Source organism: Petromyzon marinus, chromosome 46 (genome assembly GCF_048934315.1).
Source record: "Petromyzon marinus isolate PM22_M1 ecotype Great Lakes invasive population chromosome 46, UKy_Petmar_22M1.pri1.0, whole genome shotgun sequence".
Classification (NCBI taxonomy): Eukaryota; Metazoa; Chordata; class Hyperoartia; order Petromyzontiformes; family Petromyzontidae; genus Petromyzon; species Petromyzon marinus.
Window position 1 is genome coordinate 6,393,176 of NC_133712.1, and position 144,179 is coordinate 6,537,354.

The 144,179-nt window shown below is 46.5% G+C and overlaps 1 long non-coding RNA gene across 1 annotated transcript; it reads right to left on the reverse strand.

Annotated features, from left to right (window-relative positions):
• Positions 1-23,390: 23,390 nt before the first annotated feature.
• Positions 23,391-25,502, reverse strand: LOC142930965 (uncharacterized). Its single transcript, XR_012946962.1, has 3 exons — positions 25,307-25,502; positions 24,869-24,950; positions 23,391-23,835 (listed from the first exon to the last, which is right to left on the reverse strand). It is a non-coding gene; the product is annotated as an uncharacterized LOC142930965 (long non-coding RNA).
• Between the last annotated feature and the right edge of the window lie 118,677 nt (positions 25,503-144,179).

Genomic DNA, 144,179 nt, shown 5'->3' on the forward strand with positions numbered 1-144,179 from the left:
TTTTGTACGTGTGTACAAGTTAGCCCGTGCATGCGCGCGCGTATGCAGAGGTTCGAGCAAGTGTGGCGTGCGTACCGGATGCGCCAGTCAGCCAGCTGGTACTGCTTGTCGGTAGACAGGCTGCAGTAGTGCATGAGGAGGTGGGCGAGCGAGTTTCTGGCGAGGCCGAGGGAGCGCGCCGCTGGGTGCGTGTCGAACAGGCCCACCACGTACAGGCCCAGGTCACGTTGCAGCCACTCAATGTCCGAGTCCGCTCCGTGGAAAACCTGCGCCCCCGCCACACCGCAGCGTCAATCACCACGTCACCGTGGCAATCACTGCGCCACTGCGTCGCCGCGTCAAGCACCACGCCTCTCACGTGGCCGGTGCTCAAGATTTGGTTACAACGTCCCTAGTAACCATCGTCGCCGCCGCTGTCAACAAGGCATGGCTGCAGCCAGCCCCCCTTAATTGCTTCCTTTCTCTATTTCCCTTGCTCGCTCCGACCTGCTCCCTCCTATTCTTTGGTCCTTTCGGTAAAGTCACCACCACGTAGAAGGGAAGCAATAAAATAATAAAAATATAAAACAATTAAATTATCACGACGTTTCGACTGCAACACAAGCAATCATCATCAGGTGTGAAAACCACAGCAAGAAATTTATTGTTTTATATTTTTATTATTTTATTGTTGCCCTTCTACGTGACTTTACCGAAAGAACCAAGAATATCAATCCCTGCAGTCACGAAAGCTTTAAATAAAAATAAAAATTCTGCTCCCTCCTGTTCTCCCCGTGTAATTCTGCGCCCCGAGATGTTTGTTACGCTTTAGGTGCAATACAAGTGCAATTTTTTGTTGTAAACATTCACCCAATGGCATTCATATCGAGTGTGCAGGCAGTGCAATGATACATTGGCAGCAAGCTGGAGGGACCCAGGCGTCGGGCTACAAAGTCGGCGAGGGAGAGGGATGTCTCTCTCCTTGTTTTGCTGTCTCACTCGATTATTTTGTTTATGCATGTCTACGTGCACGCGTGCCTCTCACCTTGACAATTTTGTTGGGGTTGGTGAAGGCCTCGTTGAGGATGTGCAGGTCGTCGCGCAGCATCAGTGTGTCGATAATGAAGTCCTCTTTGCGCGTCGAGATTTGCATGAGGCAGGTGATGCCCAGGAAGGAACGGTATGAGTGATGCTACGGGGCCACGCACAGGAATAGCCGCTCAACGGTGGGCGGACAAACAAGAGTAGAAGAGGCAGATAGGCGGTCGAGCGGGACGAAAGCACACAGACGGCACAACCCAACAAACCAACCGCACATCACAACTCGATATTATACGACCACACACGCCACACACACATGCTGGCACGCACCCAGACAACAAACACAGATCCCCCGTAGAGCTTTAACAGACTGTTGGGGCAAGTGCTGTTAGAGAGCACCTATGAAGGCCGAAACGGCACACGAGGGGTTGGGTGGCCAGCACCACGCCCGACCGCCTTTGTCTCCCAAGCGGCAATGTTTTTAAACATCGCACCAGGTACTCAATTGAGGTCGAGTCAAACTAGGGGAGGCCCAGGACCGGTTCAGATAATTGTGCTCTCGCACAGTCGGCGTTTCGACTGCAACACAAGCAATCATCATCAGGTGTGAAAACCACAGCAAGAAATTTATTGTTTTATATTTTTATTATTTTATTGTTGCCCTTCTACGTGACTTTACCGAAAGAACCAAGAATATCAATCCCTGCAGTCACGAAAGCTTTAAATAAAAATAAAAATTCTGCTCCCTCCTGTTCTCCCCGTGTAATTCTGCGCCCCGAGATGTTTGTTACGCTTTAGGTGCAAAACAAGTGCAATTTATTGTTGTAAACATTCACCCAATGGCATTCATATCGAGTGTGCAGGCAGTGCAATGATACATTGGCAGCAAGCTGGAGGGACCCAGGCGTCGTGCTACAAAGTCGGCGAGGGAGAGGGATGTCTCTCTCCTTGTTTTGCTGTCTCACTCGATTATTTTGTTTATGCATGTCTACGTGCACGCGTGCCTCTCACCTTGACAATGTTGGGGTTGGTGAAGGCCTCGTTGAGGATGTGCAGGTCGTCGCGCAGCATCAGTGTGTCGATAATGAAGTCCTCTTTGCGCGTCGAGATTTGCATGAGGCAGGTGATGCCCAGGAAGGAACGGTATGAGTGATGCTACGGGGCCACGCACAGGAATAGCCGCTCAACGGTGGGCGGACAAACAAGAGTAGAAGAGGCAGATAGGCGGTCGAGCGGGACGAAAGCACACAGACGGCACAACCCAACAAACCAACCGCACATCACAACTCGATATTATACGACCACACACGTCACACACACATGCTGGCACGCACCCAGACAACAAACACAGATCCCCCGTAGAGCTTTAACAGACTGTTGGGACAAGTGCTGTTAGAGAGCACCTATGAAGGCCGAAACGGCACACGAGGGGTTGGGTGGCCAGCACCACGCCCGGCCGCCTTTGTCTCCCAAGCGGCAATGTTTTTAAACATCGCACCAGGTACTCAATTGAGGCCGAGTCAAACTAGGGGAGGCCCAGGACCGGTTCAGATAATCGTGCTCTCGCACAGTCGGTACGGCGACCGGCTCCTCTTGAGGGCGCTCCACCTTCATCTTCTTCTCCGCTGCAGACACGGGGATCCGTCACTCATGGCGCGTGCGTGCAGTAGTGTGCTGGTTAATGCACTGCAAACCCAGTCACCTGATTTCAATTCCCGCTTGCGATCAACAGCAATGGCAAATATTTGATCAAGTCCTGGGCCTCCCCGAGGTCGACGGAGCCTTAAATGAGAACCGGGCACGATGTGTAATCATCAGTGCTGGGGAAACAAAGGCAGCCGAGCCTGGTGTTGACTACCCACCCCTCGTGTAATCCTGGATCTTCAGAGACACTTGCTAACAGCACTTGCCCCAAGTCTGTTAAAGGTGATACGATTTTTGTTTTTGTCGTGTGTGTGTGAGCAACGCCTCGACTTCTGTACGTGTTTGCATGTGTGTGTGTGTGTGCACATGCACGTGCAAGTGTTTGCGACTGCTGGATTAGTGCATGTCTCTGTGTTCATGGTGTGTGTGTGCCTTCACCGTGTTTGGCTTTTGCAGGCTGTGCAGAGCTCTTCTTTGGTTTCTCTGGCGCTTTCATCAGTTTCCAGCGACTACAGATCTACAGAGACGGATGAGATAGCACTCAACGGGTTCTCATCACTCACTCAGTCAACTACTTAAACACTCATTCACTTACTCAGCCACTCAGGTACTCGTTCAACGATCCAACCACTCATGCGCTCAACTACACTCTCTCACCTACCCAAGCACTCACTCAACCATTCATTCACCCACTCATCTGCTCAAACATGCACTCAAATAACCACATTAATCACCAAACCACTAAAATTCCTCACTCAGCACCCATCCGCACAAGTGGTTTGTGAAATGGAATGATGGAGATAATGATGATGATGGAGATGTGAGCAAGATGTTAGCACACAACAATCACGTGTTACCTCAAACACTTTTGAGTTAGGATCCAATTTCTTTTCTTGAAATGGCAGAGATTTCCCGTCACTGGATGGTAGATACTGCAAGCACAAGCACAAGCGAACTTTTTATTTTCACAAGCGAACTTTTTATTTTCAACCACTTCAAGTCCCCACGTCTTCATGTTTCCAGGATTTGGTGTCAATGAAGACCGTTTTATCCAAATCCTAAGTGACCCCGTGTTACGTGTGACCCTGTGCTAATATTGTGTCTCTATGCCTCCTATCTGTCTCTCATTTACCATGCCTCCTGTGTGTTCCCCACGTCCCTAAGTCGCTTGTATCGCTGCATTGTCTTGGTGTCCTTGAAATTCCCGTGTCTCAAAGTCCATGTATCTCCTTGGCACTCAACTACCCCTGTGCCTCCACATGTCCCTGTCTCCCCATGTCTCACCATGCCAAAGGGGTTGACGAACGTCTGCAGGACACGCGCTGCCTTCATCTGGGACGTGGAGCTCTGAGCAGTGCGAGCCTCGTTCTGCTGCTCTTCGCTGTCCTGCACACCACAGCAGAGCGCAGAGCGCTACAGCACATCGCAGCGCACTACAGCAACATGACAGCAATTTCAGCACAGCTCAGAATGCGACAGCACACAAGAGAACACACAGAACGCTCCAGCACATGATGGCTAACACAACAAACACAGCACGGTACAGAAAGCTACAGCACACGAGATCACACACACAGTGCTTTCGCCAGCAGTGTGGGAGATGAGACATGGGTTGGTTGTGGTCGTGTGAGGATGTTGGGCTCACGTCAAACAGGGTGAGGACCGGGCGCGTGGCAGGCACCGCCCTCCGTGCTCCCTCCACTGCACCACACAAAGAAAAAAGTCAAAGATCCTCAATATAGCCTTGAAAAGACTTTTAGTGCAAGTGCTGTTAGCGAGCATCTACGAAGGTCAGCACGGAACACGAAGGGGATGGGAGGACCAACACTACACCCAGCCACCTTTGTCTCCCCAGTGCTGATGCTTTACACGCACTGAGTACTCATTTAAGGCTGAATTAATCTAAGGGAGCCCCAGGACCGGTTTAGATATTCGTCACCGGTGTTGGCCATAAGCAGCAATCGAACTTGGGTCGCCAGGTTAATAGTGCAGCACGCTAACCAGCTAAACTACTGCTGTTCGTCGTGACCGGGAATGGAACTTAGGCCGTCAGGATCGTGCCACTACACACTACCACTGCACAACCGCTCTCTAGTGACATACAGACATACGCTAGCACAGAAGATGCACAGAGATACAGACTGAAGAATACACACGTGAACACACACACCCACACACATGCAATAATATGCAGGGCCACACACCTGTTGCAACCGCTGACACACAAGACATACGCATGCAGACAGGCAAATAAAGACATGTTAACAGAGACACAGGAATGGATACACACACATGTGAATGAAAATGCACGCAATTGAACACAGACACAAAGATAGCGAAATAAATAATATGCACATACACGCAGCAGCCAAAGAAGGGTCATTGCTTAAAACATCACCTATTATGTAAGTTTTACTTTTAGGACAATGTTACTGAAAAGTATTTTGTTATTTTTGCTTGTGCCCCACTGTAAATGCAGTCAGGACATTATTTGTTATTTATTTCAATAAATTATGTTTAATTTGTACACAGAGAATGGCAATTATTTGTATGATTACTACTCAAATTATGAGTGTGATATTAAAAAACAGCACAGTATTTTTTCATGTCAATAAAATGAAATCTACTCGTGACAGGCTAGGTGTACTCATCAACTGTCACGAATAAAAAAATATAATCCATATCATGAGCATTGCCAATATAACCAGCACAACTAAGTGTGAGCTACCCTCAGTACCGTGCCTTGTGATTGGCTGCCTGTCGTCCAATGATAAGCCATCGTGAGGACAGAAGAGAGGGTTTTCCAATCGCTGTCAAACACAGAAGAAAATTGATTGAACAATCAGTGCCACACTAGGGTGGGCATACAAATGATACCATTAATGTCACCTTTGGGGGATTGAAACATCTAGATTGTACTGTCAGGGTCAGGCCATGAACCAACAAAATCACACAGGGGTGTCAACCTACACAACAATCGGAACATTATTCACACTCTAAGGACGGACATGAACTGAGCTACTCATTGTCACGACGGTTTGGGGACGTGGAATTAAAAAAAGACCCACAAATGAGAGTTCTGTGCCGGATGAGAAAATGAGATGTAGAGTTGATAATCGCAAGTAAAGAGGGCATTTGTGTGATGAGTTTTGGTCTCTGGTCACCTCTGTCCGGGTGATGAATGTTCTCGATGGAGCCTTGATGGGCGTTTCACTCTGCGGGAACAGCAGCAATGATTATTAAACAAACGCAACCTTTACTGCAACGAGTCATTACTTTTGCAGTCACTTGTGCCTGATTGTGACCATCAACTCGCTACATTTGTGAACGTCGTTTAACCACGGGTGGCTGAAACTCCCAAGATTCAAAACCTAGGATCTTAGCCGGGTGGTGTTGGTGGTGAAGTCCTGTAACCCAGCACTATGGAGGCAATAAGGGTGGGTGGATCACACAAATGTTGTTAAACTCCCTTCCCGTTGCTTTTCAGGTGTGATAGCATGGTCTGCCAGAAGGGGGTACAGCAAAGGTTGACTTCATCTGTTCGTTCTGTATGGGATCGACTGTTGCCTCCTCGCATGCGTGGGTTTTCTCCAGGAACCCCGGTTCCCTCCCATATGTAAACACTCATTCATTGGTTGATAACACCTTCATATATAGACGACCACAAAGCTTGGGGGGAAATTTGGCACAGGCTCACCAGGTGGTGAGCCTGTGCCAAATACTACTCACAGGCTCACCACCTGGTGAGCCTGTGAGTAGTTCTCTCGCTTCGAGTGAGCGAATAATGTCCAGTGTGTCACAAGTTAAAAAATTATTATTGAAGCAGTGCCGGATCATTGTGTTTGACCCAGTATTGGCCCCAGGAGCCACCCAGTCACCACCTTTATTAAATCCATACTCTTTGGTTCTTTCGGTAAAGTCAGGTAGGTAGGAAAACAATAGATTACGACGTTTCGATCGCAACACAAGCAATCGTCATCAGGTGGGACAACCACACCAACTGCTGTCTTCAGCAGTTGGTGTGGTTGTCCCACTGCTGTCTTCAGCAGTTGGTGTGGTTGTCCCACCTGATGACGATTGCTTGTGTTGGATCGAAACGTTGTGATCTATTATTTTTCTACCTACGTGACTTTACCGAAAGAACCAAAGAGTATGGATTCCTGCAGTCACGAAAGCTTCAAATCAAGATGATATTAAATGTTTTATTATATTAATTTATGCACATTCTGTCTCTGACCACTCGCTATCCCTCTCCCCCTATGACTTTCAGTCTCTGTCTCCCACTCTCTTTTGTCTCTGTTCTCGTTCTCCAACTCTCTTACCCTATCTATCCTTCATCCGTATCTCAACCCTGGCCGTCCATTATGAACCCCCCGCTGCTCCACCGAGCCGCCTCCGCTTCTGCGCTCACCTTGATGAGCGGGACGAGGCGTGCCTGCTTGACGAGCTGCCACAGCTCATTGGCGTTCTGCATCACGAGGGGCGGCACCGGATTGCAGCACGCGAGCACGCCCTGCAGCTCCCTGTGTCGGCAACGACGATGTCAACATGTTAGAGCAGCGACACACGTCACAACACAACGCCAGAGCAATGCAACATCACGGCAAAACCACGTCACAGCAACAACACAATCTCACCGAAACAGCACAACGTTACAACAAGCCAGCAGTCCCTCTGTCTTGCATCAAACAGCAATGGCGTGGACTAGGGTGCATATAACCGTTGATACTGGCAAAAGCATATCCGTTCAAGATGGCGTACATATATCCTATTCATGCTGGTGTACATACGTATATTGTTCATTCTGGCGTACGTGCGTATAGGCAGCTGAGGTTAGTCTATGTATGTATAGCCTATTCATCCTGGCGTACGTATGTATATTGTGTTCAGGCTGGCATACGTACGTAAAGCCTGTCTTGTCTGGCGTGTGTATATATAGCCTGGTCATTATCAGGATCATACTAACCAATGCTAGTACCACAATGCAAACTTCATCATCACCATCATACTATCACCATATCCATATCATCACCAGCATCCAGATCACCATCCACATCAAAACATTATGAGTGGCACCACCATCAACACTATCACTACCACTCTCACTACTACCAGCACAATCATCAGCCACCACCACTATTACCAACAACAAGAACAGGCGCCATATGCCACTAAGTGGCGGTGACATCACCACGGCGGTTGTCCCAGGCCAGGTGCACTCCGAAGCCACGTGCAGTGTTGAAGGCTCGCTAACAGGAGCTCACGGAACAGAGCCAGGTGCCATGGGTTGACTGACTGCAATGACTGGGGCAGATGCACCAGCTGTGCACGCGACTGTGCCAACTTGCTGCATTTTAGCCGCCCGGCACTCCGCTCTTTATTGTGAGCATCGCTCCTCTGCCCTTCGTTGTTGTTGTAGGGCGAATATTACCACCACTGTCAATACCATCATGGGTATCACTCGCACCACCATCCCAACTGTCCCTGCCACCACCGGCCCCACCACCACCGTGCGCGGCTTACCGAGGCATCTCCTCTGCGATCTTCATGAGCATGTGGTTTGGGAGGACGTATCTGTGACAGCAGGAGCACAACACACACCGGTCAGGCCAGGGCACTATGCACGTCACAGCAATAACAATAATCGCACAGGCCGAACAAGCCCAACAACGCAACAGCTACAGTAATCGTACTACGCAACCATTAACCTACGGCACTGGAATGTGCAGTTTCTACAACTGGTTCAGGATCGCGATCAGGTAAATTAAAAAGTGCTGCGTCGTACACCCCAGTGTTTTACTGTGCTATATTATAAAACACCCGTGTATCGATATTTCCATTTTAATGTGGAATTTTATTGAGGGACTGTGTTGTTTTGGTGCGGTCTTGGATCGTTTTTGTTGTTGTTTTGCTGCCTTGCCCTAGAGTGCATTGAGTGTTAAAAAATCTACAGTAATTCATGTAATTATGCAATTTGTACTTATATACTTTATATTCATACATTTTTCGCTACTCTGGACATCTGTGATAAAGAGTTCATAGCTCATCGGATTCCTCCAGTCTAAATAAATATTCTGATAAATCAAGATAAAGATTTTGAACGCTGTGGTGTTGTTCTGTTTGCTGTGTTATTATACGCTGTCGGAAAGTCCCGTGCTTTGCTGCACTATGCTATGCAGTGCAGTACACGGCTATTTCAGCGCCGCGTGCGCTCTCACCCCGTGCTCTCGTCCTCGGCGCGTGCCGTGCGGTCACGCCAGGCGTACAGGAGCCGGGCGGCGCTGCTCTGCTGCACATCCAGTGGCTGTTTGTGCTTGTGCAGCAGCTCCAGGTAGGAGTCCTCGGTGAACACCGGCTTGTGGTAGCGCTGAGACACACACACAGACGCACACAGGGAGAGAGAGGGAGATGGAACCACGCAAGTAGTGACAGCGGCAGCAATAATTACCAGGGTTGTTAAAACGATCATCGGTTAACTGGTAATTGTTTTCAGCATCAATTACCAGTTCTGAAAGTCGGTAACCAATGTTTCCAGTGGGAATTTTTATCGTGAATGCACTAATTAGGATGCATGAACATTAAAACGGTACGGCGGGCCCGTCACCACATTGAACATAAATCGGCATTTTGCGACCCCCTCCACTGCCACTGTGTAGCATATTATTACATTCCAAGGACTCTATGAGATGATAGGACAATAGTCTACACACATTACACCATGAACTATATCACTTCGTTGATCTAGTTAAAAAGATAAATATATTCTTTGTTTATTGCTCGAGGCCTTGTAACGGAATAAACAATATTTTTGGAGGGGTGGGAAAACTGTCCCGATCGAGAGTGAGAGTGGTGGATTTGCTTACAAAGATAGGCTTGTAACTTGCTCACTGGTGGAGCCAGTGGGGGGTGGGGTAGCACGTGCCCCCCCAATGATCCGATCGAAATCCCTAATTTAGATCGGATCATTGGGGTTTATTGGTAATAAATCGGCATTTTGCGACCCCCACTGCCACTGTGTAGCATATTACGTGTCAGGGACTCGATGAGATGATAGGACAATAGTCCGAGTACATAATTGCCAAGAAGTAACGGCAAAGCAGTTCTAAGTGACTCACAGAATTGTGCGCAGTTGCGTATACAGGACACGACTTCCCTGAAGGCAAACACCTTCAGCGAGCGCGATGCCGATCACACAACGCTGTTCGAATTCGATCCTCGATCGATGGCTGCGCCATCGCCACACACACGTCAAATAAAAACCAAGGGACAAGTCCTTACTTACTAACACTATCTTTTTTCATTGCTGGAGGGGTTGCCCCCCCTCCCAACCTGAAAATCCTGGCTCAGCCATTGCCCACGCGCCACTCACCTTGAGTGCCACAGTTCGGCTCTGGTCCCACACAAGCTGCAGGAGGTTGGGTCGGCCCAGCGCCTTGGTGAGCAGGTCGGCGCGGACGCGGTCGTACACGTACAGCAGGTAGTGCGTGTCGGCACGCGCACAGTGCAGCATGTCTGGCAGGAGAGGCCTGTGTGTGTGTGTGTGCGTGCATACGTGGATGTGTGCAAGTGTTGGTGTGCGTGTGTATGCAATTGTGAGTGTGTATGTGTTTGTGTGTGAGTGTGTGCATGCGAGTGTGTATGAGACGCAGATGTTAATGTACCGCAACATTTATCTGTTGACCCATGTTCCATTTCCGGTGAAGGCTAACATCATTTGGGAGTGATATAAAAAACAGTATTGGACCTCCCCCAAGACTGACTGGGCCTTAAATGAGTACCTAGTATAAGATATGAACATCAGCACTGGGGAAACAAAGGAGGTCAGGCATGATGCTAACCACATTACCCTCTCAAACATTGTGCCAGCCTTAATAGGGGCTCACTAAGATAACTTGAGTGGGGAGGGGGGGGGGGGTGAAAGTGCTTCATATGTACTGTTCTATGAACCCAGTGATGGGACTTCAATTCCTCACCCTGGCGAACTAGATTCAGCAGTCTATTCAGGCGACACGGGGGATCTTTGTCCTTGTGTGTGAATGTGTAAGCAGTAGAGTAGCGGCTAGCACCCTGTGCTATGAACCTGGTGAAACGAGTTCGATTTCTACTCACGGCCAACACCTGTGACAATTAACTGAACCGGCCCCGGGCCTCCACGAGCTCGACTCAGCCTCAAATGAGTACCTGGTGTAGCGGTGTGTAAACATCACCACTGGGGAGACAAAGGCGGCCGTGCATGGTACTGGCCACCCACCCCCTCCTTCACAGCACTTTCCCCAACAATTAGTTGAGGCTATACAGGGGATCTTTGCCTTTGTTTTTGTACGTGTGTACAAGTTAGCCCGTGCATGCGCGCGCGTACGCAGAGGTTCGAGCAAGTGCGGCGTGCGTACCGGATGCGCCAGTCAGCCAGCTGGTACTGCTTGTCGGTAGACAGGCTGCAGTAGTGCATGAGGAGGTGGGCGAGCGAGTTTCTGGCGAGGCCGAGGGAGCGCGCCGCTGGGTGCGTGTCGAACAGGCCCACCACGTACAGGCCCAGGTCACGTTGCAGCCACTCAATGTCCGAGTCCGCTCCGTGGAAAACCTGCGCCCCCGCCACACCGCAGCGTCAATCACCACGTCACCGTGGCAATCACTGCGCAACTGCGTCACCGCGTCAAGCACCACGCCTCTCACATGGCCGGTGCTCAAGATACGGTTACAACGTCCCTAGTAACCATCGTCGCCGCCGCTGTCAACAAGGCATGGCTGCAGCCAGCCCCCCTTAATTGCTTCCGTTCTCTATTTCCCTTGCTCGCTCCGACCTGCTCAATCCTATTCTTTGGTCCTTTCGGTAAAGTCACCACCACGTAGAAGGGAAGCAATAAAAAAATAAAAATATAAAACAATAAAATTCTCACGACGTTTCGACTGTAACACAAGCAATCATCATCAGGTGTGAAAACCACAGCAATAATTTTATTGTTTTATATTTGTATTATTTTATTGTTGCCCTTCTACTTGGTGACTTTACCGAAAGAACCAAGAATATGAATCCCCGCAGTCACGAAAGCTTTAAATAAAATAAAAAAAATTCTGCTCCCTCCTGTTCTCCCCGTGTAATTCTGCGCCCCGAGATGTTTGTTACGCTTTAGGTGCAATACAAGTGCAATGTATTGTTGTAAACATTCACCCAATGGCATTCATATCGAGTGTGCAGGCAGTGCAATGATACATTGGCAGCAAGCTGGAGGGACCCAGGCGTCGTGCTACAAAGTCGACGAGGGAGAGGGATGTCTCTCTCCTTGTTTTGCTGTCTCACTCGATTATTTTGTTTATGCATGTCTACGTGCACGCGTGCCTCTCACCTTGACAATTTTGGGGTTGGTGAAGGCCTCGTTGAGGATGTGCAGGTCGTCGCGCAGCATCAGTGTGTCGATAATGAAGTCCTCTTCGCGCGTCGAGATTTGCATGAGGCAGGTGATGCCCAGGAAGGAACGGTATGAGTGATGCTACGGGGCCACGCACAGGAATAGCCGCTCAACGGTGGGCGCACAAACAAGAGTAGAAGAGGCAGATAGGCGGTCGAGTGGGACGAAAGCACACAGACGGCACAACCCAACAAACCAACCGCACATCACAACTCGATATTATACGACCACACACGTCACACACACATGCTGGCACGCACCCAGACAACAAACACAGATCCCCCGTAGAGCTTTAACAGACTGTTGGGACAAGTGCTGTTAGAGAGCACCTATGAAGGCCGAAACGGCACACGAGGGGTTGGGTGGCCAGCACCACGCCCGGCCGCCTTTGTCTCCCAAGCGGCAATGTTTTTAAACATCGCACCAGGTACTCAATTGAGGCCGAGTCAAACTAGGGGAGGCCCAGGACCGGTTCAGATAATTGTGCTCTCGCACAGTCGGTACGGCGACCGGCTCCTCTTGAGGGAGCTCCACCTTCATCTTCTTCTTAGCTGCAGACACGGGGATCCGTCACTCATGGCGCGTGCGTGCAGTAGTGTGCTGGTTAATGCACTGCAAACCCAGTCACCTGATTTCAATTCCCGCTTGCGATCAACAGCAATGGCAAATATTTGATCAAGTCCTGGGCCTCCCCGAGGTCGACGGAGCCTTAAATGAGTACCGGGCACGATGTGTAATCATCAGTGATGGGGAAACAAAGGCAGCCGAGTCTGGTGTTGACTACCCACCCCTCGTGTAATCCTGGATCTTCAGAGACGCTTGCTAATAGCACTTGCCCCAAGTCTGTTAAAGGTGATACGATTTTTGTTTTTGTCGTGTGTGTGTGTGTGTGAGCCACGCCTCGACTTCTGTACTTGTCTGCATGTGTGTGTGTGTGCACATGCACGTGCAAGTGTTTGCGACTGCTGGATTAGTGCATGTCTCTGTGTTCATGGTGTGTGTGTGTGCCTTCACCGTGTTTGGCTTTTGCAGGCTGTGCAGAGCTTTTCTTTGGTTTCTCTGGCGCTTTCATCAGTTTCCAGCGACTACAGATCTACAGAGACGGATGAGATAGCACTCAACGGGTTCTCATCACTCACTCAGTCAACTACTTAAACACTCATTCACTTACTCAGCCACTCAGGTACTCGGTCAACGATCCAACCACTCATGCGCTCAACTACACTCTCTCACCTACCCAAGCACTCACTCAACCATTCATTCACCCACTCATCTGCTCAAACATGCACTCAAATAACCACATTAATCACCAAACCACTAAAATTCCTCACTCAGCACCCATCCGCACAAGTGGTTTGTGAAATGGAATAATGGAGATAATGATGATGGAGATGATGATGTGAGCAAGATGTTAGCACACAACAATCACGTATTACCTCAAACACTTTTGAGTTAGGATCCAATTTCTTTTCTTGAAATGGCAGAGATTTCCCGTCACTGGATGGTAGATACTGCAAGCACAAGCACATGAACAGATGCACAAGCGAACTAGGACACACGCGCAAGGAAACAAACACACGACCCTGTGCATGTCCTCTTTTTATTTTCAACCACTTCAAGTCCCCACGTCTTCATGTTTCCAGGATTTCTGCGTCAATGAAGACCGTTTTATCCAAATTCTAAGTGACCCCGTGTTACGTGTGACCCTGTGCTAATATTGTCTCTATGCCTCCTATCTGTCTCTCATTTACCATGCCTCCTGTGTGTTCCCCACGTCCCTAAGTCGCTTGTATCGCTGCATTGTCTTGGTGTCCTTGTAATTCCCGTGTCTCAAAGTCCATGTATCTCCTTGGCACTCAACTACCCCTGTGCCTCCACATGTCCCTGTCTCCCCATGTCTCACCATGCCAAAGGGGTTGACGAACGTCTGCAGGACACGCGCTGCCTTCATCTGGGACGTGGAGCTCTGAGCAGTGCGAGCCTCGTTCTGCTGCTCTTCGCTGTCATGCACACCACAGCAGAGCGCAGAGCCCTACAGCACATCAGAGCGCACTACAGCAACATGACAGCAATTTCAGCACAGCTCAGAATGCGACAGCACACAAGAGAACGCACAGAACGCCCCAGCACATGATGGCGAACACAGCAAACACAGCACGGTACAGAAAGCTACAGCACACGAGATCACACACACAGTGCTTTCGCCAGCGGTGTGGGAGATGAGACATGGGTTGGTTGTCGTCGTGTGAGGATGTTGGGCTCACGTCAAACAGGGTGAGGACCGGGCTCGTGGCAGGCACCGCCCTCCGTGCTCCCTCCACTGCACCACACAAAGACAAAAGTCAAAGATCCTCATTATAGCCTTGAAAAGACTTTTAGGGCAAGTGCTGTTAGCGAGCATCTACGAAGGTCAGCACAGAACACGAAGGGGATGGGAGAACCAACACTACACCCAGCCACCTTTGTCTCCCCAGTGCTGATGCTTTACACGCACTGAGTACTCATTTAAGGCTGAATGAATCTAAGGGAGCCCCAGGACCGGTTTAGATATTCGTCACCGGTGTTGGCCATAAGCAGCAATCGAACTTGGGTCGCCAGGTTAATAGTGCAGCACGCTAACCAGCTAAACTACTGCTGTTCGTCGTGACCGGGAATGGAACTTAGGCCATCAGGAACGTGCCACTACACACTACCACTGCACAACCGTTCTCTAGTGAAATACAGACATACACTAGCACAGAAGATGCACAGAGATACAGACTGAACAATACACACGTGAACACACACACCCACACACGCGCAATAATATACACGGCCACACACCTGTTGCAACCGCTGACACACAAGACATACGCATGCAGACAGGCAAATAAAGACACGTTAGCAGAGACACAGGAATGAATACACACACATATGAATGGAAATGCACGCAATTGAACACAGACATAGACACAAAGATAGTGAAATACATAATACGCACATATACGCAGCAGCCAAAGAAGGGTCATTGCTTAAAACATCACCTATTATGAAAAGTATTTTGTTATTTTTGCTTGTGCCCCACTGTAAATGCAGTCAGGGCATTATTTGTTATTTATTTCACTAAATTATGTTTAATTTGTACACAGAACATGGCAATTATTTGTATGATTACTACTCAAATTATGAGTGTGATATTAAAAAACAGCACAGTATTTTTTCATGTCAATATAATGAAATCTACTCGTGACAGGCTATGTGTACTCATCACTGTCACGAATAAAAAAATATAATCCATATCATGAGCTTTGCCGATATAACCAGCACAACTAAGTGTGAGCTACCTTCAGTACCGTGCCTTGTGATTGGCTGCCTGTCGTCCAATGATAAGCCATCGTGAGGACAGAAGAGAGGGTTTTCCAATCGCTGTCAAAATACAGAAGAAAATTGATTGAACAATCAGTGCCACACTAGGGTGGGCATACAAATGATACCATTAATGTCACCATTGGGGGATTGAAACATCCAGATTGTACTGTCAGGGTCAGGCCATGAACCAACAAAATCACACAGGGGTGTCAACCCACACAACAATCGGAACATTATTCACTCTAAGGACGGACATGAACTGAGCTCCTCATTGTCACGACGGTTTGGGGACGTGGAATTTAAAAAAAGAACCACAAATGAGAGTTCTGTGCCGGATGAGAAAAGGAGATGTAGAGTTTATAATCGCAAGTAAAGAGGGCATTTGTGTGATGAGTTTTGGTCTCTGGTCACCTCTGTCCGGGTGATGAATGTTCTCGATGGAGCCTTGATGGGCGTTTCGCTCTGCAGGAACAGCAGCAAAGATTATTAAACAAAGGCAACCTTTACTGCAACGAGTCATTATTTTTGCAGTCACTTGTGCCTGGTTGTGACCATCAACTCGCTACATTTGTGAACGTCGTTTAACCACGGGTGGCTGAAACTCCCAAGATCCAAAACCTAGGATCTTAGCCGGGTGGTGTTGGTGGCGAAGTCCTGTAACCCAGCACTATGGAGGCAACAAGGGTGGGTGGATCACACAAATGTTGTTAAACTCCCTTCCCGTTGCTTTTCAAGTGTCATAGCATGGCCTGCTAGAAGGGGGTACAGCAAAGGTTGACTTCATCTATTCGTTCTGTATGGGATCGACTGCTGCCTCCTCGCATGTGTGGGTTTTCTCCAGGAACTCCGGTTCCCTCCCATATGTAAACACTCATTAATTGGTTGATAACACCTTCATATAAAGACGACCACAAAGCTTGGGGGGAAATTTGGCACAGGCTCACCTCCTGGTAGCCTTTCCTGCTCGTCTGTGGTTCCTTCTCACGCCTCTGAGTCGTTCTCTCGCTTCGAGTGAGCGAATAATGTGGAGTGTGTCACAAGTTAAAACATATTATTGAAGCAGTGCCGGATCATTGTGTTTGACCCAGTATTGGCCCCAGGAGCCACCCAGTCACCACCTATATTAAATCCATACTCTTTGGTTCTTTCGGTAAAGTCAGATAGGTAGAAAAACAATAGATTACGACGTTTCGATGGCAACACAAGCAATCGTCATCAGGTGGGACAACCACACCAACTGCTGTCTTCAGCAGTTGGTGTGGTTGTCCCACTGCTGTCTTCAGCAGTTGGTGTGGTTGTACCACCTGATGACGATTGCTTGTGTTGCGATCGAAACGTCGTGATCTAATATTTTTCTACCTACGTGGCTTTACCGAAAGAACCAAAGAGTATGGATTCCCGCAGTCACGAAAGCTTCAAATCAAGATTATATGAAATGTTTGATTATATTTATTTATGAACATTCTGCCTCTGACCGCTCGCTATCCCTCTCCCCCTATGACTTTCAGTCTCTGTCTCCCACTCTTTTGTCTCTGTTCTCGTTCTCCGACTCTCTTGCCCTATCTATCCTTCATCCGTATCTCAACCGTGGCCGTCCATTATGAACCCCTCGCTGCTCCACCGAGCCGCCTCCGCTTCTGCGCTCACCTTGATGAGCGGGACGAGGCGTGCCTGCTTGACGAGCTGCCACAGCTCATTGGCGTTCTGCCTCACGAGGGGCGGCACCGGATTGCAGCACGCGAGCACGCCCTGCAGCTCCCTGCGTCTGCAACGACGATGTCAACATGTTAGAGCAGCGACACGCGTCACAACACAACGCCAGAGCAATGCAACATCACGGCAAAACCACGTCACAGCAACAACACAATCTCACAGAAACAGCACAACGTTACAACAAGCCAGCACTCCCTCTCTGTCTTGCATCAAACAGCAATGGCGTGGACTAGGGTGCATATAGCCGTTGATACTGGCAAAAGCATATCCGTTCAAGATGGCGTACATATATCCTATTCATGCTGGTGTACATACGTATATTGTTCATTCTGGCGAACGTGCGTATAGGCAGCTCAGGAAAGTCTATGTATGTATAGCCTAATAAAGTATTAAAGCTTTCGTGACTGCATAAAATTACTCATTGGTTTTTTTCGGTAAAGTCACGTATGTAGAAATACAATAAAATTATATTATTTATTGTATTTCTACATACGTGACTTTACCGAAAAAAACAATGAGTATGTATAGCCTGTTCATCCTGGCGTACGTATGTATATTGTGTTCAGGCTGGCATACGTACGTAAAGCCTGTCTTGTCTGGCGTACGTATACATACCCTGGTCATTATCAGGATCATACTAACCAATGCTATTACCACAACTGGTTCAGGATCACGATCAGGTAAATAAAAAGTGCTGCGTTGTACACCCCAGTGTTTTACTGTGCTATATTATAAAACACCCGTGTATCGATATTACCATTTTAATGTGCAATTTTATTGAGGGACTGTGTGTTGTTTTGGTGCGGTCTTGGATCGTTTTTGTTGTTGTTTTGCTGCCTTGCCCTAGAGTGCATTGAGTGTAAAAAAATCTACAGTAATTAATGTAATTATGCAATTTGTACTTGTATACTTCATATTGATACATTTTTCGCTATTCTGGACATCTGTGATAAAGAGTTCATAGCTCATCGGATTCCTCCAGTCTAAATAAATATTCTGATAAATCAAGATAAATATTTTGAGCGCTGTGGTGTTGTTCTGTTTGCTGTGTTATTCTACGCTGTCGGAAAGTCCCGTGCTTTGCTGCACTATGCTATGCAGTGCAGTACACGGCTATTTCAGCGCCACGGGCGCTCTCACCCCGTGCTCTCGTCCTCGGCGCGTGCCGTGCGGTCGCGCCAGGCGTACAGGAGCCGGGCGGCGCTGCACTGCTGCACATCCAGTGGCTGCATGTGCCTGTGCAGCAGCTCCAGGTAGGAGTCCTCGGTGAACACCGGCTTGTGGTAGCGCTGAGACACACACACACGCACACAGGGAGAGAGGGGGAGATGGAACAACGCAAGTAGTGACAGCGGCAGCAATAATTACCAGGGTTTGGTATGCTTCTCTCTCTGTGTCGCCTGTTGTATCTGTGTTAGTTCCCCCCTACTTGGGTGTCTGTATATACATCTGGGGTTATGTGTTTCCTCTCTCTCGTAAATTTAGCTCTTCTGTACCTGATGATGGCTGCTTGTGTTGCAACCAAAACGTCGTACGCTATTATCTTATTTTATTATTTCTCATTTATACGTGACTTTACCGAAAAAACCAAAGAGTAATTACCTGGGATGTTAAAACGATCATCGGTTAACTGGTAATTTTTTTCAGCATCAATTACCAGTTCTGAAAGTCGGTAACCAATGTTTCCAGTGGGATTTTTTATCGTGAATGCACTAATTAGGATGCATGAACATTACAACGGTACGGCGGGCCCGAGTCACCACATTGAACATAAATCGGCATTTTGCGACCCCCTCCACTGCCACTGTGTAGCATATTATTACGTTCCAGGGACTCTATGAGATGATAGGACAATAATCTACACACATTACACCATGAACTATATCACTTCGTTGATCTAGTTAAAAAGATAAATATATTCTTTGTTTATTGCTCGAGGCCTTTTAACGGAATAAACAATATTTTCGGAGGGGTGGGAAAACTTTCGAGAGTGAGAGTGGTGGATTTGCTTACAAAGATAGGCTTGCAACTTGCTCATTGGTGGAGCCAGTGGGGGGTGGGGTGGCACGTGCCCCCCCAATGATCCGATCGAAATCCCTAATTGAGATCGGATCATTGGGGTTTATTGGTAATAAATCAGCATTTTGCGACCCTCACTGCCACCGTGTAGCATATTATTACGTGTCAGGGACTCCATGAGATGATAGGACAATAGTCCGAGTCCATAATTGGCAATAAGTAACGGCAAAGCAGTTATAAGTGACTCACAGAATTGTGCGCAGTCGCGTATACAGGACACGACTTCCCTGAAGGCATCAACACCTTCAGCGAGCGCGATGCCGATCACACAACGCGGTTCGAATTCGATCCTTGATCGATGGCTGCACCATCGCCGCACACGCGTCAAATAAAAACCAAGGGACAAGTCCTTACTTACTAACACTATCTTTTTTCATTTCTGGAGGGGTTGCCCCCCTCCACCTGAAAATCCTGGCTCAGCCATTGCCCACGCGCCACTCACCTTGAGTGCCACAGTTCGGCTCTGGTCCCACACAAGCTGCAGGAGGTTGGGTCGGCCCAGCACCTTGGTGAGCAGGTCGGCGCGGACGCGGTCGTACACGTACAGCAGGTAGTGCGTGTCGGCACGCGCATAGTGCAGCATGTCTGGCAGGAGAGGCCTGTGTGTGTGCGTGCATACGTGGATGTGTGCAAGTGTTGGTGTGCGTGTGTATGCAATTGTGAGTGTGTATGTGTTTGTGTGTGAGTGTGTGCATGCGAGTGTGTATGAGACGCAGATGTTAATGTACCGCAACATTTATCTGTTGACCCATGTTTCATTTCTGGTGAAGGCTAACATCATTTGGGAGTGATATAAAAACCAGTATTGGACCTCCCCCAAGACTGACTGGGCCTTAAATGAGTACCTAGTATAAGATATGAACATCAGCACTGGGGAAACAAAGGAGGTCAGGCATGATGCTAACCACATTACCCTCTCAAACATTGTGCCAGCCTTAATAAGGGCTCGCTAAAATAACTTGAGTGGGGAGGGAGGTGAAAGTGCTTCATATGTACTGTTCTATGAGCCCAGTGATGGGACTTCAATTCCTCACCCTGGCGAACTAGATTCAGCAGTCTATTCAGGCGACACGGGGGATCTTTGTCCTTGTGTGTGAATGTGTAAGCAGTAGAGTAGCGGCTAGCACCCTGTGCTATGAACCTGGTGAAACGAGTTCGATTTCTACTCACGGCAAACACCTGTGACAATTATCTGAACCGGCCCCGGGCCTCCACTAGCTCGACTCAGCCTTAGTTGAGGCTATACAGGGGATCTTTGCCTTTGTTTTTGTAAGTGTGTACAAGTTAGCCCGTGCATGCGCGCGCGTATGCAGAGGTTCGAGCAAGTGCGGCGTGCGTACCGGATGCGCCAGTCAGCCAGCTGGTACTGCTTGTCGGTAGACAGGCTGCAGTAGTGCATGAGGAGGTGGGCAAGCGAGTTTCTGGCGAGGCCGAGGGAGCGCGCCGCTGGGTGCGTGTCGAACAGGCCCACCACGTACAGGCCCAGGTCACGTTGCAGCCACTCAATGTCCGAGTCCGCTCCGTGGAAAACCTGCGCCCCCGCCACACCGCAGCGTCAATCACCACGTCACCGTGGCAATCACTGCGCCACTGCGTCGCCGCGTCAAGCACCACGCCTCTCACGTGGCCGGTGCTCAAGATATGGTTACAACGTCCCTAGTAACCATCGTCGCCGCCGCCGCCGCTGTCAACAAGGCATGGCTGCAGCCAGCCCCCCTTAATTGCTTCCTTTCTCTATTTCCCTTGCTCGCTCCGACCTGCTCCCTCCTATTCTTTGGTCCTTTCGGTAAAGTCACCACCACGTAGAAGGGAAGCAATAAAATAATACAAATATAAAACAATACAATTCTCACGACGTTTCGACTGCAACACAAGCAATCGTCATCAGGTGTGAAAACCACAGCAAGAATTTTATTGTTTTATATTTTTATCATTTTATTGTTTCCCTTCTACGTGGTGACTTTACCGAAAGAACCAAGAATATGAATCCCTGCAGTCACGAAAGCTTTAAATAAATAAAAAAATTCTGCTCCCTCCTGTTCTCCCCGTGTAATTCTGCGCCCCGAGATGTTTGTTACGCTTTAGGTGCAATACAAGTGCAATTTATTGTTGTAAACATTCACCCAATGGCATTCATATCGAGTGTGCAGGCAGTGCAATGATACATTGGCAGCAAGCTGGAGGGACCCAGGCGTCATGCTACAAAGTCGGCGAGGGAGAGGGATGTCTCTCTCCTTGTTTTGCTGTCTCACTCGATTATTTTGTTTATGCATGTCTACGTGCACGCGTGCCTCTCACCTTGACAATGTTGGGGTTGGTGAAGGCCTCGTTGAGGATGTGCAGGTCGTCGCGCAGCATCAGTGTGTCGATAATGAAGTCCTCTTCGCGCGTCGAGATTTGCATGAGGCAGGTGATGCCCAGGAAGGAACGGTATGAGTGATGCTACGGGGCCACGCACAGGAATAGCCGCTCAACGGTGGGCGGACAAACAAGAGTAGAAGAGGCAGATAGGCGGTCGAGCGGGACGAAAGCACACAGACGGCACAACCCAACAAACCAACCGCACATCACAACTCGATATTATACGACCATACATGTCACACTCACATGCTGGCACTCACCCAGACAACAAACACAGATCCCCCGTAGAGCTTTAACAGACTGTTGGGACAAGTGCTGTTAGAGAGCACCTATGAAAGCCGAAACGGCACACGAGGGGTTGGGTGGCCAGCACCACGCCCGGCCGCCTTTGTCTCCCAAGCGGCAATGTTTTTAAACATCGCACCAGGTACTCAATTGAGGCCGAGTCAAACTAGGGGAGGCCCAGGACCGGTTCAGATAATTGTGCTCTCGCACAGTCGGTACGGCGACCGGCTCCTCTTGAGGGCGCTCCACCTTCATCTTCTTCTCCGCTGCAGACACGGGGATCCGTCACTCATGGCGCGTGCGTGCAGTAGTGTGCTGGTTAATGCACTGCAAACCCAGTGACCTGATTTCAATTCCCGCTTCCGATCAACAGCAATGGCAAATATTTGATCAAGTCCTGCGCCTCCCCGAGGTCGACGGAGCCTTAAATGAGTACCGGGCACGATGTGTAATCATCAGTGCTGGGGAAACAAAGGCAGCCGAGCCTGGTGTTGACTACCCACCCCTCGTGTAATCCTGGATCTTCAGAGACGCTTGCTAACAGCACTTGCCCCAAGTCTGTTAAAGGTGAAACGATTTTTTGTCGTGTGTTTGTGAGCAACGCCTCGACTTCTGTACGTGTCTGCATGTGTGTGTGTGTGCACATGCACGTGCAAGTGTTTGCGACTGCTGGATTAGTGCATGTCTCTGTGTTCATGGTGTGTGTGTGTGCCTTCACCGTGTTTGGCTTTTGCAGGCTGTGCCGAGCTCTTCTTTGGTTTCTCTGGCACTTTCATCAGTTTCCAGCGACTACAGATCTACAGAGACGGATGAGATAGCACTCAACGGGTTCTCATCACTCACTCAGTCAACTACTTAAACACTCATTCACTTACTCAGCCACTCAGGTACTCGTTCAACGATCCAACCACTCATGCGCTCAACTACACTCTCTCACCTACCCAAGCACTCACTCAACCATTCATTCACCCACTCATCTGCTCAAACATGCACTCAAATAACCACATTAATCACCAAACCACTAAAATTGCTCACTCAGCACCCATCCGCACAAGTGGTTTGTGAAATGGAATGATGGAGATAATGATGATGATGGAGATGTGAGCAAGATGTTAGCACACAACAATCACGTGTTACCTCAAACACTTTTGAGTTAGGATCCAATTTCTTTTCTTGAAATGGCAGAGATTTCCCGTCACTGGATGGTAGATACTGCAAGCACAAGCACATGAACAGATGCACAAGCGAACTTTTTATTTTCAACCACTTCCTCGAGTCCCCACGTCTTCATGTTTCCAGGATTTGTGCGTCAATAAAGACCGTTTTATCCAAATCCTAAGTGACCCCGTGTCACGTGTGACCCTGTGCTAATATTGTGTCTCTATGCCTCCTATCTGTCTCTCATTTACCATGCCTCCTGTGTGTTCCCCACGTCCCTAAGTCGCTTGTATCGCTGCATTGTCTTGGTGTCCTTGTAATTCCCGTGTCTCAAAGTCCATGTATCTCAATGCCACTCAACTACCCCTGTGCCTCCACATGTCCCTGTCTCCCCATGTCTCACCATGCCAAAGGGGTTGACGAACGTCTGCAGGACACGCGCTGCCTTCATCTGGGACGTGGAGATCTGAGCAGTGCGAGCCTCGTTCTGCTGCTCTTCGCTGTTCTGCACACCACAGCAGAGCGCAGAGCGCTACAGCACATCGCAGCGCACTACAGCAACATGACAGCAATTTCAGCACAGCTCAGAATGCGACAGCACACAAGAGAACACACAGAACGCCCCAGCACATGATGGCTAACACAGCAAACACAGCACGGTACAGAAAGCTACAGCACACGAGATCACACACAAAGTGCTTTCGCCAGCGGTGTGGGAGATGAGACATGGGTTGGTTGTGGTCGTGTGAGGATGTTGGGCTCACGTCAAACAGGGTGAGGACCGGGCGCGTGGCAGGCACCGCCCTCCGTGCTCCCTCCACTGCACCACACAAAGACAAAAGTCAAAGATCCTCAATATAGCTTTGAAAAGACTTTTAGGGCAAGTGCTGTTAGCGAGCATCTACGAAGGTCAGCACAGAACACGAAGGGGATGGGAGGACCAACACTACACCCAGCCACCTTTGTCTCCCCAGTGCTGATGCTTTACACGCACTGAGTACTCATTTAAGGCTGAATTAATCTAAGGGAGCCCCAGGACCGGTTTAGATATTCGTCACCAGTGTTGGCCATAAGCAGCAATCGAACTTGGGTCGCCAGGTTAATAGTGCAGCACGCTAACCAGCTAAACTACTGCTGTTCGTCGTGACCGGGAATGGAACTTAGGCCATCAGGATCGTGCCACTACACACTACCACTGCACAGCCGCTCTCTAGTGACATACAGACATAAGCTAGCACAGAAGATGCACAGAGATACAGACTGAACAATACACACGTGAACACACACACCCACACACAAGCAATAATATACAGGGCCACACACCTGTTGCAACCGCTGACACACAAAACGTACGCATGCAGACAGGCAAATAAAGACACGTTAACAGAGATACAGGAATGAATACACACACATATGAATGGAAATGCACGCAATTGAACACAGACATAGACGCAAAGATAGTCACAGAAATAATACGCACATACACGCAGCAGCCAAAGAAGGGTCATTGCTTAAAACATCACCTATTATGTAAGTTTTACTTTTAGGACAATGTTACTGAAAAGTATTTTGTTATTTTGCTTGTGCCCCACTGTAAATGCAGTCAGGACATTACTTGTTATTTATTTCACTAAATTATGTTTAATTTGTACGCAGAACATGGCAATTATTTGTATGATTACTACTCAAATTATAAGTGTGATATTAAAAAACAGCACGGTATTTTTTCATGTCAATAAAATGAAATTTACTCGTGACAGGCTAGGTGTACACATCACTGGTCACGAATAAAAAATATATAATCCATATCATGAGCTTTGCCAATATAACCAGCACAACTAAGTGTGAGCTACCTTCAGTACCGTGCCTTGTGATTGGCTGCCTGTCGTCCAATGATAAGCCATCGTGAGGACACAAGAGAGGGTTTTCCAATCGCTGTCAAAACACAGAAGAAAATTGATTGAACAATCAGTGCCACACTAGGGTGGGCATACAAATGATACCATTAATGTCACCTTTGGGGGATTGAAACATCTAGATTGTACTGTCAGGGTCAGGCAATGAACCAACAAAATCACACAGGGGTGTCAACCTACACGACAATCGTAACTTTATTCACACTCTAAGGACGGACATGAACTGAGCTCCTCATTGTCACGACGGTTTTGGGACGTGGAATTAAAAAAAAGAACCACAAATGAGAGTTCTGTGCCGGATGAGAAAATGAGATGTAGAGTTTATAATCGCAAGTAAAGAGGGCATTTGTGTGATGAGTTTTGGTCTCTGGTCACCTCTGTCCAGGTGATGAATGTTCTCGATGGAGCCTTGATGGGCGTTTCGCTCTGCGGGAACAGCAGCAAAGATTATTAAACAAACGCAACCTTTACTGCAACGAGTCATTACTTTTGCAGTCACTTGTGCCTGGTTGTGACCATCAACTCGCTACATTTGTGAACGTCGTTTAACCACGGGTGGCTGAAACTCCCAAGATCCAAAACCTAGGATCTTAGCCGGGTGGTGTTGGTGGCGAAGTCCTGTAACCCAGCACTATGGAGGCAACAAGGGTGGGTGGATCACACAAATGTTGTTAAACTCCCTTCCCGTTGCTTTTCAGGTGTCATAGCATGGCCTGCTAGAAGGGGGTACAGCAAAGGTTGACTTCATCTATTCGTTCTGTATGGGATCGACTGTTGCCTCCTCGCATGTGTGGGTTTTCTCCAGGAACTCCGGTTCCCTCGCATATGTAAACACTCATTAATTGGTTGATAACACCTTCATATATAGACGACCACAAAGTTTGGGGGGAAATTTGGCACAGGCTCACCGCCTGGTAGCCTTTCCCGCTCGTCTGTGGTTCCTCCTCACGCCTCTGAGTTGTTCTCTCGCTTCGAGTGAGCGAATAATGTGCAGTGTGTCACAAGTAAAAAAATTATTATTGAAACAGTGCCGGATCATTGTGTTTGACCCAGTATTGGCCCCAGGAGCCACCCAGTCACCACCTATATTAAATCCATACTCTTTGGTTCTTTCGGTAAAGTCAGGTAGGTAGAAAAACAATAGATTACGACGTTTCGATCGCAACACAAGCAATCGTCATCAGGTGGGACAACCACACCAACTGCTGAAGACAGCAGTTGGTGTGGTTGTCCCACTGCTGTCTTCAGCAGTTGGTGTGGTTGTCCCACCTGATGACGATTGCTTGTGTTGCGATCGAAACGTCGTGATCTAATATTTTTCTACCTACGTGACTTTACCGAAAGAAGCAAAGAGTATGGATTCCCGCAGTCACGAAAGCTTCAAATCAAGATTATATGAAATGTTTGATTATATTTATTTATGAACATTCTGCCTCTGACCGCTCGCTATCCCTCTCCCCCTATGACTTTCAGTCTCTGTCTCCCACTCTTTTGTCTCTGTTCTCGTTCTCCGACTCTCTTGCCCTATCTATCCTTCATCCGTATCTCAACCGTGGCCGTCCATTATGAACCCCTCGCTGCTCCACCGAGCCGCCTCCGCTTCTGCGCTCACCTTGATGAGCGGGACGAGGCGTGCCTGCTTGACGAGCTGCCACAGCTCATTGGCGTTCTGCCTCACGAGGGGCGGCACCGGATTGCAGCACGCGAGCACGCCCTGCAGCTCCCTGCGTCGGCAACGACGATGTCAACATGTTAGAGCAGCGACACGCGTCACAACACAACGCCAGAGCAATGCAACATCACGGCAAAACCACGTCACAGCAACAACACAATCTCACAGAAACAGCACAACGTTACAACAAGCCAGCACTCCCTCTCTGTCTTGCATCAAACAGCAATGGCATGGACTAGGGTGCATATAGCCGTTGATACTGGCAAAAGCATATCCGTTCAAGATGGCGTACATATATCCTATTCATGCTGGTGTACATACGTATATTGTTCATTCTGGCGAACGTGCGTATAGGCAGCTCAGGAAAGTCTATGTATGTATAGCCTAATAAAGTATTAAAGCTTTCGTGACTGCATAAAATTACTCATTGGTTTTTTCGGTAAAGTCACGTATGTAGAAATACAATAAAATTATATTATTTATTGTATTTCTACATACGTGACTTTACCGAAAAAAACAATGAGTATGTATAGCCTGTTCATCCTGGCGTACGTATGTATATTGTGTTCAGGCTGGCATACGTACGTAAAGCCTGTCTTGTCTGGCGTACGTATACATACCCTGGTCATTATCAGGATCATACTAACCAATGCTATTACCACAATGCAACCTTCATCATCACCATCATACTATCACCATATCATCACCAGCATCCAGATCACCATCCACATCAAAACATAATGAGTGGCACCACCATCAACACTATCACTACCACTCTCACTACTATCAGCACAATCATCAGCCACCACCACTATTACCAACAACAAGAACAGGCGCCATATGCCAATAAGTGGCGGTGACATCACCACGGCAGTTGTCTCAGGCCAGGTGCACTCCGAAGCCACGTCCAGTGTCGAAGGCTCGCTAACAGGCGCTCACGGAACAGAGCCAGGTGCCATGGGTTGACTGACTGCAATGACTGGGGCAGATGCACCAGCTGTGCACGCGACTGTGCCAACTTGCTGCATTTTAGCCGCCCGGCACTCGCTCTTTATTGTGAGCATCGCTCCTCTGCCCTTCGTTGTTGTTGGAGGGCGAATATTACCACCACTGTCAATACCATCATGGGTATCACTCGCACCACCATCCCAACTGTCCCTGCCACCACCGGCCCCACCACCACCGTGCGCGGCTTACCGAGGCATCTCCTCTGCGATCTTCATGAGCATGTGGTTTGGGAGGACGTATCTGTGACAGTAGGAGCACAACACACACCGGTCAGGCCAGGGCACTATGCACGTCGCAGCAATAACAATAATCACACAGGCCGTACAAGCCCAACAACGCAACAGCTACAGTAATCGTACTACGCAACCATTGACCTACGGCACTGGAATGTGCAGTTTCTACAACTGGTTCAGGATCACGATCAGGTAAATAAAAAGTGCTGCGTTGTACACCCCAGTGTTTTACTGTGCTATATTATAAAACACCCGTGTATCGATATTACCATTTTAATGTGCAATTTTATTGAGGGACTGTGTGTTGTTTTGGTGCGGTCTTGGATCGTTTTTGTTGTTGTTTTGCTGCCTTGCCCTAGAGTGCATTGAGTGTAAAAAAATCTACAGTAATTAATGTAATTATGCAATTTGTACTTGTATACTTCATATTCATACATTTTTCGCTACTCTGGACATCTGTGATAAAGAGTTCATAGCTCATCGGATTCCTCCAGTCTAAATAAATATTCTGATAAATCAAGATAAATATTTTGAACGCTGTGGTGTTGTTCTGTTTGCTGTGTTATTCTACGCTGTCGGAAAGTCCCGTGCTTTGCTGCACTATGCTATGCAGTGCAGTACACGGCTATTTCAGCGCCACGGGCGCTCTCACCCCGTGCTCTCGTCCTCGGCGCGTGCCGTGCGGTCGCGCCAGGCGTACAGGAGCCGGGCGGCGCTGCACTGCTGCACATCCAGTGGCTGCTTGTGCTTGTGCAGCAGCTCCAGGTAGGAGTCCTCGGTGAACACCGGCTTGTGGTAGCGCTGAGACACACACACACACGCACACAGGGAGAGAGGGGGAGATGGAACCACGCAAGTAGTGACAGCGGCAGCAATAATTACCAGGGTTCAGACTTGTTTGGTATGCTTCTCTCTCTGTGTCGCCTGTTGTATCTGTGTTAGTTCCCCCCTACTTGGGTGTCTGTATATACATCTGGGGTTATGTGTTTCCTCTCTCTCGTAAATTTAGCTCTTCTGTACCTGATGATGGCTGCTTGTGTTGCAACCAAAACGTCGTACGCTATTATCTTATTTTATTATTTCTCATTTATACGTGACTTTACCGAAAAAAACCAAAGAGTAATTACCTGGGATGTTAAAACGATCATCGGTTAACTGGTAATTTTTTTCAGCATCAATTACCAGTTCTGAAAGTCGGTAACCAATGTTTCCAGTGGGATTTTTTATCGTGAATGCACTAATTAGGATGCATGAACATTAAAACGGTACGGCGGGCCCGAGTCACCACATTGAACATAAATCGGCATTTTGCGACCCCCTCCACTGCCACTGTGTAGCATATTATTACGTTCCAGGGACTCTATGAGATGATAGGACAATAATCTACACACATTACACCATGAACTATATCACTTCGTTGATCTAGTTAAAAAGATAAATATATTCTTTGATTATTGCTCGAGGCCTTTTAAGGGAATAAACAATATTTTTGGAGGGGTGGGAAAACTTTCCCGATCAAGAGTGAGAGTGGTGGATTTGCTTACAAAGATAGGCTTGTAACTTGCTCACTGGTGGAGCCAGTGGGGGGTGGGGTGTCACGTGCCCCCCCAATGATCCGATCGAAATCCCTAATTTAGATCGGATCATTGGGGTTTATTGGTAATAAATCGGCATTTTGCGACCCCCACTGCCACTGTGTAGCATATTATTACGTGCCAGGGACTCGATGAGATGATAGGACAATAGTCGGAGTCCATAATTGGCAATAAGTAACGGCAAAGCAGTTATAAGTGACTCACAGAATTGTGCACAGTCGCGTATACAGGACACGACTTCCCTGAAGGCATCAACACCTTCAGCGAGCGCAATGCCGATCACACAACGCGGTTCGAACTCGACCCTCGATCGATGGCTGCGCCATCGCCGCACTACGCGTCAAATAAAAACCAAGGAACAAGTCCTTACTTACTAACACTATCTTTTTCATTGCTGGAGGGGTTGCCCCCCTCCCACCTGAAAATCCTGGCTCAGCCATTGCCCACGCGCCACTCACCTTGAGTGCCACAGTTCGGCTCTGGTCCCACACAAGCTGCAGGAGGTTGGGTCGGCCCAGCGCCTTGGTGAGCAGGTCGGCGCGGACGCGGTCGTACACGTACAGCAGGTAGTGCGTGTCGGCACGCGCATAGTGCAGCATGTCTGGCAGGAGAGGCCTGTGTGTGTGCGTGCATACGTGGATGTGTGCAAGTGTTGGTGTGCGTGTGTATGCAATTGTGAGTGTGTATGTGTTTGTGTGTGAGTGTGTGCATGCGAGTGTGTATGAGACGCAGATGTTAATGTACCGCAACATTTATCTGTTGACCCATGTTTCATTTCCAGTGAAGGCAAACATCATTTGGGAGTGATATAAAAACCAGCATTGGACCTGAGCCTTAAATGAGCACCTAGTATAAGATATGAACATCAGCACTGGGGAAACAAAGGAGGTCAGGCATGATGCTTACCACATTACCCTCTCAAACATTGTGCCAGCCTTAATAGGGGCTCGCTAAGATAACTTGAGTTGGGAGGGGGGGGGGTGAAAGTGCTTCATATGTACTGTTCTATGAACCCAGTGATGGGACTTCAATTCCTCACCCTGGCCAACTAGATTCAGCAGTCTATTCAGGCGACACGGGGGATCTTTGTCCTTGTGTGTGAATGTGTAAGCAGTAGAGTATCGGCTAGCACCCTGTGCTATGAACCTGGTGAAACGAGTTCGATTTCTACTCACGGCCAACACCTGTGACAATTATCTGAACCGGTCCCGGCCCTCCACTAGCTCGACTCAGCCTCAAATGAGTACCTGGTGTAGCGGTGTGTAAACATCACCACTGGGGAGATAAAGGCAGCCGTGCATGGTACTGGCCACCCACCCCCTCCTTCACAGTACGTTGCCCAACAATTAGTTGAGGCTATACAGGGGATCTTTGCCTTTGATTTTGTACGTGTGTACAAGTTAGCCCGTGCATGCGCGCGCGTATGCAGAGGTTCGAGCAAGTGCGGCGTGCGTACTGGATGCGCCAGTCAGCCAGCTGGTACTGCTTGTCGGTAGACAGGCTGCAGTAGTGCATGAGGAGGTGGGCGAGCGAGTTTCTGGCGAGGCCGAGGGAGCGCGCCGCTGGGTGCGTGTCGAACAGGCCCACCACGTACAGGCCCAGGTCACGTTGCAGCCACTCAATGTCCGAGTCCGCTCCGTGGAAAACCTGCGCCCCCGCCACACCGCAGCGTCAATCACCACGTCACCGTGGCAATCACTGCGCCACTGCGTCGCCGCGTCAAGCACCACGCCTCTCACGTGGCCGGTGCTCAAGATATGGTTACAACGTCCCTAGTAACCATCGTCGCCGCCGCTGTCAACAAGGCATGGCTGCAGCCAGCCCCCCTTAATTGCTTCCTTTCTCTATTTCCCTTGCTCGGTCCGACCTGCTCCCTCCTATTCTTTGGTCCTTTCGGTAAAGTCACAACCACGTAGAAGGGAAGCAATAAATTAATACAAATATAAAACAATAAAATTCTCACGACGTTTCGACTGCAACACAAGCAATCGTCATCAGGTGTGAAAACCACAGCAAGAATTTTATTGTTTTATATTTGTATTATTTTATTGTTGCCCTTCTACGTGGTGACTTTACCGAAAGAACCAAGAATATGAATCCCTGCAGTCACGAAAGCATTAAATAAAAATAAAAATTCTGCTCCCTCCTGTTCTCCCCGTGTAATTCTGCGCCCCGAGATGTTTGTTACGCTTTAGCTGCAATACAAGTGCAATTTATTGTTGTAAACATTCACCCAATGGCATTCATATCGAGTGTGCAGGCAGTGCAATGATACATTGGCAGCAAGCTGGAGGGACCCAGGCGTCGTGCTACAAAGTCGGCGAGGGAGAGGGATGTCTCTCTCCTTCTTTTGCTGTCTCACTCGATTATTTTGTTTATGCATGTCTACGTGCACGTGTGCCTCTCACCTTGACAATGTTGGGGTTGGTGAAGGCCTCGTTGAGGATGTGCAGCTCGTCGCGCAGCATCAGTGTATCGATAATGAAGTCCTCTTCGCGCGTCGAGATTTGCATGAGGCAGGTGATGCCCAGAAAGGAACGGTATGAGTGATGCTACGGGGCCACGCACAGGAATAGCCGCTCAACGGTGGGCGGACAAACAAGAGTAGAAGAGGCAGATAGGCGGTCGAGCGGGACGAAAGCACACAGACGGCACAACCCAACAAACCAACCGCACATCACAACTCGATATTATACGACCACACACGTCACACATACATGCTGGCACGCACCCAGACAACAAACACAGATCCCCCGTAGAGCTTTAACAGACTGTTGGGACAAGTGCTGTTAGAGAGCACCTATGAAGGCCGAAACGGCACACGAGGGGTTGGGTGGCCAGCACCACGCCCGGCCGCCTTTGTCTCCCAAGCGGCAATGTTTTTAAACATCGCACCAGGTACTCAATTGAGGCCGAGTCAAACTAGGGGAGGCCCAGGACCGGTTCAGATAATTGTGCTCTCGCACAGTTGGTACGGCGACCGGCTCCTCTTGAGGGCGCTCCACCTTCATCTTCTTCTCCGCTGCAGACACGGGGATCCGTCACTCATGGCGCGTGCGTGCAGTAGTGTGCTGGTTAATGCACTGCAAACCCAGTCACCTGATTTCATCGCTTGCGATCAACAGCAATGGCAAATATTTGATCAAGTCCTGGGCCTCCCCGAGGTCGACGGAGCCTTGAATGAGTACCGGGCACGATGTGTAATCATCAGTGCTGGGGAAACAAAGGCAGCCGAGCCTGGTGTTGACTACCCACCCCTCGTGTAATCCTGGATCTTCAGAGACGCTTGCTAATAGCACTTGCCCCAAGTCTGTTAAAGGTGATACGGTTTTTGTTTTTGTCATGTGTGTGTGTGTGTGAGCCACGCCTCGACTTCTGTACTTGTCTGCATGTGTGTGTGTGTGCACATGCACGTGCAAGTGTTTGCGACTGCTGGATTAGTGCATGTCTCTGTGTTCATGGTGTGTGTGTGTGTGTTCCTTCACCGTGTTTGGCTTTTGCAGGCTGTGCAGAGCTTTTCTTTGGTTTCTCTGGCGCTTTCATCAGTTTCCAGCGACTACAGATCTACAGAGACGGATGAGATAGCACTCAACGGGTTCTCATCACTCACTCAGTCAACTACTTAAACACTCATTCACTTACTCAGCCACTCAGGTACTCGTTCAACGATCCAACCACTCATGCGCTCAACTACACTCTCTCACCTACCCAAGCACTCACTCAACCATTCATTCACCCACTCATCTGCTCAAACATGCACTCAAATAACCACATTAATCACCAAACCACTAAAATTCCTCACTCAGCACCCATCCGCACAAGTGGTTTGTGAAATGGAATAATGGAGATAATGATGATGGAGATGATGATGTGAGCAAGATGTTAGCACACAACAATCACGTATTACCTCAAACACTTTTGAGTTAGGATCCAATTTCTTTTCTTGAAATGGCAGAGATTTCCCGTCACTGGATGGTAGATACTGCAAGCACAAGCACATGAACAGATGCACAAGCGAACTTTTTATTTTCAACCACTTCAAGTCCCCACGTCTTCATGTTTCCAGGATTTGTGTGTCAATGAAGACCGTTTTATCCAAATCCTAAGTGACCCCGTGTTACGTGTGACCCTGTGCTAATATTGTGTCTCTATGCCTCCTATCTGTCTCTCATTTACCATGCCTCCTGTGTGTTCCCCACGTCCCTAAGTCGCTTGTATCGCTGCATTGTCTTGGTGTCCTTGTAATTCCCGTGTCTCAAAGTCCATGTATCTCCTTGGCACTCAACTACCCCTGTGCCTCCACATGTCCCTGTCTCCCCATGTCTCACCATGCCAAAGGGGTTGACGAACGTCTGCAGGACACGCGCTGCCTTCATCTGGGGACGTGGAGCTCTGAGCAGTGCGAGCCTCGTTCTGCTGCTCTTCGCTGTCCTGCACACCACAGCAGAGTGCAGAGCGCTACAGCAACATGACAGCAATTTCAGCACAGCTCAGAATGCGACAGCACACAAGAGAACGCACAGAACGCTCCAGCACATGATGGCTAACACAGCAAACACAGCACGGTACAGAAAGCTACAGCACACGAGATCACACACACAGTGCTTTCGCCAGCGGTGTGGGAGATGAGACATGGGTTGGTTGTGGTCGTGTGAGGATGTTGGGCTCACGTCAAACAGGGTGAGGACCGGGCGCGTGGCAGGCACCGCCCTCCGTGCTCCCTCCACTGCACCACACAAAGACAAAAGTCAAAGATCCTCAATATAGCCTTGAAAAGACTTTTAGGGCAAGTGCTGTTAGCGAGCATCTACGAAGGTCAGCACGGAACACGAAGGGGATGGGAGGACCAACACACACCCAGCCACCTTTGTCTCCCCAGTGCTGATGCTTTACACGCACTGAGTACTCATTTAAGGCTGAATTAATCTAAGGGAGTCCCAGGACCGTTTTAGATATTCGTCACCGGTGTTGGCCATAAGCAGCAATCGAACTTGGGTCGCCAGGTTAATAGTGCAGCACGCTAACCAGCTAAACTACTGCTGTTCGTCGTGACCGGGAATGGAACTTAGGCCGTCAGGAACGTGCCACTACACACTACCACTGCACAACCGCTCTCTAGCGACATACAGACATACGCTAGCACAGAAGATGCACAGAGATACAGACTGAAGAATACACACGTGAACACACACACTCACACACACGCAATAATATACATGGCCACACACCTGTTGCAACCGCTGACACACAAGACATACGCATGCAGACAGGCAAATAAAGACACGTTAACAGAGAAACAGGAATGAATACACACACATGTGAATGAAAATGCACGCAATTGAACACAGACACAAAGATAGCGAAATAAATAATATGCACATACACGCTGCAGCCAAAGAAGGGTCATTGCTTAAAACATCACCTATTATGTAAGTTTTACTTTTAGGACAATGTTACTGAAAAGCATTTTGTTATTTTTGCTTGCGCCCCACTGTAAATGCAGTCAGGACATTATTTGTTATTTATTTCAATACATTATGTTTAATTTGTACACAGAACATGGCAATTATTTGTATGATTACTACTCAAATTATGAGTGTGATATTAAAAAACAGCACAGTATTTTTTCATATCAATAAAATGAAATCTACTCGTGACAGGCTAGGTGTACTCATCAACTGTCACGAATAAAAAACATATAATCCATATCATGAGCTTTGCCGATATAACCAGCACAACTAAGTGTGAGCTACCTTCAGTACCGTGCCTTGTGATTGGCTGCCTGTCGTCCAATGATAAGCCATCGTGAGGACAGAAGAGAGGGTTTTCCAATCGCTGTCAAAATACAGAAGAAAATTGATTGAACAATCAGTGCCACACTAGGGTGGGCATACAAATGATACCATTAATGTCACCTTTGGGGGATTGAAACATCTAGATTGTACTGTCAGGGTCAGGCCATGAACCAACAAAATCACACAGGGGTGTCAACCTACACAACAATCGGAACATTATTCACACTCTAAGGATGGACATGAACTGAGCTCCTCATTGTCACGACGGTTTGGGGACGTGGAATTAAAAAAAAGAACCACAAATGAGAGTTCTGTGCCGGATGAGAAAATGAGATGTAGAGTTGATAATCGCAAGAAAAGAGGGCATTTGTGTGATGAGTTTTGGTCTCTGGTCACCTCTGTCTGGGTGATGAATGTTCTCGATGGAGCCTTGATGGGCGTTTCGCTCTGCAGGAACAGCAGCAAAGATTATTAAACAAAGGCAACCTTTACTGCAACGAGTCATTATTTTTGCAGTCACTTGTGCCTGGTTGTGACCATCAACTCGCTACATTTGTGAACGTCGTTTAACCACGGGTGGCTGAAACTCCCAAGATCCAAAACCTAGGATCTTAGCCGGGTGGTGTTTGTGGCGAAGTCCTGTAACCCAGCACTATGGAGGCAACAAGGGTGGGTGGATCACACAAATGTTGTTAAACTCCCTTCCCGTTGCTTTTCAAGTGTCATAGTATGGCCTGCCAGAAGGGGGTACAGCAAAGGTTGACTTCATCTGTTCGTTCTGTATGGGATCGACTGTTGCCTCCTCGCATGCGTGGGTTTTCTCCAGGAACCCCGGTTCCCTCCCATATGTAAACACTCATTAATTGGTTGATAACACCTTCATATATAGACGACCACAACGCTTGGGGGGAAATTTGGCACGGGCTCACCGCCTGGTAGCCTTTCCCGCTCGTCTGTGGTTCCTCCTCATGCCTCTGAGTCGTTCTCTCGCTTCGAGTGAGCGAATAATGTGCAGTGTGTCACAAGTTAAAAAATTATTATTGAAGCAGTGCCGGATCATTGTGTTTGATCCAGTATTGGCCCCAGGAGCCACCCAGACACCACCTATATTAAATCCATACTCTTTGGTTCTTTCGGTAAAGTCAGGTAGGTAGAAAAACAATAGATCACGACGTTTCGATCGCAACACAAGCAATCGTCATCAGGTGGGACAACCACACCAACTGCTGAAGACAGATGACGATTGCTTGTGTTGCGATCGAAACGTCGTGATCTATTATTTTTCTACCTACGTGACTTTACCGAAAGAACCAAAGAGTATGGATTCCTGCAGTCACGAAAGCTTCAAATCAAGATTATATTAAATGTTTGATTATATTTATTTATGAACATTCTGCCTCTGACCACTCGCTATCCCTCTCCCCCTATGACTTTCAGTCTCTGTCTCCCACTCTCTTTTGTCTCTGTTCTCGTTCTCCGACTCTCTTGCCCTATCTATCCTTCATCCGTATCTCAACCCTGGCCGTCCATTATGAACCCCTCGCTGCTCCACCGAGCCGCCTCCGCTTCTGCGCTCACCTTTATGAGCGGGACGAGGCGTGCCTGCTTGACGAGCTGCCACAGCTCATTGGCGTTCTGCCTCACGAGGGGCGGCACCGGATTGCAGCACGCGAGCACGCCCTGCAGCTCCCTGCGTCGGCAACGACGATGTCAACATGTTAGAGCAGCGACACGCGTCACAACACAACGCCAGAGCAATGCAACATCACGGCAAAAACCACGTCACAGCAACAACACAATCTCACAGAAACAGCACAACGTTACAACAAGGCAGCACTCCCTCTCTGTCTTGCATCAAACAGCAATGGCGTGGACTAGGGTGCATATAGCCGTTGATACTGGCAAAAGCATATCCGTTCAAGATGGCGTACATATATCCTATTCACGCTGGTGTACATACGTATATTGTTCATTCTGGTGAACGTGCGTATAGGCAGCTCAGGAAAGTCTACGTATGTATAGCCTAATAAAGTATTAAAGCTTTCGTGACTGCATAAAATTACTCATTGTTTTTTTCGGTAAAGTCACGTATGTAGAAATACAATAAAATTATATTATTTATTGTATTTCTACATACGTGACTTTACCGAAAAAACCAATGAGTATGTATAGCCTGTTCATCCTGGCGTACGTATGTATATTGTGTTCAGGCTGGCATACGTACGTAAAGCCTGTTTTGTCTGGCGTGCGTATATATAGCCTGGTCATTATCAGGATCATACTAACCAATGCTATTACCACAATGCAACCTTCATCATGACCATCATACTATCACCATATCATCACCAGCATCCAGATCACCATCCACATCAAAACATTATGAGTTGGACCACCATCAACACTATCACTACCACTCTCACTACTACCAGCACAATCATCAGCCACCACCACTATTACCAACAACAAGAACAGGCGCCATATGCCAATAAGTGGTGGTGACATCACCACGGCTGTTGTCCCAGGCCAGGTGCACTCCGAAGCCACGTGCAGTGTCGAAGGCTCGCTAACAGGGGCTCACGGAACAGAGCCAGGTGCCATGGGTTGACTGACTGCAATGACTGGGGCAGATGCACCAGCTGTGCACGCGACTGTGCCAACTTGCTGCATTTTAGCCGCCCGGCACTCCGCTCTTTATTGTGAGCATCGCTCCTCTGCCCTTCGTTGTTGTTGGAGGGCGAATATTACCACCACTGTCATTACCATCATGGGTATCACTCGCACCACCATCCCAACTGTCCCTGCCACCACCGGCCCCACCACCACCGTGCGCGGCTTACCGAGGCATCTCCTCTGCGATCTTCATGAGCATGTGGTTTGGGAGGACGTATCTGTGACAGCAGGAGCACAACACACACCGGTCAGGCCAGGGCACTATGCACGTCGCAGCAATAACAATAATCACACAGGCCGTACAAGCCCAACAACGCAACAGCGACAGTAATCGTACTACGCAACCATTGACCTACGGCACTGGAATGTGCAGTTTCTACAACTGGTTCAGGATCGCGATCAGGTAAATTAAAAAGTGCTGCGTCGTACACCCCAGTGTTTTACTGTGCTATATGATAAAACACCCGTGTATCGATCGATATTTCCATTTTAATGTGCAATTTTATTGGGGGACTGTGTGTTGTTTTGGTGCGGTCTTGGATCGTTTTTGTTGTTGTTTTGCTGCCTTGCCCTTGAGTGCATTGAGTGTAAAAAAATCTACAGTAATTAATGTAATTATACAATTTGTACTTATATACTTTATATTCATACATTTTTCGCTACTCTGGACATCTGTGATAAAGAGTTCATAGCTCATCGGATTCCTCCAGTCTAAATAAATATTCTGATAAATCAAGTTAAAAATTTTTAACACTGTGGTGTTGTTCTGTTTGCTGTGTTATTCTACGCCGTCGGAAAGTCTCGTGCTTTGCTGCACTATGCTATGCAGTGCAGTACACGGCTATTTCAGCGCCGCGTGTGCTCTCACCCCGTGCTCTCGTCCTCGGTGCGTGCCGTGCGGTGGCCCCAGGCGTACAGGAGCCGGGCGGCGCTGCTCTGCTGCACATCCAGTGGCTGCTTGTGCTTGTGCAGCAGCTCCAGGTAGGAGTCCTCGGTGAACACCGGCTTGTGGTAGCGCTGAGACACACACACACGCACACAGGGAGAGAGAGGTAGATGGAACAACGCAAGTAGTGACAGCAGCAATAATTACCAGGGTTCAGACTTGTTTGGTATGCTTCTCTCTCTGTGTCCCATGTTGTATCTGTGTTAGTTCCACCCTACTTGGGTGTCTGTATATACATCTGGGGTTATGTGTTTCCTCTATCTCGTAAATTTAGCTCCTCTGTACCTGATGATGGCTGCTTGTGTTGCAACCAAAACGTCGTACGCTATTATGTAATTTAATTATTTCTCATTTATACGTGACTTTACCGAAAAAACCAAAGAGTAATTACCAGGGTTGTTAAAACGATCATCGGTTAACTGGTAATTGTTTTCAGCATCAATTACCAGTTCTGAAAGTCGGTAACCAATGTTTCCAGTGGGAATTTTCATCGTGAATGCACTAATTAGGATGCATGAACATTAAAACGGTACGGCGGGCCCGAGTGACCACATTGAACATAAATCGGCATTTTGCGACCCCCTCCACTGCCACTGTGTAGCATATTATTACATTCCAGGGACTCTATGAGATGATAGGACAATAGTCTATACATTACACCATGAACTATATCACTTCGTTGATCTAGTTAAAAAGATAAATATATTCTTTGTTTATTTCTCGAGGCCTTTAAACAGAATAAACAATATTTTTGGAGGGGTGGGAAAATTTTCCCGATCGACAGTGAGAGTGGTGGATTTGCTTACAAAGATAGGCTTGCAACTTGCTCACTGGTGGAGCCAGTGGGGAGTGGGGTGGCACGTGCCCCCCCAATGATCCGATCGAAAACCCTAATTTAGATCAGATCATTGGGGTTTATTGGTAATAAATCAGCATTTTGCGACCCCCACTGCCACAGTGTAGCATATTATTACGTGTCAGGGACTCGATGAGATGATAGGACAATAGTCCGAGTCCATAATTGGCAATGAGTAACGGCAAAGCAGTTATAAGTGACTCACAGAATTGTGCGCAGTTGCGTATACAGGACACGACTTCCCTGAAGGCATCAACACCTTCAGCGAGCGCGACGCCGATCACACAATGCGGTTCGAATTCGATTCCAAGGGACAAGTCCTTACTTACTAACACTACCTTTTTTCATTGCTGGAGGGGTTGCCCCCCCCCCCCACCTGAAAATCCTGGCTCAGCCATTGTCCACGCGCCACTCACCTTGAGCGCCACAGTTCGGCTCTGGTCCCACACAAGCTGCAGGAGGTTGGGTCGGCCCAGCACCTTGGTGAGCAGGTTGGCGCGGACGCGGTCGTACACGTACAGCAGGTAGTGCGTGTCGGCACGCGCATAGTGCAGCATGTCTGGTAGGAGAGGCCTGTGTGTGTGCGTGCATACGTGGATGTGTGCAAGTGTTGGTGTGCGTGTGTATGCAATTGTGAGTGTGTATGTGTTTGTGTGTGAGTGTGTGCATGCGAGTGTGTATGAGACGCAGATGTTAATGTACCGCAACATTTATCTGTTGACCCATGTTTCGATGGTTACGTCCCTAGTAACCATCGTCGCCGCCGCTGTCAACAGGGCATGGCTGCAGCCAGCCCCCCTTAATTGCTTCCTTTCTCTATTTCCCTTGCTCGGTCCGACCTGCTCCCTCCTATTCTTTGGTCCTTTCGGTAAAGTCACCACCACGTAGAAGGGAAGCAATAAAATAATACAAATATAAAACAATAAAATTCTCACGACGTTTCGACTGCAACGCAAGCAATCATCATCAGGTCTGAAAATTACAGCAAGAATTTTATTGTTTTATATTTTTATTATTTTATTGTTGGCCTTCTACGTGACTTTACCGACAGAACCAAGAATATCAATCCCTGCAGTCACGAAAGCTTTAAATAAATAAAAATTCTGCCCTCTCCTGTTCTCCCCGTGTAATTTTGCGCACCGAGATGTTTGTTACGCTTTAGGTGCAATACAAGTGCAATGTATTGTTGCAAACATTCACCCAATGGCATTCATATCGAGTGTGCAGGCAGTGCAATGATACATTGGCAGCAAGCTGGAGGGACCCAGGCGTCGTGCTACAAATTCGGCGAGGGAGAGGGATGTCTCTCTCCTTGTTTTGCTGTCTCACTCGATTATTTTGTTTATGCATGTCTACGTGCACGCGTGCCTCTCACCTTGACAATGTTGGGGTTGGTGAAGGCCTCGTTGAGGATGTGCAGGTCGTCGCGCAGCATCAGTGTGTCGATAATGAAGTCCTCTTCGCGCGTCGAGATTTGCATGAGGCAGGTGATGCCCAGGAAGGAACGGTATGAGTGATGCTACGGGGCCACGCACAGGAATAGCCGCTCAACGGTCGGCGGACAAACAACAGTAGAAGAGGCAGATAGGCGGTCGAGCGGGACGAAAGCACACAGACGGCACAATCCAACAAACCAACCGCACATCACAACTCGATATTATACGACCACACACGTCACACACACATGCTGGCACTCACCCAGACAACAAACACAGATCCCCCGTAGAGCTTTAACAGACTGTTGGGACAAGTGCTGTTAGAGAGCACCTATGAAGGCCGAAACGGCACACGAGGGGTTGGGTGGCCAGCATCCATGCCCGGCCGCCTTTGTCTCCCAAGCGGCAATGTTTTTAAACATCGCACCAGGTACTCAATTGAGGCCGAGTCATACTAGGAGAGGCCCAGGACCGGTTCAGATAATTGTCACGGGTGTTGCCCATGAGTGGGAATCGAACTCGGGTGGCTGGGTTCATAGTGTAGAATGCTAACCACTACACTACAGCTTCCCACAAACTGACACTCACGCCGACACACACACACACACTCACACCGCCCTTACCTCAAGGTCCACAGTGAACTCCTTGCACTGGAGCAGCTTTTCGTTGACCTGCGCTAGTTCTTCCAAGGAGGTCACTAAGGTCAGTGGCGTCTCCTCCAGAGGCCGGAACTTCTGCTCAACGGCACCATCAAGACCATCAACATCACAAGCAGAACCAACAACATCAGCACCATCAACAATAACACCAACAACCACTACCAGCTCCATGTTCATCATCTCCATCAACACTGTTAAAAGTAACATCACCAGCAGTAGCACCAGCACTTTGTTGTGTGTATACGTGTATGTGAGGAGCGGTAGCGCACAACGCTATGAACCCAGCGTCCCAAGTTCGATTCCTGCTCAAAGCCAACACCAGTGACAATCACTTGAACCGGTTCTGGGCATCCCCTTGGTCGACTCAGCCTCAACTGAGTAAATGGTGCAGTGCGTAAACATTAGTACTGAAGAGATAAAGGTGGACGGGTGTGGTATCGACCACCCAGCCCCTCGTTTGCCATGCCGGCCTTCGGAGGTGCTCGCTAACAGCACTTGCCGCAAAAGTATGTTCAGGTTATATGGGGGATCTTTGTCTTTGTATGTATATATACATTCGTGTGTGTACTTGTGTGTACGTGTGTGTTCACCTGTGGTTCTGGCTCTTGAAGGAGCTCCTCACTGGGAGTGAAACTCTCCAGCTCAAACTGGTATGGTGGGCAAAGCTGCACGCACACATGGGCACACAACAGCAGCAACAATTCAGCACTGGCTGGTACCATCAGCACACCATCAGCACCAGGCAAGGTGCATTCCAAAGCCATGACGATCAGTGAATACTCACTGATGGGAAGTCACAGGACAGAAGCACACTTGTATGAAACACAAATACACACTGGTGTGTACCAATGTCTATTTGTGTATCTAATTTGCATTTGTGTGTCTGCATGTAACCGTACACATATTCTTTGGGTCTTTCGTTGAAGCCACATAGATAGATCAAATAATAAAAAATAATAAAGATAAAAAATAACAATATCACGACGTTTTGATCACAACACAAGCTATTGTCATCAGGTGAGAAATATCGCAGGAGAGCTGCTGAGAATATATGGTGGGAGCGCTGCTAAGGAGTTATAAAGGTTTGGGATGGGTGTAGCGGAAGGGTCAGTGGGCGGGCTAGAGATTAAATTTGTATGTAAATGTAAGATCGGGTAAATCTTGACAAACGAAGCTGTGGGGGTGGCCATTGTATTTTGAGAGATTAGCATGTCAATGTAAGAGATTAGCATGTCAATGTAAGAGATTTGCTTGTCAATGTAAGACATTTGCTTGTCATTGTAAGAGATTAGCATGTCAATGTAAGAAATTTGCTTGTCAATGTAAGCTCGGAGAGAGCTCGGCAAGAACATTGCCACATGGAGGTGGAAAAGGATGGCAAGCCGCCATTTACTAACACCTCTAAAAGTGGTTGTGTTAGTGAATGTAACGCAGAGAGTTGAAATGTAACTGCTCACATAGGTAAGTAGAGAGGGAACATCACAGCCAGTTATGACCTAAACTGGTTAATAACGTCCTTCCAATGATTGCTCGGTTTGTACCCATCTTCTCGGTTGAAATCGTGTCTGTGTAATAAGATCAGGTAAATCTTGACAAATGAAGCTGTGGGGGTGGCCATTACATTGTGAGAGATTAGCATGTCAATTTAAGGAATTTGCTTGTAAGCAATCGTCACCATATGACGATTGCTTGTGTTGCGATCGAAACGTCGTGATATTGTTATTATTTTTATTATTTCTATCTTTATTATTTTTTATTATTTGATCTATCTACGTGGCTTTACCAAAATACCCAAATAATATGAATTCCTGCAGTCACGAAAGCTTTAAGTCAAGATTTAAGTGTACACATCTTTGCGCAACTGTTTACATCAGTGTATGAGTCGATATATTTGCGCCTCATATTACAATTGGAGAATTTCTGAACTGGTCTTGAGCCTTTGCTAGGTGAACTCCGCCTTGAATGAGTACCTGGTGCAGTGTATATACTGTACATCCGTAATGGGGAGATAACCAGCACCTCGGCATGGTGTTTCCCACACTACCCCCTTGTGTGCTGTGCCAATCTTCATAAGTGCTCACAAACAGCACAACAATCTATATTATCTCCTGCCAGTGAGCCTTCAACACTTCACATGGCCTCAGAGTGTACCTAGCCTAGCACTAGTGGTAAATTGTGCTTGTTGTTGTTTTATGTGCCTGCATTAGTACGTATATACATTCATCTTATTGTGTTGATGCATGCATGAGTACATATCTTTGTGCCTCCGATGGTATTGGTGTGTGCATCTGTGCGTGTGTCTGTATGTTAGTGTGTGTGTGTGTACGTACACGTCTTCCTGTGTATGCGTACGCTGCTGGTGCAGGGGGTCAGCGAGGGCGGGAGGTACGTCCAGGTCATCCGGGCGCACGTCCCGGCGTAAACGCAGTGCTGCAATCACACAAACACACATTCACACCAACCTCATTAGCCGTCGTTTATCACTGCTGGGTAAAGGCCTCCCCATACTTCACTGTCGAGTGATTCAACAAATCATATCACGTCTGTGCATGAGCAAATCTCATCACCCATTCACCACAGTGGTCATATTAAAAGATTCACTCCTTTGGCTGTTATTTAATTACCATTCTTGTCCATCCCTTTGAGTAAAGCTACCTGCCAAAGGCAACTTGATTCCCCAAAACAATCAATATTTTATTTCCATTTGTTTTCCAGTTTGTATTCGTCTTCTTCTTGTCAGTAATTCCCAGCATGCACCTCGATGTAATTATTTGCATACTATACAGCTTTTATGCAATATTCTAGATTTGAAGTTTTCGTGACTGCAATGATCCATACTCTTTGGTTCTTTAGGTAAAGTGATCCATGTCACAGCATGAGAAGATTTGCGATGCATTAGTCATTTATTACATATTAACATATGTGCTTATTTGTACGAGTGTGATGAATATTCAGCGAGAGATGAATATTCTTTGAGTGCCATTTCAAAATGCTCGGCCTCATGTGGTTACGGGATATATAAAGTGCAGTCGCACCTCTGATTAGCACAGGTTGGCTACGTAAGACGGTGCGAAAACATTTCAACACACATCAAAGTCATGGGTTGTATGAAATGTGGTTGCATGCCATCTGGCCCGATGGGCCGTATGTACCCCTGATGTGTTTCCGTACCTGCTGGCAGCGGCTTGAGGGCATTGGGCTTCACACGCAGCTTGGGCAGGAAAGGCACGTTTGAGTTGTCCACTCTCTGCGTGAAGCTGAGCTGTGGCCGTGCGATGTTCTTGGCCTGCAGCGCGTGGAATGTGCGGCCTCGCGCCGAGGCAGACTCCTGGTTCTGCGTGAGAGCTGAGATGCTGACTCAGCAGAGTACTGAAACGTTGAGTCAGCGGATCACTGTCGATGACAACTAGGCATGCAACGATACAGATTCATTAAAATTGATTTGTACGATTAAGACACACGCTTTGAATTGAGCGTGTCACGTTTTATATTAATTATAGTCATACAGCAGTGAACTGACAGAAGGTTGAAACGTGTTTTCAATCTTCTGGTGACTAGATGGAGACCATCTCAATACACCTGAGATTTTGGTGGCTGAAACCCAGATTAAAACCCAGGATCACAGTGGTACCAGCTCAAGTATCTCTGATCCAGTATTAATCGTAAGCCACCCAACCACTTCATACATGTCTTGTGTATGTGGGGGTCCCAAATGCCTTTGTTGTGTGTATGTCAAAGTTGGTGCATCTGCCAATCATCTAAGACCGTCTCCTGTGATCTTCAGACAGCGAGGATCCAACACTTCACGTATAAGGCGTGTGAATTTAGTGCATACTCGTCGTGTGTTGCGTCGTGAATGTCGTGTATTTGTGTACCCGACGATTCCACGAGGACACGATGGTCTTGGGGGGCAGGGTTCCCTGGGGGAGCACGGGGGCCTTATTTTTGTTCACCCCTGATACCTCGTCCAACAACGTGCCCTGCACCACACAGGGAAATTATTACACAACCACATACAAAACAGACGACAATCACTACACGAAGCAAAACAATGACACAACCACATACACAACACAACTATGTAACTACACACAGCGACATAATTACACAATTGTATACACAAGGCATAAAAGCCACGTAAAAATTATACAATCACATACAACACTCAACAATCACATGACATCAAATGACACCTACTACTCATGTCGCAACAACCATACACCCTATTTACAACTCCATTTACAACTTACTCAATCAGCACTTCATCGATGAGGGCCTCCCCCATGCAATTTGGGTTGAGGGGGTTAATTGACCATACTTCACATTTGTTCAGTGTGGGTTAGTGTGTTGGTGGGGAGCATCAATGTGGGAACGTAGAGAATGAAATGAATTTTGTATGTTGAACTTATTTCACACCATATGTAGCCAACCATGCTAATCGGAGGTGCAGGGAACATATAATAACGATTAGGAATTGTGATCATTCATGCAAGCAATATCCATGCACAATCCTGCTAATCATTGGAGATCTAGGGTGGTTTGGTCAATACATGCATTTCCACACATCCGATGACTAATGCAACCATACATCCTACATATTACACATTAACACAACATGTAAACAAAACCAGTAACATAGAAATATACACCATCACATATTACCACACACATCGCCATACTCCCAACCAGACATGTACTTGAGCGTCAATACAAAGTGCAATAAGCAAGCACAGTCACACGTACAAACTACACACGTGTAAAATACACAACCACATCAGCATAAGTAGTCTTCAATCCAAACGCCTTGCATTTCAGACTTCAGTGTCTCTGCTTAGCAACAGTAAGACCATACGGGCAGACGAGGGTTGCTGGGAACCAAGAGCTGGTCAATAAGAGGGGAGCGTGGCAATCACGGTGGAAAAACACTACAGTTCATGGAAATACAGATCAGCCCAGCACTAGCCCAGCTGCACTCGTACTAAAGTAAGATTCACTCACCACACGCTCCAGGATGGTGTCGGTGGCATCCACCAGCCCTTCGAATCGCTCCTCGGGGTCCATCGAGTCCGTCACGTGACCACGGCAGCCATAATAACGCGACAGATTGGAGATGCTGCACGGTATTTTGGGTAATGCAGAATCGCATGCAATCAACTGTTAACAATGGCTATTGTATGGAGAGGCTGCAAGAGGGTTTTGGGGCTGCCCATTACTAATTTTAGCAGTGAAACACGGACTGAAAAGCCAATAGGCCAATGTGCTAAATAATACTTTTGTTTATACATAGAGACAGAGCAGAGTTCTGATATATTTCCTTTTGGCATAACATTTTAGGTTTTAGAATGGTGTGCTGTTCAGCGCAAAACGAGAGCAACATGACGTGCGGTGAAACATATTCCTGTAGATGATATCATCTCTCAGGTCGATGTGGCCCTTAAAGGCATAGGACACATCCAAGCAGACGTTGCGAGAGCTGAAATAGCCACTATTCTTAAGAATGCTAAGAAACCCATTAGCAACATCAGCAAAAATGAACGCTCTAAACTCGCGAATTTAAAAAAAACAGAAGTGATATAGTCATCCTCTCAGCCGACAAAGGAAACGCTACTGTAATTATGGATAAAGATTCGTACAACAACAAAATCCAGAACCTACTCTACGATGGAAGTTACTCAAAAAATAAAAATGACCCTACTAATAGCCTAACTATAAAAACCAACAAGATCATCACAAGTTCGACCTCCCTAATCGAACCAACTAAACGTCCCTCCTTAAAACCTTCTGCTGCAAGACCCCCTAGATTCTATGGTCTCCCCAAGATTCATAAAGGCAATCCACTACAGGTTCTCCGGTTTTTCCATACACATTAAAAAACACGCGTTTAGAGTATTTGGCTGCAATATATTTCGACATAAGACACTTCATTGACTCATTGTTTTTTTCGGTAAAGTCACGTATATATGATGAGTAATTTTATGCAGTCACGAAAGCTTTAATACACTTCATTGACATTTTATTTGCGACTGGGTCACTTAAAAAAAGTGCTAAATAGCTCAGTGAGCCTTAGCTGGTAAAAAACAAAATGCGCGTGATCGTGAGTGTCCGTGTGTAAACGCGCGTGGGTGTTTCTGCATGTGCATACGTGACCTCGTGTCTGTGTGTGGGGAACGCAAGCACAATGTTTAGCACGCAGCACTACCTACCCAGCGACCCGAGTTAGATTACAAAAATGTATATTGTGATATAATCAATGTTTTATGTCACGGCTCCTTGGAAACAAATATGGGTCCCCTGCATGCCGAAAGTCGGGAAAACCAGATGACGAAGACGAACCAGCACTAGAATGGGAAGCAGATGAACAGAATACAAGAGACATCAAGAGACATCGATCAGCATGATGAGAATAACTAGAGCCTCTTGGTGTCCGTCGCGCAGCTCGACGCACAATTACCCACGGCTGCGGCGAGAAGGGGACTTAGACGGGGTGGTTTCAAGCCGCCGATGTTCCCGCTGGGGAGACCACGCGGTCATCTGGCCACCAATTCGCCCACTGACGGCACAGCGCGTCCGACGGCCCCCCCAATTCGTGCAAAGCACGGGAAACGACGCAAGGCACGATCGCTCCGGCAGCACACGAGGGAGCGGCGGGCCGACCCAGACATTTACCTCCCGTCAGGGAATTCGTGGCAGAGGGAATGTGACCGGACCGCCTTTACCTGTCGGTTCGAAGCAGCATACGAATCTGTTGGATGAACGGAGGAGGAGGAGGCTCTACGGGCCTTGCCGACGGCCCTCGACGATAACGCTCTGGCAGCGTTCCGAGACATCCCCGAGAAAGGACGAGGCACCCTCCGAAATGGCAGCCGCCTTCGATCCACCATCCAATGTGCAGAGGAAATTCCTGCAGTGGAGGCGAGGGGAGGCCGAGACGCCCCTCGCTTTGAAAGTGGGGGGCCCTTGAAAGCGCGGGGCCCGTGGCATGTGTCGCTATACTCTTTGGTTCTTACGGTAAAGTCACGTAGGTAGAAATAAAATAAATGACGGCGTTTCGAACGCAACACAAGCGCCCGTCTTCAGGTGAACAATCGCGAGAGCCGCGATGTCTGCTCCCTTGTGTAGCTACTTGGCGGTGGCAGTGCGAGGCTGGGGTCGACGCAGGGAGGAGACATCACGACGACGGCCCCGAGATCGGAGGCAGAGAGAGAGAGGGCGACCCCCTCTACCGCAAGAACCCACGAATTGCTTCCGGTGTGAGCAACTGGGCCACATTGTGCCAGGGTGCCAGAGTGATGGCTTGTCAACGACAATGCCGCCGACATCCTCCGTCCCACCGACAACCACTTCCCAAGCCCGACAAGCAAGTCGCGACAAATCAGACACCTGCAGAGATGGCAACGTTTTTGGAACCCTGAGGTGTAACAATTTATTCTCGTGTACTACCCGCATCAACCGACCCCTGCAGGCTAGTGGGAACCACCATGCAGTGATGCTGCAGCCCCTCGTCCCACCTCATTAAAAGTCCTTCTGAGGGACTACCTGCGAAGTCCCCAATGAGCAGGGTCTTTGCGATTCAACTCAGCGCGGCGCCGCAAGCTCAACAATGTCACATCCTCTACCTGCAGCCGCCCCCACTCGGCCTGCGTGAGACCCAACGTGTTGTCCCCAGGTGTCACCACCCTGGCCGGTTCTGCGTCACTCAACGTCGCCCCGAGCTTTGGTGACACTGCCAAGGGTGGTCTACATTAATGCAAACCCACACACCTGATGACGACCGTTTGTGTTATGGTCGAAACGTCGTGAGAATTTTTATTGTTTTATATATGTTTTATTATTTTATTGTTTCCCTTCAACGTGACTTTACCGAAAGAGCTAAGAATATGAAATATAGCTATTAATATGTATATCACTGCTAACAGCGTCAGTTATATTCTTAGCTCTTTCGGTAAAGTCACGTTGAAGGGAAACAATAAAATAATAAAATATTTTTTATTTTTTATATATATATTTTATTATTTTATTGTTTCCCTTCAACGTCACTTTACAGAAAGAGCTAAGAATATGAATTACTGCAGTCACGAAAGTTTTGAATCAGCGTCAGTTATATTTTAAAAATATGTAATAATAATACAACTTTTTGCGATTTTTTTATTATTGTGTTAGAGTTATACCAGCAATAATTGATCTAAATTATATGCGATATGAAGAAGGGCCATTTCGCAGACTATCCGTTTTCCTTTTCAGCGGTGTTAATGGCGAGTGTGTTGAGTTTTGTTTCGTGTTCGTTTTTGTTTGGCTGTTTTTGCTATAATTTCTATTTTCTGCACCGTTGTACATGTACATGTTTTCACTCTATCGCTTTTGTCATGTTGGTGACCCAGGTCTTGCGCTCTTCTCACCTGGTGAACCTAAACGTCAAACCCAAACAACGATTCGTTCATTCTTTACACATCGATAGACACCCCTGTATCTTGTTCAACTTTTCCATACCTTAATTTTGTAACCTAATTACGATCCAACCTTGATTTGAAGCTTTCGTGACTGCAGGAATTACTCTTTGGTTCTTTCGGTAAAGTCACGTAGAAAGAAAATAAAATAAATAGAATGACATTTCGAGTCCTATTCGGCCGTCTGAAATGCTTTCTTTATGATATTAGGAAACCACTGGTGATATGCACTTTTAAATCTAGATTAAAAACTAACTTCTAAAAAAAATGTGTTTAGTTTATCCTTCCCCCGCATCTCCAATTAGCACGGTTGAATGCAGACGGTACGAAAGAAGTTCAACAACAACCTCCATTCGCCACTCCGTGGCGGTGACATCACCACGGTGATTATGCCAGGCGAAGTGCACTTTAAAGTGAGGCGACTGGCCGATGCACCACCTGTGCACCCAACTGTGCCCACCTACTATGTTTAGCCACCTGGCGCTTGCTCGGGTTTGTGAGCGTCGCTCCATAGCCCTCCGTTCATGCTGAAGGGCGACTGCCTCCAACTACCCAGTAGCGTCCTTCACAAGCCTCCTCCACAGAGGCCGATCTTGACACCGCTGGTACCAGTCATCGGAAAGCACACTTAGCTCTACATCCTCTTGTACCACATGATTACATCTCTTCTCGAGCCCCTGCCACGTCCATTTGGCCCCCTCTATCTGGCTGAACAAAAGCTATTTAGGCATGCGGTGGCTGTACATGCAGGCTCTATAACCCAGCCAACGCAGCCTTGCCTGCCGGAGCTCACCGATGAACTTTGTCGAGCTCTTTCAAGGATTTGTGAGGTCCTCACACATGGGGGGGGGGGGGGTCCGCTTTTCCGCAAGAATACAGGAGGGCATGACGGTGGCCGTGAATACCCGAGGCTTCATGTGGAGCAACAGACCAGGAAGCTTCCACACAGCTTTACCCAGCCTATGAACAGATGCCACTCGACTGATTCGGAGTGAGACTTCTGCTATCAAATCGGAGCTGGTCATAAGCACACTGCCCAGGTATGGAAAACTCTTCACTCTCTCGACAACTACCCCATCACCAATCGGGAGTTGAGGGGGTGGAGTGTTTGATGGCACAAAATACCCAGCCAGGTGCTTAGTTTTGGTGGGGCTGATGGTAAGTTTGTAGCATGCTCCAGGTCTAGCAGCAGCTATTCCAACTTCTTCTAAGTGAACAGCAATCACCAGATCATCAGCATATATAAATGGTTGACCAATAGGCAGCTATCCCTCGACCACATTGATCAGCCTCCCACTGTATCTGTACCAGATGGAGATTCTGCCAGTACAGCCAAGGAAGGCTTCTCGAACTACGTTGTAGAAAAAGATGTTAAATAATGTTGGAGCCACAGCACATCCCTGTCGCACCCAAAGGTGAACAGGGAATGGCTCTGACTCCCAGCCACGTAGCTTTACTCCGGCCTAACCACCATCATCAAGGTCCTTAATGATTGTGAGCAGTCAGGGACTCCAAAAGCATGAAAAAAAAGTTCAACATTCATTACCACTCCCCACCTTAAACACCTACACACACAGCGACAAAAGACACGTTTGACAAAGTCCCTCCTGCAGGAGAGAAGGCTTAAAAACGTGAAACCAAATTTATTTTTACATCATTTCTTTGCGGTCTCCTTGTCAGCACCACAACATCCATGTGGGAACAAGTCATTAAACTGGTAATGCAGGGGGTGCAGGGTTATCAAAAAAGCTTGCGCTTATGTGGGCACATGTGAGTGCTAACATCTATGTGCATGTGATTGTGTGAGAGTGCATGGGCATTGCACGTGTGAAAACTTATTATTTACACGCGCAGGACATGAGTTTCTCATTATTTGATGGAAAGTATTAAAGCTGGTTTATCACTCATTTTGCTGGTGATGCTCAATGTAGCTGGCTGTAGCTGGTATTATCAGCTGTTAATGATAATGTGAGATGATGTTGGTGACACTGGGTGTGTTTTGGGGTGTTGCCGTTGAGTCTGGGTGTTACTGGCCACACAGGGTACTTGTATCCGTGTGTTGTTAACGTCGCAGTTAACACACGGTCGGTACGGCGACCGGCTCCTCTTGAGGGCGCTCCACCTTCATCTTCTTCTCCGCTGCAGACACGGGGATCCGTCACTCATGGCGCGTGCGTGCAGTAGTGTGCTGGTTAATGCACTGCAAACCCAGTCACCTGATTTCAATTCCCGCTTGCGATCAACAGCAATGGCAAATATTTGATCAAGTCCTGGGTCTCCCCGAGGTCGACGGAGCCTTAAATGAGTACCGGGCACGATGTGTAACCATCAGTGCTGGGGAAACAAAGGCAGCCGAGCCTGGTGTTGACTACCCACCCCTCGTGTAATCCTGGATCTTCAGAGACGCTTGCTAACAGCACTTGCCCCAAGTCTGTTAAAGGTGATACGATTTTTGTTTTTGTCGTGTGTGTGTGTGAGCAACCCCTCGACTTCTGTACGTGTCTGCATGTGTGTGTGTGTGCACATGCACGTGCAAGTGTTTGCGACTGCTGGATTAGTGCATGTCTCTGTGTTCATGGTGTGTGTGTGTGCCTTCACCGTGTTTGGCTTTTGCAGGCTGTGGAGAGCTCTTCTTTGGTTTCTCTGGCGCTTTCATCAGTTTCCAGCGACTACAGATCTACAGAGACGGATGAGATAGCACTCAACGGGTTCTCATCACTCACTCAGTCAACTACTTAAACACTCATTCACTTATTCATAATAAAGGTTTTTGTGTTAGATCGCGTTTATTTATAAATGTGTCGTAACCCTCCACCACCCGACACGGCCAATCAGCAAAAAAAGTGTCACGTTGACAAAAAGACAAATAGTTCACTACTTTAGCCCACCGGTGTGTTGAAGAGTGAATCCACATTTACAAATAAACGCGATCTAACCCAAAAACCTTTATTATGAATGATATTGGTCGCGAAAGCCTACGTGTTAAACTGACTCATTCACTTACTCAGCCACTCAGGTACTCGTTCAACGATCCAACCACTCATGCGCTCAACTACACTCTCTCACCTACCCAAGCACTCACTCAACCATTCATTCACCCACTCATATGCTCAAACATGCACTCAAATAACCACATTAATCACCAAACCACTAAAATTCCTCACTCAGCACCCATCCGCACGTGTGCACAAGTGGTTTGTGAAATGGAATGATGGAGATAATGATGATGATGGAGATGATGATGTGAGCAAGATGTTAGCACACAACAATCACGTGTTACCTCAAACACTTTTGAGTTAGGATCCAATTTATTTTCTTGAAATGGCAGAGATTTCCCGTCACTGGATGGTAGATACTGCAAGCACAAGCACATGAACAGATGCACAAGCGAACTTTTTTTTATTTTCAATCACTTCCTCAAGTCCCCACGTCTTCATGTTTCCAGGATTTCTGCGTCAATAAAGACCGTTTTATCCAAATCCTAAGTGACCCCGTGTCACGTGTGACCCTGTGCTAATATTGTGTCTCTATGCCTCCTATCTGTCTCTCATTTACCATGCCTCCTGTGTGTTCCCCACGTCCCTAAGTCGCTTGTATCGCTGCATTGTCTTGGTGTCCTTGTAATTCCCGTGTCTAAAAGTCCATGTATCTCCTTGGCACTCAACTACCCCTGTGCCTCCACATGTCCCTGTCTCCCCATGTCTCACCATGCCAAAGGGGTTGACGAACGTCTGCAGGACACGCGCTGCCTTCATCTGGGACGTGGAGCTCTGAGCAGTGCGAGCCTCGTTCTGCTGCTCTTCGCTGTCCTGCACACCACAGCAGAGCGCAGAGCGCTACAGCACATCGCAGCGCACTACAGCAACATGACAGCAATTTCAGCACAGCTCAGAATGCGACAGCACACAAGAGAACGCACAGAACGCCCCAGCACATGATGGCTAACACAGCAAACACAGCACGGTACAGAAAGCTACAGCACACGAGATCACACACACAGTGCTTTCGCCAGCGGTGTGGGAGATGAGACATGGGTTGGTTGTGGTCGTGTGAGGATGTTGGGCTCACGTCAAACAGGGTGAGGACCGGGCGCGTGGCAGGCACCGCCCTCCGTGCTCCCTCCACTGCACCACACAAAGACAAAAGTCAAAGATCCTCAATATAGCCTTGAAAAGACTTTTAGGGCAAGTGCTGTTAGCGAGCATCTACGAAGGTCAGCACAGAACACGAAGGGGATGGGAGGACCAACACTACACCCAGCCACCTTTGTCTCCCCAGTGCTGATGCTTTACAACCACTGAGTACTCATTTAAGGCTGAATTAATCTAAGGGAGCCCAAGGACCGGTTTAGATATTCGTCACCGGTGTTGGCCATAAGCAGCAATCGAACTTGGGTCGCCAGGTTAATAGTGCAGCACGCTAACCAGCTAAACTACTGCTGTTCGTCGTGACCGGGAATGGAACTTAGGCCATCAGGAACGTGCCACTACACACTACCACTGCACAACCGCTCTCTAGTGACATACAGACATACGCTAGCACAGAAGATGCACAGAGATACAGACTGAACAATACACACGTGAACACACACACCCACACACGCGCAATAATATACAGGGCCACACACCTGTTGCAACCGCTGACACACAAGACATACGCATGCAGACAGGCAAATAAAGACACGTTAACACCTGTTTGACCACTAGTGGGCGGTATATACTCCGCGAAGGGACAGTCCTTTGGAACTACTGGTCGTAGGTTGGTTTCCTCAAGGTCCTTTCCCAGTCTGTTGGTCAGTAGTTGAGTGGTCCATATTTCTGCTGGACGCTTGGTTTCGTTCTTGATTGTCCGTGACAGGTCGTTGAGTTCTGTTATCATTTGAATTCCTGTAAAGTCCTCAACTTCTTCATCTTCTGGATCCCTATGCTGCTCCGGCATTGACTGTGCCCATATTTGTCGGGATTCAAGGTTCATGACGGGTTTAAGGCGATTCAGTAGTTCGATCCCAATGATCAGCTTTTTTCCTGGGTTCTGCACGACATATAGTGGATGGCTCATGTTGACTTTGTTGAACGTGAGCTTCATCATGACCTTGCCCAATGGCCGCATGTGGGTCCCTTCGCATCCTGAGTAGGTGAGCCTACTTGGCATCATCTGTAACGTTTCATTCTTCCTCTGGACGGCAGTCTGGAGTTCATCAAACATGTCTCTGGATATCATGGATATTTCTGCTCCCGTATCACAAAGGCCCTGGCTGGTCAGGGTGTCTTGCAGTATTACTTCCACGTGGACTCGTCCGACCGGTCCTACGGGAATTAATTCCCCCAGATGGTACCCTTTACCCTCTGGTACCACCTCGGTGACTGCTTTGGGGTTTCTTGAGTTTCTTATGTTCTCTTGGGCTATCTTTGCGTTGGGTGCGTCCTCTTCCTGTGTGTGTTCTGTTGGTATTCTTTTCTTGGCTGTTCGCATGGGAGTCTTCATACTCTCTTGATGTTCTCTTTCCATCCGAATATAGTGAGCGTATCGACTCCTGTTGGCTGCCTGTGGTCTATGCCCCATTGCTAGCGGAGGCGGCAGTGGGAGACGATATGGGGATTGGTTCGGTGGGCGTCGGCCTCCGCGGGGTAGGTATGATCCGTCATTCGCTCTCCATCCTCCATAGTTCCAAGATCCGCCCTCTTCTATATTCCATGGCTGTGGCGGCCGTGGGTGCCAGGTCCCCCATGACCCGTTGTCCGGCGTGTTGCTGCTGAGTTTTGATCCTCGTGGATTTGGCGCCCTCTCCTGGGGTGTTTCATGTTCGTTCCGGGTGGTACTGTTATTATTCCCTGGAGACTCGTTTCCCTCCAGATTGAGACGATCTTTGTCTTTGGTGATGATGTGTGTTTTAGCTGTGCTAGTGGTTCTCCGTCCGTTCACCCAGGCCGTGTGGGCCTTGCTTTCAATCTGGCGCAAGGAGGCAGTCTCGGGGTCTAGCATCGTTCCTACTATCTTCACTATTTCAGGTCTTAGTGATTGGAAGAACATAACTTTTAATATCTTCCCTTCTTCCTGGGCGTTGTCCACGTCACCTGCGGAATTTGCTCTCTTGAGGCGTAGGAGATAATCTCGTGGGTCTTCGTCCGCACGCTGAGTCATCAATTTTGCCGCGTTCAATCCTTCAGATAGTGTGGAGTATTCCCCAAATCTATTAACTACTGCTCGGCTTAATTGCTTAAAATCGCTCTTGACCCTATTTGGCAGGGATGTTACCCATGGTCTGGCGGTTTCATGTAAGCTCCTTGACAATAAACATGCTTTTTCTGCTGATTTACCCAGACCCCGGATCTTAGCCTCCTGTCCTACTGTAGCTATGTGGTTGTGTATATCCCTGGTTTTGTTGTGTGGATCGAAATAGGGAATTCTGACGAGCGCTTTGTCCATCAATTTCAGAGTCTTACTACTGAATGAGTATTCGGACAGTTGATCGTCGTCAGAGGCGTCAGATTCAGAGGATTTGTCACTCGAGCTGTCCCTACCTTCGCTATCACTACTGTCATGTTTCCCGTGTCTGTGTCGTGGTCTCCCTCTGTCCGAGGATTCGTATCTGTCCCGTGGCTTGTGTCCCTTATTTCTCTTATGTGGGTCTTGTGATCCATGCCTGTGGGTTGGTGTGCGTGATCTCCTTGAGCTGTGTCTATGTGGTGAGTGTTTTTGTCCTTGACCTTCACGCCGTCTACTACGTGTGTGGTGGCTGCTAGGTGATGTGCTGTGTTTATGTTTGTCTGGTGCTACATGGTTGTCGGGATTCCTGTGTTTGTCATCTGTGGTGCGGGTGGTTTTGCGTTGGTAATTTTAATGTGTCGTGCGTTTCTCTGGTGAGCTGTCCCTTGTACCCGTGTTATGTTGGTCATGTTTGCGTGAGGTGCGTTTCTCTGGTGAGCTGTCTGAGCTATCTGCATCTGATGGGTCATGTTGGCGTGATGTACGCCTTCCTGGAGAGTGATCCCTGCTGTAGGTTCCACGTCGGTCATGCTTACGTGAGGTGCGTTTTCCAAGTGAGCTGTCTCTGTCATCTGCACCATGTCGGTCGCACTTGCGTAGCGTGCGTCTTTCTGGTGAGCTGACTGAGCTATCTGGAACTGGTTGGTCATGTTTGCGCGAGGTGCGCTTCTCCGGAGAGTAGTCCCTGCCATAGATTCCACGTCGGTCGTGCCTGCGTGGAAGGAGTCTACCAAGTGAGCCGTCTCTGTCATCTGCATCATGTCGGTCGTACTTGGGTAGCGTGCGTCTTTCTGGTGAGTTGTCTATGTCATGTTGCTCGTTTCGCCCCAGCTCCGCCCTTTGTCGCTCTATCAGTACAGAATACCCTGGTGACTTAGGGTTAATATTTTGCCTCTCTCTAACCTCGGGGTGGTCGGCCTCCTGTTTTCCTGTTTGTGTCCGTATTTCCCCTTCCCTCTCCTCGATTTGCGAGGGGGTTTCTTTATCAAAATCGCTTTGCATTGTAGCCATACTTTGTGTGGGATCTGGCCCTGGGCTACGTCCGCATGGCTCGGAGTGTGGTAAACTGTTACTCCCGTATGTGTTCTGTGTACCGACGTCTGGGGGTCCCGCTGGTGCATTCAGCGCCGACTCTTTTTCTCTCACGAGGGCGTGCAGACGCACTACCTCTTCTATTAGGGACAGTTTTTCCTTCCTTTCCCTCTCAAATTTTTCCCCAGTCCATAATCTTTCTCTGTCTGTCTGTGTGAGGAGATACGAGTCTAACCTTGCTATTTCTGCAATTTTTATGTCACGTTTGGCTTTGCTACATTTCATCACATCCTTAAGTAGTTTCCTCCTATGTGCCTTAACATCTTCTCTATGTCTCCCCTCCCATATGTCTTTCTGCTCTGTCTGCTCTCTAGCAGTCCGTCCAGTACGTTTTAACACAAATTCACGATATTGTTTTTCCATAGATTCTATCTCCTCCTCGGAGGGCCACTCTGTATCAGTGTTATGCGTTGGGATGTCACCCTCAGAACGTTGCGGGTCATGTGCCATCTCTATTATGTAGTGTAGTTAATAGACTTAAGAGTGTATCTTAACTCTAGCCTCTCATGTGTGGCGTGAGTTACCCTGGAATTCCCCTCAGAGCGCACATAAAAACATTTGTATCACAGAATATGTTGGTTCAATTTGAGCAAATAATCTTACTCCCACTGTCTTTGTTATACACTGCTACTCTGGTATTTTCTTCAGAGTGCGTTTTTTGTTTGTTTTACACCGTTTACCGTCACAGCGCAATGTTAGTTCACAAAGCCTTGATTTGTACAACAGTGATTCGTTCCTTCATTTAAGCATAACCTGTCTGCGAGAGATCCCGGACGAGACCCCAATTTGTTCTGTATGTGGGTGTGTGAAAATTGATGAAAAATAATGAAAATTAAATGAAATTCGAAATTTGCATAATTAATCCAAAATTATGTTAATTCGTGTAATTATGCGTATAACTATGCTAATTAGAGAGGTAATCGTATTAATTATACGAGTGGGTGTGGTTGTGTTAATGATGAAAGCCTTTATGATAATCAGGTCCCGCCTCGTTGACGAGGTGGGGTTATCAATCAGGATAACGCAATCAATCGTGTGCAGTTACGCTAGTGTCAATTCGGCCTCGTTGTCTAACTTCGTATTATTGATCAGCATAATACAATGATTCTCGCTTTAACACTCCCCGAGTGTTCATATTTTAGGTCCCAAGTTCATATCATTCGCTTTAAAGTTTAATGAGTGTGGATTGGTGTGTTTATAGTTTAGGTTCCCGAGTTCATATCGCATCGCAGGAAACAGATCTTACGCAAAAATTTCAGGAAAGAATCACACGACCACTTCTGTATTAATCAATTTATTTTCTATTAAACCTTAACTATAACATGTATGTGAACTCTCAATCTCAGAACTTCAACACGGTATCCACACGGTATCAAGACAGTATCATCAACGACTGTACGATTTCACTTTGAAAACACATGGACCCCGCATTAAGCGATGGTTGTTAGTGAAAGAGAGTTATTAGAACATGCAAATGCTATACTAAACAAAAACCTTAACTTTATAATGAATGATTATATTGAATTGTCCCCGCAGTATCGTACTCATTGATCATAGATCATATGCAACCCTTATCACGTTGTTAGCACACTGGGTCACAGAACAGGTGATTATTCTGTAGAGTACGCGAATACGTGCGGCGATTTCGAACGAAAGGTACTTTAAAGATTATACGGCGGTAAGAAAAACAATAAAAACAGTTATTATTCTTAAAGGCACAAATCTCAACAGATACATCGGCAGATTATCTGACTACATAATGGCTTGGAGTAAGGGCATGCGATGGTGTGCTCCTTTCCCCTGAAGATCTTACCTGATACCAAGTTTTAATTGATTGTGGACCAGATCGCCTGATGAGGATCTGGTGGGACACACCCTTCCCCACAAGAGCGTGGCTCTACGGAAGAAGGTGTCAAAAATCAATTCGTATTGATGGATCTGTTGAATATTCATGCGATTAAGAGTACAGCCCACTAAATAGTAAAGAGGACAACTATGGATATACTTATAACGACGGGTGGTTGTCACTCGGTCTCGATGTGACGCCTTCACAGCCACTGATGGCCGATAGACTTGAGTGTTGGCTTCTGGTTAAAGACCCGTGTATGTTTGAGTGACATGAATTGTTTTGAATAGTCAGTGTTCGGAGTCGATCTTTGTGTAAAACAGACGCCTGCTTGTCGTGTGGTGAGGGGGCGGTGCGCGTCATACGTATAAGTCAATTCGGCGGTCACCGTGTTGAACGGATTCGGATGTCGTCGATACGCTGCTGCAGTTCAGAACGCGGTCGGTAGATGGCGGCCACAGCTCGCTCGCAGCGTGCACGGTGGTTGAGTGTTGACCCGGGTGCGCACTCGGCTGGCGATGCACGGTGTGCACGCAGCCTCGTCGCCAAACAGCGACCCTCACCACACCGGCGGCAGCAGAGACCTCCGCGTCGGCAGAGGCTGACCCACGCAGGGCGAGTTGAGCTGTCAAGCGGGTCTTGCCCGCCTGCAGATGAGATTGGGAGCCGCTCCGATGAGTCGAGCCCCCGATGGCCGGCTCCGGTGAGCCGATCGAACTCATCTGAGTTCCGATGAACTGCGGACGAGTCGAGCCGACCCGCTGGTCGCAGATCGCTCCTGAGTCGACCCCCTGGTCGAACTGAGGTTTCCATGCTCAGGATCCTCTTTTTATGCCCAAAAATCCCTTCACTCGGATCCTGCCCACAAGGCGGGGTTTCTTTCGATTTTTGCTGTGTCAGGATTTGTCCGTATGTATCTGCGTCCGTGTGTGTGTCCGTACGTGTGTCAGTGTGTGTCCTTGTGTGGATCACCCACGGTATATTCCGTTGTCATACTCCTACCATAAAACCCACAAGTAAAACAATCAAATGTTATAAATTGTCTCGAATGCGCCTCCCTGTCTGGGTGCACAACCTGGAGGGAGGGGCGATATTCCCTCCGACTTTCACCGACGCACAAAGAAACGGTTAAGGTTTGTAAAGTTAACATTTATGCCTCACAGTTTCACAGTTATGCTCTGTATGTAACCCAAGTTCTGGGTTACCTTCCAGAGTTGTTTCTCCTACCATGGAGAAACAACCCCCTGAGATTCCGATCAAAACCATCACGTTACCATACATAGCAGGCGTTACCAAAAATATTTCCAAAATTCTAAACAAACACAAGATCCAGGTCCGATTCAGTACAATACACAAAATACGTGATCTAATCCCATCCGTAAAGGATGTCATTTCTGACTTACAGTACCCTGGTGTCTACAAACTGAGTTGCATTTGTGGTGATTGCTATATTGGGGAAACGAAGCAACGTATCTGACCGCATTCACGAGCACAAGTCAGATTTGAAACACGATAGGACAAATTCTTCTGCTGTGGCTGATCATTGCTACCAAAGTACTCTGCAAGACATCTGGATACCACCAAAGATTTGTCCATGAATCCATCCAGATATACAAACATAGTCGTAACTTCAACCAAGAGGATGGTTTAAAATTGAGCATTCATTGCAAGGATGTTATTAATCAAGTAAAACTTTAGCTGCTTTAGAGTTTATATTCATATCCATATCTCCGGTCTTTTACTCCCAGCCTTACACACTACCATCACTAGGAAATTTGACGTGCAATGTTTCAATCGTGCAAATTTGTCCCCCATCCCACTCTCCCCCGCCCCCCGCCGCCCCCCCCCCCCCATCCGTTGTACATGAGTACCATGGCCAGGAGCTTCAATAATCTCTGTCCCCCAACACTCACCCCCCTCCCTACCCTGCATCCGTCCTCCCTGGCTCCTCCCCCCTTCTTACCATTTATAATCGCTTGTCACAAATAGCTCTCTCTACTCACCATAGTATTTTTTACTGTGGCTGTTCCACCTGATGACGGAAGCTTGTGTTGCCTCCGAAACGTCGTGATTTGATTTAGTTGTTTTCATTGTTTTTTTTACTTTTTACCAACGTGACTTTACCGAAGGAACCAGAGTATACTTAACAATATTAAAACATTTAATTCCCACTCACAACCAACATCAGTGATGATAATCTGAATGGGTCCTGGGCCTCTCCTAGGTCAACTCGGCCTCAAATGAGTACCTGGTGCGGTGTGTGTAAACATCGCTACTGTTGAGTCAAAGGCGACCTTCATAAACGCTGTGAAGGCAGGCCATACAGGGGATCGTTGTCGTGTATGTTTTTGTGTGAGTGCGCTTACATGCCCCCTTGTGTGTGAAATTGTTGGGATCCATTATGCGCCTTCTGACAAACAAGCCAGCATCATCGGGAATCAAGGCAAGTTAAGTTAAAACTGATTTTTCTTTCTATTTACCAACATTTATTTGGTATGTTATGTATAATATAGTATTTATTACAGTATAAAATGCAAATGTACAATATTTTTATGAGTTTAACAATGTTTCCCTTTTAAAAACGGTAAAACAATTTATAGCAATGAGTTATGTGCATTTAAATATAATACATTTTTGACGACCGTCTTATAAACCGTTCGACTTATGAACAGGTGATAAGTCGAGGGCTGCCCATATATTTGACAATATTAAAACATTTAATCCCCCTCAACACTTCCCCCACAACAACAGACGAACTTAATAAGAGCGCGTCCGAACCGATGCAATCTCTTGCGGATGGTTGGTGATTGGGATTTGGGGACCTCAATATTTTTTTCTGCACTGTCCATGTCACTCTGTACCATGGCTTTCATTTGTTCAGCATCGTGAGGCTTAGAGTCTGCCTTAACCGTGCTCTCGGACTCCAGGAGAGGGTTAACAGTGTCGTCTGCGTTTATAGGCAGAGGCAATATGGAGCCCATGCTCGTCTCGGCTCCATTTTGGGTCGCCTCATCGACTGCCTCAATTGAAATATGAAATTCCTCAATATCCAGAGGCTTGATGTCCGCATCAATTCTGGTCTCCGACTCTGGGAGGGGGTCAGCAATTGATGCTGTCGAAGACACAGCAGTGTTCACATCTTCCACCTGAATGCTGCATTTTGTGGTGGATGTTGAGCTAGTGGCTGTAGGCATCTCCACATCCAAAATGGTTCCGGCGCTTAATGCAACAGAAGCAGAAGCCAGGAAGGCGTCAGTCCTTGGCTCAATTAAGGGGACTGCAACGGCGGCTGGAGATGGAAGGAAAGTGGCAGTGGACACCTTAGTGGCCAAAATGGGAATTGCCACTCCGGAAGAGCTGCTGCAAAATGATTCGACTGGAATTTGGCCAGGAGAAGTAAGTTGTGGAATTGAGGGAAGGTGGCAAGGTGCTGGAGCCGGGATGAAGAAGTTGTTGGGGTCCGAATCCAGCCAGCATAATTTGTAGGGGTCCATTGTCTTGGAAGGGATGTTGTAGGGGTCCAGAATAGGGAAGGACTTGGTTGCAGGAGCCAGATGGGAGTTGATCTTGCATGCTGGTGCCTGGTGAAGTCCAGGTGGTGGAGCTGGAGCTGCACTCATCCATGGGTGCTTGAGAGCACTTTTCGGAGTTAGACGGTCATTTGGGTTCCAGCTGAAAACAAAGAGACAAGTACCGATGAGAAGATCAGCAAAATATACATACCCAAATTACACATTATAGTGATACAATAAACTTACATCCACTTGATAAAGTATCTAAGGGTTTGCAGGTATGTGAAGATAGGTATGGTAAGTCCACGCTCAAAGTGTGCGTACACAATGTGTTATCGCTAAAGTAAAGTTCTTCCATTCGGGTACGGGCTTTCTGAGCGGTTCATGACAAACAACTTTATTCAGCTGCATGGCTGAGCAGTATAGGAATTCTAGGTATATGCGCGGAATAATATAATAGTACGTGGTGACGTACCCTTATCACAGTTTTTTTTTCTCGCCATGGGATGACTGCAAGCTAATTTTATAGTGAAAATGTGCAAATGTGCATGGTTTTTATTTGTTTATCTCTGTAATGTGTAAACGGTAATTCCTCACTAAATGCATTTTTTCTTAATACAGAACATCTATTAGCGCGTTAAATGAGGATACAGTACTGCATTTGCCCTTTCATTCTTTACCTAGTTTCTTCTGCAGAGAGATGCAAGATAGCTGTACATTGCAAAGGGGATGCATATTCCCTTATGATATAGAAATTTACTGGAATTTTGTTACAGTTGAGGGAAACTCAAAGAGTGGGACACTCACCATAGGATGGAGCTGATGAAGTCCAGGAACAATGGGTCTCTCGTTTTCAGAAACTCCTTGAGCGGGCAACACTGAGGGGTCTCCTGCAGACATTCCTTGGTCAGTTGCCCAAAGAAGTCTGCAGTGGGTACAATCGCAAACGATGTCATGCATTAAAATATTATTCATGTGCACAAGGCTGTGATGTACAATGAAGGCTGTGAAGGACGTGGGGAAACAACCCAACTTTCACGTAATTGTGCAGCCAGACGAGTGATGTTATAACACCTAATCGCATATTAAAAATAAAATTTGCAGTACTCACAGAAATACCGAGGACCGTCTGGTGCAGCGTGCAGCATCTCAAAGGGTGGTGTTCCCACAATCTGAAAATAAACGATACATTTGATCTCATGTCACTGGCAAGTTAAGAGGCGTTTTCTGTACGTACTTACATACATGGTTCGTATCATATTGATTAAATTATTCATTATTGAGTAATCACTTGATTTCACGTAACATGAAGCTGTTTAAAATTGAATTTGTACTCAAAGTCAAATGAGCATTGAGGCAGTGATCATAGCCTGGCTGCAGCCCTGAGTCAGTGGTAAAACTCCATTCATATGTCACAGGTGAATATATCTCTATGACAACTAATGTCGACTTCCATAAAAAAGTAGTACTCATTTTATCGACACTGTAGGGCTGAATAAACCCCAACCAGATTTAAACCCTAACCAGATTTAAACCCACAATCTTTCGCTAATAAATATACAAAATTATAAAATTAATGTTACCTTTGTGATGCCAGCGATCTCCTGACTCTCGCTGCTCATTGACATCAGTCGTTTGCCGACAGATATCTCAGCTAGTATGCACCCGGCAGCCCACATGTCAATTGATGTTCCAAACGGCTGGCCCAGCAAGACTTCGGGAGCGTTGTATCCGGGCGTCCCAAAGAAATCATCGGCTGGAGAAAAATAAAAAATACAATATTGCTTAGGTGGCCTGTAGGAGTCATAGTTTCACTAAAAGAATCCCCAATGTGTTCGCACCCTGTCCTGCATGATATGTGACAGTTTTCAAGTTTCAAGTTTTCATTTATTAGGTATAGCCCTGTGAGCCATGCGGCTCTTAAGTCGGGTGCAACCGCAACAAACAGAATATGACAGGACGTGATTTTACACGGAAGTGGACATTCCCAATGCACGGTTGTGAATTGGAGGTCGTAAGGAGTTGTGAGCATTCCCTTAATACCTCGTGTGGAGCTACCATGCGCAGGCATCACTGCGTGATGCCTGTTCACATCCGCATCGTTCACGCAATTTGCATTAACGACGCTATATAAAACACAAAATTATTCCAGATAACAGGATCTGTAGGAATATTTAGAAATGTGATGATGTGTATAAATGTATATAAAGTGTAACTTACGAAATTCATATTCAAAAAAACTTCCTCCGAAGTCGGCCAATCGGATGGCTGCCGTGTGGTGATCTTTCACCAAGATGTTTTCCTGAAAAAATTAAGAAAACGGACGCATTATTTGTATTGTATTTAACCAAATGAGAGTCCATTAAGATGATTCCTGTCTGTATGGAAGAATGGCGTTCATTTTGTGCACTGTACATCTAACGTTATAAGTGTAAATGAATTATTTCTCGAGTCGGAAGCAGGGGGATCAATAACTCTCGTAAAGATGATCCAATACAACATCTTGTACTGAAGTTGGTCATGAAAACAAAACACTTATAATGGGAAGAATTGACATGGCGACTCTTCTCATCGGCGCGAACGGAGTTGTTCCGCAATTCAGGATGGTAAAAAAAGAAAAACCTGAATAATTACGTACAAGAATGAAAATAGGGTCACGGATAATTGGTGTTTCTGTGGACTCTACAGCTGCCATGGATAATGGGAGTCATAGGTAATATGATCACGGATAAGAGCTCTTCTGTATGAGGCAGCTGTGATGGGAATTCAACTGGCCACCACGTGGCAAAGAGCTACAGGTGCATGAGGCGCATACACTGCTCGATATGTTTAAAAGATCACCGTAAAGGTGCAGGCCTGCAATTATTTGCTCACCCCTCTACTTCCAGAAAGGCCTCCATCATTGAGTAGGTCGAGAGAGCTACTTAAATGGTTTTGGGCTACTCGTATACACAGCCAAATGTCTCAAAAGTGGTCGGAGTACCCACACTTTACGCCACCACTTGTGACTTTGTGATGAACTGTGTTGTACTTATTTATCCTTCTGGGTGTATAGAGGTGGTGGGTGGGTGGGTGGTTGGAGAGTTGGGATTTCAGAACCTGTCCACTGTTGCAATTGCCAAGCCGGGAGATCAAATTTAATCGATTCCCTCTGGGTTTAAAGTCTAGTGTGCTACCCATGACACCATGGCAGCGTCCCTTAGACCTGCTTAATTCCTCTAAAAGAAATGTAATGATAAACCCTTACCAGCTTGAGGTCCCCATGGACTACGCCGTTCTTCTTCAGGAAGGCCAGCACTTCCATCAGGGATCGGGCGTATCTCTTGACGGAGGACAGAGTAAATGCTCCGTTCGAGTTCACCACGTCAAAGAGGCTGCCCGCGCTGACAACGGAAAACGCACAACACACAGAGTGCAGGATGGTTAATTAAACACAGCATCAAGCACAAAGGCACCAGCACATCCACACATGCACGGCAAGTCCTAGAACACTAAAAGTTAGGTAAGACATTCGAGGTGTAACAATGCATGGAATACGTGCTGACTGCAGATAGTTGTTTTCTTTTTTGCAAACTGGTTACGAAATGGTTAATGCATCTGCTTCTTAACAATGCAGTGTAGCATAGCTAAGGATTGAGCACTGATCGAGATGAAGCAGCTGCCAAGCTTGTAGTTTTACACATCCTGTAAGTGTCACGCTTGTAATGGACTTAGTGTTCTTACTTGATGTAGTCCAACACGAGATAATGGTAATCTCCCACGACGAAGTTTTCCTCAAGCCGGATGATGCTTTTGTGTCTCAACATCTTGAGGAAGCCAGCCTCGTTATATACTTCCGCGTCCGTGACGCTGCGTGAAGAAATACAAACACTTCTGAGAATGTCGAAAATAGGATCATCATTAAAATAGAATTCTTCATGTCGAGGTAGGCACACGTGAGTTTGTGTTGCAGGAAAACTTTTCAGTGAAGATTGTGATGCACAATCATGACTTGGTCTCTCACCTTAATGTGGAGTCAATCATCTTGAGGGCCATCTCCTTGTGGTTCCTGTGGTCCCAGCATCTGAACACCTGGCCAAATGTTCCTTCACCCAGTTTTTCCAAAACCGCATAGCGATTGTTGAGGAGATTTGTCGCCATCTGGTCAAGAGGGAGTGGTGCAGAAGAGTGCAAGCAATCAGTACAAGTGGCCGTTTTGACAGTAGTTTCCTAACTCCTCATTACTCTTTAAATTGAAATTAGTTTCAATAAAAAAAAATCCACATGGGGTTAACTCAACCCGGCATGCCCCTTGGGTTCATTAAATAGGTTCGACTTTTTCAGTCGCTCAAACGGTGCTGGACAATTGTTGCACCCAGTCTCTTCAAATGTAAGTAAGTACAGCCCTGCAATTGCTTGCTCATACAGCTTATGGTGAAAGGGCCTCCACGAGAGGGATCTCTATAGAGTAGTCTATCTGCTCTTTCCCCCTAATGAGACGTATTGATAGAGGTGGGAGTCGCCACACTCGACCACATCACACACGACTTGCTGCCAAACTACCACCTGTGGTGTAACATTTTCACTTCTGGGTGAACATTAAATACACCCAAGAGGAGGACATCCGTGGAGATGGAGCAATGAAATCAGCTCGTTTTTAGATACTAGATGGATTGTTGCATCAAAGGACTTGTGGGAGATGGTAAAGGCTTATCAGGCCTTCATCCACCAATGAATTGATCATGTTTGATGATAGCCTTTATTTCCTGCTTGCATACATTCAGCAAGTTCACAACATTTCTCTCCCTTATCTACTCCTCTCATATCGCTAAATAGGTATCTTAAGTTTGGATATTTTGTCAACTCTCTTTTATAGTTATTTCTTGCCTATATATCTCATTCATACTATGTCTCTTGGCTACAACTCCTTACACCTCTAAATCTTATTTGTATCTAGTTTTATCTAATTGTACGACTTAATTTTGTCCGTATCTCATATCATATCCCTACATGTCTTTGTCTTGTTTGTGTCCTAATTTCATCTCTCTGCATCACCTATGTAGGTGTGATACACACGTGATAAAGCTAAATCACAGGCATAGGTATGCAGTACAGACAGGAAAAAGAGCTTCATAGCTCACCGGATTTCTCCAGCATAAATAAAGATTCTGATATCTTTGATTTGAAGCTTTCGTTACTGCAGGAATCCATACTCTCTGGTTCTTTCGGTAAAAGTCATGTAGATAGTAAAAAAAATAATGAAAGAAATCACGACGTTTCGGTCGCAACACAAGCGGCCGTCTTCAGGTGAGAAAAATTATCTGCTGTTGTGGTTTTATATAGGCACGGGGAGGAGGAGTTTGGCTGTAGAGAGGGGGAGGGTTTGTGGTGTGCATGGACGTGTAGGGCTGTAGAAATTAGCAAGTAAATTGACTTGTAGTCATCGGACAACAAGACACACGGGTGGGTGAGTGAAAATCAGAGAAGATGGATTCAGATTGAGCAATCATTGGAAGGATGTGATCAACTACGTTATATTTTAACTGCTATGATTTTCACTCACCCACCCGTGTGTCTTGTTGTCCGATGACTACAAGTCAATTTACTTGCTAATTTCTCCAGCCCCACCCGTCCATGCACACCACAAACCCTCCCCCTCTCCCCTGTGAACCTCTACAGCCAAACTCCTCCTCCCCCCCCCCGTGCCTAACCCCTACAGCCAAACTCCCCCCCCCCCCGTGCCTAACCCCTACAGGCAAACTCCCCCCCCCCCCCCCCCGTGCCTAACCCCTACAGGCAAACTCCCCCCCCCCCCCGTGCCTAACCCCTACAGGCAAACCCCCCCCCCCGTGCCTAACCCTACAGCCAAACTCCCCCCCCCCCGTGCCTAACCCTACAGGCAAACTCCTCCCCCCACCCCCCGTGCCTAACCCCTACAGCCAAACTCCTCCCCCCACCCCCCGTGCCTAACCCCTACAGGCAAACTCCTCCTCCCCGTGCCTATATAAAACCGCAACAGCAGATAATTATTCTCACCTGAAGACGGCCGCTTGTGTTGCGACCGAAACAGTTCGAAACTAGTAATTTTGGTCTATATAACAGCTTTATGTCTTCCTTAATAAATAAAACAGGTCCCTGCAGGGTGGGCTGGTAGGAACATTGGAATTTTGCGCAATTTTATTACACCCAACAGCACGAGATTTCACTTCGTTAAAGTATTGAAAGGGGACGGACGGACACATTAATCTATTGCAGGCTGGTACACTCAGTTTACAACTTCGTTCCTACCAGTATCAGATAACGTATAGTGTAGTGTGTAGTGTATAGTGTAGTGTATAGTGTAGTGTAGGTAAATTGTAGCATCCAAACTATGAAGAAAAGTGCGCTTGGGTAGGACACGTGGCTAGGAGGGATGTCGATGTTTAAGATGAATCGATGCTTAAAATAAGTCGATGTTTAAGATAAGTCGATGGTTAAGAATAAATCGATGTTTAAGATAAGTCGATGTTTAAGTGGATGTTTAAGATAAGTAAATGTTTAAGATAAGTCGATGTTTAAGATAAGTCGATGTTAAAGATAAGTAAATGTTTAAGATAAGTCGATGTTTAAGTGGATGTTTAAGATAAGATAAGTCGATGTTTAAGATAAGTCGATGTTTAAGTCAATGTTTAAGATAAGTAAATGTTTAAGATAAGTGGATGTTTAAGATAAGTCGATGTTAAAGATAAGTAAATGTTTAAGATAAGTCGATGTTTAAGATAAGTCGATGTTTAAGACAAGTCGATGTATTAGATAAGTCAATGATTAAGATCAGTCGATGTTAAGATAAGTCGATGTTCAAGATAAGTCGATGTTTAAGATAAGTCGATGTTCAAGATAAGTAATTTTTTAAGAAAAGTCGATGTTTAAGATAAATCGATGTTTAAGATAAGTAGATGTTTAAGATAAGTCAATGATTAAGATAAGTCGATGTTTAAGATAAGTAAATGTTTAAGAACAGCACGAGATTTCACTTCGTTAAAGTATTGAAAGGGGACGGACGGACACATTAATCTATTGCAGGCTGGTACACTCAGTTTACAACTTCGTTCCTACCAGTATAAAATAGATTCTTACCTTGCGTTGAGAAAAACAAAAATATCTTGAAGTTTGGAGACGCGATTCTGCTGCTCGCGGCCGTCGTGGGAGCCCAATCGCGTAGAAGTGAAGTCGCCCCGCCCACGTAATGACGCTACGCTGCCCAGCCCCTCCCCCTTCCGGCGTAGCCACGCCCCCTCCAAACTGTGGCCCCGCCCTCCCACGCCACTCTCCCAACACGGCCCCGCCCCTATGTCTCTCCCACTGTCACGGCTTCTGTACATAGACGCCCGCGTTCTGTATAAATATATTTCCCCAACTCTGTACATTTGTAAATATATACACGGAGTGAAACATTTCTGAACATCGATTTTAATGTATTTAATTCAGTGAATGCAGTGTGAACTGAAATATAGCTTTTGTGTTATGGTCGAAACGTGAGAATTTTTATTGTTTTTTATATATTTTATTATTTTATTGTTTCCCTTCAACGTGACTTTACCGAAAGAGCTAAGATTATGAAATATAGCTATTAATATGTATATCCCTGCTAACAGCGTCAGTTATATTTTAAAAATATGTAATGATAATATAACTTTTTTGCGAATGTTTTTATTATTGTGTTAGAGTTATACCAGCGATAATTGATCGAAATTATATGCGATATGAAGAAGGGCCATTTCGCAGACTATCCGTTTTCCTTTTCAGCGGTGTTAATGGCGAGTGTGTTGAGTTTTGTTTCGTGTTCGTTTTTGTTTGGCTGTTTTTGCTATAATTTCTATTTTCTGCACCGTTGTACATGTACATGTTTTCACTCTATCGCTTTTGTCATGTTGGTGACCCAGGTCTTGCGCTCTTCTCACCTGGTGAGCCTAAACGTCAAACCCAATCAACGAATCGTTCATTCTTTACACATCGATAGACACCCCTGTATCTTGTTCAACTTTTCCATACCTTAATTTTGTAACCTAATTACGATCCAAACTTGATTTGAAGCTTTCTTGACTGCAGGAATGACTCTTTGGTTCTTTCGGTAAAGTCACGTAGAAAGAAAATAAAATAAACAATAGAATGACATTTCGAGTCCTATTCGGCCGTCTGAAATGCTTTCTTTACGATATTAGGAAACCACTGGTGATATGCACTTTTAAATCTAGATTAAAAACTAACTTATAAAAAAAATGTGTTTAGTTTGTCCTTCCCCCGCATCTCCAATTAGCACGGTTGAATGCAGACGGTGCGAAATAAGTTCAACAACAACCTCCATTCGTGACTCCGTGGCGGTGACATCACCACGGTGATTATGCCAGGCGAAGTGCACTTTAAAGTGAGGCGACTGGCCGATGCACCACCTGTGCACCCAACTGTGCCCACCTACTATGTTTAGCCACCTGGCGCTTGCTCGGGTTTGTGAGCGTCGCTCCATAGCCCTCCGTTCATGCTGAAGGGCGACTGCCTCCAACTACCCAGTAGCGTCCTTCACAAGCCTCCTCCACAGAGGCCGATCTTGACACCGCTGGTACCAGTCATCGGAAAGCACACTTAGCTCTACATCCTCTTGTACCACATGATTACATCTCTTCTCGAGCCCCTGCCACGTCAATTTGGCCCCCTCTATCTGGCTAAACAAAAGCTATTTAGGCATGCGGTGGCTGTACATGCAGGCTCTATAACCCAGCCAACGCAGCCTTGCCTGCCGGAGCTCACCGATTAACTTTGTCGAGCTCTTTCAAGGATTTGTGAGGTCCTCACACAATCCAGCCTGGCTAAACCCAGGATGGATCGTAGGCATGCCAGCCTGAATGTGTCTTACTGGCGAAGATGTTCCATTGGGGGGGGGGGGGGGGGTCCGCTTTTCCGCAAGAATACAGGAGGGCATGACGGTGGCCGTGAATACCCGAGGCTTCATGTGGAGCAACAGACCAGGAAGCTTCCACACAGCTTTACCCAGCCGATGAACAGATGCCACTCGACTGATTCGGAGTGAGACTTCTGCTATCAAATCGGAGCTGGTCATAAGCACACTGCCCAGGTATGGAAAACTCTCCACTCTCTCGACAACTGCCCCATCACCAATCGGGAGTTGAGGGGGTGGAGTGTTTGATGGCACAAAATACCCAGCCAGGTGCTTAGTTTTGGTGGGGCTGATGGTAAGTTTATAGCACGCTCCAGGTCTAGCAGCAGCGCTTCCAACTTCTTCTAAGTGAACAGCAATCACTAGATCATCAGCATAATGATTGTGAGCAGTCAGGGACTCCAAAAGCATGAAGAAAAAAGTTCAACATTCATTACCACTCCCCACCTTAAACACCTACACACACAGCGACAAAAGACACGTTTGACAAAGTCCCTCCTGCAGGAGAGAAGGCTTAAAAACGTAAAACCAAATTTATTTTTACATCATTTCTTTGCGGTCTAATTGTCAGCACCACAACAACCATGTGGGAACAAGTCATTAAACTGGTAATGTAGGGGGTGCAGGGTTATCAAAAAAGCTTGCGCTTATGTGTGCACATGTGAGTGCTAACATCTATGTTCATGTGATTCTGTTAGAGTGCATGGGCATTGCACGTGTGAAAACTTATTATTTACACGCGCAGGACATGAGTTTCTCATTATTTGATGGAAAGTATTAAAGCTGGTTTATCACTCATTTTGCTGGTGATGCTCAATGTAGCTAGCTGTAGCTGGTATTATCAGCTGTTAATGATAATGTGAGATGATGTTGGTGACACTGGGTGTGTTTTGGGGTGTTGCCGTTGAGTCTGGGTGTTACTGGCCACACAGGGTACTTGTATCCGTGTGTTGTTAACGTCGCAGTTACAGGAGACCCTGTGTGACTCGAGCAGTTGGTATAAACTACGCGTCTTATTTGTACTCTGGTAGACTTTACGAGTTGCTGTGAACTGTGTTGTTAGAATTTACTGGCCGAACAGATGTCGCTATCAACTCCCATGTATTGTTAGATACTCCAGTTGACTCGGTGTTGCTGTTAACTGCGTGTTGTTCGAATTCGCCAGTTGATCCTGGATGTTGCTGTTAATTGCGTTTGTTGTTGATGTCGCCTCGTATCAATGGGAGACGTTTGTTGTCCGCCCTGCACCAATGCCAGTTCACTCCCCTCCAGGACTCTCACCGCCTCTCTTCACATCTTCATTTTTTCGGCCACGCCTGCCGGAAGCCTCCCCTGCATCACGGAGAAGTGAGCAACCGCGGGTCGCACTGGGATGAAAAGTGGAACACTCCCGACCCACATGCCGGCCGCTCAATATAGGACCACAGAGCTTGAGCAATTGTTGGCACTGGTTCTGGCTATTTACCCCGCTTGTCTGTGTATTATCATGCCTCCACGCGAAAACTGCATGTGTTACAAATTCTACCACGTTTATAGATGGAATTTTCATGCAAGATGCTAAATACATGCAGAATATTATTATTTTTAAGATGTGGAGGGACACACACACATGGAAATGCAAGCATCAGGATTTGAGGACACAGATAGTGACCAGTGAATAAATTAAGAGAACAGCCGCCATTGAGTGATGTGACCGTAGCAGCTGTGCCAGGCTAGGTGCATTTTGAGATTATGGAACACAAAATCACCCACATGGAGATATGCAGACATGTGCTTGGCACAGAGGCACATGAAAACGAATGGTTCTTCAGAAATATTATCTGGCGGGCTACAAAAAGTTAGCGATGTAATATCACGTGCCACGCGTACATGTTACGTCACATGACTTATTTACGTCATAATGTCAGCTATGTGACAGCTAATCACCATAGTTTGTCTCCAACTCTCATCCCTATCTCTTGTATATCACTTTTCATCTCACTAACCTGTATCTACAGGTTTCCACAGTTGATTCAGGTTTGGTTTGTGCGATTTCACGTATATGCGACTTACCTATTTCTCCACAAAATTCGCTACATGTCTTTTGAACTCACTCTATATGCCACTTTGCGGTCAGATGTGACACAACATTGCATGTGTACGTATATACTACTCGGCAGGACGCTGTCTTGTGCGGTTTTACTTTGTGTGCCCTTTTTTTTGGAACGTATCCACCGCATAAAGTGAGGGAAACCTGTATTTATACCTCGGCAGGCCACTACAAAAGCCTTCACGGGCCAGATGTGCCAGTGGGAGAACCCTGTGTGATGACATGTGCTATAACGCATCGGTGACACACCGACACGCACGGTAACAATGCTACAGGGGGGCACGTGAAGACACAAGCAGACACGAAGTATCATTGACACAAAGCAACACTGTTGACACCGTTGACACTGAGACACACAAAGGCAAGCAGATGCATGTGCAGACACAAAGGCATACGTATACACAGGAACATACGTGAAAATGCACGGAACCGTGATCTATGATCTAAAGGAAGACGCAGCATGCGTAGTGACACGGAGGGACATGGGGACATGCGGGGAACTAACCGAGAGAAGGTGGGACATTACAGAGACATGTGCGTACACATTTAGACATGTGGCGACCCACAGGGACACACAAGGACACGTGGGGTAAACATTTAGATATGCAAGGTCCGACGCGGACACAAAAGACACGTGAATGCACGTAGGGCGACGTAGGTGATGGGAGAGGGATCTCCAACCGGCCACTGTGTCCCTGCATGTACGTCATGCCCCGTGCCGATCCTCTGAAGACTGTACGACCACCTTGCCCCCGCCCGCACAACTTATGCTGCACAAACACACAACGGATACACGCAAATGTGTACTCAACATCAAACACACACCACACAATGTGCATTCATGCGCACAACAGACACCACGCACACGACACAAAAAGCACGCGGAGCACAAAGATTTAACACAATGCGCAATGCACTACACGACGTGTATCGTGGTAATGGTGGTGGGAATGAAGATGATGTTGACAGTGGTACCAATGAATGTGGTTATGATGGTGGTGACGGCATTAATCATGGTGTTAATGACGTTAAAGGTGAAGGCAACACTGGTTACAGAGATGATGGTAATGGTGTTGATGGTGACGGTAACGGTGATGGTGATGAATATGGTGGTTATGACAGTGATCATGGTAGCGGTGATGGTGTTAAAAGTAGTGGAGATAATACTTTAGTTGTAGGGGTGATGGTTGTGTTATTGATGGTGATGGTGATGACAATGATAGTGGTGATGATGGTGATGAATATGGGAGTTATGATAGTGATGTTGGTAGCAGTGATGGTCATGATGGTGATGATGGTAGCTGTAATGGTGTTGATGGTAGTGGTGATGATGATAAAACTGTAATATTAGGGGTGGTGATGGTGTGATGACAATGGTAGTGGTGGTTATGATGGCGACGATGATGATAGCGGTGATGTTAAGTACGTACGCACCTTGTCCTGCCGAGTCGTGTGTCTGTTCTGATCTCTTCCTCGAGAGCACCCGGCTGGAACAGGGAACAACTCGCTCACTCGCCCACTCAAACTCGCTCACATTGACCTTCACATACCCACCCTCACACTCACACATTGACCTTACCTGTGAAGATGTGTGTGTGTGTGCGTATCTATGAAGATGTGCGTTTTTCCCACGATGATGTACATGTGCGCGTGTCTGTGTACCTGTGAAGATGTGGATGTGCACGTATGTACTTGTGAAGATGTGTGTGTACCTGTGAAGATGTGAGCGTCGGCCTCCGTGTACTCATGGGGGGTGAAGTCATCTGGCACGAGTGGTGGCGCTGGCAATGAGTCCGAGTCCGCGCGCTGCCTTTTCCCTCCGACCTCCGTGACCTCGGCTGCCCCCGGTGCCTCTCTACGTGTGGCACCCTGCCCATGGAAAGGGGTAAGGGAGAGGCCGAACGAGAGAGAATGAAGGCAACACAGTGGGAGGGGGTGGGGAGGGGAGAGCGGCAGTGGGGAGGTATTCTGGTTTGTGTCGGATTTTTGTCTTTTCCCCCAATGTTATCCCCACGATGCTACCAGCATCAAGTCACGAGTCACAGGATAGGGTATCGATTCGTTAACCCTCGTCGAGTTATCACCAGCGCACCAGGGAAAGAAAAAACAGTTTATTTCATTATTATTTACTCCTTACCTTTCTTATGCGATTCCCTGTGCACTTTATTTTTCATGCGGTTGCAATTTATTTTGCTCAGTCGGTGTAAGCCGCCGAGTTCGCGACGGGTTTCTTTTTACATTTGTATTGCTCTATGCCCATGTACCATTCCCATTCCGCTGTGATGCGCACCGATGCCCACTTTATTGACGGCAAAAATTTGCACGCCACGACGTAATTCGCTGAAACACATGCAGAATGTTCACAAGAATAACGCATCTGAATTCGTATGCAATTTTGTAAGCAATGTCTACCCCAACACAGGCTGGTGTTCAGATGGAATGGGAAAGGACAGCAGTGAGTGGGGAGGGGGTGGGTGGGTGGGGACTTAAGGGCACCAGGAGGGGCCGGGTCCCACGAAGCCCAGTCACAAACGCAAGGCCCGGGGGTGCAGGTCCTGCAACAGGTTCCCAGTTCATACTCTTTGGTTCTATTCGGTAAAGTCACGTAGGTAAAAAATAAAACAACAAAAATCACGACGTTTCGGCCACAACACAAGCGGTCGAAACGTCGAGTTTTTTGTTGTTTAATTTTTTACCTACGTGACTTTACCGAATAGAACCAAAGAGTATGGATCCTTGCAGTCACGAAAGCTTCAAATCTAGGTTCCCAGTTCCCCCATTGGCCGTGGAAACGCCGGAGCGCGAGTGAGCGGGGCGCACCTGTTTCTGCTCTCGCACAGTCGGTACGGCGACCGGCTCCTCTTGAGGGCGCTCCACCTTCATCTTCTTCTCCGCTGCAGACACGGGGATCCGTCACTCATGGCGCGTGCGTGCAGTAGTGTGCTGGTTAATGCACTGCAAACCCAGTGACCTGATTTCAATTCCCGCTTCCGATCAACAGCAATGGCAAATATTTGATCAAGTCTTGGGCCTCCCCGAGGTCGACGGAGCCTTAAATGAGTACCGGGCACGATGTGTAATCATCAGTGCTGGGGAAACAAAGGCAGCCGAGCCTGGTGTTGACTACCCACCCCTCGTGTAATCCTGGATCTTCAGAGATGCTTGCTAACAGCACTTGCCCCAAGTCTGTTAAAGGTGATACGATTTTTCTTTTTGTCGTGTTTGTGAGCAACGCCTTGACTTCTGTACGTGTCTGCATGTGTGTGTGTGTGTGCACATGCAAGTGCAAGTGTTTTGCGACTGCTGGATTAGTGCATGTCTCTGTGTTCATGGTGTGTGTGTGTGTGTGTGCCTTCACCGTGTTTGGCTTTTGCAGGCTGTGCAGAGCTCTTCTTTGGTTTCTCTGGCGCTTTCATCAGTTTCCAGCGACTACAGATCTACAGAGACGGGTGAGATAGCACTCAACGGGTTCTCATCACTCACTCAGTCAACTACTTAAACACTCATTCACTTACTCAGCCACTCAGGTACTCGTTCAACGATCCAACCACTCATGCGCTCAACTACACTCTCTCACCTACCCAAGCACTCACTCAACCATTCATTCACCCACTCATCTGCTCAAACATGCACTCAAATAACCACAATCACCAAACCACTAAAATTCCTCACTCAGAACCCATCCGCACGTGTGCACAAGTGGTTTGTGAAATGGAATGATGGAGATAATGATGATGGAGATGATGATGTGAGCAAGATGTTAGCACACAACAATCACGTGTTACCTCAAACACTTTTGAGTTGGGATCCAATTTCTTTTCTTGAAATGGCAGAGATTTCCCGTCACTGGATGGTAGATACTGCAAGCACAAGCACATGAACAGATGCACAAGCGAACTAGCACACACGCGCAAGGAAACAAACAAACGACCCTGTGCATGTCCTATTTTATTTTCAATCACTTCCTCAAGTCCCCACGTCTTCATGTTTCCAGGATTTCTGCGTCAATGAAGACCGTTTTATCCAAATCCTAAGTGACCCCGTGTTACGTGTGACCCTGTGCTAATATTGTGTCTCTATGCCTCCTATCTGTCTCTCATTTACCATGCCTCCTGTGTGTTCCCCACGTCCCTAAGTCGCTTGTATCGCTGCATTGTCTCACCATGCCAAAGGGGTTGACGAACGTCTGCAGGACACGCGCTGCCTTCATCTGGGACGTGGAGCTCTGAGCAGTGCGAGCCTCGTTCTGCTGCTCTTCGCTGTCCTGCACACCACAGCAGAGCGCAGAGCGCTACAGCACATCGCAGCGCACTACAACAACATGACAGCAATTTCAGCACAGCTCAGAATGCGACAGCACACAAGAGAACGCACAGAACGCCCCAGCACATGATGGCTAACACAGCAAACACAGCACGGTACAGAAAGCTACAGCACACGAGATCACACACACAGTGCTTTCGCCAGCGGTGTGGGAGATGAGACATGGGTTGGTTGTGGTCGTGTGAGGATGGTGGGCTCACGTCAATCAGGGTGAGGACCGGGTGCGTGGCAGGCACCGCCCTCCGTGCTCCCTCCACTGCACCACACAAAGACAAAAGTCAAAGATCCTCAATATAGCCTTGAAAAGACTTTCAGGGCAAGTGCTGTTAGCGAGCATCTACGAAGGTCAGCACAGAACACGAAGGGGATAGGAGGACCAACACTACACCCAGCCACCTTTGTCTCCCCAGTGCTGATGCTTTACACGCACTGAGTACTCATTTAAGGCTGAATTCATCTAAGGGAGCCCCAGGACCGGTTTAGATATTCGTCACCGGTGTTGGCCATAAGCAGCAATCGAACTTGGGTCGCCAGGTTAATAGTGCAGCACGCTAACCAGCTAAACTACTGCTGTTCGTCGTGACCGGGCATGGAACTAAGGCCATCAGGATCGTGCCACTACACACTACCACTGCACAACCGTTCTCTAGTGACATACAGACATACGCTAGCACAGAAGATGCACAGAGATACAGACTGAAGAATACACACGTGAACACACACACCCACACACGCGCAATAATATACAGGGCCACACACCTGTTGCAACCGCTGACACACAAGACATACGCATGCAGACAAGCAAATAAAGACACGTTAACAGAGACACAGGAATGAATACACACACATATGAATGGAAATGCACGCAATTGAACACAGACATAGACACAAAGATAGTGAAATAAATAATACGCACATACACGCAGCAGCCAAAGAAGGGTCATTGCTTAAAAATCACCTATTATGTAAGTTTTACTTTTAGGACAATGTTACTGAAAAGTATTTTGTTATTTTTGCTTGTGCCCCACTGTAAATGCAGTCAGGACATTATTTGTTATGTCACTAAATTATGTTTAATTTGTACACAGAACATGGCAATTATTTGTATGATTACTACTCAAATTATGAGTGTGATATTAAAAAACAGCACAGTATTTTTTTCATGTCAATATAATGAAATCTACTCGTGACAGGCTAGGTGTACACATCACTGTCACGAATAAAAAAATATAATCCATATCATGAGCTTTGCCGATATAACCAGCACTACTGAGTGTGAGCTACCTTCAGTACCGTGCCTTGTGATTGGCTGCCTGTCGTCCAATGATAAGCCATCGTGAGGACAGAAGAGAGGATTTTCCAATCGCTGTCAAAACACAGAAGAAAATTGATTGAACAATCAGTGCCACACTAGGGTGGGCATACAAATGATACCATTAATGTCACCTTTGGGGGATTGAAACATCTAGAATGTACTTTCAGGGTCAGGCCATGAACCAACAATCACACAGGGGTGTCAACCTACACGACAATCGGAACATTATTCACACTCTAAGGACGGACATGAACTGAGCTCCTCATTGTCACGACGGTTTGGGGATGTGGAATTTAAAAAAAGAACCACAAATGAGAGTTCTGTGCCGGATGAGAAAATGAGATGTAGAGTTGATAATCGCAAGTAAAGAGGGCATTTGTGTGATGAGTTTTGGTCTCTGGTCACCTCTGTCCGGGTGATGAATATTCTCGATGGAGCCTTGATGGGCGTTTCGCTCTGCGGGAACAGCAGCAAAGATTATTAAACAAACGCAACCTTTACTGCAACGAGTCATTATTTTTGCAGTCACTTGTGCCTGGTTGTGACCATCAACTCGCTACATTTGTGAACGTCGTTTAACCATGGGTGGCTGAAACTCCCAAGATCCAAAACCTAGGATCTTAGCCGGGTGGTGTTGGTGGCAAAGTCCTGTAACCCAGCACTATGGAGGCAACAAGGGTGGGTGGATCACACAAATGTTGTTAAACTCCCTTCCCATTGCTTTTCAGGTGTCATAGCATGGCCTGCTAGAAGGGGGTACAGCAAAGGTTGACTTCATCTATTCGTTCTGTATGGGATTGACTGTTGCCTCCTCGCATGTGTGGGTTTTCTCCAGGAACTCCGGTTCCCTCCCATATGTTAACACTCATTAATTGGTTGATAACACCTTCATATATAGACGACCACAAAGTTTTGGGGGAAATTTGGCACAGGCTCACCTCCTGGTAGCCTTTCCCGCTCGTCTGTGGTTCCTCCTCACGCCTCTGAGTCGTTCTCTCGCTTCGAGTGAGCGAATAATGTGCAGTGTCACAAGTTAAAAAAAATATTATTGAAGCAGTGCCGGATCATTGTGTTTGACCCAGTATTGGCCCCAGAAGCCACCCAGTCACCACCTATATTAAATCCATACTCTTTGGTTCTTTCGGTAAAGTCAGGTAGGTAGAAAAACAATAGATCACGACGTTTCGATCGCAACACAAGCAATCGTCATCAGGTGGGACAACCACACCAACTGCTGACTTCAGCAGTTGGTGAGGTTGTCCCACTGCTGTCTTCAGCAGTTGGTGTGGTTGTCCCACCTGATGACGATTACTTGTGTTGCGATCGAAACGTCGTGATCTATTATTTTGATACCTACGTGGCTTTACCGAAAGAACCAAAGAGTATGGATTCCTGCAGTCACGAAAGCTTCAAATCAAGATTATATTAAATGTTTTATTATATTTATTTATGAACATTCTGCCTCTGACCACTCGCTATCCCTCTCTCCCTATAACTTTCAGTCTCTGTCTCCCACTCTCTTTTGTCTCTGTTCTCGTTCTCCGACTCTCTTGCCCTATCTATCCTTCATCCGTTTCTCAACCCTGGCCGTCCATTATGAACCCCTCGCTGCTCCACCGAGCCGCCTCCGCTTCTGCGCTCACCTTGATGAGCGGGACGAGGCGTGCCTGCTTGACGAGCTGCCACAGCTCATTGGCGTTCTGCCTCACGAGGGGCGGCACCGGATTGCAGCACGCGAGCACGCCCTGCAGCTCCCTGCGTCGGCAACGGCGATGTCAACATGTTAGAGCAGCGACACGCGTCACAACACAGCGCCAGAGCAATGCAACATCACGGCAAAACCACGTCACAGCAACAACACAATCTCACAGAAACAGCACAACGTTACAACAAGCCAGCACTCCCCCTCTGTCTTGCATCAAACAGCAATGGCGTGGACTAGGGTGCATATAGCCGTTGATACTGGCAAAAGCATAGCCGTTCAAGATGGCGTACATATATCCTATTCATGCTGGTGCACATACGTATATTGTTCATTCTGGCGTACGTGCGTATAGGCAGCTCAGGTTAGTCTATGTATGTATAACCTGTTCATCCTGGCGTACGCATGTATATTGTGTTCAGGCTGGCATACGTACGTAAAGCCTGTCTTGTCTGGCGTACGTATATATAGCCTGGTCATTATCAGGATCATACTAACCAATGCTATTACCACAATGCAACCTTCATCATCACCATCATACTATCACCATATCCATATCATCACCAGCATCCAGATCACCATTCACATCAAAACATTATGAGTGGCACCACCATCAACACTATCACTACCACTCTCACTACTACCAGCACAATCATCAGCCACCACCACTATTACCAACAACAAGAACAGGCGCCATAAACCAATAAGTGGCGGTGACATCACCACGGCGGTTGTCCCAGGCCAGGTGCACTCCGAAGCCACGTGCAGTGTCGAAGGCTCGCTAACAGGAGCTCACGGAACAGAGCCAGGTGCCATGGGTTGACTGACTGCAATGACTTGGGCAGATGCACGCGACTGTGCGAACTTGCTGCATTTTAGCCGCCCGGCACTCCGCTCTGTATTGTGAGCATCGCTCCTCTGCCCTTCGTTGTTGTTGGAGGGCGAATATTACCACCACTGTCAATACCATCATGGGTATCACTCGCACCACCATCCCAACTGTCCCTGCCACCACCGGCCCCACCACCACCGTGCGCGGCTTACCGAGGCATCTCCTCTGCGATCTTCATGAGCACGTGGTTTGGGAGGACGTATCTGTGACAGCAGGAGCACAACACACACCGGTCAGGCCAGGGCACTATGCACGTCGCAGCAATAACAATAATCACACAGGCCGTACAAGCCCAACAACGCAACAGCTACAGTAATCGTACTACGCAACCATTGACCTACGGCACTGGAATGTGCAGTTTCTACAACTGGTTCAGGATCGCGATCAGGTAAATTAAAAAGTGCTGCGTCGTACACCCCAGTGTTTTACTGTGCTATATTATAAAACACCCGTGTATCGATATTTCTATTTTAATGTGCAATTTTATTGAGGGACTGTGTGTTGTTTTGGTGCGGTCTTGGATCGTTTTTGTTGTTGTTTTGCTGCCTTGCCCTAGAGTCCATTGAGTGTTAAAAAATCTACAGTAATTCATGTAATTATGCAATTTGTACTTATATACTTTATATTCATAAATATTTCGCTACTCTGGACATCTGTGATAAAGAGTTCATAGCTCATCGGATTCCAACAGTCTAAATAAATATTCTGATAAATCAAGATAAAGATTTTGAACGCTGTGGTGTTGTTCTGTTTGCTGTGTTATTATACGCTGTCGGAAAGTCCCGTGCTTTGCTGCACTATGCTATGCAGTGCAGTACACGGCTATTTCAGCGCCGCGGGTGCTCTCACCCCGTGCTCTCGTCCTCGGCGCGTGCCGTGCGGTCGCGCCAGGCGTACAGGAGCCGGGCGGCGCTGCTCTGCTGCACATCCAGTGGCTGCTTGTGCTTGTGCAGCAGCTCCAGGTAGGAGTCCTCGGTGAACACCGGCTTGTGGTAGCGCTGAGACACACACACAGGGAGAGAGAGGGAGATGGAACCACGCAAGTAGTGACAGCGGCAGCAATAATTACCAGGGTTGTTAAAACGATCATCGGTTAACTGGTAATTGTTTTCAGCATCAATTACCAGTTCTGAAAGTCGGTAACCAATGTTTCCAGTGGGAATTTTTACCGCGAATGCACTAATTAGGATGCATGAACATTAAAACGGTACGGCGGGCCCGAATCACCACATTGAACATAAATCGGCATTTTGCGACCCCCTCCACTGCCACTGTGTAGCATATTTTTACGTTCCAGGGACTCTATGAGATGATAGGACAATAGTCTACACACATTACACCATGAACTATATCACTTCGTTGATCTAGTTAAAAAGATAAAAATATTCTCTGTTTATTGCTCGAGGCCTTGTAACGGAATAAACAATATTTTTTGAGGGGTGGGAAAACTGTCCCGATCGAGAGTGAGAGTGGTGGATTTGCTTACAAAGATAGGCTTGTAACTTGCTCACTGGTGGAGACAGTGGGGGGTGGGGTGTCACGTGCCCCCCCAATGATCCGATCGAAATCCCTAATTTAGATCGGATCATTGGGGTTTATTGGTAATAAATCGGCATTTTGCGACCCCCACTGCCACTGTGTAGCATATTATTACGTGTCAGGGACTCGATGAGATGATAGGACAATAGTCCGAGTCCATAAAGGGCAATAAGTAACGGCAAAGCAGTTATAAGTGACTCACAGAATTGTGCGCAGTCGCGTATACAGGACACGACTTCCCTGAAGGCATCAACACCTTCAGCGAGCGCGATGCCGATCACACAACGCGGTTCGAATTCGATCCTCGATCGATGGCTGCGCCATCGCCGCACTACGCGTCAAATAAAAACCAAGGAAAAAGTCCTTACTTACTAACACTATCTTTTTTCATTGCTGGAGGGGTTGCCCCCCCCCCCCACCTGAAAATCCTGGCTCCGCCATTGCCCACGCGCCACTCACCTTGAGTGCCACAGTTCGGGCTCTGGTCCAACACAAGCTGCAGGAGGTTGGGTCGGCCCAGCGCCTTGGTGAGCAGGTCGGCGCGGACGCGGTCGTACACGTACAGCAGGTAGTGCGTGTCGGCACGCGCATAGTGCAGCATGTCTGGCAGGAGAGGCCTGTGTGTGTGCGTGCATACGTGGATGTGTGCAAGTGTTGGTGTGCGTGTGTATGCAATTGTGAGTGTGTATGTGTTTGTGTGTGAGTGTGTGCATGCGAGTGTGTATGAGACGCAGATGTTAATGTACTGCAACATTTATCTGTTGACACATGTTTCATTTCCGGTGAAGGCTAACATCATTTGGGAGTGATATAAAAACCAGTATTGGACCTGGGCCTTAAATGAGCACCTAGTATAAGATATGAACATCAGCACTGGGGAAACAAAGGAGGTCAGGCATGATGCTAACCACATTACCCTCTCAAACATTGTGCCAGCCTTAATAGGGGCTCGCTAAGATAACTTGAGTGGGGAGGGGGGTGAAAGTGCTTCATATGTACTGTTCTATGAATCCAGTGATGGGACTTCAATTCCTCACCCTGGCCAACTAGATTCAGCAGTCTATTCAGGCGACACGGGGGATCTTTGTCCTTGTGTGTGAATGTGTAAGCAGTAGAGTAGCGGCTAGCACCCTGTGCTATGAACCTGGTGAAACGAGTTCGATTTCTACTCACGGCCAACACCTGTGACAATTATCTGAACCGGTCCCGGCCCTCCACTAGCTCGACTCAGCCTCAAATGAGTACCTGGTGTAGCTGTGTGTAAACATCACCACTGGGGAGACAAAGGCGGCCGTGCATGGTACTGGCCACCCACCCCCTCCTGTGTCGTGCTGGCCTTCACAGGTGTCTGTTAACAGCACTTTCCCCAACAATTAGTTGAGGCTATACAGGGGATCTTTGCCTTTGTTTTTGTACGTGTGTACAAGTTAGCCCGTGCATGCGCGCGCGTATGCAAAGGTTCGAGCAAGTGCGGCGTGCGTACCGGATGCGCCAGTCAGCCAGCTGGTACTGCTTGTCGGTAGACAGGCTGCAGTAGTGCATGAGGAGGTGGGCGAGCGAGTTTCTGGCGAGGCCGAGGGAGCACGCCGCTGGGTGCGTGTCGAACAGGCCCACCACGTACAGGCCCAGGTCACGTTGCAGCCACTCAATGTCCGAGTCCGCTCCGTGGAAAACCTGCGCCCCTGCCACACCGCAGCGTCAATCACCACGTCACCGTGGCAATCACTGCGCCACTACGTTGCCGCGTCAAGCACCACACCTCTCACGTGGCCGGTGCTCAAGATATGGTTACAACGTCGCTAGTAACCATCGTCGCCGCCGCCGCTGTCAACAAGGCATGGCTGCAGCCAGCCCCCCTTAATTGCTTCCTTTCTCTATTTCCCTTGCTCGGTCCGACCTGCTCCCTCCTATTCTTTGGTCCGTTCGGTAAAGTCACCACCACGTAGAAGGGAAGCAATAAAATAATACAAATATAAAACAATACAATTCTCACGACGTTTCGACTGCAACACAAGCAATCATCATCAGGTGTGAAAACCACAGCAAGAATTTTATTGTTTTATATTTTTATTATTTTATTGTTGCCCTTCTACGTGGTGACTTTACCGAAAGAACCAAGAATATCAATCCCTGCAGTCACGAAAGCTTTAAATAAAAAAAAAAATCTGCTCCCTCCTGTTCTCCCCGTGTAATTCTGCGCCCCGAAATGTTTGTTACGCTTTAGGTGCAATACAAGTGCAATTTATTGTTGTAAACATTCACCCAATGGCATTCATATCGAGTGTGCAGGCAGTGCAATGATACATTGGCAGCAAACTGGAGGGACCCAGGCGTCGTGCTACAAAGTCGGCGAGGGAGAGGGATGTCTCTCTCCTTGTTTTGCTGTCTCACTCGATTATTTTGTTTATGCATGTCTACGTGCACGCATGCCTCTCACCTTGACAATGTTGGGGTTGGTGAAGGCCTCGTTGAGGATGTGCAGGTCGTCGCGCAGCATCAGTGTGTCGATAATGAAGTCCTCTTCGCGCGTCGAGATTTGCATGAGGCAGGTGATGCCCAGGAAGGAACGGTATGAGTGATGCTACGGGGCCACGCACAGGAATAGCCGCTCAACGGTGGGCGGACAAACAAGAGTAGAAAAGGCAGATAGGCGGTCGAGCGGGACGAAAGCACACAGACGGCACAACCCAACAAACCAACCGCACATCACAACTCGATATTATACGACCACACACGTCACACACACATGCTGGCACGCACCCAGACAACAAACACAGATCCCCCGTAGAGCTTTAACAGACTGTTGGGACAAGTGCTGTTAGAGAGCACCTATGAAGGCCGAAACGGCACACGAGGGGTTGGATGGCCAGCACCACGCCCGGCCGCCTTTGTCTCCCAAGCGGCAATGTTTTTAAACATCGCACCAGGTACTCAATTGAGGCCGAGTCAAACTAGGGGAGGCCCAGGACTGGTTCAGATAATTGTGCTCTCGCACAGTCGGTACGGCGACCGGCTCCTCTTGAGGGCACTCCACCTTCATCTTCTTCTCCGATGCAGACACGGGGATCAGTCACTCATTTACCATGCCTCCTGTCTGTCCCCACGTCCCTGAGTCGCTTGTATCGCTGCATTGTCTTGGTGTCCTTGTAATTCCCGTGTCTCAAAGTCCATGTATCTCCTTGGCACTCAACTACCCCTGTGCCTCCACATGTCCCTGTCTCCCCATGTCTCACCATGCCAAAGCGGTTGACGAACGTCTGCAGGACACGCGCTGCCTTCATCTGGGACGTGGAGCTCTGAGCAGTGCGAGCCTCGTTCTGCTGCTCTTCGCTGTCCTGCACACCACAGCAGAGCGCAGAGCGCTACAGCACATCGCAGCGCACTACAGCAACATGACAGCAATTTCAGCACAGCTCAGAATGCGACAGCACACAAGAGAACGCACAGAACGCCCCAGCACATGATGGCTAACACAGCAAACACAGCACGGTACAGAAAGCTACAGCACACGAGATCACACACACAGTGCTTTCGCCAGCGGTGTGGGAGATGAGACATGGGTTGGTTGTGGTCGTGTGAGGATGTTGGGCTCACGTCGAACAGGGTGAGGACCGGGCGCGTGGCAGGCACCGCCCTCCGTGCTCCCTCCACTGCACCACACAAAGACAAAAGTCAAAGATCTTCAATATAGCCTTGAAAAGATTTTAGGGCAAGTGCTGTTAGCAAGCATCTACGAAGGTCAGCACAGAACACGAAGGGGATGGGAGGACCAACACTACACCCAGCCACCTTTGTCTCCCCAGGGCTGATGCTTTACACGCACTGAGTACTCATTTAAGGCTGAATTCATGTAAGGGAGCCCCAGGACTGGTTTAGATATTCGTCACCGGTGTTGGCCATAAGCAGCAATCGAACTTGGGTCACCAGGTTAATAGTGCAGCACGCTAACCAGCTAAACTACTGCTGTTCGTCGTGACCGGGAATGGAACTTAGGCCATCAGGAACGTGCCACTACACACTACCACTGCACAACCGCTCTCAAGTGACATACAAACATAAGCTAGCACAGAAGATGCACAGAGATACAGACTGAACAATACACACGTGAACACACACACCCACACAGGCGCAATAATATACACGGCCACACACCTGTTGCAACCGCTGACACACAAGACATACGCATGCAGACAGGCAAATAAAGACACGTTAACAGAGACACAGGAATGAATACACACATATGAATGGAAAGGCACGCAATTGAACACAGGCATAGACACAAAGATAGTGAAATAATACGCACATATACGCAGCAGCCAAAGAAGGGTCATTGCTTAAAACATCACCTATTATGGAAGTTTTACTTTTAGGACAATGTTACTGAAAAGTAGTTTGTTATTTTTGCTTGTGCCCCACTGTAAATGCAGTCAGGACATTATTTGTTATTTATTTCACCAAATTATGTTTAATTTGTACACAGAACATGGCAATTCTTTGTATGATTACTACTCAAATTCTGAGTGTGATATTAAAAAACAGCACAGTATTTTTTCATGTCAATATAATTAAATCTACTCGTGACAGGCTATGTGTACTCATCACTGTCACGAATAAAAAAATATAATCCATATCATGAGCTTTGCCGATATAACCAGCACAACTAAGTGTGAGCTACCTTCAGTACCGTGCCTTGTGATTGGCTGCCTGTCGTCCAATGATAAGCCATCGTGAGGACAGAAGAGAGAGTTTTCCAATCGCTGTCAAAATACAGAAGAAAATTGATTGAACAATCAGTGCCACACTAGGGTGGGCATACAAATGATACCATTAATGTCACCTTTGGGGGATTGAAACATCTAGATTGTACTGTCAGGGTCAGGCCATGAACCAACAAAATCACACAGGGGTGTCAACCTACACAACAATCGGAACATTATTCACACTCTAAGGACGGACATGAACTGAGCTCCTCATTGTCACGACGGTTTGGGGACGTGGAATTAAAAAAAAGAACCACAAATGAGAGTTCTGTGCCGGATGAGAAAATGAGATGTAGAGTTGATAATCGCAAGTAAAGAGGGCATTTGTGTGATGAGTTTTGGTCTCTGGTCACCTCTGTCCGGGTGATGAATGTTCTCGATGGAGCCTTGATGGGCGTTTCGCTCAGCAGGAACAGCAGCAAAGATTATTAAACAAAGGCAACCTTTACTGCAACGAGTCATTACTTTTGCAGTCACTTGTGCCTGGTTGTGACCATCAACTCGCTACATTTGTGAACGTCGTTTAACCATGGGTGGCTGAAACTCCCAAGATCCAAAACTTAGGATCTTAGCCGGGTGGTGTTGGTGGCGAAGTCCTGTAACCCAGCACTATGGAGGCAACAAGGGTGGGTGGATCACACAAATGTTGTTAAACTCCCTTCCCGTTGCTTTTCAGGTGTAATATCATGGCCTGCTAGAAGGGGGTACAGCAAAGGTTGACTTCATCTATTCGTTCTGTATGGGATCGACTGCTGCCTCCTCGCATGTGTGGGTTTTCTCCAGGAACTCCGGTTCCCTCCCATATGTAAACACTCATTAATTGGTTGATAACACCTTCATATAAAGACGACCACAAAGCTTGGGGGGAAATTTGGCACAGGCTCACCTCCTGGTAGCCTTTCCTGCTCGTCTGTGGTTCCTCCTCACGCCTCTGAGTCGTTCTCTCGCTTCGAGTGAGCGAATAATGTGGAGTGTGTCACAAGTTAAAACATATTATTGAAGCAGTGCCGGATCATTGTGTTTGACCCAGTATTGGCCCCAGGAGCCACCCAGTCACCACCTATATTAAATCCATACTCTTTGGTTCTTTCGGTAAAGTCAGATAGGTAGAAAAACAATAGATTACGACGTTTCGATGGCAACACAAGCAATCGTCATCAGGTGGGACAACCACACCAACTGCTGTCTTCAGCAGTTGGTGTGGTTGTCCCACTGCTGTCTTCAGCAGTTGGTGTGGTTGTCCCACCTGATGACGATTGCTTGTGTTGCGATCGAAACGTCGTGATCTAATATTTTTCTACCTACGTGGCTTTACCGAAAGAACCAAAGAGTATGGATTCCTGCAGTCACGAAAGCTTCAAATCAAGATTATATTAAATGTTTGATTATATTTATTTATGAACATTCTGCCTCTGACCACTCGCTATCCCTCTCCCCCTATGACTTTCAGTCTCTGTCTTCCACTCTCTTTTGTCTCTGTTCTCGTTCTCCGACTCTCTTGCCCTATCTATCCTTCATCCGTATCTCAACCCTGGCCGTCCATTATGAACCCCTCGCTGCTCCACCGAGCCGCCTCCGCTTCTGCGCTCACCTTGATGAGCGGGACGAGGCGTGCCTGCTTGACGAGCTGCCACAGCTCATTGGCGTTCTGCCTCACGAGGGGCGGCACCGGATTGCAGCACGCGAGCACGCCCTGCAGCTCCCTGCGTCTGCAACGACGATGTCAACATGTTAGAGCAGCGACACGCGTCACAACACAACGCCAGAGCAATGCAACATCACGGCAAAAACCACGTCACAGCAACAACACAATCTCACAGAAACAGCACAACGTTACAACAAGCCAGCACTCCCTCTCTGTCTTGCATCAAACAGCAATGGCGTGGACTAGGGTGCATATAGCCGTTGATACTGGCAAAAGCATATCCGTTCAAGATGGCGTACATATATCCTATTCATGCTGGTGTACATACGTATATTGTTCATTCTGGCGAACGTGCGTATAGGCAGCTCAGGAAAGTCTACGTATGTATAGCCTAATAAAGTATTAAAGCTTTTGTGACTGCATAAAATTACTCATTGGTTTTTTCGGTAAAGTCACGTATGTAGAAATACAATAAAATTATATTATTTATTCATTGGTTTTTTCGGTAAAGTCACGTATGTAGAAATACAATAAAATTATATTATTTATTGTATTTCTACATACGTGACTTTACCGAAAAAACCAATGAGTATGTATAGCCTGTTCATCCTGGCGTACGTATGTATATTGTGTTCAGGCTGGCATACGTACGTAAAGCCTGTCTTGTCTGGCGTGCGTATATATAGCCTGGTCATTATCAGGATCATACTAACCAATGCTATTACCACAATGCAACCTTCATCATGACCATCATACTATCACCATATCCATATCATCACCAGCATCCAGATCACCATCCACATCAAAACATTATGAGTTGGACCACCATCAATACTATCACTACCACTCTCACTACTACCAGCACAATCATCAGCCACCACCACTATTACCAACAACAAGAACAGGCGCCATATGCCAATAAGTGGTGGTGACATCACCACGGCTGTTGTCCCAGGCCAGGTGCACTCCGAAGCCACGTGCAGTGTCGAAGGCTCGCTAACAGGGGCTCACTGAACAGAGCCAGGTGCCATGGGTTGACTGACTGCAATGACTGGGGCAGATGCACCAGCTGTGCACGCGACTGTGCCAACTTGCTGCATTTTAGCCGCCCGGCACTCCGCTCTTTATTGTGACCATCGCTCCTCTGCCCTTCGTTGTTGTTGGAGGGCGAATATTACCACCACTGTCATTACCATCATGGGTATCACTCGCACCACCATCCCAACTGTCCCTGCCACCACCGGCCCCACCACCACCGTGCGCGACTTACCGAGGCATCTCCTCTGCGATCTTCATGAGCATGTGGTTTGGGAGGACGTATCTGTGACAGTAGGAGCACAACACACACCGGTCAGGCCAGGGCACTATGCACGTCGCAGCAATAACAATAATCACACAGGCCGTACAAGCCCAACAACGCAACAGCAACAGTAATCGTACTACGCAACCATTGACCTACGGCACTGGAATGTGCAGTTTCTACAACTGGTTCAGGATCGCGATCAGGTAAATTAAAAAGTGCTGCGTCGTACACCCCAGTGTTTTACTGTGCTATATGATAAAACACCCGTGTATCGATCGATATTTCCATTTTAATGTGCAATTTTATTGGGGGACTGTGTGTTGTTTTGGTGCGGTCTTGGATCGTTTTTGTTGTTGTTTTGCTGCCTTGCCCTTGAGTGCATTGAGTGTAAAAAAATCTACAGTAATTAATGTAATTATACAATTTGTACTTATATACTTTATATTCATACATTTTTCGCTACTCTGGACATCTGTGATAAAGAGTTCATAGCTCATCGGATTCCTCCAGTCTAAATAAATATTCTGATAAATCAAGTTAAAAATTTTTAACACTGTGGTGTTGTTCTGTTTGCTGTGTTATTCTACGCCGTCGGAAAGTCTCGTGCTTTGCTGCACTATGCTATGCAGTGCAGTACACGGCTATTTCAGCGCCGCGTGTGCTCTCACCCCGTGCTCTCGTCCTCGGTGCGTGCCGTGCGGTGGCCCCAGGCGTACAGGAGCCGGGCGGCGCTGCTCTGCTGCACATCCAGTGGCTGCTTGTGCTTGTGCAGCAGCTCCAGGTAGGAGTCCTCGGTGAACACCGGCTTGTGGTAGCGCTGAGACACACACACACGCACACAGGGAGAGAGAGGTAGATGGAACAACGCAAGTAGTGACAGCAGCAATAATTACCAGGGTTCAGACTTGTTTGGTATGCTTCTCTCTCTGTGTCCCATGTTGTATCTGTGTTAGTTCCACCCTACTTGGGTGTCTGTATATACATCTGGGGTTATGTGTTTCCTCTATCTCGTAAATTTAGCTCCTCTGTACCTGATGATGGCTGCTTGTGTTGCAACCAAAACGTCGTACGCTATTATGTAATTTAATTATTTCTCATTTATACGTGACTTTACCGAAAAAACCAAAGAGTAATTACCAGGGTTGTTAAAACGATCATCGGTTAACTGGTAATTGTTTTCAGCATCAATTACCAGTTCTGAAAGTCGGTAACCAATGTTTCCAGTGGGAATTTTCATCGTGAATGCACTAATTAGGATGCATGAACATTACAACGGTACGGCGGGCCCGAGTCACCACATTGAACATAAATCGGCATTTTGCGACTCCCTCCACTGCCACTGTGTAGCATATTATTACATTCCAGGGACTCTATGAGATGATAGGACAATAGTCTATACATTACACCATGAACTAGATCACTTCGTTGATCTAGTTAAAAAGATAAATATATTCTTTGTTTATTTCTCGAGGCCTTTAAACAGAATAAACAATATTTTTGGAGGGGTGGGAAAATTTTCCCGATCGACAGTGAGAGTGGTGGATTTGCTTACAAAGATAGGCTTGCAACTTGCTCACTGGTGGAGCCAGTGGGGAGTGGGGTGGCACGTGCCCCCCCAATGATCCGATCGAAAACCCTAATTTAGATCAGATCATTGGGGTTTATTGGTAATAAATCAGCATTTTGCGACCCCCACTGCCACAGTGTAGCATATTATTACGTGTCAGGGACTCGATGAGATGATAGGACAATAGTCCGAGTCCATAATTGGCAATGAGTAACGGCAAAGCAGTTATAAGTGACTCACAGAATTGTGCGCAGTTGCGTATACAGGACACGACTTCCCTGAAGGCATCAACACCTTCAGCGAGCGCGACGCCGATCACACAATGCGGTTCGAATTCGATTCCAAGGGACAAGTCCTTACTTACTAACACTACCTTTTTTCATTGCTGGAGGGGTTGCCCCCCCCCCCACCTGAAAATCCTGGCTCAGCCATTGTCCACGCGCCACTCACCTTGAGTGCCACAGTTCGGCTCTGGTCCCACACAAGCTGCAGGAGGTTGGGTCGGCCCAGCACCTTGGTGAGCAGGTCGGCGCGGACGCGGTCGTACACGTACAGCAGGTAGTGCGTGTCGGCACGCGCATAGTGCAGCATGTCTGGTAGGAGAGGCCTGTGTGTGTGCGTGCATACGTGGATGTGTGCAAGTGTTGGTGTGCGTGTGTATGCAATTGTGAGTGTGTATGTGTTTGTGTGTGAGTGTGTGCATGCGAGTGTGTATGAGACGCAGATGTTAATGTACCGCAACATTTATCTGTTGACCCATGTTTCGATGGTTACGTCCCTAGTAACCATCGTCGCCGCCGCTGTCAACAAGGCATGGCTGCAGCCAGCCCCCCTTAATTGCTTCCTTTCTCTATTTCCCTTGCTCGGTCCGACCTGCTCCCTCCTATTCTTTGGTCCTTTCGGTAAAGTCACCACCACGTAGAAGGGAAGCAATAAAATAATACAAATATAAAACAATAAAATTCTCACGACGTTTCGACTGCAACGCAAGCAATCATCATCAGGTCTGAAAATTACAGCAAGAATTTTATTGTTTTATATTTTTATTATTTTATTGTTGGCCTTCTACGTGACTTTACCGACAGAACCAAGAATATCAATCCCTGCAGTCACGAAAGCTTTAAATAAATAAAAATTCTGCCCCCTCCTGTTCTCCCCGTGTAATTTTGCGCACCGAGATGTTTGTTACGCTTTAGGTGCAATACAAGTGCAATGTATTGTTGCAAACATTCACCCAATGGCATTCATATCGAGTGTGCAGGCAGTGCAATGATACATTGGCAGCAAGCTGGAGGGACCCAGGCGTCGTGCTACAAAGTCGGCGAGGGAGAGGGATGTCTCTCTCCTTGTTTTGCTGTCTCACTCGATTATTTTGTTTATGCATGTCTACGTGCACGCGTGCCTCTCACCTTGACAATGTTGGGGTTGGTGAAGGCCTCGTTGAGGATGTGCAGGTCGTCGCGCAGCATCAGTGTGTCGATAATGAAGTCCTCTTCGCGCGTCGAGATTTGCATGAGGCAGGTGATGCCCAGGAAGGAACGGTATGAGTGATGCTACGGGGCCACGCACAGGAATAGCCGCTCAACGGTCGGCGGACAAACAACAGTAGAAGAGGCAGATAGGCGGTCGAGCGGGACGAAAGCACACAGACGGCACAATCCAACAAACCAACCGCACATCACAACTCGATATTATACGACCACACACGTCACACACACATGCTGGCACTCACCCAGATAACAAACACAGATCCCCCGTAGAGCTTTAACAGACTGTTGGGACAAGTGCTGTTAGAGAGCACCTATGAAGGCCGAAACGGCACACGAGGGGTTGGGTGGCCAGCATCCATGCCCGGCCGCCTTTGTCTCCCAAGCGGCAATGTTTTTAAACATCGCACCAGGTACTCAATTGAGGCCGAGTCAAACTAGGAGAGGCCCAGGACCGGTTCAGATAATTGTCACGGGTGTTGCCCATGAGTGGGAATCGAACTCGGGTGGCTGGGTTCATAGTGTAGAATGCTAACCACTACACTACAGCTTCCCACAAACTGACACTCACGCCGACACACACACACACACTCACACCGCCCTTACCTCAAGGTCCACAGTGAACTCCTTGCACTGGAGCAGCTTTTCGTTGACCTGCGCTAGTTCTTCCAAGGAGGTCACTAAGGTCAGTGGCGTCTCCTCCAGAGGCCGGAACTTCTGCTCAACGGCACCATCAAGACCATCAACATCACAAGCAGAACCAACAACATCAGCACCATCAACAATAACACCAACAACCACTACCAGCTCCATGTTCATCATCTCCATCAACACTGTTAAAAGTAACATCACCAGCAGTAGCACCAGCACTTTGTTGTGTGTATACGTGTATGTGAGGAGCGGTAGCGCACAACGCTATGAACCCAGCGACCCAAGTTCGATTCCTGCTCAAAGCCAACACCAGTGACGATCACTTGAACCGGTTCTGGGCATCCCCTTGGTCGACTCAGCCTCAACTGAGTAAATGGTGCAGTGCGTAAACATTAGTACTGAAGAGATAAAGGTGGCCGGGTGTGGTATCGACCACCCAGCCCCTCGTTTGCCATGCCGGCCTTCGGAGGTGCTCGCTAACAGCACTTGCCGCAAAAGTATGTTCAGGTTATATGGGGGATCTTTGTCTTTGTATGTATATATACATTCGTGTGTGTACTTGTGTGTACGTGTGTGTTCACCTGTGGTTCTGGCTCTTGAAGGAGCTCCTCACTGGGAGTGAAACTCTCCAGCTCAAACTGGTATGGTGGGCAAAGCTGCACGCACACATGGGCACACAACAGCAGCAACAATTCAGCACTGGCTGGTACCATCAGCACACCATCAGCACCAGGCAAGGTGCATTCCAAAGCCATGACGATCAGTGAATACTCACTGATGGGAAGTCACAGAACAGAAGCACACTTGTATGAAACACAAATACACACTGGTGTGTACCAATGTCTATTTGTTTGTGTATCTAATTTGCATTTGTGTGTCTGCATGTAACCGTACACATATTCTTTGGGTCTTTCGTTGAAGCCACATAGATAGATCAAATAATAAAAAATAATAAAGATAAAAAATAACAATATCACGACGTTTTGATCACAACACAAGCTATTGTCATCAGGTGAGAAATATCGCAGGAGAGCTGCTGAGAATATATGGTGGGAGCGCTGCTAAGGAGTTATAAAGGTTTGGGATGGGTGTAGCGGAAGGGTCAGTGGGCGGGCTAGAGATTAAATTTGTATGTAAATGTAAGATCGGGTAAATCTTGACAAACGAAACTGTGGGGGTGGCCATTGTATTTTGAGAGATTAGCATGTCAATGTAAGAGATTAGCATGTCAATGTAAGAGATTTGCTTGTCAATGTAAGACATTTGCTTGTCATTGTAAGAGATTAGCATGTCAATGTAAGACATTTGCTTGTCAATGTAAGCTCGGAGAGAGCTCGGCAAGAACATTGCCACATGGAGGTGGAAAAGGATGGCAAGCCGCCATTTACTAACACCTCTAAAAGTGGTTGTGTTAGTGAATGTAACGCAGAGAGTTGAAATGTAACTGCTCACATAGGTAAGTAGAGAGGGAACATCACAGCCAGTTATGACCTAAACTGGTTAATAACGTCCTTCCAATGATTGCTCGGTTTGTACCCATCTTCTCGGTTGAAATCGTGTCTGTGTAATAAGATCAGGTAAATCTTGACAAATGAAGCTGTGGGGGTGGCCATTACATTGTGAGAGATTAGCATGTCAATTTAAGGAATTTGCTTGTAAGCAATCGTCACCATATGACGATTGCTTGTGTTGCGATCGAAACGTCGTGATATTGTTATTATTTTTATTATTTCTATCTTTATTTTTTTTTATTATTTGATCTATCTACGTGGCTTTACCAAAATACCCAAATAATATGAATTCCTGCAGTCACGAAAGCTTTAAGTCAAGATTTAAGTGTACACATCTTTGCGCAACTGTTTACATCAGTGTATGAGTCGATATATTTGCGCCTCATATTACAATTGGAGAATTTCTGAACTGGTCTTGAGCCTTTGCTAGGTGAACTCCGCCTTGAATGAGTACCTGGTGCAGTGTATATACTGTACATCCGTAATGGGGAGATAACCAGCACCTCGGCATGGTGTTTCCCACACTACCCCCTTGTGTGCTGTGCCAATCTTCATAAGTGCTCACAAACAGCACAACAATCTATATTATCTCCTGCCAGTGAGCCTTCAACACTTCACGTGGCCTCAGAGTGTACCTAGCCTAGCACTAGTGGTAAATTGTGCTTGTTGTTGTTTTATGTGCCTGCATTAGTACGTATATACATTCATCTTATTGTGTTGATGCATGCATGAGTACATATCTTTGTGCCTCCGATGGTATTGGTGTGTGCATCTGTGCGTGTGTCTGTATGTTAGTGTGTGTGTGTGTACGTACACGTCTTCCTGTGTATGCGTACGCTGCTGGTGCAGGAGGTCAGCGAGGGCGGGAGGTACGTCCAGGTCATCCGGGTGCACGTCCCGGCGTAAACGCAGTGCTGCAATCACACAAACACACATTCACACCAACCTCATTAGCCGTCGTTTATCACTGCTGGGTAAAGGCCTCCCCATACTTCACTGTCGAGTGATTCAACAAATCATATCACGTCTGTGCATGAGCAAATCTCATCACCCATTCACCACAGTGGTCATATTAAAAGATTCACTCCTTTGGCTGTTATTTAATTACCATTCTTGTCCATCCCTTTGAGTAAAGCTACCTGCCAAAGGCAACTTGATTCCCCAAAACAATCAATATTTTATTTCCATTTGTTTTCCAGTTTGTATTCGTCTTCTTCTTGTCAGTAATTCCCAGCATGCACCTCGATGTAATTATTTGCATACTATACAGCTTTTATGCAATATTCTAGATTTGAAGTTTTCGTGACTGCAATGATCCATACTCTTTGGTTCTTTAGGTAAAGTGATCCATGTCACAGCATGAGAAGATTTGAGATGCATTAGTCATTTATTACATATTAACATATGTGCTTATTTGTACGAGTGTGATGAATATTCAGCGAGAGATGAATATTCTTTGAGTGCCATTTCAAAATGCTCGGCCTCATGTGGTTACGGGATATATAAAGTGCAGTCGCACCTCTGATTAGCACAGGTTGGCTACGTAAGACGGTGCGAAAACATTTCAACACACATCAAAGTCATGGGTTGTATGAAATGTGGTTGCATGCCATCTGGCCCGATGGGCCGTATGTACCCCTGATGTGTTTCCGTACCTGCTGGCAGCGGCTTGAGGGCATTGGGCTTCACACGCAGCTTGGGCAGGAAAGGCACGTTTGAGTTGTCCACTCTCTGCGTGGAGCTGAGCTGTGGCCGTGCGATGTTCTTGGCCTGCAGCGCGTGGAATGTGCGGCCTCGCGCCGAGGCAGACTCCTGGTTCTGCGTGAGAGCTGAGATGCTGACTCAGCAGAGTACTGAAACGTTGAGTCAGCGGATCACTGTCGATGACAACTAGGCATGCAACGATACAGATTCATTAAAATTGATTTGTACGTTTAAGACACACGCTTTGAATTGAGCGTGTCACGTTTTATATTAATTATAGTCATACAGCAGTGAACTGACAGAAGGTTGAAACGTGTTTTCAATCTTCTGGTGACTAGATGGAGACCATCTCAATACACCTGAGATTTTGGTGGCTGAAACCCAGATTAAAACCCAGGATCACAGTGGTACCAGCTCAAGTATCTCTGATCCAGTATTAATCGTAAGCCACCCAACCACTTCATACATGTCTTGTGTATGTGGGGGTCCCAAATGCCTTTGTTGTGTGTATGTCAAAGTTGGTGCATCTGCCAATCATCTAAGACCGTCTCCTGTGATCTTCAGACAGCGAGGATCCAACACTTCACGTATAAGGCGTGTGAATTTAGTGCATACTCGTCGTGTGTTGCGTCGTGAATGTCGTGTATTTGTGTACCCGACGATTCCACGAGGACACGATGGTCTTGGGGGGCAGGGTTCCCTGGGGGAGCACGGGGGCCTTATTTTTGTTCACCCCTGATACCTCGTCCAACAACGTGCCCTGCACCACACAGGGAAAAATTATTACACAACCACATGCACAACAGACGACAATCACTACACGAAGCAAAACAATGACACAACCACATACACAACACAACTATGTAACTACACACAGCGACATAATTACACAATTGTATACACAAGGCATAAAAGCCACGTAAAAATTATACAATCACATACAACACTCAACAATCACATGACATCAAATGACACCTACTACTCATGTCGCAACAACCATACACCCTATTTACAACTCCATTTACAACTTACTCAATCAGCACTTCATCGATGAGGGCCTCCCCCATGCAATTTGGGTTGAGGGGGTTAATTGACCATACTTCACATTTGTTCAGTGTGGGTTAGTGTGTTGGTGGGGAGCATCAATGTGGGAACGTAGAGAATGAAATGAATTTTGTATGTTGAACTTATTTCACACCATATGTAGCCAACCATGCTAATCGGAGGTGCAGGGAACATATAATAACGATTAGGAATTGTGATCATTCATGCAAGCAATATCCATGCACAATCCTGCTAATCATTGGAGATCTAGGGTGGTTTGGTCAATACATGCATTTCCACACATCCGATGACTAATGCAACCATACATCCTACATATTACACATTAACACAACATGTAAACACAACCAGTAACATAGAAATATACACCATCACATATTACCACACACATCGCCATACTCCCAACCAGACATGTACTTGAGCGTCAATACAAAGTGCAATAAGCAAGCACAGTCACACGTACAAACTACACACGTGTAAAATACACAACCACATCAGCATAAGTAGTCTTCAATCCAAACGCCTTGCATTTCAGACTTCAGTGTCTCTGCTTAGCAACAGTAAGACCATACGGGCAGACGAGGGTTGCTGGGAACCAAGAGCTGGTCAATAAGAGGGGAGCGTGGCAATCACGGTGGAAAAACACTACAGTTCATGGAAATACAGATCAGCCCAGCACTAGCCCAGCTGCACTCGTACTAAAGTAAGATTCACTCACCACACGCTCCAGGATGGTGTCGGTGGCATCCACCAGCCCTTCGAATCGCTCCTCGGGGTCCATCGAGTCCGTCACGTGACCACGGCAGCCATAATAACGCGACAGATTGGAGATGCTGCACGGTATTTTGGGTAATGCAGAATCGCATGCAATCAACTGTTAACAATGGCTATTGTATGGAGAGGCTGCAAGAGGGTTTTGGGGCTGCCCATTACTAATTTTAGCAGTGAAACACGGACTGAAAAGCCAATAGGCCAATGTGCTAAATAATACTTTTGTTTATACATAGAGACAGAGCAGAGTTCTGATATATTTCCTTTTGGCATAACATTTTAGGTTTTAGAATGGTGTGCTGTTCAGCGCAAAACGAGAGCAACATGACGTGCGGTGAAACATATTCCTGTAGATGATATCATCTCTCAGGTCGATGTGGCCCTTAAAGGCATAGGACACATCCATGCAGACGTTGCGAGAGCTGAAATAGCCACTATTCTTAAGAATGCTAAGAAACCCATTAGCAACATCAGCAAAAATGAACGCTCTAAACTCGCGAATTTAAAAAAACAGAAGTGATATAGTCATCCTCTCAGCCGACAAAGGAAACGCTACTGTAATTATGGATAAAGATTCGTACAACAACAAAATCCAGAACCTACTCTACGATGGAAGTTACTCAAAAAATAAAAATGACCCTACTAATAGCCTAACTATAAAAACCAACAAGATCATCACAAGTTCGACCTCCCTAATCGAACCAACTAAACGTCCCTCCTTAAAACCTTCTGCTGCAAGACCCCCTAGATTCTATGGTCTCCCCAAGATTCATAAAGGCAATCCACTACAGGTTCTCCGGTTTTTCCATACACATTAAAAAACACGCGTTTAGAGTATTTGGCTGCAATATATTTCGACATAAGACACTTCATTGACTCATTGTTTTTTTCGGTAAAGTCACGTATATATGATGAGTAATTTTATGCAGTCACGAAAGCTTTAATACACTTCATTGACATTTTATTTGCGACTGGGTCACTTAAAAAAAGTGCTAAATAGCTCAGTGAGCCTTAGCTGGTAAAAAACAAAATGCGCGTGATCGTGAGTGTCCGTGTGTAAACGCGCGTGGGTGTTTCTGCATGTGCATACGTGACCTCGTGGCTGTGTGTGGGGAACGCAAGCACAATGTTTAGCACGCAGCACTACCTACCCAGCGAGACGAGTTAGATTAAAAAAATGTATATTGTGATATAATCAATGTTTTATGTCACGGCTCCTTGGAAACAAATATGGGTCCCCTGCATGCCGAAAGTCGGGAAAACCAGATGACGAAGACGAACCAGCACTAGAATGGGAAGCAGATGAACAGAATACAAGAGACATCAAGAGACATCGATCAGCATGATGAGAATAACTAGAGCCTCTTGGTGTCCGTCGCGCAGCTCGACGCACAATTACCCACGGCTGCGGCGAGAAGGGGACTTAGACGGGGTGGTTTCAAGCCGCCGATGTTCCCGCTGGGGAGACCACGCGGTCATCTGGCCACCAATTCGCCCACTGACGGCACAGCGCGTCCGACGGCCCCCCCAATTCGTGCAAAGCACGGGAAACGACGCAAGGCACGATCGCTCCGGCAGCACACGAGGGAGCGGCGGGCCGACCCAGACATTTACCTCCCGTCAGGGAATTCGTGGCAGAGGGAATGTGACCGGACCGCCTTTACCTGTCGGTTCGAAGCAGCATACGAATCTGTTGGATGAACGGAGGAGGAGGAGGCTCTACGGGCCTTGCCGACGGCCCTCGACGATAACGCTCTGGCAGCGTTCCGAGACATCCCCGAGAAAGGACGAGGCACCCTCCGAAATGGCAGCCGCCTTCGATCCACCATCCAATGTGCAGAGGAAATTCCTGCAGTGGAGGCGAGGGGAGGCCGAGACGCCCCTCGCTTTGAAAGTGGGGGGCCCTTGAAAGCGCGGGGCCCGTGGCATGTGTCACTATACTCTTTGGTTCTTACGGTAAAATCACGTAGGTAGAAATAAAATAAATGACGGCGTTTCGAACGCAACACAAGCGCCCGTCTTCAGGTGAACAATCGCGAGAGCCGCGATGTCTGCTCCCTTGTGTAGCTACTTGGCGGTGGCAGTGCGAGGCTGGGGTCGACGCAGGGAGGAGACATCACGACGACGGCCCCGAGATCGGAGGCAGAGAGAGAGAGAGCGACCCCCTCTACCGCAAGAACCCACGAATTGCTTCCGGTGTGAGCAACTGGGCCACATTGTGCCAGGGTGCCAGAGTGATGGCTTGTCAACGACAATGCCGCCGACATCCTCCGTCCCACCGACAACCACTTCCCAAGCCCGACAAGCAAGTCGCGACAAATCAGACACCTGCAGAGATGGCAACGTTTTTGGAACCCTGAGGTGTAACAATTTATTCTCGTGTACTACCCGCATCAACCGACCCCTGCAGGCTAGTGGGAACCACCATGCAGTGATGCTGCAGCCCCTCGTCCCACCTCATCAAAAGTCCTTCTGAGGGACTACCTGCGAAGTCCCCAATGAGCAGGGTCTTTGCGATTCAACTCAGCGCGGCGCCGCAAGCTCAACAATGTCACATCCTCTACCTGCAGCCGCCCCCACTCGGCCTGCGTGAGACCCAACGTGTTGTCCCCAGGTGTCACCACCCTGGCCGGTTCTGCGTCACTCAACGTCGCCCCGAGCTTTGGTGACACTGCCAAGGGTGGTCTACATTAATGCAAACCCACACACCTGATGACGACCGTTTGTGTTATGGTCGAAACGTCGTGAGAATTTTTATTGTTTTATATATGTTTTATTATTTTATTGTTTCCCTTCAACGTGACTTTACCGAAAGAGCTAAGAATATGAAATATAGCTATTAATATGTATATCCCTGCTAACAGCGTCAGTTATATTCTTAGCTCTTTCGGTAAAGTCACGTTGAAGGGAAACAATAAAATATTTTTATTGTTTTATATATATTTTAGTATTTTATTGTTTCCCTTCAACGTGACTTTACCGAAAGAGCTAAGAATATGAATTACTGCAGTCACGAAAGTTTTAAATCAGCGTCAGTTATATTTACAAAAATATGTAATAATAATACAACTTTTTTGCGATTTTTTTATTGTGTTAGAGTTATACCAGCGATAATTGATCTAAATTATATGCGATATGAAGAAGGGCCATTTCGCAGACTATCCGTTTTCCTTTTCAGCGGTGTTAATGGCGAGTGTGTTGAATTTTGTTTCGTGTTCGTTTTTGTTTGGCTGTTTTTGCTATAATTTCTATTTTCTGCACCGTTGTACATGTACATGTTTTCACTCTATCGCTTTTGTCATGTTGGTGACCCAGGTCTTGCGCTCTTCTCACCTGGTGAACCTAAACGTCAATCCCAATCAACGAATCGTTCATTATTTACACATCGATAGACACCCCTGTATCTTGTTCAACTTTTCCATACCTTAATTTTGTAACCTAATTACGATCCAAACTTGATTTGAAGCTTTCGTGACTGCAGGAATTACTCTTTGGTTCTTTCGGTAAAGTCACGTTAAAATAAAATAAATTGAATGACATTTTGAGTCCTATTCGGCCGTCTGAAATGCTTTCTTGACGATATTAGGAAACGACTGGTGATATGCACTTTTAAATCTAGATTAAAAACTAACTTAAAAAACTGGGTTTAGTTTGTCCTTCCCCCGCATCTCTGATTAGCACGGTTGAATGCAGACGGTGCGAAAGAAGTTCAACAACAACCTCCATTCGCCACTCCGTGGCGGTGACATCACCACGGTGATTATGCCAGGCGAAGTGCACTTTAAAGTGAGGCGACTGGCCGATGCACCACCTGTGCACCCAACTGTGCCCACCTACTATGTTTAGCCACCTGGCGCTTGCTCGGGTTGGTGAGCGTCGCTCCATAGCCCTCCGTTCATGCTGAAGGGCGACTGCCTCCAACTACCCAGTAGCGTCCTTCACAAGCCTCCTCCACAGAGGCCGATCTTGACACCGCTGGTACCAGTCATCGGAAAGCACACTTAGCTCTACATCCTCTTGTACCACATGATTACATCTCTTCTCGAGCCCCTGCCACGTCCATTTGGCCCCCTCTATCTGGCTGAACAAAAGCTATTTAGGCATGCGGTGGCTGTACATGCAGGCTCTATAACCCAGCCAACGCAGCCTTGCCTCCCGGAGCTCACCGATGAACTTTGTCGAGCTCTTTCAAGATTTTGTGAAGTCCTCACACAATACAGCCTGGCTAAACCCAGGATGGATCGTAGGCATGCCAGCCTGAATGTGTTTTACTGGCGAAGATGTTCCATTGGGGGGGGGGGGTCCGCTTTTCCGCAAGAATACAGGAGGGCATGACGGTGGCCGTGAATACCCGAGGCTTCATGTGGAGCAACAGACCAGGAAGCTTCCACACAGCTTTACCCAGCCGATGAACAGATGCCACTCGACTGATTTGGAGTGAGACTTCTGCTATCAAATCGGAGCTGGTCATAAGCACACTGCCCAGGTATGGAAAACTCTCCACTCTCTCTACAACTGCCCCATCACCAATCGGGAGTTGAGGGGGTGGAGTGTTTGATGGCACAAAATACCCAGCCAGGTGCTTAGTTTTGGTGGGGCTGATGGTAAGTTTGTAGCATGCTCCAGGTCTAGCAGCAGCGCTTCCAACTTCTTCTAAGTGAACAGCAATCACCAGATCATCAGCATATATAAATGGTTGACCAATAGGGAGCTATCCCTTGACCACATTGATCAGCCTCCCACTGTATCTGTACCAGATGGATATTCCGCCAGTACAGCCAAGGAAGGCTTCTCGAACTACGTTGTCGAAAAAGATGTTAAATAATGTTGGAGCCACAGCACATCCCTGTCGCACCCAAAGGTGAACAGGGAATGGCTCTGACTCCCAGCCACGTAGCTTTACTCGGGCCTACCCACCATCATCAAGGTCCTTAATGATTGTGAGCAGTCAGGGACTCCAAAAGCATGAAGAAAAAAGTTCAACATTCATTACCACTCCCCACCTTAAACACCTACACACACAGCGACAAAAGACACGTTTGACAAAGTCCCTCCTGCAGGAGAGAAGGCTTAAAAACGTGAAACCAAATTTATTTTTCTATAATTTCTTTGCGGTCTACTTGTCAGCACCACAACATCCATGTGGGAACAAGTCATTAAACTGGTAATGCAGGGGGTGCAGGGTTATCAAAAAAGCTTGCGCATATGTGTGCACATGTGAGTGCTAACATCTATGTTCATGTGATTGTGTGAGAGTGCATGGGCATTGCACGTGTGAAAACTTATTATTTACACGCGCTGGACATGAGTTTCTCATTATTTGATGGAAAGTATTAAAGCTGGTTTATCACTCATTTTGCTGGTGATGCTCAATGTAGCTGGCTGTAGCTGGTATTATCAGCTGTTAATGATAATGTGAGATGATGTTGGTGACACTGGGTGTATTTTGGGGTGTTGCCGTTGAGTCTGGGTGTTACTGGCCATACAGGGTACTTCTTCTTTGGTTCTTTCGGTAAAGTCACGTAGAATGATAATAAAATAATAAATTGATAAAATAAAATAACAATAATATTCTCACGACGTTTCGGCCACAACACAAGCGGCCTTCATCAGGTGAAGGGGGCGAGACTGTCTGGTAGGACAGCGCTGGAGTGAAAGAGCCACGTTCAGATACGGCCTTTAAGCTGTGTGAGAGGAACAAAGCGCCTTGACAAAGGAATTAGCATAGAATTTAGCATTGAAATGGCTGAATGATTAGCTTGTGACTGGTCACAGAAATAGCTATGTTAAAAGTTAAAGCATACACACCCGCAGAGGCACCCATTGTTAAAGGGATTAGCATAGAATTTAGCATTGAAATAGCTAAGTTAAGGCATACACATCTTGACAATGGAATTAGCATAGAATTTAGCATTGAGATAGCTGAGTGGTTAGCTTGTACCTGCTGCAGAAATAGAGCTTGTACCTGCTGCAGAAATAGCTACGTTAAAGTCAGAGCATACACATTCACCGAGGCCCTTAGTACAAATCAAACAGGAGAATTTAGCATTGAAATAACTAGGCGAATCCAGCATTGAAACAACTGAGTGATTAGCTAGTGACTGGTCACAGAAATGACTACACATCTGAGCTATTCACAGTACTATATAGTGAACCAATACAAACTCAAATATAAATTACCTTCATGTTATCAATAAACTCTATATTCTCCAATCAGCTAAGCTACCAACAATAAGTCGTTATATATCACAATGCTATATGGCGAAAAAATGGGTGAATTCTTACCCTCAAATTTCAGCACCACGGATAGCTACGGGTCCCGTTCAGACGGACGAGTTCGTCCATGGTCGGAACAGAGGAGGGGGAGAGAGACAGCTGCGAGGCCCTAGTATGCTCCATATTGTAAAACTATACCATTAACCGTGGTGTGAGAGGTATTAAGAGGCAATGCTGGCGAAAGAGCTGCGGTCTGAAGGTCATCGTAAAAATACAATTAATTAAGAACAGAAATGATTTAAAACATCTTTCCAGTGGTTACTAAGCCTGAATCCATCTTCTCGGTTGAAATTGTCTCTGTGCTTGTATATGTGAATGGCCTCATGAACGAATCTCTCATGGTAGCCGGTTGGTTTGCAAAGAACCTCCGTCTTGGAGAAGTCAATGTCATGTGAGCCCACTGAATTATAACAGTGATCTGCCACGGCAGAGGAGTTCGTCCTACCGTGTTTCAAGTCTGCTTTGTGTTCGCGGATGCGGTCCGAGATATGTCTTTTGGTTTCTCCAATGTAGCTACTACCACAGAGGCACTTTAGTTTGTAAACGCCCGGGTACTGTATGTCTGGAACAGCATCTTTTACAGATGGAACTAAATCACGGATTTTATGTACTGTGTTGAATCGGACCTGGATCTTGTGTTTGTTCAGGATTTTGGAGATCTTTTTAGTGATCCCTGCAATGTAGGGTAAGGTGATGGTTTTGAGTGGCTCCACAAGAGGATCCTTCTTCATGACTGGAGTGATGGCTTTGCGGATTGTGTAGTCGGAGTAGCCATTAGCCCTGAGAGCCTGGTGTACGTGCTTGAGTTCACTGGTAATGTGTTCCTGGTCGGAAATGCATTGGGTTCTATGGTATAGAGTCTTGATGAGGGAGTTCTTCTGGGATGGATGGTGGTGGGAATCCGGTTTCAAGTAAGCATCTGTATGGGTAGCTTTCCTGTAGACAGAGTGGCTCATTGAACCATCATGTCTTCTTTTAATTAAGACATCCAAAAATGGTAGTTTGCCATCTTTTTCGACCTCCATGGTAAATCTGATGGCTGGGTGTATGGAATTGATGTGGTCGCGGAATTGGTCTAGAGCAGGCTGGCCATGTGGCCAGATGACAAAGGTGTCATCAACGTACCTCTTCCATAAGGTCGGGCGTAGAGTGGCAGTCTGGATGGCGTCAGTTTCAAATTTTTCCATGAATACGTTGGCTACAACCGGAGATAGGGGGGAGCCCATTGGGGTGCCCTCAGTTTGTTTGTAGAAAGTTCCATTCCAGGTGAAGTAAGTGTTGGTTAAGCAATGTCTCACCAGGGGGGGTACATCAGTATGCAGTCCTTGATGAACCAGGTCTTCAATGATAGTGATGGTGTCAGGTACCGGGACTTTGGTGAACAAGGACACCACATCAAAACTGACAAGCAGGTCGTTTGGGGACAGGGAAATGCCTTTGATTGTCGATACCAGGTGAGTAGAATTTAGTACCGCAGAGGTGGTTTTTCCAGTGAAAGGTCGCAGTATATCAGCAAGAAAACGTGCCAGTTTGTAGGTGGGGGAGCTGATAGTAGAGACGATGGGACGAAGGGGTGTATCTTCTTTGTGTATCTTTGGAAGGCCATATAATCTTGGCCATATAAAAATACAGGGTACTTGTATCCGTGTGTTGTTAACGTCGCAGTTACAGGAGACCCTGTGTGACTCGAGCAGTTGGTGTAAACTACGTGTCTTATTTGTACTCTGGTAGACTTTAGGAGTTGCTGTGAACTCTGTTGCTAGAATTTACTGGCCGAATAGATGTCGCTATTAACTCCCATGTATTGTTAGATACTCCAGTTGACTCGGTGTTGCTGTTAACTGCGTGTTGTTCGAATTCGCCAGTTGATCCTGGATGTTGCTGTTAATTGCGTTTGTTGTTGATGTCGCCTCGTATCAATGGGAGACGTTTGTTGTCCTCCCTGCACCAATGCCAGTTCACTCCCCTCCAGGACTCTCACCGCCTCTCTTCACATCTTCATTTTTTCGGGAACGCCTGCCGGGAGCCTCCCCTGCATCACGGAGAAGTGTGCAACCGCGGGTCGCACTGGGATGAAAAGTGGAACACTCCTGACCCACATGCCGGCCGCTCAATATAGGACCACAGAGCTTGAGCAATTGTTGGCACTGGTTCTGGCTATTTTGCCCGCTTGTCTGTGTATTATCATGCCTCCACGCGAAAACTGCATGTGTTACAAATTCTACCACGTTTATAGATGGAATTTTCATGCAAGATGCTAAATACATGCAGAATATTATTTTTAAGATGTGGAGGGACACACACACACGTGGAAATGCAAGCATCAAGATTTGAGGACACAGATAGTGACCAGTGAATAAATTAAGAGAACAGCCGCCATTGAGTGATGTGACCGTAGCAGCTGTGCCAGGCTAGGTGCATTTTGAGATTATGGAACACAGAGTCACCCACATGGAGATATGCAGACATGTGCTTGGCACAGAGGCACATGAAAACGAATGGTTCTTCAGAAATATTATCTGGCGGGCTACAAAAAGTTAGCGACGGAATATCACGTGCCACGCGTACATGTTACGTCACGTGACTTATTTACGTCATAACGTCAGCTATGTGACAGCTAATCACCATAGTTTGTCTCCAACTCTCATCCCTATCTCTTGTATATCACTTTTCATCTCACTAACCTGTATCTACAGGTTTCCACAGTTTATTCAGGTTTGGTTTGTGCGATTTCACGTATATGCGGCTTACCTATTTCTCCACAAAATTCGCTAAATGTCTTTTGAACTCACTCTATATGCCACTTTGCGGTCAGATGTGACACAACATTGCATGTGTACGTATATACTACTCGGCAGGACGCTGTCTTGTGCGGTTTCACTTTGTGTGCCCTTTTTTTGGGAACTTATCCACCGCATAAAGTGAGGGAAACCTGTATTTATACCTCGGCAGGCCACTACAAAAGCCTTCACGGGCCAGATGTGCCAGTGGGAGAACCCTGTGTGATGACATGTGCTATAACGCATCGGTGACACACCGACACGCATGGTAACAATGCTACAGGGGGGCACGTGAAGACACAAGCAGACACGAAGTACCACTGACACAAAGCAACACTGTTGACACCGTTGATACTGAGACACACAAAGGCAAGCAGATGCATGTGCAGACACAAAGGCATACATATACACAGGAACACACGTGAAAATGCACGGAACCGTGATCTATGATCTAAAGGAAGACGCAGCATGCGTAGTGACACGGAGGGACATGAGGACATGCGGGGAACTAACCGAGAGAAGGTGGGACATTACAGAGACATGTGAGTACACATTTAGACTTGCGGCGACCCACAGGGACACACAAGGACACGTGGGGTAAACATTTAGATATGCAAGGTCCGACGAGGACACAAAAGACACGTGAATGCACGTAGGGCGACATAGGTGATGGGAGAGGGATCTCCTACCGGCCACTGTGTCCCTGCATGTACGTCATGCCCCGTGCCGATCCTCTGAAGACTGTACGACCACCTTGCCCCCGCCCGCACAACTTATGCTGCACAAACACACAACGGATACACGCAAATGTGTACTCAACATCAAACACACACCACACACAATGCGCGTTTATGCGCACAACAGACACCATGCACACGACACAAAAAGCACGCGGAGCACAAAGATTTAACACAATGCGCAATGCACTACACGACGTGTATCGTGGTAATGGTGGTGGGAATGAAGATGATGTTGACAGTGGTACCAATGAATGTGGTTATGATGGTGGTGACGGCGTTAATGATGGTGTTAATGACGTTAAAGGTGAAGGCAACACTGGTTACAGAGATGATGGTAATGGTGTTGATGGTGACGGTAACGGTGATGGTGATGAATATGGTGGTTATGACAGTGATCATGGTAGCGGTGATGGTGTTAAAAGTAGTGGAGATAATACTTTAGTTGTAGGGGTGATGGTTGTGTTATTGATGGTGATGGTGATGACAATGATAGTGGTGATGATGGTGATGAATATGGGAGTTATGATAGTGATGTTGGTAGCAGTGATTTTCATGATGGTGATGATGGTAGCTGTAATGGTGTTGATGGTAGTGGTGATGGTGATAAAACTGTAATATTAGGGGTGGTGATGGTGTGATGACAATGGTAGTGGTGGTTATGACGGCGACGATGATGATAGCGGTGATGTGAAGTACGTACGCACCTTGTCCTGCCGAGTCGTGTGTCTGTTCTGATCTCTTCCTCGAGAGCACCCGGCTGGAACAGAGAACAACTCGCTCACTCGCCCACTCAAACTCGCTCACATTGACCTTCACATACCCACCCTCACATTCACACATTGACCTTACCTGTAAAGATGTGTGTGTGTGCGTTTTTTTGAAGATGTGCGTTTTTCCCATGATGATGTACATGTGCGCGTGTCTGTGTACCTGTGAAGATGTGGATGTGAACGTATGTACTTGTGAAGATGTGTGTGTACCTGTGAAGATGTGAGCGTCGGCCTCCGTGTACTCGTGGGGGGTGAAGTCATCTGGCACGAGTGGTGGCGCTGGCGATGAGTCCGAGTCCGCGCGCTGCCTTTTCCCTCCGACCTCCGTGACCTCGGCTGCCCCCGGTGCCTCTCTACGTGTGGCACCCTGCCCATGGAAAGGGGTAAGGGAGAGGCCGAACGAGAGAGAATGAAGGCAACACAGTGGGAGGGGGTGGGGAGGGGAGAGCGGCAGTGGGGAGGTATTCTGGTTTGTGTCGGATTTTTGTCTTTTCCCCCAATGTTATCCCCACGATGCTACCAGCATCAAGTCACGAGTCACAGGATAGGGTACCGATTCGTTAACCCTCGTCGAGTTATCACCAGCGCACCAGGGAAAGAAAAAACAGTTTATTTCATTATTATTTACTCCTTACCTTATGCGATTCCCTGTGCACTTTTTTTCATGCGGTTGCAATTTATTTTGCTCAGTCGGTGTAAGCCGCCGAGTTCGCGACGGGTTTCTTTTTACATTTTTATTGCTCTATGCCCATGTACCATTCGCATTCCGCTGTGATGCGCACCGATGCCTACTTTATTGACGGCAAAAATTTGCACGCCACGACGTAATTCGCTCAAACACATGCAGAATGTTCACAAGAATAACGCATCTGAATTCGTATGCAATTTTGTAAGCAATGTCTTACCCCAACACAGGCTGGTGTTCAGATGGAATGGGAAAGGGCAGCAGTGAGTGGGGAGGGGGTGGGTGGGTGGGTGGGGACTTAAGGGCACCAGGAGGGGCCGGGTCCCACGAAGCCCAGTCACAAACGCAAGGCCCGGGGGTGCAGGTCCTGCAACAGGTTCCCAGTTCATACTCTTTGGTTCTATTCGGTCACGTAGGTAAAAAATAAAACAACAAAAATCACGACGTTTCAGCCACAACACAAGCGGCCGAAACGTCGTGATTTTTGTTTTATTTTTTACCTACGTGACTACCGAATAGAACCAAAGAGTATGGATCCTTGCAGTCACGAAAGCTTTAAATCTAGGTTCCCAGTTCCCCCATTGGCCGTGGAAACGCCGGAGCGCGAGTGAGCGGGGCGCACCTGTTTCTGCTCTCGCACAGTCGGTACGGCGACCGGCTCCTCTTGAGGGCGCTCCACCTTCATCTTCTTCTCCGCTGCAGACACCGGGATCCGTCACTCATGGCGCGTGCGTGCAGTAGTGTGCTGGTTAATGCACTGCAAACCCAGTGACCTGATTTCAATTCCCGCTTGCGATCAACAGCAATGGCAAATATTTGATCAAGTCCTGGGCCTCCCCGAGGTCGACCGAGCCTTAAATGAGTACCGGGCACGATGTGTAATCATCAGTGCTGGGGAAACAAAGGCAGCCGAGCCTGGTGTTGACTACCCACCCCTCGTGTAATCCTGGATCTTCAGAGACGCTTGCTAACAATACTTGCCCCAAGTCTGTTAAAGGTGATACGATTTTTGTCGTGTGTGTGTGTGCGTGAGCAACGCCTCGACTTCTGTACTTGTCTGCATGTGTGTGTGTGTGCACATGCACGTGCAAGTGTTTGTGACTGCTGGATTAGTGCATGTCTCTGTGTTCATGGTGTGTGTGTGTGTGCCTTCACCGTATTTGACTTTTGCAGGCTGTGCAGAGCTCTTCTTTGGTTTCTCTGGCGCTTTCATCAGTTTCCAGCGACTACAGATCTACAGAGACGGATGAGATAGCACTCAACGGGTTCTCATCACTCACTCAGTCAACTACTTAAACACTCATTCACTTACTCAGCCACTCAGGTACTCGTTCAACGATCCAACCACTCATGCACTCAACTACACTCTCTCACCTACCCAAGCACTCACTCAACCATTCATTCACCCACTCATCTGCTCAAACATGCACTCAAATAACCACATTAATCACCAAACCACTAAAATTCCTCACTCAGCACCCATCCGCACAAGTGGTTTGTGAAATGGAATGATGGAGATAATGATGATGATGATGATGGAGATGATGATGTGAGCAAGATGTTAGCACACAATAATCACGTGTTACCTCAAACACTTTTGAGTTAGGATCCCATTTCTTTTCTTGAAATGGCAGAGATTTCCCGTCACTGGATGGTAGATACTGCAAGCACAAGCACATGAACAGATGCACAAGCGAACTTTTTTTTATTTTCAATCACTTCCTCGAGTCCCCACGTCTTCATGTTTCCAGTATTTCTGCGTCAATGAAGACCGTTTTATCCAAATCCTAAGTGACCCCGTGTCACGTGTGACCCTGTGCTAATATTGTGTCTCTATGCCTCCTATCTGTCTCTCATTTACCATGCCTCCTGTGTGTTCCCCACGTCCCTAAGTCGCTTGTATCGCTGCATTGTCTTGGTGTCCTTGTAATTCCCGTGTCTCAAAGTCCATGTATCTCCTTGGCACTCAACTACCCCTGTGCCTCCACATGTCCCTGTCTCCCCATGTCTCACCATGCCAAAGGGGTTGACGAACGTCTGCAGGACACGCGCTGCCTTCATCTGGGACTGCTCTTCGCTGTCCTGCACACCACAGCAGAGCGCAGAGCGCTACAGCACATCGCAGCGCACTACAGCAACATGACAGCAATTTCAGCACAGCTCAGAATGCGACAGCACACAAGAGAACGCACAGAACGCCCCAGCACATGGTGGCTAACACAGCAAACACAGCACGGTACAGAAAGCTACAGCACACGAGATCACACACAGTGCTTTCGCCAGCGGTGTGGGAGATGAGACATGGGTTGGTTGTGGTCGTGTGTGGATGTTGGGCTCACGTCAAACAGGGTGAGGACCGGGCGCGTGACAGGCACCGCCCTCCGTGCTCCCTCCACTGCACCACACAAAGACAAAAGTCAAAGATCCTCAATATAGCCTTGAAAAGACTTTTAGGGCAAGTGATGTTAGCGAGCATCTACGAAGGTCAGCACAGAACACGAAGGGGATGGGAGGACCAACACTACACCCAGCCACCTTTGTCTCCCCAGTGCTGATGCTTTACACGCACTGAGTACTCATTTAAGGCTGAATTAATCTAAGGGAGCCCCAGGACCGGTTTAGATATTCGTCACCGGTGTTGGCCATAAGCAGCAATCGAACTTGGGTCGCCAGGTTAATAGTGCAGCACGCTAACCAGCTAAACTACTGCTGTTCGTCGTGACCGGGAATGGAACTTATGCCATCAGGAACGTGCCACTACACACTACCACTGCACAACCGCTCTCTAGCGACATACAGACATACGCTAGCACAGAAGATGCACAGAGATACAGACTGAACAATACACACGTGAACACACACACCCACACACGCGCAATAATATACAGGGCCACACACCTGTTGCAACCGCTGACACACAAGACATACGCATGCAGACAGGCAAATAAAGACACGTTAACACCTGTTTGACCACTAGTGGGCGGTATATACTCCGCTAAGGGACAGTCCTTTGGAACTACTGGTCGTAGGTTGGTTTCCTCAAGGTCCTTTCCCAGTCTGTTGGTCAGTAGTTGAGTGGTCCATATTTCTGCTGGACGCTTGGTTTCGTTCTTGATTGTCCGTGACAGGTCGTTGAGTTCTGTTATCATTTGAATTCCTGTAAAGTCTTCAACTTCTTCATCTTCTGGATCCCTATGCTGCTCCGGCATTGACTGTGCCCATATTTGTCGGGATTCAAGGTTCATGACGGGTTTAAGGCGATTCAGTAGTTCGATCCCAATGATCTGCTCTTTTCCTGGGTTCTGCACGACATATAGTGGATGGCTCATGTTGACTTTGTTGAACGTGAGCTTCATCATGACCTTGCCCAATGGCCGCATGTGGGTCCCTTCGCATCCTGAGTAGGTGAGCCTACTTGGCATCATCTGTAACGTTTCATTCTTCCTCTGGACGGCAGTCTGGAGTTCATCAAACATGTCTCTGGATATCATGGATATTTCTGCTCCCGTATCACAAAGGCCCTGGCTGGTCAGGGTGTCTTGCAGTATTACTTCCACGTGGACTCGTCCGACCGGTCCTACGGGAATTAATTCCCCCAGATGGTACCCTTTACCCTCTGGTACCACCTCGGTGACTGCTTTGGGGTTTCTTGAGTTTCTTATGTTCTCTTGGGCTATCTTTGCGTTGGGTGCGTCCTCTTCCTGTGTGTGTTCTGTTGGTATTCTTTTCTTGGCTGTTCGCATGGGAGTCTTCATACTCTCTTGATGTTCTCTTTCCATCCGAATATAGTGAGCGTATCGACTCCTGTTGGCTGCCTGTGGTCTATGCCCCATTGCTAGCGGAGGCGGCAGTGGGAGACGATATGGGGATTGGTTCGGTGGGCGTCGGCCTCCGCGGGGTAGGTATGATCCGTCATTCGCTCTCCATCCTCCATAGTTCCAAGATCAGCCCTCTTCTATATTCCAGGGCTGTGGGGGCCGTGGGTGCCAGGTCCCCCGTGACCAGTTGTCCGGCGTGTTGCTGCTGAGTTTTGATCCTCGTGGATTTGGCGCCCTCTCCTGGGGTGTTTCATGTTCGTTCCGGGTGGTTCTGTTATTATTCCCTGGAGACTCGTTTCCCTCCAGATTGAGACGATCTTTGTCTTTGGTGATGATGTGTGTTTTAGCTGTGCTAGTGGTTCTCCGTCCGTTCACCCAGGCCGTGTGGGCCTTGCTTTCAATCTGGCGCAAGGAGGCAGTCTCGGGGTCTAGCATCGTTCCTACTATCTTCACTATTTCAGGTCTTAGTGATTGGAAGAACATAACTTTTAATATCTTCCCTTCTTCCTGGGCGTTGTCCACGTCACCTGCGGAATTTGCTCTCTTGAGGCGTAGGAGATAATCTCGTGGGTCTTCGTCCGCACGCTGAGTCATCAATTTTGCCGCGTTCAATCCTTCAGATAGTGTGGAGTATTCCCCAAATCTATTAACTACTGCTCGGCTTAATAGCTTAAAATCGCTCTTGACCCTATTTGGCAGGGATGTTACCCATGGTCTGGCGGTTTCATGTAAGCTCCTTGACAATAAACATGCTTTTTCTGCTGATTTACCCAGACCCCGGATCTTAGCCTCCTGTCCTACTGTAGCTATGTGGTTGTGTATATCCCTGGTTTTGTTGTGTAGATCGAAATAGGGAATTCTGACGAGCGCTTTGTCCATCAATTTCAGAGTCTTACTACTGAATGAGTATTCGGACAGTTGATCGTCGTCAGAGGCGTCAGATTCAGAGGATTTGTCACTCGAGCTGTCCCTGCCTTCGCTATCACTACTGTCATGTTTCCCGTGTCTGTGTCGTGGTCTCCCTCTGTCCGAGGATTCGTATCTGTCCCGTGGCTTGTGTCCCTTATTTCTCTTATGTGGGTCTTGTGATCCATGCCTGTGGGTTGGTGTGCGTGATCTCCTTGAGCTGTGTCTATGTGGTGAGTGTTTTTGTCCTTGACCTTCACGCCGTCTACTACGTGCGTGGTGGCTGCTAGGTGATGTGCTGTGTTTATGTTTGTCTGGTGCTACATGGTTGTCGGGATTCCTGTGTTTGTCATCTGTGGTGCGGGTGGTTTTGCGTTGGTAATTTTAATGTGTCGTGCGTTTCTCTGGTGAGCTGTCCCTTGTACCCGTGTTATGTTGGTCATGTTTGCTTGAGGTGCGTTTCTCTGGTGAGCTGTCTGAGCTATCTGCATCTGATGGGTCATGTTGGCGTGATGTACGCCTTCCTGGAAAGTGATCCCTGCTGTAGGTTCCACGTCGGTCATGCTTACGTGAGGTGCGTTTTCCAAGTGAGCTGTCTCTGTCATCTGCACCATGTCGGTCGCACTTGCGTAGCGTGCGTCTTTCTGGTGAGCTGACTGAGCTATCTGGAACTGGTTGGTCATGTTTGCGCGAGGTGCGCTTCTCCGGAGAGTAGTCCCTGCCATAGATTCCACGTCGGTCGTGCCTGCGTGGAAGGAGTCTACCAAGTGAGCCGTCTCTGTCATCTGCATCATGTCGGTCGTACTTGGGTAGCGTGCGTCTTTCTGGTGAGTTGTCTATGTCATGTTGCTCGTTTCGCCCCAGCTCCGCCCTTTGTCGCTCTATCAGTACAGAATACCCTGGTGACTTAGGGTTAATATTTTGCCTCTCTCTAACCTCGGGGTGGTCGGCCTCCTGTTTTCCTGTTTGTGTCCGTATTTCCCCTTCCCTCTCCTCGATTTGCGAGGGGGTTTCTTTATCAAAATCGCTTTGCATTGTAGCCATACTTTGTGTGGGATCTGGCCCTGGGCTACGTCCGCATGGCTCGGAGTGTGGTAAACTGTTACTCCCGTATGTGTTCTGTGTACCGACGTCTGGGGGTCCCGCTGGTGCATTCAGCGCCGACTCTTTTTCTCTCACGAGGGCGTGCAGACGCACTACCTCTTCTATTAGGGACAGTTTTTCCTTCCTTTCCCTCTCAAATTTTTCCCCAGTCCATAATCTTTCTCTGTCTGTCTGTGTGAGGAGATACGAGTCTAACCTTGCTATTTCTGCAATTTTTATGTCACGTTTGGCTTTGCTACATTTCATCACATCCTTAAGTAGTTTCCTCCTATGTGCCTTAACATCTTCTCTATGTCTCCCCTCCCATATGTATTTCTGCTCTGTCTGCTCTCTAGCAGTCCGTCCAGTACGTTTTAACACAAATTCACGATATTGTTTTTCCATAGATTCTATCTCCTCCTCGGAGGGCCACTCTGTATCAGTGTTATGCGTTGGGATGTCACCCTCAGAACGTTGCGGGTCATGTGCCATCTCTATTATGTAGTGTAGTTAATAGACTTAAGAGTGTATCTTAACTCTAGCCTCTCATGTGTGGCGTGAGTTACCCTGGAATTCCCCTCAGAGCGCACATAAAAACATTTGTATCACAGAATATGTTGGTTCAATTTGAGCAAATAATCTTACTCCCACTGTCTTTGTTATACACTGCTACTCTGGTATTTTCTTCAGAGTGCGTTTTTTGTTTGTTTTACACCGTTTACCGTCACAGCGCAATGTTAGTTCACAAAACCTTGATTTGTACAACAGTGATTCGTTCCTTCATTTAAGCATAACCTGTCTGCGAGAGATCCCGGACGAGACCCCAATTTGTTCTGTATGTGGGTGTGTGAAAATTGATGAAAAATAATGAAAATTAAATGAAATTCGAAATTTGCATAATTAATCCAAAATTATGTTAATTCGTGTAATTATGCGTATAACTATGCTAATTAGAGAGGTAATCGTATTAATTATACGAGTGGGTGTGGTTGTGTTAATGATGAAAGCCTTTATGATAATCAGGTCCCGCCTCGTTGACGAGGTGGGGTTATCAATCAGGATAACGCAACTGTGCCCACCTACTATGTTTAGCCACCTGGCGCTTGCTCGGGTTTGTGAGCGTCGCTCCATAGCCCTCCGTTCATGCTGAAGGGCGACTGCCTCCAACTACCCAGTAGCGTCCTTCACAAGCCTCCTCCACAGAGGCCGATCTTGACACCGCTGGTACCAGTCATCGGAAAGCACACTTAGCTCTACATCCTCTTGTACCACATGATTACATCTCTTCTCGAGCCCCTGCCACGTCCATTTGGCCCCCTCTATCTGGCTGAACAAAAGCTATTTAGGCATGCGGTGGCTGTACATGCAGGCTCTATAACCCAGCCAACGCAGCCTTGCCTGCCGGAGCTCACCGATGAACTTTGTCGAGCTCTTTCAAGGATTTGTGAGGTCCTCACACATGGGGGGGGGGGGGGGGGTCCGCTTTTCCGCAAGAATACAGGAGGGCATGACGGTGGCCGTGAATACCCGAGGCTTCATGTGGAGCAACAGACCAGGAAGCTTCCACACAGCTTTACCCAGCCTATGAACAGATGCCACTCGACTGATTCGGAGTGAGACTTCTGCTATCAAATCGGAGCTGGTCATAAGCACACTGCCCAGGTATGGAAAACTCTTCACTCTCTCGACAACTACCCCATCACCAATCGGGAGTTGAGGGGGTGGAGTGTTTGATGGCACAAAATACCCAGCCAGGTGCTTAGTTTTGGTGGGGCTGATGGTAAGTTTGTAGCATGCTCCAGGTCTAGCAGCAGCTATTCCAACTTCTTCTAAGTGAACAGCAATCACCAGATCATCAGCATATATAAATGGTTGACCAATAGGCAGCTATCCCTCGACCACATTGATCAGCCTCCCACTGTATCTGTACCAGATGGAGATTCTGCCAGTACAGCCAAGGAAGGCTTCTCGAACTACGTTGTAGAAAAAGATGTTAAATAATGTTGGAGCCACAGCACATCCCTGTCGCACCCAAAGGTGAACAGGGAATGGCTCTGACTCCCAGCCACGTAGCTTTACTCCGGCCTAACCACCATCATCAAGGTCCTTAATGATTGTGAGCAGTCAGGGACTCCAAAAGCATGAAAAAAAAGTTCAACATTCATTACCACTCCCCACCTTAAACACCTACACACACAGCGACAAAAGACACGTTTGACAAAGTCCCTCCTGCAGGAGAGAAGGCTTAAAAACGTGAAACCAAATTTATTTTTACATCATTTCTTTGCGGTCTCCTTGTCAGCACCACAACATCCATGTGGGAACAAGTCATTAAACTGGTAATGCAGGGGGTGCAGGGTTATCAAAAAAGCTTGCGCTTATGTGGGCACATGTGAGTGCTAACATCTATGTGCATGTGATTGTGTGAGAGTGCATGGGCATTGCACGTGTGAAAACTTATTATTTACACGCGCAGGACATGAGTTTCTCATTATTTGATGGAAAGTATTAAAGCTGGTTTATCACTCATTTTGCTGGTGATGCTCAATGTAGCTGGCTGTAGCTGGTATTATCAGCTGTTAATGATAATGTGAGATGATGTTGGTGACACTGGGTGTGTTTTGGGGTGTTGCCGTTGAGTCTGGGTGTTACTGGCCACACAGGGTACTTGTATCCGTGTGTTGTTAACGTCGCAGTTAACACACGGTCGGTACGGCGACCGGCTCCTCTTGAGGGCGCTCCACCTTCATCTTCTTCTCCGCTGCAGACACGGGGATCCGTCACTCATGGCGCGTGCGTGCAGTAGTGTGCTGGTTAATGCACTGCAAACCCAGTCACCTGATTTCAATTCCCGCTTGCGATCAACAGCAATGGCAAATATTTGATCAAGTCCTGGGTCTCCCCGAGGTCGACGGAGCCTTAAATGAGTACCGGGCACGATGTGTAACCATCAGTGCTGGGGAAACAAAGGCAGCCGAGCCTGGTGTTGACTACCCACCCCTCGTGTAATCCTGGATCTTCAGAGACGCTTGCTAACAGCACTTGCCCCAAGTCTGTTAAAGGTGATACGATTTTTGTTTTTGTCGTGTGTGTGTGTGAGCAACCCCTCGACTTCTGTACGTGTCTGCATGTGTGTGTGTGTGCACATGCACGTGCAAGTGTTTGCGACTGCTGGATTAGTGCATGTCTCTGTGTTCATGGTGTGTGTGTGTGCCTTCACCGTGTTTGGCTTTTGCAGGCTGTGGAGAGCTCTTCTTTGGTTTCTCTGGCGCTTTCATCAGTTTCCAGCGACTACAGATCTACAGAGACGGATGAGATAGCACTCAACGGGTTCTCATCACTCACTCAGTCAACTACTTAAACACTCATTCACTTATTCATAATAAAGGTTTTTGTGTTAGATCGCGTTTATTTATAAATGTGTCGTAACCCTCCACCACCCGACACGGCCAATCAGCAAAAAAAGTGTCACGTTGACAAAAAGACAAATAGTTCACTACTTTAGCCCACCGGTGTGTTGAAGAGTGAATCCACATTTACAAATAAACGCGATCTAACCCAAAAACCTTTATTATGAATGATATTGGTCGCGAAAGCCTACGTGTTAAACTGACTCATTCACTTACTCAGCCACTCAGGTACTCGTTCAACGATCCAACCACTCATGCGCTCAACTACACTCTCTCACCTACCCAAGCACTCACTCAACCATTCATTCACCCACTCATATGCTCAAACATGCACTCAAATAACCACATTAATCACCAAACCACTAAAATTCCTCACTCAGCACCCATCCGCACGTGTGCACAAGTGGTTTGTGAAATGGAATGATGGAGATAATGATGATGATGGAGATGATGATGTGAGCAAGATGTTAGCACACAACAATCACGTGTTACCTCAAACACTTTTGAGTTAGGATCCAATTTATTTTCTTGAAATGGCAGAGATTTCCCGTCACTGGATGGTAGATACTGCAAGCACAAGCACATGAACAGATGCACAAGCGAACTTTTTTTATTTTCAATCACTTCCTCAAGTCCCCACGTCTTCATGTTTCCAGGATTTCTGCGTCAATAAAGACCGTTTTATCCAAATCCTAAGTGACCCCGTGTCACGTGTGACCCTGTGCTAATATTGTGTCTCTATGCCTCCTATCTGTCTCTCATTTACCAGCCTCCTGTGTGTTCCCCACGTCCCTAAGTCGCTTGTATCGCTGCATTGTCTTGGTGTCCTTGTAATTCCCGTGTCTAAAAGTCCATGTATCTCCTTGGCACTCAACTACCCCTGTGCCTCCACATGTCCCTGTCTCCCCATGTCTCACCATGCCAAAGGGGTTGACGAACGTCTGCAGGACACGCGCTGCCTTCATCTGGGACGTGGAGCTCTGAGCAGTGCGAGCCTCGTTCTGCTGCTCTTCGCTGTCCTGCACACCACAGCAGAGCGCAGAGCGCTACAGCACATCGCAGCGCACTACAGCAACATGACAGCAATTTCAGCACAGCTCAGAATGCGACAGCACACAAAAGAACGCACAGAACGCCCCAGCACATGATGGCTAACACAGCAAACACAGCACGGTACAGAAAGCTACAGCACACGAGATCACACACACAGTGCTTTCGCCAGCGGTGTGGGAGATGAGACATGGGTTGGTTGTGGTCGTGTGAGGATGTTGGGCTCACGTCAAACAGGGTGAGGACCGGGCGCGTGGCAGGCACCGCCCTCCGTGCTCCCTCCACTGCACCACACAAAGACAAAAGTCAAAGATCCTCAATATAGCCTTGAAAAGACTTTTAGGGCAAGTGCTGTTAGCGAGCATCTACGAAGGTCAGCACAGAACACGAAGGGGATGGGAGGACCAACACTACACCCAGCCACCTTTGTCTCCCCAGTGCTGATGCTTTACAACCACTGAGTACTCATTTAAGGCTGAATTAATCTAAGGGAGCCCAAGGACCGGTTTAGATATTCGTCACCGGTGTTGGCCATAAGCAGCAATCGAACTTGGGTCGCCAGGTTAATAGTGCAGCACGCTAACCAGCTAAACTACTGCTGTTCGTCGTGACCGGGAATGGAACTTAGGCCATCAGGAACGTGCCACTACACACTACCACTGCACAACCGCTCTCTAGTGACATACAGACATACGCTAGCACAGAAGATGCACAGAGATACAGACTGAACAATACACACGTGAACACACACACCCACACACGCGCAATAATATACAGGGCCACACACCTGTTGCAACCGCTGACACACAAGACATACGCATGCAGACAGGCAAATAAAGACACGTTAACACCTGTTTGACCACTAGTGGGCGGTATATACTCCGCGAAGGGACAGTCCTTTGGAACTACTGGTCGTAGGTTGGTTTCCTCAAGGTCCTTTCCCAGTCTGTTGGTCAGTAGTTGAGTGGTCCATATTTCTGCTGGACGCTTGGTTTCGTTCTTGATTGTCCGTGACAGGTCGTTGAGTTCTGTTATCATTTGAATTCCTGTAAAGTCCTCAACTTCTTCATCTTCTGGATCCCTATGCTGCTCCGGCATTGACTGTGCCCATATTTGTCGGGATTCAAGGTTCATGACGGGTTTAAGGCGATTCAGTAGTTCGATCCCAATGATCAGCTTTTTTCCTGGGTTCTGCACGACATATAGTGGATGGCTCATGTTGACTTTGTTGAACGTGAGCTTCATCATGACCTTGCCCAATGGCCGCATGTGGGTCCCTTCGCATCCTGAGTAGGTGAGCCTACTTGGCATCATCTGTAACGTTTCATTCTTCCTCTGGACGGCAGTCTGGAGTTCATCAAACATGTCTCTGGATATCATGGATATTTCTGCTCCCGTATCACAAAGGCCCTGGTTGGTCAGGGTGTCTTGCAGTATTACTTCCACGTGGACTCGTCCGACCGGTCCTACGGGAATTAATTCCCCCAGATGGTACCCTTTACCCTCTGGTACCACCTCGGTGACTGCTTTGGGGTTTCTTGAGTTTCTTATGTTCTCTTGGGCTATCTTTGCGTTGGGTGCGTCCTCTTCCTGTGTGTGTTCTGTTGGTATTCTTTTCTTGGCTGTTCGCATGGGAGTCTTCATACTCTCTTGATGTTCTCTTTCCATCCGAATATAGTGAGCGTATCGACTCCTGTTGGCTGCCTGTGGTCTATGCCCCATTGCTAGCGGAGGCGGCAGTGGGAGACGATATGGGGATTGGTTCGGTGGGCGTCGGCCTCCGCGGGGTAGGTATGATCCGTCATTCGCTCTCCATCCTCCATAGTTCCAAGATCCGCCCTCTTCTATATTCCAGGGCTGTGGCGGCCGTGGGTGCCAGGTCCCCCATGACCCGTTGTCCGGCGTGTTGCTGCTGAGTTTTGATCCTCGTGGATTTGGCGCCCTCTCCTGGGGTGTTTCATGTTCGTTCCGGGTGGTACTGTTATTATTCCCTGGAGACTCGTTTCCCTCCAGATTGAGACGATCTTTGTCTTTGGTGATGATGTGTGTTTTAGCTGTGCTAGTGGTTCTCCGTCCGTTCACCCAGGCCGTGTGGGCCTTGCTTTCAATCTGGCGCAAGGAGGCAGTCTCGGGGTCTAGCATCGTTCCTACTATCTTCACTATTTCAGGTCTTAGTGATTGGAAGAACATAACTTTTAATATCTTCCCTTCTTCCTGGGCGTTGTCCACGTCACCTGCGGAATTTGCTCTCTTGAGGCGTAGGAGATAATCTCGTGGGTCTTCGTCCGCACGCTGAGTCATCAATTTTGCCGCGTTCAATCCTTCAGATAGTGTGGAGTATTCCCCAAATCTAATGCTTCTTGCTATTCACAAAATAAAACAAAAGCAGTCATGCAAATATCTGAATTTTCACAGCACAGCAAAATCAGTTGCACCATTCAATTCCGCTCGTCCAGACGGGGAGAATTCAATCACTTTCATTCGATGCGACGTTTCTTATGGGATTTAATGAGCGACAAAATGTTGACCCCAAACCGAGAGGATTCTGGGATGTTTGTGGTTTTTTGGTAATAACTCTGGAAGGAAACGTCGCAGAACCATCAAGGTGGTACTCGTACTGCTCGCCTCATCGAGAGGAATCCAAATATATGAGTTGTTAAGCTATGGGATATGAAATGGACGAACGACCAATAAAACAACAAGTATTATGGGGTTGAATGCTTTTTGCTATTCACAAAATAAAACAAAAGCAGTCATGCAAATATCTGAATTTTCACAGCACAGCAAAATCAGTTGCACCATTCAATTCCGCTCGTCCAGACGGGGAGAATTCAATCACATTCATTCGATGCGACGTTTCTTGTGGGATTTAATGAGCGACAACATTTTGACCCCAAACCGAGAGAATTCTGGGATGTTTGTGGTTTTTTGGTAATAACTCTGGAAGGAAACGTCGCAGACCCATCAAGGTGGTACTCGTACTGCTCGCCTCGTCGAGAAGAATCCAAATATATGAATGTTTAAGCTATGGGATATGAAATCGACGAGCGACCAATAAAACAACATGTATTATGGGGTTGAATGCTTTTGCTATTCACAAAAAAAAACAAATGCAGTAATGCAAATATCTGAATTTTCACAGCACAGCAAAATCAGTTGCACCATTCAATTCCGCTCGTCCAGTCGGGGAGAATTCAATCACATTCATTCGATGCGACGTTTCTTATGGGATTTAATGAGCGACAACATTTTGACCCCAAACTGAGAGGATTCTGGGATGTTTGTGTTTTTTTGGTAATAACTCTGGAAGGAAACGTCGCAGACCCATCAAGGTGGTAATCGTACTGCTCGCCTCGTCGAGAGGAATCCAAATATATGAATGGTTAAGCTATGTGATATGAAATGAACGAGCGACCAATAAAACAACATGTATTATGGGGTTGAATGCTTTTTGCTATTCACAAAATAAAACAAAAGCAGTCATGCAAATATCTGAATTTTCACAGCACAGCAAAATCAGTTGCACCATTCAATTCCGCTCGTCCAGACGGGGAGAATTCAATCACATTCATTCGATGCGACGTTTCTTATGGGATTTAATGAGCGACAACATTTTGACCCTAAACCGAGAGGATTCTGGGATTTTTGTGGTTTTTTGGTAATAACTCTGGAAGGACACGTCGCAGACCCATCAAGGTGGTAATCGTACTGCTCGCCTCGTCGAGAGGAATCCAAATATATGAATGGTTAAGCTATTTGATATGAAATGAACGAGCGACCAATAAAACAACATGTATTACGGGGTTGAATGCTTTTTGCTATTCACAAAATAAAACAAAAGCAGTCATGCAAATATCTGAATTTTCACAGCACAGCAAAATCAGTTGCACCATTCAATTCCGCTCGTCCAGACGGGGAGAATTCAATCACATTCATTCGATGCGACGTTTCTTGTGGGATTTAATGAGCGACAACATTTTGACCCCAAACCGAGAGAATTCTGGGATGTTTGTGGTTTTTTGGTAATAACTCTGGAAGGAAACGTCGCAGACCCATCAAGGTGGTACTCGTACTGCTCGCCTCGTCGAGAAGAATCCAAAATATGAATGTTTAAGCTATGGGATATGAAATCGACGAGCGACCAATAAAACAACATGTATTATGGGGTTGAATGCTTTTTGCTATTCACAAAATAAAACAAAAGCAGTCATGCAAATATCTGAATTTTCACAGCACAGCAAAATCAGTTGCACCATTCAATTCCGCTCGTCCAGACGGGGAGAATTCAATCACATTCATTCGATGCGACGTTTCTTATGGGATTTAATGAGCGACAACATTTTGACCCTAAACCGAGAGGATTCTGGGATTTTTGTGGTTTTTTGGTAATAACTCTGGAAGGACACGTCGCAGACCCATCAAGGTGGTAATCGTACTGCTCGCCTCGTCGAGAGGAATCCAAATATATGAATGGTTAAGCTATGTGATATGAAATGAACGAGCGACCAATAAAACAACATGTATTATGGGGTTGAATGCTTTTTGCTATTCACAAAATAAAACAAAAGCAGTCATGCAAATATCTGAATTTTCACAGCACAGCAAAATCAGTTGCACCATTCAATTCCGCTCGTCCAGACGGGGAGAATTCAATCACATTTATTCGATGCGACGTTTCTTATGGGATTTAATAAGCGACAACAGTTTGACCCCAAACCGAGAGGATTCTGGGATGTTTGTGGTTTTTTGGTAATAACTCTGGAAGGAAACGTCGCAGACCCATCAAGGTGGTACTCGTACTGCTCGCCTCGTCGAGAGGAATCCAAATATATGAATGGTTAAGCTATGGGATATGAAATGGACGAGCGACCAATAAAACAGCATGTATTATGGGGTTGAATGCTTCTTGCTATTCACAAAATAAAACAAAAGCAGTCATGCAAATATCTGAATTTTCACAGCACAGCAAAATCAGTTGCACCATTCAATTCCGCTCGTCCAGACGGGGAGAATTCAATCACTTTCATTTGATGCGACGTTTATTATGGGATTTAATGAGCGACAAAATTTTGACCCCAAACCGAGAGGATTCTGGGATGTTTGTGTTTTTTTGGTAATAACTCTGGAAGGAAACGTCGCAGACCCATCAAGGTGGTACTCGTACTGCTCGCCTCGTCGAGAGGAATCCAAATATGTGAATGGTTAAGCTATGGGATATGAAATGGACGAGCTACCAATAAAACAGCATGTATTATGGGGTTGAATGCTTTTTGCTATTCACAAAATAAAACAAAAGCAGTCATGCAAATATCTGAATTTTCACAGCACAGCAAAATCAGTTGCACCATTCAATTCCGCTCGTCCAGACGGGGAGAATTCAATCACATTCATTCGATGCGACGTTTCTTGTGGGATTTAATGAGCGACAACATTTTGACCCCAAACCGAGAGAATTCTGGGATGTTTGTGGTTTTTTGGTAATAACTCTGGAAGGAAACGTCGCAGACCCATCAAGGTGGTAATCGTACTGCTCGCCTCGTCGAGAGGAATCCAAATATATGAATGTTTAAGCTATGGGATATGAAATGGACGAGCGACCAATAAAACAACATGTATTATGGGGTTGAATGCTTTTTGCTATTCACAAAATAAAACAAAAGCAGTCATGCAAATATCTGAATTTTCACAGCACAGCAAAATCAGTTGCACCATTCAATTCCGCTCGTCCAGACGGGGAGAATTCAATCACATTCATTCGATGCGACGTTTCTTATGGGATTTAATGAGCGACAACATTTTGACCCCAAACCGAGAGGATTCTGGGATGTTTGTGTTTTTTTGGTAATAACTCTGGAAGGAAACGTCGCAGACCCATCAAGGTGGTACTCGTACTGCTCGCCTCGTCGAGAGGAATCCAAATATATGAGTTGTTAAGCTATGGGATATGAAATGGACGAACGACCAATAAAACAACAAGTATTATGGGGTTGAATGCTTTTTGCTATTCACAAAATAAAACAAAAGCAGTCATGCAAATATCTGAATTTTCACAGCACAGCAAAATCAGTTGCACCATTCAATTCCGCTCGTCCAGACGGGGAGAATTCAATCACATTCATTCGATGCGACGTTTCTTATGGGATTTAATGAGCGACAACATTTTGACCCTAAACCGAGAGGATTCTGGGATTTTTGTGGTTTTTTGGTAATAACTCTGGAAGGACACGTCGCAGACCAATCAAGGTGGTAATCGTACTGCTCGCCTCGTCGAGAAGAATCCAAATATATGAATGTTTAAGCTATGTGATATGAAATGAACGAGCGACCAATAAAACAGCATGTATTATGGGGTTGAATGCTTCTAGCTATTCACAAAATAAAACAAAAGCAGTCATGCAAATATCTGAATTTTCACAGCACAGCAAAATCAGTTGCACCATTCAATTCCGCTCGTCCAGACGGGGAGAATTCAATCACATTCATTCGATGCGACGTTTCTTATGGGATTTAATGAGCGACAACATTTTGACCCCAAACCGAGAGGATTCTGGGATTTGTTTGGTTTTTTGGTAATAACTCTGGAAGGACACGTCGCAGACCCATCAAGGTGGTAATCGTACTGCTCGCCTCGTCGAGAGGAATCCAAATATATGAATGGTTAAGCTATGTGATATGAAATGGACGAGCTACCAATAAAACAGCATGTATTATGGGGTTGAATGCTTTTTGCTATTCACAAAATAAAACAAAAGCAGTCATGCAAATATCTGAATTTTCACAGCACAGCAAAATCAGTTGCACCATTCAATTCCGCTCGTCCAGACGGGGAGAATTCAATCACATTTATTCGATGCGACGTTTCTTATGGGATTTAATAAGCGACAACAGTTTGACCCCAAACCGAGAGGATTCTGGGATGTTTGTGGTTTTTTGGTAATAGCTCTGGAAGGAAACGTCGCAGACCCATCAAGGTGGTAATCGTACTGCTCGCCTCGTCGAGAGGAATCCAAATATATGAATGTTTAAGCTATGGGATATGAAATGGACGAGCGACCAATAAAACAACATGTATTATGGGGTTGAATGCTTTTTGCTATTCACAAAATAAAACAAAAGCAGTCATGCAAATATCTGAATTTTCACAGCACAGCAAAATCAGTTGCACCATTCAATTCCGCTCGTCCAGACGGGGAGAATTCAATCACATTCATTCGATGCGACGTTTCTTATGGGATTTAATGAGCGACAACATTTTGACCCCAAACCGAGAGGATTCTGGGATGTTTGTGTTTTTTTGGTAATAACTCTGGAAGGAAACGTCGCAGACCCATCAAGGTGGTACTCGTACTGCTCGCCTCGTCGAGAGGAATCCAAATATATGAGTTGTTAAGCTATGGGATATGAAATGGACGAACGACCAATAAAACAACAAGTATTATGGGGTTGAATGCTTTTTGCTATTCACAAAATAAAACAAAAGCAGTCATGCAAATATCTGAATTTTCACAGCACAGCAAAATCAGTTGCACCATTCAATTCCGCTCGTCCAGACGGGGAGAATTCAATCACATTCATTCGATGCGACGTTTCTTATGGGATTTAATGAGCGACAACATTTTGACCCTAAACCGAGAGGATTCTGGGATTTTTGTGGTTTTTTGGTAATAACTCTGGAAGGACACGTCGCAGACCAATCAAGGTGGTAATCGTACTGCTCGCCTCGTCGAGAGGAATCCAAATATATGAATGGTTAAGCTATGTGATATGAAATGGACGAGCTACCAATAAAACAGCATGTATTATGGGGTTGAATGCTTTTTGCTATTCACAAAATAAAACAAAAGCAGTCATGCAAATATCTGAATTTTCACAGCACAGCAAAATCAGTTGCACCATTCAATTCCGCTCGTCCAGACGGGGAGAATTCAATCACATTTATTCGATGCGACGTTTCTTATGGGATTTAATAAGCGACAACAGTTTGACCCCAAACCGAGAGGATTCTGGGATGTTTGTGGTTTTTTGGTAATAACTCTGGAAGGAAACGTCGCAGACCCATCAAGGTGGTAATCGTACTGCTCGCCTCGTCGAGAGGAATCCAAATATATGAATGTTTAAGCTATGGGATATGAAATGGACGAGCGACCAATAAAACAACATGTATTATGGGGTTGAATGCTTTTTGCTATTCACAAAATAAAACAAAAGCAGTCATGCAAATATCTGAATTTTCACAGCACAGCAAAATCAGTTGCACCATTCAATTCCGCTCGTCCAGACGGGGAGAATTCAATCACATTCATTCGATGCGACGTTTCTTATGGGATTTAATGAGCGACAACATTTTGACCCCAAACCGAGAGGATTCTGGGATGTTTGTGTTTTTTTGGTAATAACTCTGGAAGGAAACGTCGCAGACCCATCAAGGTGGTACTCGTACTGCTCGCCTCGTCGAGAGGAATCCAAATATATGAGTTGTTAAGCTATGGGATATGAAATGGACGAACGACCAATAAAACAACAAGTATTATGGGGTTGAATGCTTTTTGCTATTCACAAAATAAAACAAAAGCAGTCATGCAAATATCTGAATTTTCACAGCACAGCAAAATCAGTTGCACCATTCAATTCCGCTCGTCCAGACGGGGAGAATTCAATCACATTCATTCGATGCGACGTTTCTTATGGGATTTAATGAGCGACAACATTTTGACCCTAAACCGAGAGGATTCTGGGATTTTTGTGGTTTTTTGGTAATAACTCTGGAAGGACACGTCGCAGACCAATCAAGGTGGTAATCGTACTGCTCGCCTCGTCGAGAAGAATCCAAATATATGAATGTTTAAGCTATGTGATATGAAATGAACGAGCGACCAATAAAACAGCATGTATTATGGGGTTGAATGCTTCTAGCTATTCACAAAATAAAACAAAAGCAGTCATGCAAATATCTGAATTTTCACAGCACAGCAAAATCAGTTGCACCATTCAATTCCGCTCGTCCAGACGGGGAGAATTCAATCACATTCATTCGATGCGACGTTTCTTATGGGATTTAATGAGCGACAACATTTTGACCCCAAACCGAGAGGATTCTGGGATTTGTTTGGTTTTTTGGTAATAACTCTGGAAGGACACGTCGCAGACCCATCAAGGTGGTAATCGTACTGCTCGCCTCGTCGAGAGGAATCCAAATATATGAATGGTTAAGCTATGTGATATGAAATGGACGAGCTACCAATAAAACAGCATGTATTATGGGGTTGAATGCTTTTTGCTATTCACAAAATAAAACAAAAGCAGTCATGCAAATATCTGAATTTTCACAGCACAGCAAAATCAGTTGCACCATTCAATTCCGCTCGTCCAGACGGGGAGAATTCAATCACATTTATTCGATGCGACGTTTCTTATGGGATTTAATAAGCGACAACAGTTTGACCCCAAACCGAGAGGATTCTGGGATGTTTGTGGTTTTTTGGTAATAACTCTGGAAGGAAACGTCGCAGACCCATCAAGGTGGTACTCGTACTGCTCGCCTCGTCGAGAGGAATCCAAATATATGAATGGTTAAGCTATGGGATATGAAATGGACGAGCGACCAATAAAACAGCATGTATTATGGGGTTGAATGCTTCTTGCTATTCACAAAATAAAACAAAAGCAGTCATGCAAATATCTGAATTTTCACAGCACAGCAAAATCAGTTGCACCATTCAATTCCGCTCGTCCAGACGGGGAGAATTCAATCACTTTCATTCGATGCGACGTTTCTTATGGGATTTAATGAGCGACAAAATTTTGACCCCAAACCGAGAGGATTCTGGGATGTTTGTGTTTTTTTGGTAATAACTCTGGAAGGAAACGTCGCAGACCCATCAAGGTGGTACTCGTACTGCTCGCCTCGTCGAGAGGAATCCAAATATGTGAATGATTAAGCTATGGGATATGAAATGGACGAGCTACCAATAAAACAGCATGTATTATGGGGTTGAATGCTTTTTGCTATTCACAAAATAAAACAAAAGCAGTCATGCAAATATCTGAATTTTCACAGCACAGCAAAATCAGTTGCACCATTCAATTCCGCTCGTCCAGACGGGGAGAATTCAATCACATTCATTCGATGCGACGTTTCTTATGGGATTTAATGAGCGACAACATTTTGACCCTAAACCGAGAGGATTCTGGGATTTTTGTGGTTTTTTGGTAATAACTCTGGAAGGACACGTCGCAGACCAATCAAGGTGGTAATCGTACTGCTCGCCTCGTCGAGAGGAATCCAAATATATGAATGGTTAAGCTATGTGATATGAAATGAACGAGCGACCAATAAAACAACATGTATTACGGGGTTGAATGCTTTTTGCTATTCACAAAATAAAACAAAAGCAGTCATGCAAATATCTGAATTTTCACAGCACAGCAAAATCAGTTGCACCATTCAATTCCGCTCGTCCAGACGGGGAGAATTCAATCACATTCATTCGATGCGACGTTTCTTATGGGATTTAATAAGCGACAACAGTTTGACCCCAAACCGAGAGGATTCTGGGATGTTTGTGGTTTTTTGGTAATAACTCTGGAAGGAAACGTCGCAGACCCATCAAGGTGGTACTCGTACTGCTCGCCTCGTCGAGAGGAATCCAAATATATGAATGGTTAAGCTAGGGGATATGAAATTGACGAGCGACCAATAAAACAGCATGTATTATGGGGTTGAATGCTTCTTGCTATTCACAAAATAAAACAAAAGCAGTCATGCAAATATCTGAATTTTCACAGCACAGCAAAATCAGTTGCACCATTCAATTCCGCTCGTCCAGACGGGGAGAATTCAATCACATTCATTCGATGCGACGTTTCTTATGGGATTTAATGAGCGACAACATTTTGACCCTAAACCGAGAGGATTCTGGGATTTTTGTGGTTTTTTGGTAATAACTCTGGAAGGACACGTCGCAGACCAATCAAGGTGGTAATCGTACTGCTCGCCTCGTCGAGAGGAATCCAAATATATGAATGGTTAAGCTATGTGATATGAAATGAACGAGCGACCAATAAAACAGCATGTATTATGGGGTTGAATGCTTCTTGCTATTCACAAAATAAAACAAAAGCAGTCATGCAAATATCTGAATTTTCACAGCACAGCAAAATCAGTTGCACCATTCAATTCCGCTCGTCCAGACGGGGAGAATTCAATCACATTCATTCGATGCGACGTTTCTTATGGGATTTAATGAGCGACAACATTTTGACCCCAAACCGAGAGGATTCTGGGATGTTTGTGTTTTTTTGGTAATAACTCTGGAAGGAAACGTCGCAGACCCATCAAGGTGGTACTCGTACTGCTCGCCTCGTCGAGAGGAATCCAAATATGTGAATGGTTAAGCTATGGGATATGAAATGGACGAGCTACCAATAAAACAGCATGTATTATGGGGTTGAATGCTTTTTGCTATTCACAAAATAAAACAAAAGCAGTCATGCAAATATCTGAATTTTCACAGCACAGCAAAATCAGTTGCACCATTCAATTCCGCTCGTCCAGACGGGGAGAATTCAATCACTTTCATTCGATGCGACGTTTCTTATGGGATTTAATGAGCGACAAAATTTTGACCCCAAACCGAGAGGATTCTGGGATGTTTGTGGTTTTTTGGTAATAACTCTGGAAGGAAACGTCGCAGAACCATCAAGGTGGTACTCGTACTGCTCGCCTCATCGAGAGGAATCCAAATATATGAGTTGTTAAGCTATGGGATATGAAATGGACGAGCGACCAATAAAACAACATGTATTATGGGGTTGAATGCTTTTTGCTATTCACAAAATAAAACAAAAGCAGTCATGCAAATATCTGAATTTTCACAGCACAGCAAAATCAGTTGCACCATTCAATTCCGCTCGTCCAGACGGGGAGAATTCAATCACATTCATTCGATGCGACGTTTCTTATGGGATTTAATGAGCGACAACATTTTGACCCCAAACCGAGAGGATTCTGGGATGTTTGTGTTTTTTGGTAATAACTCTGGAAGGAAACGTCGCAGACCCATCAAGGTGGTACTCGTACTGCTCGCCTCGTCGAGAGGAATCCAAATATGTGAATGGTTAAGCTATGGGATATGAAATGGACGAGCTACCAATAAAACAGCATGTATTATGGGGTTGAAGGCTTTTTGCTATTCACAAAATAAAACAAAAGCAGTCATGCAAATATCTGAATTTTCACAGCACAGCAAAATCAGTTGCACCATTCAATTCCGCTCGTCCAGACGGGGAGAATTCAATCACTTTCATTCGATGCGACGTTTCTTATGGGATTTAATGAGCGACAAAATTTTGACCCCAAACCGAGAGGATTCTGGGATGTTTGTGGTTTTTTGGTAATAACTCTGGAAGGAAACGTCGCAGAACCATCAAGGTGGTACTCGTACTGCTCGCCTCATCGAGAGGAATCCAAATATATGAGTTGTTAAGCTATGGGATATGAAATGGACGAACGACCAATAAAACAACATGTATTATGGGGTTGAATGCTTTTTGCTATTCACAAAATAAAACAAAAGCAGTCATGCAAATATCTGAATTTTCACAGCACAGCAAAATCAGTTGCACCATTCAATTCCGCTCGTCCAGACGGGGAGAATTCAATCACATTCATTCGATGCGACGTTTCTTGTGGGATTTAATGAGCGACAACATTTTGACCCCAAACCGAGAGAATTCTGGGATGTTTGTGGTTTTTTGGTAATAACTCTGGAAGGAAACGTCGCAGACCCATCAAGGTGGTACTCGTACTGCTCGCCTCGTCGAGAAGAATCCAAATATATGAATGTTTAAGCTATGGGATATGAAATGGACGAGCGACCAATAAAACAACATGTATTATGGGGTTGAATGCTTTTTGCTATTCACAAAATAAAACAAAAGCAGTCATGCAAATATCTGAATTTTCACAGCACAGCAAAATCAGTTGCACCATTCAATTCCGCTCGTCCAGACGGGGAGAATTCAATCACATTCATTCGATGCGACGTTTCTTATGGGATTTAATGAGCGACAACATTTTGACCCCAAACCGAGAGGATTCTGGGATGTTTGTGTTTTTTTGGTAATAACTCTGGAAGGAAACATCGCAGACCCATCAAGGTGGTACTCCTACTGCTCGCCTCGTCGAGAGGAATCCAAATATATGAATGGTTAAGCTATGTGATATGAAATGGACGAGCGACCAATAAAACAGCATGTATTATGGGGTTGAATGCTTCTTGCTATTCACAAAATAAAACAAAAGCAGTCATGCAAATATCTGAATTTTCACAGCACAGCAAAATCAGTTGCACCATTCAATTCCGCTCGTCCAGACGGGGAGAATTCAATCACTTTCATTCGATGCGACGTTTCTTATGGGATTTAATGAGCGACAAAATGTTGACCCCAAACCGAGAGGATTCTGGGATGTTTGTGGTTTTTTGGTAATAACTCTGGAAGGAAACGTCGCAGAACCATCAAGGTGGTACTCGTACTGCTCGCCTCATCGAGAGGAATCCAAATATATGAGTTGTTAAGCTATGGGATATGAAATGGACGAACGACCAATAAAACAACAAGTATTATGGGGTTGAATGCTTTTTGCTATTCACAAAATAAAACAAAAGCAGTCATGCAAATATCTGAATTTTCACAGCACAGCAAAATCAGTTGCACCATTCAATTCCGCTCGTCCAGACGGGGAGAATTCAATCACATTCATTCGATGCGACGTTTCTTATGGGATTTAATAAGCGACAACAGTTTGACCCCAAACGGAGAGGATTCTGGGATGTTTGTGGTTTTTTGGTAATAACTCTGGAAGGAAACGTCGCAGACCCATCAAGGTGGTACTCGTACTGCTCGCCTCGTCGAGAGGAATCCAAATATATGAATGGTTAAGCTATGGGATATGAAATGGACGAGCGACCAATAAAACAGCATGTATTATGGGGTTGAATGCTTCTTGCTATTCACAAAATAAAACAAAAGCAGTCATGCAAATATCTGAATTTTCACAGCACAGCAAAATCAGTTGCACCATTCAATTCCGCTCGTCCAGACGGGGAGAATTCAATCACATTCATTCGATGCAACGTTTCTTATGGGATTTAATGAGCGACAACATTTTGACCCTAAACCGAGAGGATTCTGGGATTTTTGTGTTTTTTTGGTAATAACTCTGGAAGGACACGTCGCAGACCCATCAAGGTGGTAATCGTACTGCTCGCCTCGTCGAGAGGAATCCAAATATATGAATGGTTAAGCTATTTGATATGAAATGAACGAGCGACCAATAAAACAACATGTATTATGGGGTTGAATGCTTTTTGCTATTCACAAAATAAAACAAAAGCAGTCATGCAAATATCTGAATTTTCACAGCACAGCAAAATCAGTTGCACCATTCAATTCCGCTCGTCCAGACGGGGAGAATTCAATCACATTCATGCGGTGCGACGTTTCTTATGGGATTTAATAAGCGACAACAGTTTGACCCCAAACCGAGAGGATTCTGGGATGTTTGTGTTTTTTTGGTAATAATTCTGGAAGGAAACGTCGCAGACCCATCAAGGTGGTACTCGTACTGCTCGCCTCGTCGAGAGGAATCCAAATATATGAATGGTTAAGCTATGTGATATGAAATGGACGAGCGACCAATAAAACAGCATGTATTATGGGGTTGAATGCTTTTTGCTATTCACAAAATAAAACAAAAGCAGTCATGCAAATATCTGAATTTTCACAGCACAGCAAAATCAGTTGCACCATTCAATTCCGCTCGTCCAGACGGGGAGAATTCAATCACTTTCATTCGATGCGACGTTTCTTATGGGATTTAATGAGCGACAAAATGTTGACCCCAAACCGAGAGGATTCTGGGATGTTTGTGGTTTTTTGGTAATAACTCTGGAAGGAAACGTCGCAGAACCATCAAGGTGGTACTCGTACTGCTCGCCTCATCGAGAGGAATCCAAATATATGAGTTGTTAAGCTATGGGATATGAAATGGACGAACGACCAATAAAACAACAAGTATTATGGGGTTGAATGCTTTTTGCTATTCACAAAATAAAACAAAAGCAGTCATGCAAATATCTGAATTTTCACAGCACAGCAAAATCAGTTGCACCATTCAATTCCGCTCGTCCAGACGGGGAGAATTCAATCACATTCATTCGATGCGACGTTTCTTATGGGATTTAATAAGCGACAACAGTTTGACCCCAAACGGAGAGGATTCTGGGATGTTTGTGGTTTTTTGGTAATAACTCTGGAAGGAAACGTCGCAGACCCATCAAGGTGGTACTCGTACTGCTCGCCTCGTCGAGAGGAATCCAAATATATGAATGGTTAAGCTATGGGATATGAAATGGACGAGCGACCAATAAAACAGCATGTATTATGGGGTTGAATGCTTCTTGCTATTCACAAAATAAAACAAAAGCAGTCATGCAAATATCTGAATTTTCACAGCACAGCAAAATCAGTTGCACCATTCAATTCCGCTCGTCCAGACGGGGAGAATTCAATCACATTCATTCGATGCAACGTTTCTTATGGGATTTAATGAGCGACAACATTTTGACCCTAAACCGAGAGGATTCTGGGATTTTTGTGTTTTTTTGGTAATAACTCTGGAAGGACACGTCGCAGACCCATCAAGGTGGTAATCGTACTGCTCGCCTCGTCGAGAGGAATCCAAATATATGAATGGTTAAGCTATTTGATATGAAATGAACGAGCGACCAATAAAACAACATGTATTATGGGGTTGAATGCTTTTTGCTATTCACAAAATAAAACAAAAGCAGTCATGCAAATATCTGAATTTTCACAGCACAGCAAAATCAGTTGCACCATTCAATTCCGCTCGTCCAGACGGGGAGAATTCAATCACATTCATGCGGTGCGACGTTTCTTATGGGATTTAATAAGCGACAACAGTTTGACCCCAAACCGAGAGGATTCTGGGATGTTTGTGTTTTTTTGGTAATAATTCTGGAAGGAAACGTCGCAGACCCATCAAGGTGGTACTCGTACTGCTCGCCTCGTCGAGAGGAATCCAAATATATGAATGGTTAAGCTATGTGATATGAAATGGACGAGCGACCAATAAAACAGCATGTATTATGGGGTTGAATGCTTTTTGCTATTCACAAAATAAAACAAAAGCAGTCATGCAAATATCTGAATTTTCACAGCACAGCAATATCAGTTGCACCATTCAATTCCGCTCGTCCAGACTGGGAGAATTCAATCACATTCATTCGATGCGACGTTTCTTATGGGATTTAATGAGCGACAACATTTTGACCCCAAACCGAGAGGATTCTGGGATGTTTGTGGTTTTTTGGTAATAACTCTGGAAGGAAACGTCGCAGACCCATCAAGGTTGTACTCGTACTGCTCGCCTCGTCGAGAGGAATCCAAATATGTGAATGGTTAAGCTATTGGATATGAAATGGACGAGCGACCAATGAAACAGCATGTATTATGGGGTTGAATGCTTTTTGCTATTCACAAAATAAAACAAAAGCATATCATGCAAATATCTGAATTTTCACAACACAGCAAAATCAGTTGCACCATTCAATTCCGCTCGTCCAGACGGGGAGAATTCAATCACATTCATTCGATGCGACGTTTCTTATGGGATTTAATAAGCGACAACAGTTTGACCCCAAACCGAGAGGATTCTGGGATGTTTGTGTTTTTTTGGTCATAACTCTGGAAGGAAACGTCGCAGACCCATCAAGGTGGTACTCGAACTGCTCGCCTCGTCGAGAGGAATCCAAATATATGAATGGTTAAGCTATGTGATATGAAATGGACGAGCGACCAATAAAACAGCATGTATTATGGGGTTGAATGCTTTTTGCTATTCACAAAATAAAACAAAAGCAGTCATGCAAATATCTGAATTTTCACAGCACAGCAATATCAGTTGCACCATTCAATTCCGCTCGTCCAGACGGGGAGAATTCAATCACATTCATTCGATGCGACGTTTCTTATGGGATTTAATGAGCGACAACATTTTGACCCCAAACCGAGAGGATTCTGGGATGTTTGTGGTTTTTTGGTAATAACTCTGGAAGGAAACGTCGCAGACCCATCAAGGTTGTACTTGTACTGCTCGCCTCGTCGAGAGGAATCCAAATATGTGAATGGTTAAGCTATTGGATATGAAATGGACGAGCGACCAATAAAACAGCATGTATTATGGGGTTGAATGCTTTTTGCTATTCACAAAATAAAACAAATGCAGTAATGCAAATATCTGAATTTTCACAGCACAGCAAAATCAGTTGCACCATTCAATTCCGCTCGTCCAGACGGGGAGAATTCAATCACATTCATTCGATGCGACGTTTCTTATGGGATTTAATGAGCGACAACATTTTGACCCCAAACTGAGAGGATTCTGGGATGTTTGTGTTTTTTTGGTAATAACTCTGGAAGGAAACGTCGCAGACCCATCAAGGTGGTACTCGTACTGCTCGCCTCGTCGAGAGGAATCCAAATATGTGAATGGTTAAGCTATGGGATATGAAATGGACGAGCGACCAATAAAACAGCATGTATTATGGGGTTGAATGCTTTTTGCTATTCACAAAATAAAACAAAAGCAGTCATGCAAATATCTGAATTTTCACAGCACAGCAAAATCAGTTGCACCATTCAATTCCGCTCGTCCAGACGGGGAGAATTCAATCACATTCATTCGATGCGACGTTTCTTATGGAATTTAATGGACGACAACATTTTGACCCCAAATCGAGAGGATTCTGGGATGTTTGTGGTTTTTTGGTAATAACTCTGGAAGGAAACGTCGCAGACCCATCAAGGTGGTACTCGTACTGCTCGCCTCGTCGAGAGGAATCCAAATATGTGAATGGTTAAGCTATTGGATATGAAATGGACGAGCGACCAATGAAACAGCATGTATTATGGGGTTGAATGCTTTTTGCTATTCACAAAAAAAAACAAATGCAGTAATGCAAATATCTGAATTTTCACAGCACAGCAAAATCAGTTGCACCATTCAATTCCGCTCGTCCAGACGGGGAGAATTCAATCACATTCATTCGATGCGACGTTTCTTATGGGATTTAATGAGCGACAACATTTTGACCCCAAACTGAGAGGATTCTGGGATGTTTGTGTTTTTTTGGTAATAACTCTGGAAGGCAACGTCGCAGACCCATCAAGGTGGTACTCGTACTGCTCGCCTCGTCGAGAGGAATCCAAATATATGAATGGTTAAGCTATGTGATATGAAATGGACGAGCGACCAATAAAACAGCATGTATTATGGGGTTGAATGCTTTTTGCTATTCACAAAATAAAACAAAAGCAGTCATGCAAATATCTGAATTTTCACAGCACAGCAATATCAGTTGCACCATTCAATTCCGCTCGTCCAGACTGGGAGAATTCAATCACATTCATTCGATGCGACGTTTCTTATGGGATTTAATGAGCGACAACATTTTGACCCCAAACCGAGAGGATTCTGGGATGTTTGTGGTTTTTTGGTAATAACTCTGGAAGGAAACGTCGCAGACCCATCAAGGTTGTACTCGTACTGCTCCCCTCGTCGAGAGGAATCCAAATATGTGAATGGTTAAGCTATTGGATATGAAATGGACGAGCGACCAATGAAACAGCATGTATTATGGGGTTGAATGCTTTTTGCTATTCACAAAATAAAACAAAAGCATATCATGCAAATATCTGAATTTTCACAACACAGCAAAATCAGTTGCACCATTCAATTCCGCTCGTCCAGACGGGGAGAATTCAATCACATTCATTCGATGCGACGTTTCTTATGGGATTTAATAAGCGACAACAGTTTGACCCCAAACCGAGAGGATTCTGGGATGTTTGTGTTTTTTTGGTCATAACTCTGGAAGGAAACGTCGCAGACCCATCAAGGTGGTACTCGAACTGCTCGCCTCGTCGAGAGGAATCCAAATATATGAATGGTTAAGCTATGTGATATGAAATGGACGAGCGACCAATAAAACAGCATGTATTATGGGGTTGAATGCTTTTTGCTATTCACAAAATAAAACAAAAGCAGTCATGCAAATATCTGAATTTTCACAGCACAGCAATATCAGTTGCACCATTCAATTCCGCTCGTCCAGACGGGGAGAATTCAATCACATTCATTCGATGCGACGTTTCTTATGGGATTTAATGAGCGACAACATTTTGACCCCAAACCGAGAGGATTCTGGGATGTTTGTGGTTTTTTGGTAATAACTCTGGAAGGAAACGTCGCAGACCCATCAAGGTTGTACTTGTACTGCTCGCCTCGTCGAGAGGAATCCAAATATGTGAATGGTTAAGCTATTGGATATGAAATGGACGAGCGACCAATAAAACAGCATGTATTATGGGGTTGAATGCTTTTTGCTATTCACAAAATAAAACAAATGCAGTAATGCAAATATCTGAATTTTCACAGCACAGCAAAATCAGTTGCACCATTCAATTCCGCTCGTCCAGACGGGGAGAATTCAATCACATTCATTCGATGCGACGTTTCTTATGGGATTTAATGAGCGACAACATTTTGACCCCAAACTGAGAGGATTCTGGGATGTTTGTGTTTTTTTGGTAATAACTCTGGAAGGAAACGTCGCAGACCCATCAAGGTGGTACTCGTACTGCTCGCCTCGTCGAGAGGAATCCAAATATGTGAATGGTTAAGCTATGGGATATGAAATGGACGAGCGACCAATAAAACAGCATGTATTATGGGGTTGAATGCTTTTTGCTATTCACAAAATAAAACAAAAGCAGTCATGCAAATATCTGAATTTTCACAGCACAGCAAAATCAGTTGCACCATTCAATTCCGCTCGTCCAGACGGGGAGAATTCAATCACATTCATTCGATGCGACGTTTCTTATGGAATTTAATGGACGACAACATTTTGACCCCAAATCGAGAGGATTCTGGGATGTTTGTGGTTTTTTGGTAATAACTCTGGAAGGAAACGTCGCAGACCCATCAAGGTGGTACTCGTACTGCTCGCCTCGTCGAGAGGAATCCAAATATGTGAATGGTTAAGCTATTGGATATGAAATGGACGAGCGACCAATGAAACAGCATGTATTATGGGGTTGAATGCTTTTTGCTATTCACAAAAAAAAACAAATGCAGTAATGCAAATATCTGAATTTTCACAGCACAGCAAAATCAGTTGCACCATTCAATTCCGCTCGTCCAGACGGGGAGAATTCAATCACATTCATTCGATGCGACGTTTCTTATGGGATTTAATGAGCGACAACATTTTGACCCCAAACTGAGAGGATTCTGGGATGTTTGTGTTTTTTTGGTAATAACTCTGGAAGGCAACGTCGCAGACCCATCAAGGTGGTACTCGTACTGCTCGCCTCGTCGAGAGGAATCCAAATATGTGAATGGTTAAGCTATGGGATATGAAATGGACGAGCGACCAATAAAACAGCATGTATTATGGGGTTGAATGCTTTTTGCTATTCACAAAATAAAACAAAAGCAGTCATGCAAATATCTGAATTTTCACAGCACAGCAAAATCAGTTGCACCATTCAATTCCGCTCGTCCAGACGGGGAGAATTCAATCACATTCATTCGATGCGACGTTTCTTATGGAATTTAATGGGCGACAACATTTTGACCCCAAATCGAGAGGATTCTGGGATGTTTGTGGTTTTTTGGTAATAACTCTGGAAGGAAACGTCGCAGAACCATCATGGTGGTACTCGTACTGCCCGGCTCGTCGAGCGGAATCCAAATATATGAGTGGTTCAGCTATGGGATATGAAATGAACGAGGGACTAATAAAACAACATGTATTATGGGGTGAATGCTTTTTGCTATTCACAAAATAAAACAAAAGCATATCATGCAAATATCTGAATTTTCACAGCACAGCAAAATCAGTTGCACCATTCAATTCCGCTCGTCCAGACGGGGAGAATTCAATCACATTCATTCGATGCGACGTTTCTTATGGGATTTAATGAGCGACAACATTTTGACCCTAAACCGAGAGGATTCTGGGATTTTTGTGGTTTTTTGGTAATAACTCTGGAAGGACACGTCGCAGACCCATCAAGGTGGTAATCGTACTGCTCGCCTCGTCGAGAGGAATCCAAATATATGAATGGTTAAGCTATTTGATATGAAATGAACGAGCGACCAATGAAACAGCATGTATTATGGGGTTGAATGCTTTTTGCTATTCACAAAATAAAACAAATGCAGTAATGCAAATATCTGAATTTTCACAGCACAGCAAAATCAGTTGCACCATTCAATTCCGCTCGTCCAGACGGGGAGAATTCAATCACATTCATTCGATGCGACGTTTCTTATGGGATTTAATGAGCGACAACATTTTGACCCCAAACCGAGAGGATTCTGGGATGTTTGTGGTTTTTTGGTAATAACTCTGGAAGGAAACGTCGCAGACCCATCAAGGTTGTACTCGTACTGCTCGCCTCATCGAGAGGAATCCAAATATATGAGTTGTTAAGCTATGGGATATGAAATGGACGAACGACCAATAAAACAACATGTATTATGGGGTTGAATGCTTTTTGCTATTCACAAAATAAAACAAAAGCAGTCATGCAAATATCTGAATTTTCACAGCACAGCAAAATCAGTTGCACCATTCAATTCCGCTCGTCCAGACGGGGAGAATTCAATCACATTCATTCGATGCAACGTTTCTCATGGGATTTAATGAGCGACAACATTTTGACCCTAAACCGAGAGGATTCTGGGATTTTTGTGTTTTTTTGGTAATAACTCTGGAAGGACACGTCGCAGACCCATCAAGGTGGTAATCGTACTGCTCGCCTCGTCGAGAGGAATCCAAATATATGAATGGTTAAGCTATTTGATATGAAATGAACGAGCGACCAATAAAACAACATGTATTATGGGGTTGAATGCTTTTTGCTATTCACAAAATAAAACAAAAGCAGTCATGCAAATATCTGAATTTTCACAGCACAGCAAAATCAGTTGCACCATTCAATTCCGCTCGTCCAGACGGGGAGAATTCAATCACATTCATGCGGTGCGACGTTTCTTATGGGATTTAATAAGCGACAACAGTTTGACCCCAAACCGAGAGGATTCTGGGATGTTTGTGTTTTTTTGGTAATAATTCTGGAAGGAAACGTCGC